A 144,179-nucleotide genomic window follows, 5' to 3' on the forward strand; every position below is an offset into this window, starting at 1 on the left:
ATTACTTCCAAAAAGGCTCCAAGCCAGTGCACTCAGTTCTCCTTGGTTCAATTAACACACAGGTCTCGCTTCCAGCTGCCTTACCTACTCCAAGAGCAAAGCAGCTTGCAGATCCCCCTAATATTTCTAAAACCCAGGAACTCTGAGACAAAGGCAGCCTGCACGTCCCAGGCAGTTCCCTTATAAGTTACTCAGAATGTAAAGGCAGCCTATGTTCCCCGAGTCTCATCTAGATCATACTGGCCCCTTACAACTCTGCTTCTAAATTTCCAAGCATCTAGGCACACATGACTTTCTTTAGGCACATGGGGATTCTAAAACCCTGAGGCTGGCAATCACACACCACTTCAGTGGTCAAATTATGAAACTTTATTAAAAATAAAAGGTAGAGGAAAAGCAGGCAGAAGGTCAAAACAGATTACAAAATCAGCAATGGCTCTAACACTGGAATTATTCTAGCCTACCCACTAAAATATAACAATTCTAACTTAAAGAACATATCAGCATTTAAACTTGTGCCTTTCTGCAGAGATGATTTGATATAGATGCAAATCCCATTTGCCTTGTGAACTGTCTGGTATGTTAAATTGCTCTGTTGCCTATGCCTTCTCAAGTCACGCAGCAATCATCTACCTACAAATTTATCTAACCCTCTCTAAAAGTGTTTTCTTATTTTCAAAAGCACTTGCTTACTTGTTGGATTAGTTTTTCCTTCAAACAAACCCCTTCAGCTGGAGGGGCATTTTGAACTGACAATGTAAGGATACAGTAATGGAGCGAGCCTTCCAGTTAGTGAGTAAATACTTTAGCTAATATCTGTAATCCAAAACTACCTTCACTCTAAAAGTTGGGGGTACACTCATACTCTACCAGGCAATAACATTGGATATATTGTTATAATAACAATGTGCAATGTTTTGCACATTCAAACTCTATTGAACTGGCCTGATGTGTTTTGAGGAAGATGGTGGAATGTGTCTTGGGTCTCCAGTACAGGGCTGGGGCAGAAATAAATAAGAGGTTTGCATTATGCTCAGTCAGACCAATGGCTTATCTAGCTCAGCACGGCCTACACTGACTGAGAGCAGCTCCCAGGGGTTTCAGGTAGGTTTCAGTAAGGCTTTTGACCAAGTCCCCCATGATATTCTTGTGGAGAAGCTGGACAAGGTTACTGTGAGGTGGATTTGTAGCTCGTTGACTGACAGAACCCAAAGAGTGCTCACTAATGGTTCCTCATATTCCTGGAAAAAAGTGACAAGTGATGTATCACAGGGTTGTGTCCTCGGCCTGTTGTTGTTCAACGTCTTGGATGAAGGAGTTGAGTGGATGCTCATCAGATTTGAAGATGACAGGGATCGGGAAAACAGAAATGGCATTCAAGATTATCTTAACAAATTGGAGAACTGGGACCAAACCAATAAAATTAATTTCAATAGGGACAAATGTAAGGCAGGAAGAACCAGCTGCACAAATATAAGATGGGGGACACCAGCTTGCCAGTAGTGCATGTGAGAAGGATCAAAGGGTCTTAGCAGACCACAAGCTTAACATGAGTCAATAGTGTCCTGAACAAGTGAAAGGAAGAAATAGTTCTGCTCTATTCTGCCTTGGTCAAGCCACACCTGGAGTAAGGTAAAAGTAAAGGGACCCCTGACCATTAGGTCCATTCATGACCGACTCTGGGGTTGTGGCGCTCATCTTGCTTTATTGGCCGAGGGAGCCGGCGTACAGCATGACTAAGCCGCTTCTGGCCAACCAGAGCAGCGCACGGAAATGCCGTTTACCTTCCCGCTGGAGTGGTACCTATTTATCTACTTGCACTTTGATGTGCTTTCAAACTGCTAGGTTGGCAGGAGCTGGGACAGAGCAATGGGAGCTCACCCCGTTGCAGGGATTCGAACCGCTGACCATCTGATCGGCAAGTCCTAAGCTCTGTGGTTTAACCCACAGCACCACCTGGAGTACTGTGTCCAATTCTGGGCACCACAATTTAATGTCTAATTCTGTATTATTTTTAATATTCAGTTGGAAGCCGCCCAGAGTGGCTGGGCGGGGTATAAATAATAAACTATTATTATTATTATTATTATTATTATTATTATTATTATTATTTTGACAAGCTGGCACATGTGAACAGGAGGGTGACCAAGATAATCAAGGGCCTGGAAACCAAGCCTTATGAAGAATGGTTGAAGGCGCTGGGTATGTTTAGTCTGGAAAAGAGGAGACTGATAGTCATCTTCAAATATCTGGAGGAGGGCTACCACTTGGAAGATGGAGCAAGCTTGTTTTCTAGCCTGGAGTTAAAAGAAAAGAGATTCTGACTAAACACCAGGAATAACTTTCTGACAGTAAGTGCTGTTAGACAGTAGAACAGACTCCCACAAGAGTTGGTGGGCTCTCGTTCCTTGGAGGTTTTTAAGCAGAGGCTGGATGGCCACCTGTCATGGATGCTTTAGCTGAGATTCCTGCGTTGCAGAGGGTTGGACTAGATGACCCTCAGGGTTCCGTCTAAAACTACAAATCTATTATTCTATTTCCTCTCCCAAACTGCTATTTGGAGACCAGGCCAATGTTCTCAGCCCCAGCTGTGTTCCAGGTAGATTTCTTGCCGTGCTAATTGCTCATTAGTCTGCTTCTTCAGTCCACCCTGGCACTCCCCCTCCCCTCCCCCCCCCCAGCCCCAGCCAGCAGCCAGGAAGTCTGCCACACTCAAGGGAGAAGGCAAGCTATCTGCCTCACTTGACAGAAGCCTAACAATCACAACACCCATTAACACACCAGCTGCTGCACCAAAGCAGAGAAGCTCTGGATTTCAGGCAAAAGAGCTGAGGTTACTGATCTCAGCTATTAGCAGATCACAGCAAAGGGGAATAAGCAGCACAGAACCCATCTATCTGAGTATCCGCCATGATTCTCAGTAAACAATGGCAATGCTCGGAGCCTATGGCTGCTGAGCATAAGTAGAGCTGGGGACAAGGCCATGCCTAGGGGCACGTGTTTGCTCCATGTGATGTGATACACACACACCCAGAGGTCTCAGGGTGGTTCCCAAAACAGATCAACATAAAAACAACTATCTATCTCTATCTATCTGTCCATCTATCTATCATCTATCTATCTATCTATCTATCTATCTATCTATCTATCTATCTATCTATCTATCGCTATCTATCATCTATCTATCTATCATCTATCTATCTATCTATCTATCTATCTATCTATCTATCATCTATCTATCTATCTATCATCTATCTATCTATCTATCTATCTATCTATCTATCTATCTATCATCTATCTATCTCTCTCTCTCTCTCTCTCTCTCTATCTATCTATCTATCATCTATCTCTCTCTCTCTCTCTCTATCTATCTATCTATCTATCTATCTATCATCTATCTCTCTCTCTCTCTCTCTCTCTCTCTCTCTCTCTCTATCTATCATCTATCTATCTATCTATCTATCTATCTATCTATCTATCTATCTATCTATCTATCTATCTATCATCTATCATCTATCTATCTATTATCTATCTATCTATCTATCTATCTATCTATCTATCTATCTATCTATCATCTATCTATCTATCTATCTATCTATCTATCTATCATCTATCTATCATCTCTCTCTCTCTCTCTATCTATCTATCTATCTATCATCTATCTATCTATCTATCTATCTATCTATCTATCTATCTATCTATCTATCATCTATCTATCTATCTATCATCTATCTATCTATCATCTATCTATCTATCTATCTATCTATCTATCTATCTATCTATCATCCATCTATCTATCTCTCTCTCTCTCTCTCTCTCTCTCTATCTATCTATCTATCTATCATCTATCTATCTATCTATCTATCTATCTATCTATCTATCTATCTATCATCTATCTATCTATCATCTATCTATCTATCTATCTATCTATCTATCTATCTATCTATCATCTATCTATCTATCTATCTATCTATCTATCATCTATCTATCATCTATCTATCTATCTATCTATCTATCTATCTATCTATCTATCTATCTATCTATCTATCTATCTATCATCTATCTATCTATCATCTATCTATCTATCTATCTATCTATCTATCATCTATCTATCATCTATCTATCTATCTATCTATCTATCTATCTATCTATCTATCTATCTATCTTCAAAATAAAAATGGCAACCCAATACCCCCCCCCCAAAAGAGCCACATTTTAAAAAGAGCATAGGATGTCAATCAGATCAACCAAAGGCCTGGTTAAAAAGGAACATTTTTGCCAGGTGCCTAAAGGTGTATAATGAAGGTGCCAGGTGAACTTCCCTGGGGAGAGCATTCCACAGACGGGGAGCCACTGCAGAGAAGGCCCTGTTCTCATGTTGCCACCCTCTGGATCTCTCTTGGAGGAGGCACACAAAGAAGGGCCTCAGAAGAAGATCTCAGGGTCTGGGTAGGTTCATGTGGAAAGAGGCAGTCCTTGAGGCATTGTGGTCCTGAGCCGTTTAAGGTTTTATAGGTCAAAACCAGCACTTTGAATATGGCAGCTTCCTGTGCATGGGCTGCTGCAAGTTGGGTGACAGATGCTGTGAGGTAAGTGGATGAGGAACCCCAAGACCAGCTGCAGTGTATGGCTGCTCTTTGGGTGTGGCACAAACTGGAAATGGGGTCTTGTATCACTTGAGACCCCAGGAGCTTCCGTTTGGTTGAGCTACGCTTTGCTTCTGGCTGTTTTGATGGGGCAGAATCCTTATCAAAAGCTGAACCAGGTTCATCTGGCCAAACCATCTGAGTGAAGGGGTTTACCACAAAAACAACCCCCCCACCCCGCCTCACGAAAAAAATGTGCCTTGAGCTGTCTTTAAGGAATCTCAAGGAAGACAATGCCAGCAAACTACCAGAGAAAGTGAGCAAAACAAGATGCCCGTTGCATGTGGCTCTCTTCTTGTTTCTCCTTTTCTGCCTTCCCATCATGCAACACAGCCAGTCAGTTTGGAGGTCTGGAGAGCCAACATAGTGGTGTGGATCAGAATGCCGAATCTGCAGTTTGAATGGGCCAGCTAAATCTTTGGCAGCTGGCAGAGGAGCAAAGGAGTTGCGTCACAGAGATGCCACCAACATCAGAGCAAGGCAAGAAGAAAGGAACAGCGCCCTTCCAGCCGCTCTCTTCTCCTGAGCAAGCAAAGGACATCAGAATAGTCTGAGGACTGCTGGGTCAGGTGAAAGAGGACTTCTCTAGTCCAGCACCCAGGTTGCCACTGTGGGCAACCGGAGGCTTCTGATGCACACTTGACCACCATCATACTGTATTTGGTCCATACCTTTACTGTCTTCCAACAATCCTCAGATGGAAAGACGGACATACCTCACTCCCCCACAACTGAATTTCCTCGATGCCACATGCCACATCCACGTGGACTACTGGCACCCAAAATGGCTTCCACAGTCTGGCTCTGACTGACGGAACAGGTGGAGCGGCAGAAGGTGGGGGGGAATCAACAGATTTCCGACAGCAGGAAACTGGCTCCTCAGAAATACCCACTTCCTACAGTGCAGGAAGCTTGGGATTTGATAACAAAGAGCAGCAGCCATTAAGCAACACCACATTAACCTGCACACCAAGAGCAAACGCGTGCTCTCCTCCTAAGTTCACGGCCCTACCCAACGCCAGATGCCTGCAGACTTTCAGTGATTTCTCTACGATTACCCAGCAAGGCATTTAGGGGGAATTCACGTCTGCTTTATGCTTTGTCATCTCGCAATCTCTCTCTCTGCTCCTCCCCTGGGAAGAAGATGTTTACTCCCGTCTGCATGGGGACCGATTGGAGAGCCACGTAAAGCAGCCGTGCTACGGAAGCAAAGAGGCTGGCGGAGGCAGCAGTTCTGCAAGGCTGGAAGTGGGGACCAGCAACATGAATGAAGAAGCAATCTCTGTGTTGTTGTTTTTTAAAAAGATACCCACTATTGCCAAATTGTGAGGTAGGGGTGGGGAACCAGAAATCATTTGTGGGGGGAGGTGCAGTCTTGTGTTAACCATCTCTGCATTGAAATACTCAAGGTGTACAGAAATGATGCAATCCCCAAGACCATTCTGCAGAGCTTGGAAAGGGATGAGGTTTTTTTGGTACTTTTTAAAAATTAGTTTTCCAATATACCGCCCCCCCCATAATAGCCGAATGATAACAACAACAATTAATTCCCAAATTATACCATTATCAAAATGCCAATCAACTTCCACTTAATACATTTTCGTTAAAGTAACTCCCCGCCTGGTGGATTGGGTACATTTCCGATGTTATATCACTGTGCTCCATAATCTTAATTAATATCATTCACATTTCAGTTATAATAATAATCCCTTAGTCAACAGCTACATAATTCATGATTTCCATTCATGATGTTATAATATATAAATTTATAAAGCTTCAAGTGAGGAACTCAAACTATTATCTTTCTTCTGCCCTGCATGCGAAAACTGTTATGTCCATGGAGATTCCTTCTGTCCATGTATGTTGTTGCCTCTTTCACTTCCCAGCTGTTGTTTTCTCCCATTGTGACATGGGGCAGAACTGAATCTTGAAGTTTCTCAGAGGTCTTATCTCTCCATCCCTTGCTTTGAAGTCTCGGAGCAGGTGACTGTCTGCTGGAAACCATTCTATCTCACTAGTAAAACATGTCACAGATCTTCATCATTTTTCTCTCAGCTTAGGAAAAGGTGGGCAATTTTCAAATGCGCTAAAGATTTAATACTCCTTTCCAACTCCCAGAACCTTTGCAGCGTTCTTATTGCAGCCCCCTAATTCTTTTCCTTCCAGCTAGAGATTTATGGCCCAATTAAACTTTATCTTAGATTACAATACATCAGTAGCACAAACAAATATCAGTCTCTTTTTCCTTCTGTTTTTAAACGGAGGTGAGGGAAATTACTCTGTCTTTCCAACACAGTCATACTTGAGCTTCCCCACCCCCTCCTTTTTTCATATCAAATTACACATAGTTTCCATTTTTGCTTGTTAATATCAATATTATTCCAATGTCCCTTCCTCACTTGTAAATATTTTTTTATCTTCTGTTCTGGAGAGGGTTGCCGAATCATAAATACATAAAAGAAACATAGAATAAACAAACCGTGGGCTTCCCTCTCCCCAGCGGACTCTCACACTGAAGAAAATCTTATCTCAATCCAAACCTTTGATCCATGTACCTGATGTGTTCCACAGTATGTTGTTGCAACCCTTTCCCATCACACGCTGGTACCTTAAAGTCAATTAAAAATCAAATCAAACAGAGAACCGCTGCTTCTTAATGGCGGCATAGGAGGGTTTTCACCAGGTGAAGTGCTTTTGCACTCAGCGCCTTCCTGCCTCCCACATTCCATGCCAGAGTGAGAGCCAGGTACCAAGACAAACTGTGAGTGAATCCCACTCCCCCTATCCCTGGGGGGAATTTGCAAGGATGATTTACCCTCTGCCATCCTTGTTTTTTGTTCCCCGACAATCTCCCACTATGATGGGGGCTGCCTCTATTAAGGTAGGCGGGACTGGAAGCCCGGGAAAGGATGGGTTTTGACCAGGGGTTGTATCCCATACCTTCCAACATTCCTCAGATGAAAGTAGGGACATTTCTCACTCCCTGCCCAAATGGACCCTCCTCAACCCCCCCCCATTCTCGCCCCCGATTATTTGCTGTCAGAAGAAGGGTGAGGACCACCAGCACTACACAAACAGGGCCCAGCACCCACCCACACCACTCCATCCAGAGTTAACCCCTTAATCCCGATTTTATTTTATTCTTTGATAGATTTACAAAAAGAAAAACACACACCAATAAATAAACTTTAGAAAGTGGCAGGATTAGACACGGATAAACAAAGCTTTTTTAAAAAAACCAAAACCAAACCAAGACTCCTTCCGTTCTGCTCCACTCCCTCTTTCTCCCCACCCAGCCTAAAGTGGCTCTGCCCTCTGCCTGCACCTCAGAGACAGCACATCACGTGGGGCGGTGGCAGCCTCTCCTCCTCCTTGCCCGCTCTCCAGTAGCCACTACGCACTGCCCAAGGGAGGAGCCCAGCAGTGGTGGCCATGGAGAGGCCATGGAGAGGAAACCAGATGCTGCCTTTCAGCTGCTGCCACCCGGGACAAACACCAGCTTGCTGGTGGCAGCACTGGCGGGGGACATAGGGGCATTCTGGGATCAAATCAGAAGCCAGGATGGCTTTTGTAATTCTGGGACTGTCCCTGGAAAATAGGGACGCTTAGAGGGTATGGGTCCTTAGATAGGGTTGTGTGTCAGACCCCCCCCTAAAGATGTTCCATTTTTCTAATATTTGTAATAAGGTTCCCACGAGTGTCTATCATTCCTCCTTTCTGCTTGATCAAACTGGGCCAGAGGTTGGGTGTCCACTTCCTTGTTCAAAAGTTTCATCTTGGCAGGTTACCAAATTACCTGGTTCTCTGCCAGAGATGGCAATTGAATTCTTATCTCTCTTCTGTGGACATGGATCACAACTGCAAGACCGAGATAAGATAACGATGGCAGGCGCCAGCCATTACCTTTGTGGTTTAACTTTGGAATCTTCGTACTCTTGCGGCAAAGTCTTTTAAAATATTGCCCTGAAGGTATTTGGAGGAGTCTAACACGGCAGATTAACATAAAGTTGCCACCTGGCTTTGGATTTTTGTCCGAAGGATCTTAGAGAAGCCTTCAAGGCCTGCAGGGACTTCATTTGCTTACTTCACAAGAATTATATACTACCTGATTGAAATAGTAAAACCTCAAAGCAGTTTACAAGACTTGATTGCCCCTCTCTATCTGGTTAAGGTGACTAGAGTGAAGTTGTGATGAGAAATTGAGGTAGCAAGGAAATTGAACTGAGGAGTTGATTATATGCTCCAAAAGAAATATATTTTATCAGCACAGGAGCAGGAGCCCCAGACAGAATCTGCCAGGCCCTTTCTAAGATTTTCTTGGCAGAACGAAAGCCAGCCACCACACTCAATGCTGAATTTGTGACCCAAGAGGCAAAATCCTCCTCCCTCTTTGGCTCCCACAAGTCCACCTCTCCACTTCCCAGTTTCTTTTCTCCACCCAGCTCCGAAATTAGTCCTAAGGTTCCAAACTTTTGCTTTCTGCTGCCTGGGCTGAATCTCCTTGAATTAATCGCCTCCTGTAGAGCTGGGAACGAAATCCCCACTGACAGTGAAATGAACCACTTGTCAGAGGCATGAGACAAAACCCAGCCTGTGATTGGCATTTCTGGAAATCCCTGAGCCACCCGAGGCCTGACAATGTGCCCTCTTAACTTAGCAGCTAGAAATGACATTTCAGCCAAAAAAGCATGGGGGGAGCATCCACCCCACTTTCAAAATCTTCCGGGCATCAGATTCAGGGCACAGATATTTCTAGAAATGTGTTTCTTTTGGACTGAGAGACCTGGGTTGTTGTTGTTGTTGTTGTCTTGCTCTTTTTGCAATTTTTTTGCAAAATCTCAAAAAAAAGAAGTTTCTGAGCTATTTTTAAGGGAAATTGCAGAAATCTACACTTCTGACACAGGCGAATCTCAGCTATGTCCGGGAATTTTGGACATACAGCAACCCTTACAAAGGGACTTTTGCCCAAGGGGTCTCTATAACCAGCCATCTCCCTCTTTCTGTGGGTCTCATAGGAGCAGACAGCAGAGCCCTCTCCCCTCCCCAGTGCTATTTTCCTAGAAAAAAGAGGTGCCTGAATTCACCATGAACACCTCTCTTGTTCTGTTAGAATGGCAATGTTGCCGACCTGAGAGGTGCCGGAACTGAGTTCCTCTGAGTTCCAGCTGGAGAAATAAAGCCCTACCCTTACCTGACGCACCATGAGGTCTTGTGTAATGGAATTTTAAGGTTATATATGTGTGTGTGTGTGTGTGTGTGTGTGTGTATATATATATATATATATATATATATATATGTTTTGGTGTCTTCGGGTGTCTTCCCGTGTAAGAATCGGGGTGTCTGGGCGACGTTTCGACGAGGTCTCACTCGTCATCTTCAGGCTGGTGCTTTCGGCTTCTTGTTACTGGAACAGAGCAGAATCTGGTGTTTGAGTTCCTATAAATACTGTTGAGGGGTGTGGTGTATAGCCTCCAACGTTCTGGGCAGAGAGGAAGTTCCTAGATTAGTGTGCCTTTTCTTCCAAGATATCCCTCAAGTAATTAAGGAACAAAAGAAGAAAAGGCACACTAATCTAGGAACTTCCTCTCTGCCCAGAACGTTGGAGGCTATACACCACACCCCTCAACAGTATTTATAGGAACTCAAACACCAGATTCTGCTCTGTTCCAGTAACAAGAAGCCGAAAGCACCAGCCTGAAGATGACGAGTGAGACCTCGTCGAAACGTCGCCCAGACACCCCGATTCTTACACGGGAAGACACCCGAAGACACCAAAACCTGCATTCCTGTACCCGTGAAAATCTACGAAAGCAAATATATATATATATATATATATATATATATATATATATATATATATATATATGTTCATAAATGTACCAATGTCTGGAGCAGCACAGGAAGACCTTCCTGAAACCATTTTGACTTCCTGAAACCATTTTGACTCCCAAACTGACCAAATGTTTTCTCTGCAAGGAGGGAGGGGGTGAGGGAACTTTCCCATTGTCTCAGGAAGTGGGTAATCACCAGGCAATCAGTATCAGAAAACCAGCCAGACAGGAAAAACAACAACACTCAAATTTCTGCTGTAGACTGCCTTTTCCGTCATGTAGGTATGATGTTTGTGGGGGGGTGGCCTTGGGTTACACCCCTTCTGTGATGTATGTATGATGTATGAAGGGGTGGTCTTGAGCTCCAGGGCAGGGAATTTAAAATGTCTGTATAAGGGCAGACACACCTGAGTTCGGGGTCCTCCTCCTTTCCTGCGTGTGAGGGGAGCACCCTGTTGCAACAGATCAATAAAGATCAGACTTACTAGCTGCTTTACTTCTCAATATTCTCTGGTTGGCCTCTGTTATTTTCTCCTACCAATAGGGAAACCACGTAAGGACTCTATATGGGCTCTTGGGTACCCCATAAGGGAAAAGGGGCAGATTTTGTTTACAACACTTGCAACCTGGCTGGGAATCCTGGGGGCAGTGCTTGTGGCACTCCACTGCCCCTGGCTGACCCTCCTGCCCGGGTCTGTCCCTCCACCCACTCTGGGAACCTCCATACCTCTTTTCCCACCAACTGGCCATTAATGCAATGCTGGCAACCGAGGTGAACTTGGGCTGTGCCACCAAAGATGCCCCTTGGGAAGATGAAAAAATGAAAAGCATCAAGTGGAGGGGTTGAAATGCCCCCCCAAAGGGTAAGGGGAGCGTGTGAGAGGTTCTGGGATGGCAGCTGATCGGCTTCCTCCCTGACCCCTAGGAGGCAGTTGACGGACCATGTGAAGCGATGCTTGCTGGCTTGTCCGTGGCATCAGTTGGCCAGAGGACCCATCATTGCTTCTTTATACACAAGAACCAAAGAAAGCTCCTCGCAACTGAACACTGTGTGGAAAGCACCCTGCGCATCCTTCATCAGCCAGCGGTTTGGCAGTCCACTGTGCCCTGAGTCAAAATAAGCGGTTGCTTCATGGCTGCCATCGTAAAACAGGATGCAAATTGCCTCATCAACTTCTTCAGAAGTTTCTTTCTTTCTCTTCCTCTGCCCGCTTCTCCCAACCCCCTCACTCCTGTTGTTTGGCATCCAGGGAGCCTTTTAATCAGCCCCTCATCTTTCCGGGATGGACTCAGCCTCAAGGAGCTTACCTGGCAGGTCTCTGCTTTGAATGCTGTGCTCAGCACCCTCGAGTCACAAAGAACAGGGAGACAAAGGCAGCTGAACACGTCCAGGTTTTTTGTTGTTGTTGATCCAAGTGGCAGCCTGATAAATGGATAATGTAGTAAATCTGGGGGGGGGGCAGGACACCCAATATAAAATCACATGGTACCCAACTGTGGATGTCCTTAAATGCATTGTGTAAACAAGTTTTTTAAAATTATTATTGAAATGTGTGTGTGTGTGGTGATTTTGCTGGGCGCCATCACCACACCCCCTACTTTTGTTGGGGAGATGCTCCTTGGCGGAGCCCTGGTGGGGTGGAGTGTGATACACACTTCTTTTTTAAACAACAACCCCACAATGATAACCCATTGTTGTGTGCAAGTCTGGCATATTGAAAAACTTGGATCTCAAAAATTAAAAGCCTGGCCACAGACACAGGTAAGCACATACCTGCCGACATGTCTCAGGTTCCCAGAACATTGGGGGGGGGGAGGTTCTAATTGAGGGGAGGGGTCCCCAACCCACGGTGTAAAGACACCCCATCCCAGCCATGCCTGCTACGGGGGACCTGGAACACTGAGACCGCTCAATGACAAAAGCTCATTTGATAAGAGCTCAGTTGAAAGTTCTCGTGTGTGGATGCACATGCACAAAAGCGCATATGGGGGGGGGGGGGCTCAGATCTTTGTGACCCACAGACATAATGAACCCCAGTGCTGAATTCCTCTGGCAAACAGTATCACGTCTCCCCAATGAAGCCCCCGAAAGGTGATGTCAGAGTGACCTCTGGCGGATCTGCAGAGAATTGTGCTTTCCAGAAGAAAACAGGAAGAAAACAAAGAGCTGCAATACAAATAATGCACAAACTCTCCCCTCCCCCCGCAAAAGAAATCTGTTTGCCAGAATGCTAAAAGCAAATACATAGCTGGACACAATCCTAAATCGTATTCAGAGTAGGCCCATTGCAACGAATGGGCTAAGTTATGCGACCCCCGAGCCAAGGAGATAAGTAACTATACAACCTTTAGAAGACGTCTGAAGGCTGTCCTGTATAGGGAAGTTTTTTTAACGTTTAATGTTTTATTATGTTTTTATATATGTCAGAAGCTGCCCAGAGTGGCTAGGGCAACCCAGTCAGATGGCTGGAGTATTATTATTATTAATAATAATAATCATCAACATCCTTGTCATGGAATACTAAAGGTAAAGGGACCCCTGAGCATTAAGTCCAGTCACAGATGACTTTGGGGTTGCGGCGCTCATCTTGCTTTACTGGCTGAGGGAGCCGGTGTACAGCTTCTGGGTCATGTGGCCAGCATGACTAAGCCGCTTCTGGCAAACCAGAGCAGTGCACGAAAACGCCGTTTTCCTTCCCACTGGGAAGTAGTATTTATCTACTTGCACTTTGACGTGCTTTCGAACTGTTAGGTTGTCGGGAGCAGGGACTGAGCAACGGGAGCTCACCCTGTCGTGGGGTTTCGAACCTTTTGATCAGCAAGCCCTAGGCTCAGTGGTTTAGACCACAGCTGCCCCTATTTGCATCGGAAAAATGTTGGAGGGCATGTTGAAGAGGACACTGATGCCATTGGTCCACTTTGAATATGACACAGGGTCCCTCCAGGCATCTCTTCTTATGGTGCATTCATGGCAATTTGTGTTCAGGAGGGTATTGGGCAGACTCACTGCCAATACTGTTTGATCCTGAAAAAGGTTCTGGAAGGACAGACTGATCCCTTTCCAGCTGGTCCATGCCTGGTAGCTTCCTGGCAGGAAAGGAGGGAGGCAGAGGGAGACTCTGGCAGGGTCAAGGCTGGGCTCCTGTTCTGAGGCTCTTCGCTGCAAAATGGCACATGCAGTTTCTCAATAGCTGTCAACCTTCCCTTTTTTTTGCGGGAAATTCCCTTATTCCAGTGCTGTTTCCTGCTGCTTTCCACAGCAATCCCGGATTGTTAGATATCCCATAGACTGTCCCCGAAACAGGTGAGGCTGCTGATCCCTTATTTTTGAGGCTGCTGATCCCTTATTTTCAAATCTGAAAGTTGACAGCTATGCGTTTCTCCATGCTTCCCATTGCAAGGCACAGGCTGGTGGTGATGATGAGGAGAGATGCACCCACCCCCACCATTTGCCTTGTCACCATTTGTGAAATTCTATCTATTATCACAAACAACAATGAGGGTTTATGCCCTGGAGGGTTTCCAGGGCGATAGGTTGGGGAGCAGGCCTCCCATTTATGTTTCCAAAACAAGGTAAAATGTTGATACAAAAGGGGGGATTTTTCATCAATACTCCATCACATTCTGCAAAAGATGACACAATAAATCCTTTGCCCTTGACACGTCTTCCCTGAAGGAATCTGAGCTGTTTTGTTTTTCAGTGGTGTTGACATCTGTCAACAAGGTTGTTAACCACTAATTAGCCGTCTGCAGGCCAATAAGCTACCCCCCCCCCCGCCCAACTTGTGGGTGAGGTAAAAGTGAGCCAGCAAGGGAACCTTTAGTAGAGACTCTCAAGGTTTGACAAAGAGCGCTGGGCAAAGTCATACCCCCTCAGCCCTCCACAAATTGCCCAGTGTTCAAATATGGAGCTCATCACCAGTGGCGTAGCGTGGGTTGTCAGCACCCGGGGCAAGGCAAGTAATTTGCGCCCCCTAACCCGTGGATTTGCGCCCCCTAACCCGTGGATTTGCGCCCCCTAACCTGTGGATTTGCGCCCCTAACCCGTGGATTTGCGCCCCCTAACCCTAACCCCCAGATGTTGTGCCCAGTGTGGCCCGCACCCCCTGCACCCCCCACGCTACGCCACTGCTCATCACAAAACTGACCTCCTTTTCAGACACTTGGAAAGTAGAGAAGGTTGCTTCATTTGAAAAGGTTCCAGGATACACAAATGTAGCAGGAACAGCCAAAGCAGATGCAGGGGAACATATCCCTTTGCACAAGAGGCCCAACAGCTGATCTTAAGAGGCTTATGAAAGGTTTAAACAGGCAATAAAGCAAAGGCACATGAAATAAATAAATAGCTCAGTTCTATCTGTCCTGACACAGCTACTTCACAAAGAGACTTCCGATCTCCTCGTGAATTGTATGTTCAGAAAGACATTGAGGGGAGACAGGGAGCTGGCAACAAGTCAGCTTTGAAGGGCCCCTGACCCTGTCAAGCTCTGACTGACAGGTGGATTGCTCTAGCCAGTAGAATGAAGGCCAAGGAAGGTGCTGCCAGTGGTCCATTAAGGCAAACGTGTGCTGCCCCACCAACCTTAGCCTGCCCTCAGCCAGCCCCCAACTGTGTGCCTTCTTGCTTGTTCCTAGTCCAGGGGATGGTCCTGGTTGCCAGCTTCCTCCTCCTCCTCCTCCCTGTAAAACTCAGAGGATGAGGGCAAAATGAGAGCCAGTTGGCTCTGTCCGCCATTGGCTCTGCCTCCATCGACTGTTGGTCTCCTTACCTTCTGCCCACCAGTCACTGCTGGGTGCTGTCGGCCCCTGGGGAAGTGGAAACTGAGGCTGTTGAAGTATTCCTGCCTGCTGGATTTCCTCCCCTCCTGAAGGGCAAAGTTCCCACAGACTGACTACTGGAAACGTGGTGGGACTCCATGGCCTGTCTCCTCTGGGAAGCTGAGGGACTTGGAGGTGTTTAACTGCAGGTGTCTCAGGCTGGAAGGTAGCTGAGAACGAGAGGTGGCCCAGGATACAATATACTGTGAGACATTTGAGCAGCCCTTCAAATATTGCTGGTGGCCAGCATGGCCAATGGTCAGGGACGATGGTGGTGGTGGGCCCCATGGTATCTAGAGGGAACCCAGTTGGGAGGGGAGCATGCGGCAGGGGCAGAAGGGCACCAGCTGGGTGAGAAGAATCTGACTTCCCCCTGTGATCTAATAGATGATAGGTCTGGTCATTGGCCGGGGATTTGCCACCATTCCAACTAAATTTCACCTTTTCCAGAATCTGTTTCTCTTCACCCTAGTTTGGAACTGAACTGGCTGAAAAAAGGAAGGCACCTCCATGCTGCTTCATTTGTCAGAATTAAATGCATTAGTCCTGAAGGCCTGTCTTTCATCTTAGGAAAGAGAGAGTGGGCACAGTCATCTTGTGGTAGTGGGGGTCAAGATGCACCCGCCCTCCTGGCAGTGCCAAGTCTCCCCCAAAGCAGGCTCAGCTATTCCACTGCAGCTGCAGGGAGAAGATCAGGGCTGGGAGAGGCAAGGTGGGGAGGAGAAGGCTGGGTGAGCCAAGCCCAGTTCGAGCCAGCTGGGACTGCTGGCCCAGAAGGTGCCCAACCCTCACCCAAGGTCAGTCTCTGTCAGAGCAGGCAAGGGGGGGGAGGGAGTGTCTTCTGGGCTCAGCCAGCAGCAGCAGGTGGAGTCCCAGGGAGAGCTCCTCCTCCTGTGAACTGAGAAGAGCTCTAAGAACAGCAGGCTCCCCACAGGCAGGCTGGACCCATTTCCCAGTACCTGACTGAGGAGAGGGAAGAGACTGGGTAGGAGCACACGTCCCCAGCCCCGTGAAGAGCCTCAATGCCGGTGAGTTGGGGTTGCAGAACCCAGTCCTGGGAAAGAGCCAGGATCCCCCCCTCTCCCTCTGTGTCCCCCTGCCCCACAAAGCCTCCCTGACTCTGGGTCAGCATCAGCCCAGGGGAGTCAACAGAAAGGGGGTCCCATCTGGGTCCTGAGGGACTCACAGCCCACCTGATGCCAACTGCCATGAGCTCTCCTCTCTTTCGCTCCCAGTGGCTGGCCAGGAGGCTGTGCTAGTGTTGGGGCAGGGGGACCCCAGTGTGGCTTCAGTGGAGGGATTTGTACAGGCCCCTAACCGACCCCTGACCCCTGGGCCCTCCCCTCCCTGGATCTTTGGGGTGGGCAGGCTCTGGATTGAGGGCCAAATTCAGGTTTGCCTTTCTTTGGAAATTTAGTGCCAGAAACCTGACACACACACCCATCTCAGTTTCTGGCACTATTCTAATATTCATCTAATGTTTATTGGATGGATTTTCCCCCTAAATAGATTTTTGAATTCTGAATTTATTGTTATTCACATTTTATACTGTATTTTATGCTGTTTTTTGTTGTATCAATTAAGTGTTTTAAATTTGTTATTAGCCGCCCTGAGCCCAGTCTTCTGAACCGGGGAGGGCGGGGTATAAATAAAATTCTTGGTTGAAAAAAGGAAGGCACCTTCTTCTTCTTCTTCTTCTTCTTCTTCTTCTTCTTCTTCTTCTTCACCTGATTGCAGAGGAGGTTGTGTAGCTGCATCCTTTGTTTCAGGAGGGGTCTGCAGATGCTCTATCTGTCAGTACCCACCTGGGCATAAATAAAAAGGTCTGGATCTCTGGGTCCTCCTTCTAATTCCATGCTGGTATCATGGAGGGGCTGTGTTGGCAAGAGGTGGCAGGCATGCACTTTCATTTTGGGATTCCCTTCTAAAAAAAGGAGAGGTTCTGAGGCTTGGACCTGCCTGCAAGCCCCATCCATCCCTCAGTCCCAGACAGAAAAAAGCACTCTGTGTGTGTAAAGAGGCACTCTGTTCTCTGGGATTACTGTTAAATCTCTGGCTTTCAAGCTGTTCTTTGGGGGTGGGGAGGCAGGGAGGTTGTGGGCTTGTAGGGTGTGGTTCAAATGACATTCCAGCCCTTTCCCCCTCTTTTCTCCCTGTAGGCAGCAGCCCTGCATCAAGATGCCTTGCAAAGCCCATTAGTCATCCTTGCTGAGTGTTTACCCTAAACAGTGGCTGCCTAACAGGATTAAGGAAGAGAGGGGGGTAAGAGAGAATGCAGCTCAGTCCCAAATGGAGAAGAATAAGGAGCAGGCAGAAAACCTGGGCCATGAGAATTGCCAGGTCAAAATAGTTGAGTTCTGATGATCTGGGGATTCAATTTCCCCTCCCTGCTGTTGGACAGAGCCACAAGGTTCTCTCTGTGTGTGTGTGTGTGTGTGCGTGCACACACACATTTCAGAAGTGTGGCCCAGTCTTTGCTTCCTGCTCTCCCTTCCTGATGGACCATAAATGCTGCTCTTGTGTACTGTTTCAACATGACCGGATGCTTCTGAGGAGCAGGAACCAAAACATGGCCTGTAAGATCTGCTTGGCAGGGTTGAGTGGAAAGACAGTTCAAGGTCACAGGAAAGCTCCTGCTGGCACCGCTGCTTGACAACTGGGAGCATTTGGGGTCTTCTCACTTGGTTGACTTGCTTCAGACCCCTTTGCTTTGATTAAAGCCCATTTGTCCATTTGGGGTGCAGATATTGCTGAACTCCAGCTCTCCTCAGCAACCAGCATGGCCAGTGGTCAGGGAAGGATTCCAACAACCTCTGATCAGTCCCAGGATCCCTAAACTCCTGTACTGTTGAAGCCTGTGGAAATTCGAGGTGCCATCTGATAGCATTTGAGAGACCATTATTTTTCCTTTATGGCCTTTGTAATGGTTCTAGGGGTTCCTCGTGCGTAAGCCGGTGCAAACACCCGGCTGGGTTGCCTGAGTGAACCTTTCCTGTCCGGACAGCCACTCACCCGTGGCTGTCTCAATCGCTGGCAGAATCCGTCAGTGGACGTTTCTTAAACTTCTTCCAGCAAAGAAGCTCTTTGACACCCAGTCTCCTCCTACTCTCCCTGCGCGGAAGCCTTCTGTGCAAGGAGGGCGTAGGCAGCGGAGGACCCTTCCTCTCCCCGCTGGTCCCCGGCAAGGAGTCATGGGACCACCTCGCCGCTTCCCCCATCTGCCCCCCTTCTCCACCGGTGCTACGCTGATTCTCTTCCCCAGAAGATGGGCTGCCTCTCCCACTCCCGGGACGCTCTCCGGAATCCCTCTGGATTTTGCTCCCTCCCTCCGACACTGATGGCAGTTCCCTGACAGCCTTTTTCTTTAAAAGTTCAACATTTATGAATCACCATGGGGGAAGCACTGTTAAACAGCTGAACCCCTTTGAATCATTTGCAGGAATTCATCATGTTCAACCTGAGGCATAGCTCAGTTGGTAGAGGATGAGACTCTTAATCTCAGGGTCTGGGGTTTGATCCCCATGTTGGGTGAAAGATTCTTGCATTGCAGGGGGTTGGACTAGATGATCAAACTCTATGATTCTATGATCTTCCACCTTTTTCTAAAGCATTTTGTGTGCAAAGAGGTCTTGTAACAATTGCAAAACTTTGCATGTAGCCACGTGTGGGCTGTATGTATCAGCCACAGTTGAATTATATGGCGAGAGAGAGCCTGGTGTGTGTGTGTGTGTGTGTGTGTGTGAGAGAGAGAGAGAGAGAGAGAGAGAGGGGGGGGGATTTTGGTAGTGCCTTTCTGCAGGCTTGTAGAAGATGTGTTCAGAGATTCTTCTTCTCTTTCCACTGCCCTGTTCCCCAGTTTAGAAGCAACATAAACTATTTTAATTAATATTGTGTCACCAAAAGGGCTTGAGATGGCCAATTGAATTCTACCAAGATATAGTATTTTGATGAAAACATATCTTTATTGATTGTCGAAGATGAAAATCATTCTTAAAATGCAATCCAGAGAAAAATCATATCCCCCCGAGAAAATTCCTGAGTGGCAGGCCAAGATTAACATCATAAAATTGAATTTGTGCTTCAAACCTTTGATGTAATCAGCAGCTGCAGGATGGTCTTGCCCTCGCGGTGCTCCTTCTGATGGTGGGGAATTATGGAGGGGAATGAAATAAGTGTTTCTGCTGCCACTCATCCTAGAAATACAAACAAGATATTACTGGCGGACCCTGGCTGGTTGAAATAGCCTATATTGATCCCTGGATCCAGCTCATTGTGGGAGAGTGAGGGGGGGGGAGACGGCACCCATGGATGGCTTGGAGGTGGGGGAGGGAGATGGCTGTCACTCACCAGGGACTCCTCTGGCCAATCAAAAGGCAGCCATTGCAGCGCCCCAGGATCCCAGCAGGTTGGAGCTTCAGGCAGAATCCGGGGAGGTGAAGAGCTCTTGCACATGAAACAGAGACGGATTTAAGGTAACACAACTGCAGTGATCGCACCGAGTGCCGTGCTGCGGGGGTGCCAAAACAATGCTATAGAACAGAGTGCACAGGGCGCTTTGTCACACAGGGCACCACTGAAATTCGAGAGCCCCAAGTCCACCACTGCACAAAAAGAAACGGAAAAGCCAAGCGGATGTGGCAAGGGCTCTTTATGCTCAGCCACTAAGCAAGAGGTGGGGCAAGATCTGGGTCAACTGACTCATCACTGCCCCATTGCACCACATGGTTATGCCCCCTTCCATAACCTGAAAAGAGCCCACAAGAACTCTGCCCCATTTCTAGCCCTCTGGTCATCCTGTGGGTTTAGCTTCCTCCTCCCAGGCCATTCTTTTGGCCCACCTCCCCAGAAATCACAGCATTTCCATCACGGCAACAACTAGATGGTGGCGCGTGGAGACGCTGTGTCCCCAAACACCCCAATAATAAGATCATTAAATCTGCAGATGATACAATAGTGGTTGGTGTAATCATGGCTGGAGGGGGGAGTCGGCCTATAGGAAGGAAGTCAAGCAGCTGGGGGAGTGGTGCAGGAAAAACAACTTACTCCTTAACTTAAAGAAAACAAAAGAGATTACTGTGGACTTTAGGAAATGTGAATTGAATATTCAGCCACTTATTATTGAGGGGAAGTGTGTGGAACAGGTATCAGTGTTTTGATTTCTGGGAATGGAGTTGAGAGATGACCTAACCTGGGGAGAAAACAGCAAAGACCTGATGAAGAGAGCACAGCAGAGGTTATATTTCCTGAGAATCCTCTGGAAAAATAATCTCTCAAAGGACCTGTTGATGGCATTTTACCATTGTACTGTTGAGAGTGTATTAACTTATGGTCTGTGTTGTGGTTTGGGAGCTGCACAGTCAGGGGAAAACAATGCTGTCCAAGGTTGTAAAGACTGCAGAGAGAATAATTGGGTGCACTCTTCCCACCTTGGATCAAATCTATGCTTCTAGGTGCCATAAGAAAGCTGCAGAGATAGTTCAGGATAGTGCGCACCCCGGAAATGATCTCTTTCAGCTTCTGCCTTCTGGAAGAAGGTACAGGGTTATAAAGACTAGGACTAGCCGCCTGAGAATAAAGATTATTGTGTTGTGTTGTGTTGTGTTGTGTTGTGTTGTGTTGTGTTGTGTTGTATTGTATTGTATTGTATTGTATTGTGTTGTGTTGTGTTGTGTCGTGTCGTATTGTGTGACTTCTGACTTCTTCTGCCTCTGTAAATGAAAGCTGGTGTGTTCCATCTTAAAGTCCCCCAACTGCTCACTTCTGAAGACACACACTTCTTTGATATGCCCCTCCCATCTGCCAGGAGTTGACTGAACAACTTCCCTTTAAGTTAACACCAACCCAGCCTCATCTCCTGGCTCCACAGGTCTTAAGAGCATCTTCCTGGCTAAAAGCAAACCATCCCACTCTGGAGTATGTGAGCATTGTGGGACTCTCCACCATAGTCTGCAGCTAGATAGCTTTTTATATCCCTTTTGTCTCTTAGATCCTATTCTTAATTCTAAAAAAAATGTTTCTTTCATCTGGTATTGAAGTGAGTTTCTGATGGGCTCCTTCACCAACTAAGGTAGGGCAAGTCCATGAAAAGTGAGCTGTGCGGTGACCTGCAGAGCAGGAAGGGAGCTGTCCTCCTCCAGAAAGTTAGTTGTACCTTCCAAGTCAAGAGTGAGAGGACTAAGGGAGGCAGCAGCAGCACAAACATTGCCTTGTTTTTGTTGTGCAATTGGTAAGCACCTTGGCAAGAAGATGGACTCTAAATACATTCAGCAAATAAGAGAGGTCTCTGGAATAACCACCTTTTCTTCCTCAGGTGCCAAACCACCCAAAACAATGGGGTCAGGTGGAGGGCAGAGTTCCACAGAGGTGGTGCAATGAGGGAGAAAGCTAAATAATCATAATCTCTCTCTATTCAACTGACTGCTGAATGCCCTTTCCTTTTGTTTTTAGGTTAGCTCACCATGAAGACCTCAGTTCAGCTTGTGACGTTGTGGGGAAACCAAGCCCCAGCTCACAGCATCACAGCCATCTTGATCACAGAAGACCAGAGAACCATTGTTACGGGGAGTCAAGAAGGACAAATCTGCCTCTGGGACCTGTCATCATCAGACCTGAAGGTTTGTGGTATTGCAGGGGAGTCAGTCATCTTGCTGCCCCATCCTATCATGTCTTCCTTTCCTCTTTCCTTCCCATGAGGCCTCTTATAGCTACCATGCCCAAGACATGGCACATCCGTGGTCAGATATCCCTGTGGAAGAAACCCTTCTCAAATCATATTTCCCATGGTATATAAAACTATTAGCAGTACTATTTTTGAACAGCCGCTTTAGAACACGGGCTTGTTGTGAGATACCAGAGGTTACCATATTTTTCGCTCTATAACACGCACCCGACCATAACACGCACGTAGTTTTTAGAGGAGGAAAATCCGCAGGCATGCCACCCGTAGGCATTTCCTCCATAACACGCACAGACATTTCCCCTTACTTTCTAGGAGGAAAAAAGTGAGTGTTATGGTGCAAAAAATACGGTATATGAATCTCCTTCCCCAGAAGGGCTCATAGTAACCCCAGAAGCACCAGTCCCCCTCTTCTCCTCTCAGCAGCAGGAAATCTGCTCTGTGTGGCCAAAGAAAAGCCACTTCCACCCTTCGGAGGAGGTGGAGTTGTGGGTTTCACGGCCCCACCACGCACGCGGCAGCTGGAACCCAGCCCCCATGCGATTGGAGGGATTCCCGGCCGCGTCACCTCCTGGCCAGCCAATCGGCTGGCTCTGGGGGTGTGGCCTGCCCGATTTAAACCAGGACACGGCTGGGGATCTCCCTCTTTGCCGCCTGCCACTTGTTCCTGCTTTTCCCACCCTCCTTCCCTATAAGGTTTTCGCTCCTTGACCTTGCTATGGACCTTGGTTGGTCACTGTTGAGGGGCCTGGTAGGAATTTTTCCACTTAGCAAATTGGCACCAGCCACTTGGTTTTCACCTACCTTGTAGCAAATCGTCACAACTTTCTTGGTATTGGCGGTTAGGCATTGGTATTGCTCTGTAGATGGAAGAGGGGAGGTAGCGCCACCACCTGCCCTGCATATTGAAGGGTAGTCCAATAAAGGATTCCTGTCCGAAGCCTGGGGAGGTGAGGGCCTAAGGCATGCCCCCTATCAGTGACCCTGGGGGAGTTCCTAGTTGATGTGCATCAGCAGAACTCCCCCTACTGGTGGTTAACCCTTCCTGGACTTCAAGTGGATGGGCTGAAGTCGGATATAGTCGGTTAGGACCAATGCCTAAGCCAATACTGCTTATCACCTGTAACCAATAAAGGGTTATTTAGCCTATTAACCTTAACAATTGTGACATGTGTCATTATTTCCATGGGGGGGGCGGGGCGGGAACTCGCCACGCAAGAATTTTTACTCGTGTATCCTTAGAAAACAGCCACTCTGACATTGCTGCATGGTTTTGCTGTTCTAGATTTCATCAAAGCAAATGCTCTTTGGTCACACGGCATCGGTGACCTGCTTGGCCAAGGCGAGGGACTTTGAGAAGCATCCATACGTGGTCAGTGCTACTGAGAACGGGTCAGTCGCTTTGCATTTCCCATGACGTGCAACCATCTCTTCATTTCAACGGTGGGAATTCCCAGAGTGGCAAGGAAGGATGCAATCTCTTCTTAAACAGTAGGCTGGTGATTCGTGGCTTTGGGGAAGAGCAATCCTTGCTAGACAGGATCCATCAGGAACATCTCCTGGAGGAGCCCCATGGAAGATGGTTCTGCTACTCCTTCCCCCAGGGGAGCCTTAGCGCATGAAGGTCTGGCAGATGTAGCAAAACAAAATGAGCTCTCCAATATGCCACAGCCAGTAAACATAAGTGTGGCATATATAAAAAGCATGTTTTTGAGCTCTTCGGTCTCTGAATATGTGCACCTGAGAATGATGAATGCCTGTGTGAGATAAAATATTTTAAAACCACCCTTCACCCAAGGATTTCTAGGCAGTATACAATAAGCATGAATAAAAGTATTCTTACACAACATAAACACAATAAAATCAGTGGCCTTCGTAGCAAACAGAAAGGCAAAAACCCTAAAAACTACTGAGCAGGACTAAAGCAACACAATAATTTAAAATTCCTAAGCATATAAGAATGTCTTCTTAACCTAACATCCAAAAGATGTAGAGACAGCCCCATTCTTATCCCTTTGGGGAGGGCATTCTGAAGCCACCACAGAAAAGACCTTGTCCTCCTGTCTTCATGCATCAAGAATGTTTGCTAGAGCATGGTATTGGCTGAAGATTGTGAGACATTTTAAGTCAAGCTCCTGGCACACCCAGAGGTGCCCCTTCGGGCATTTGGGTTACTGCCAGCTTCTTGACCTGAGCTCAAAAGCCAGCCGGCCAGCCAATGTTGTTTGCTTTTAAAATATGAAAATACCTGGCTGAAGCAGTTTAAGTACTGTAATGTGCTTCCGTGAAGTAGCTTGTGTGGTTATAATTGTATGTGTCCCAGCAAATGTGATGAAAGTTGATGTTTACCAATAATTTGATGAGACAGGAAAGAAATGTTTGGGCTTTGGACATTTTGATAAACCACTGGATTTCATCATAATAGCCATCATGTCTTCCTAACCTCACTTTTCAGAATGAATTTCATAGTGGCATTAATATTAATAATAATAATAATTAATACTCCACCCATCTGGCTGAGTTTCCCCAGCCACTCTGGGTGGATCCCAATTATTAAAAACAATACAGCATTAAATTATTAACTGAAGGATGATAAAGGGTGGAGATATTTAAACATGATCTTGGGGCCCTTCACAGAGGCTGGTGCGTCTGTGGACATTTCTAACAGAAGGTCATTCTGGTGGTCGGTCTGCAAAGTCCAAGATGTATCTTTCTGGATGTTTGTGATGGTGCTGACAATCCGCATAACATCACAATGGGCTGAGAAAGAATTTGCATGTAAGAATGCACTAGAGTTTTCTTGCTCTTTAAAAGAATAGTGCCAAATTAAATAGATTTAGGCTGCATTCCCATACAGCATTTATTTGCAAGTAAACGTGCATATTGGGACACGGGTGGCGCTGTGGGTTAAACCACAGAGCCTAGGACTTGCAGATCAGAAGGTCGGCGGTTCGAATCCCCGTGACGGGGTGAGCTCCTATTGCTCGGTCCCTGCTCCTGCCAACCTAGTAGTTCGAAAGCACATCGAAGTGCAAGTAGATAAATAGGTACTGCTCCGGTGGGAAGATCAATGGTGTTTCCATGTGCTGCTCTGGTTCGCCAGAAGTGACTTAGTCATGCTGGCCACATGACCTGGAAGCTGTACACCGGCTCCCTCGGCCAATAAAGCGAGATGAGCGCCACAACCCCAGAGTCGGTCATGACTGGACCTAATGGTCAGGGGTCCCTTTACCTTAAACGTGCATAAGATTGGGCTGTGAAAACATTTCGATAGACCTAACAGAAGGGATGTTTACTAAATTTGAAACAATTAGCACAATACAATAAAACAATAAAGCTTCAGCAGTATGAGCTCACGACCCTTGAATTCACACTGATGGTTCTGCAATGAGGTGCACATCTCACAGCTGTCCTCAGGGTGTCACTGTTTGTTCTCTGTCCAGATTGACACGTTTTTTCTGAGCAGCCCTGATCCTGGGCAGAGAGAAAGGGGAGGGAGGATGCTTTGCAAAGCAGGCAGTTCAAGTTTAGTGAAATGAAAATCACTTTCTGCTCTTCCAGTAAATGATAGCTGCAGTGACAAGTTGACGAGCTGTAATGGGAGCCATAATGGCCGCTTTTGTCACAGGCCTGTCGTGCCCTTGCAGGTAGCTATGGCAGCAGCCAGCTGCAATTTCCAAAGCAAAGTGAGGTTGTGCTGCTGTTGCTCCTGCTGTCTGGCCTCCTCCCTCCACCCCAATAAACAGCAGCAGTTTCCCTCAGGTTTCCCTCTGCAAGTCAGCCACACAAATAGTTGGTCCTCTGTTGGCCGAGGAAAATCACCCAAGCCACAAGAAATTATTATTCTGACTAGGTAAAGGTACCCCTGACCGTTAAGTCCAGTTGCGGACGACTCTGGGTTTGCGGAGCTCGTCTTGCTTTACTGGCCGAGGGAGCCAGCTTCCGGGTCATGTGGCCAGCATGACTAAGCTGCTTCTGGTGAACCAGAGCAGCACATGGAAACGCTGTTTACCTTCCCGCCAGAGCGGTACCTATTCATCTACTTGCACTTTGACGTGGTTTCGAACTGCTAGGTTGGCAGGAGCAGGGACCACGCAACGGGAGCTCACCCCGTTGCGGGGATTCGAACCACCGACCTTCTGATCAGCAAGCCCTAGGCTCTGTGGTTTAACCCACTGCGCCACCCGCGTCCCATTATTTTGACTACTTGGCTACAAATCATATCGGATGGAGAGTAACAACAAACTTTTTTTTTTTCTTGACAGGGAAATGTGCGTCTGGAATGTTATCTGTGGGCGGTGTGTGGAGAGCACAAGGCTTCCCTTTCGGCACACAGCGATTTGTGTAAGTACAGCCAAATTCACGGTGAAGAACTTCTGTCCATCTGCCCATTGGGACTCTGCAACCAGCCTGGATGATGCTTCTTCCATATGTTTTTTTAAAATAAAAAAATCAGATCCACTGAAATGCCGTCCTTCCTGGAGCAGATTGGGTCACTAGAATCTCAGCAAAACAACCACCATTGGTACTAGCACCCAGAGCTGTCTGAATACAGGCTACCTCTTTATTTGCTGTGCAATGTCTCATTGGTGCAGCTGTTCCTGTGGGCCCTTTCAGCCTGCTGGTCTTTGTCCTCAGTGCCAGGAGTTAGCTGTTCCCAGCACTGCAGGGGCAAATCATTGGGCTGGGTAGAGGTGGAAGCTCCACTGGTGGCCCCCTCCCCCCCAACAGGCCAATGAAGGCCAGAGAGGAGGGAGGGAAACAGGTCAAGCTGGGCAACTGCTAGAGAGGTGGCTGATGTGGATGCCACTGCTGAGGAAACATATCAAAGTGCCACACCTGCTGCCCCTGGATATCCTCTCCTTCTCACCCATGGGGCAGAGCAGATGCACACCTACTGGCAAACTCAGCTGAGGATCTCAGGATATGGCAAGGATGAGCACCTGGACAACAGGAACCCGGCAGTCTCTTTCCAAAGAGATCAAAGCAAGCCACAAGGGAGGGTCCAAAACCTCTTGGGTCCATTCGGCAGGCAGGCGAGAAATCTTACCTGCTGGCCCCAATCCAGCTGCTTGCAGGAAAGCTGCAGGTGCCTTTTCTGTGCAGCAGAGCACATTTTAGCATTTTTTTCATAGGCTTTGAAGTGTGTCCAGTGTGGCTTCTGCCCGTGGATTTGGACGGGTTGCAACCATTTCTCGACAATTGTCAAGCGTACACAATGCTCATGCTGTTTGTATGAGTTGTATTCCATTTGCTGCTTTGGGGTTATTTGGGTCCTGATTCTATTATAAGCTGTACAAGTGTATTGTACGGCATTGGAGAGGGCTGGGGGTGGGAAGGGAGATGCATGGGCACCAATGGGGTGTAAATCCATGGCATGGGCTTCCCTATGGAGGTCTATTCATTTGCCAGGGAGGTGCCAGGAGTCTCTTTTTTGTCCACCTTTGTCACAGCGCAAGAGGTTTGGGCTTTGGAATAGGAATGGTCACCCTAGGGTAATGGTGGCAGTCTTCTTGGGGAGTTCTCAGTGCAAAGCAACACTTCGGAAGCCGCAGCCCTCGTTGGAGTCAGTAAATTCTCCACCTAAGAGTAGCCAAAAGGCATTTTAATGTGGGTGACAACATTTTGCTTTCTAGCATGCACACCAGAATCCCATGACCGAAAGCAATCCCTCAGCGGTCTTCTCGTGGCTAACCTGTTGTGGCTTTCCCCCCCTTTGCTCAGTATTACCACAGCTCGTTCCGCATGACGGGAGAGGGCTGGCTCCTCTGCTGTGGGCACTATAACGATATCCTCATCATCGATGCTAAAGCGCTGTCTGTGCTTCACACCTTGACGTCCTCCCAGTCTTCAGATTGGATCAGCTGCATGTGCTTAGTGCATTCCCCTCGCATCCAAGGTAGGTCAAAGCTGTGAGAATGTTCAGAGATGCAGGAGAGGATAGATTGTCTGATTAAATCCTTTTCCAACTTGTGTTAACAAGTTCACAATTTAGCAGAGTAACGTTCCCCTTTTTAAACTTGCAGTGGATGTGTTTGCTCAGGCTTGCTAAAGCCTCTATAATAACTGTTCTGGTATTTCCCCCTTAAAGTAAAGGTAAAGGTACCCCTGCCCAAACGGGCCAGTCTTGACAGACTCTGGGGTTTGTGCGCCCATCTCACATCTAGAGGCCGGGGGCCAGCGCTGTCCGGAGACACTTCCGGGTCACGTGGCCAGCGTGACAATGCTGCTCTGGCGAGCCAGAGCCGCACACGGAACGCCGTTTACCTTCCCGCTGGTAAGCGGTACCTATTTATCTACTTGCCCCCGGGGGTGCTTTCGAACTGCTAGGTTGGCAGGCGCTGGGACCGAGCAGCGGGAGCGCACCCCGCCGCGGGGATTCGAACCGCCGACCTTTCGATCGGCAAGCCCTAGGCGCTGAGGCTTTAGCCCACAGCGCCACCCGCGTCCCTTATTCCCTCATAAAAGATAAGACACGACACAGTCTTCTATATAAGTATAAAAAGAGTTTACTCACATATCATTCTGTTCACAATCGGATCCCAGAAGGCAGACTTAGCTTAGAAAAGTAACATACACCTGGAAACTATTCCATAGGAAGACAGTCCCTTTGTCCTCTCTTGGCTAGAGACAAGAGAGCATCTTTGGCTAAGCAGATGTTGCTTCTTCGATGCATGTAGTGAAAGAGAGAGAGATGGCTGCCCTGCCCTGTGCTTTTGTTGTTACCTGCACAGGTGAGGCCACACCCACCTCTAGTCACATGCAGAGGAAGTCTGTCCCAGCCCAGAAGGAAACAGGAAGTGTACCTGCTAGCTGGACAAACATTCCTCCCCATGTGTAAACATGTTCACTCTAGGAATGTTGTACTTGACTGCTCCTGTGTTTCACATCCCACAAAAGCTGGATGTTTCTGTGGGACTGAGGCCAAAGGCTCTTCACCAGGCAGGGCCAGGACCAAAAGGACAGGCTGTGGCATCCCTGCTATAGACCCTGAAGCTGCAAAGCCGTATCTCAGCTGAGTGGGTGTGCAACTGCTTGGCCAACCAGTCTGTTCCTTTGGCCCTCCCAGCTGGTTTCCACCTGAGCCCTGCTTTCTCCAGGCCTTCAGCTTCCTCCTTGACACCTTTTGCTACTCTCTGCTGCCCCCTCTGACCTTTCTCCCTAGTCCCTGCCCTTCTTTCCCCACTTATTCCTGTTCCTTTCTGTAGGGATGGATTTCGGCACTAGGAGAGGATATACGGCTTAGTTCTTACCCTTCCTTGCTCGTGTGAGTGAGATTAGCAGAGTACCATACTTGAAAGCTAAGCTTTTGGAGGGCCTGAAAGGACCTTGGCCCCTAGGAGTTGGCTTGTATGCCTGGGAGACGGCTGTTGTCAGGGAAATCATTATGAACGGGCAGCTGCAAGAACCAATATTTCATGCATCCATAAGGAAAGAGCTGGGGGGAACAGCTTCCAGTCAGGAGGAAAGGTGGCTCATTGGCATTAGCTAGAGATCCTGTTCTATGGCTTCATCCTAACAAGCATCTTTGCTCCTTCATTTCACACAACCAGCCTCTCCCCCTCGTCCGTGCCCTTTGCCCTTTTGTTTCGGTTCTATCCCCTTGCTGTGTGGATTGCTCTTCCCATTGAAAATTTGTCTCTTTTGCTTTTTCTCACAGAGGATTCCTTAATAGCCGTCTCTGCAACAGGAACCCTTAAAGTCTGGGATCTGTCCTCATCAGTTAGCAGGATACGGGTAAGGAGCTACAATCTGGGCTGGCAGGCCCCATATGTCAAAATGCTAAATTCTATCCCTTGTGAAATGTTGTACTAGTTTTCTGCAGCTGCTTGATTTTTATTCAGGATCAGAATTTTTGAATCATCTGCAATGAGCAGTGGCTAGAAGAGGAGGATAATGCAGATTATGGCTAGAGGAACGAGGAAGGGCCTGTCTGGCTCTGGGGCTCTTAAATCCAGAGGCTTCTGCCGTCAGCACAGTATCACAATTCTGAATGCTAGATTTATATTTACCTATTTAAGTTATTTTCAGCCAGACATTTAGGGTCAAACCTAAGGAACTCTGATTAAAACATTAATATGATTCATAGCAAAACAATCCATAAAATAGTAGTCAAACTGTTGGAGTGTTACAGTGTCTGCTGTGGGTGTAGATATCGATAGCGGAGAGACATGTTTTATTGCAGATGAAGGTGTCTGGTTTCGCTGTTACAGATGCACTATGGCATTTCTCCTCTCTGCGCTCCTTCCAGCAGACATAATAATAATAATAATAATAATAATAATAATAATAATAATAATAATAAAAAATGCCACACAAAATTAACTGCTATAATAAGAAATCAGTCAAATCAAAAATTTAAAAAGGAGTGGAAATGTTTTGATGAATATATGGCAAAATATTGCTCAAAAAAAGATACGCTAATATGCCTAGATTAAAATGTGAAGTACTGGATGGAAGAAAAATTAGTAGGGAAAGATAATAAGAATATATAGATGATTTGAGAAGGTTGTAGAATGCAAAGATTATTGTAAATTGTATATTGTGGAGGAAATCGAGTGGGGGCGGAGGGAAGTGGGAGGAAGGAGAAAAGAATAATATGATGGATTCAGGAAATATAAATGTAAATGTATGTGGGGGATGGGGAAGAAATGGTGTTGGCTTTGGCACATCTGTATTGTAATGTAATATGAGAAAACCAATAAATAAATAAACTCTGAGGAAAATAATAATAATAATAATAATAATAATAATAATAATAATAATAAAATGTCCTAGCATTAGAAGAAGAATTGCAGGGGTGGTGCTGGGAGCCTTAAAGGTGGGGGGGACCCCCCCAGCCTGTGCGGATGCAATGTGTTGCAAAGGCAACCTTTACACCTTCCTGCAAGGAACCACCTGGGTGGTTGGACATCCCTCCTGCTGCCTCTGGGAGTTCTTTGGCTGCCCTGCTGAGAGACGGTGAGAGTGTCATTTGGCTCATGCAATTCTGTTTGCAGACTCTGGAATGCCTTCAGTTGTTCCCTCATTCTTTTCATAGCAAGGCCAAGGTCTTTATACCAAGAGACCCTTTTATTAGGATGACGACTGGCTTTTTCTTGTTCAACACACCCATGCCTTGTTTTATTTTGCTTTCAGGAGAGGCAGAATATTCATGAAAGGGAATCCAAATCTCTGGACTGTGCTCCCTGCCGCACCGTCAGATTTTGCACCTTTACAGAAAGGCTTCTTCTCGTTGTGTTTTCCAGCTGCTGGAAGGTACATGCTACAGTATCGTGGCATGGAATATTCTCTTTCTCGCTCTCCTTTCTGTAAAACTTCAAGAGCTTGTGGAATCCCAGATGATTAGTGAACTCTCCATGGGTGAAATTGAAAAATAAAACCCCAAATCCATATATGTTGACAAACTCATGCAATCTACTGTTGTTATGTTGCTTTAATTTTTAAAAAAGATCAAAATTTGCCCAAGTTGGAAAACGAAATAAAACCAGAATAAGGGCTTACATCTTCAATTGCCATTTCTTTATCCATCACTGAATTGAAGCAGACTTTCTGCTACGTGAACTGTATCAATATTACAAAATCAGGTCTGTGACTTTGCACAGCTTCTGTTAGAGCCAATTAATGAGTTGCACAAGAGGTTTTCGCCTTGACTTGGCAATTTGCTCTGTCCAGTGAGCTCAAATGTTTGCATGATGTTCCCTGGCCTGAAATAAATACCCCCCCTTCTCCCACCTGCCCCTGCTAAGAGGAGGAAAGCAGAGGAGGCAGCCCAGCAGCTCACACAAGCAAGAGCTACAAATTATTATTTATTAGCTTACATACCACTTGTGGAGCTGGGCAAATACATTTTGCCATTGCCGGATTTCACTTCTTTACGGACACTGAATTATCCATGGAATGATTAGAACTGCTCCTCCTGACGTAATGAACGAATGAATGAATGAATGAATGGAGCAGCCATTGATAAAGATCCTCCACGTGGAGCTCTAGGTACCAGACATTCCATTTTACATGGAAATTGCAGTTAAAACCCTTCTTTCCCTTTGGGAGACTATTGAGCCTTTGCTCACCAAAAGCCACTATTAATGTCAGTGTCTCAATGGGGAAACCAGTATTTCTTTCTTTGACTTTAGATATACGATTACTGTGACTTCTCCTTGCTGTGGACTGAATTCAGCCCGAGTGGACAGTCCTTTGCCGGAGGCGAAGTCCTCGCCGCTCACAGACTCATCATCTGGATGGAGGACGGCCGTGGCTTCATCTACCAGCTGCTGAACAGGTGGGCTCAGATGGGAAGCACACAAAGAAGTTTCAGGCACCAGCTGAACTTGGGGAGGATCATGATGAAAAGCCCCCAGTCATAGCGATGGAAGCACAAGAAGCTATGCTCAGCCGCCAGCCTTTGTTGGGCCAGGCAGGGGGTGAGATTAGCCATGTCAGGAACCACGTCAGCTGGCCGTGTGTGTGTGTGTGTGTGTGTGTGTGTGGGCCTCAAAGAAGGAAGTGCCCCATAATTACTTTTAGCTGAACTTGGGAGTCTCAATAAAAAAATTCTTTCCAGTAGCACCTTAAAGACCAACTAAGTTAGTTCTTGGTATGAGCTTTCGTGTGCATGCACACTTCTTCAGATACACACGAAAGCTCATACCAAGAACTAACTTAGTTGGTCTTTAAGGTGCTACTGGAAAGAATTTTTTTATTTTGACTATGGCAGACCAACACGGCTACCTATCTGTAATTGGGAGTCTCAGACACTCCCTGCTTGTCATCTTGATGCATTTCCAAAGTTTTGACCTTCACTCTTCCCACCTTTCTCTTTTACTTATCCAGTGGTCTTTCGCGAAGCATCCAGCCATGCAATGGACGACCGCTCAAAGAAACCCTCCACCCTCAGTTACTTTGTTCTACTGATGTGGGAGATGAGAAGGTAATGCAGTTGGGCTCCAGAGCCACCTTGGCAGCAAGTAGCAGCAATCTGTGGCAAACTAAAGGCAATTCGGCTGAGGCATTGCCCACCAGCTTAGGGTATCTTCTTCATTAAGGACTTTGAGATTGCTTTTTGAATATCTTGCCTCCGCGCATGGAAAAAAAGAGCAACACTGAACACAGCCCACCTCAGCTTGAAAAGTGGCTCTCTTCTTCCTTTGTGGAAAGAAGACCTACCCAAATGATTTCTGCATTAAAGACTGAAAGGTGACAAGAAGGCATAGGTGCCAACTCCCTGGGGCCCTGGGTGCGCGAGCACCCACAAAATTCCCCATCAAGGGGCTGGGCACCCATAAATTTCAGTGCCAGGGCCATGCATGCTGCTTGGCACCCATGGCCCTGGGCATTCAGGGTCATGGGGCCAAGCTGGCACTCCTGCCTGAAGGTGATTTCACAGGTGGCAGACTCAGACAACCCTCCCCAAATAAGCAGCTGATACAGAGCTCTATTTTCCCCCTTGAAGTAACATCTAAACAAAGAAAAACCCCTCATCCTGAATCCTTTTACCCTCCCAGTGAATTCAGAGTGGGAGTGTGATGCTCTTTGACCGCCTGAGCTGTGTAGTTATGGGGCATTCTCTGGTAGGTGGGTCGCTTCAAGAACCCTTGGCCTCCATTGCGTGCGATGTTCTCAGATTCCATGATGACATTAGTGAAGTCAGTGTGGGATCAGGGAGTTGACACTGGGCCTTGCTGCAAGGCCTAATTCATGGGCTTTCAACTCTGTTAGGCGGTCCATTATGGGTGAAAAGATTCTCCAGACTGGAAGACCATTTGCAAACAAGTACTGGCCTTCCTTCTAGGCTTGTGGGAGGGAAGGGTAATCTTCCAAGAGAGGCTGTAGATCCTTTTTGATGCACTGGAGAGAACTTTAGCAGGGGGGCTCTAGCATACCCTCCAACGTTTGACAGAGGGAAATAGGGAAATGCACAGGATGGCTTCTGCATTTCCAGGAATGCCATGGTTAAATCGTGGCAATTGGAAGCTATACTTCCTCTTTTGAGCCGGTCCTGGCAACTTGCTGGTCTTACTGAGGGCTACTGTAATTTTAAGAATGCTGGAGGTAGATTCTCCAGGTAATTGCCCCAAACATACTGCCCTCCACCTTAACTGCTCATGAGCAACAATGGGCCATCCCATAGAGATATAGACCTACAACCCCCCCCTTGCAACAGACCCCAGAGCCGACTCCGTCCCTGCCAAGAGCTTGTTCTTTTGCACATCTTTTAGCATGATATATGCCATCATATGTGCAAGCAGGGACCTCCTGCTATTTACATTGGCCATACCATTTACATTAGTATTTACATTGGTCTATTATTCAGTATGCATTATGCAAGAGAATAAATGGAGGCAAACGAGACATTAAAAATGGTGATACTCGGAAACCATTTAAATCTCCCTGGACATTCACTCAGAGACATCGGAGCTGGCTGGGCTGAAGCAGAAAGTTTCAAGAGGAGGCTCGTGAGATGCATTTCAGATGAAGGTTTGAGCTCACGCAAGACTGGCAATGGCTACCTCACAGTCACTATATCTGGGAGTGGTCCTGCAGCAGGTGTTTCACAAATGGTGTTCATCTTGCTTTGGCAGCTTATTATCCACTGGGATCAGCCAGTCCTCTTGTACGAACCCCAGTTCACAGTGGTAGACCACTGGCTTTGCTTGTGAGAAGTCCCAGATTCAATTCTTGGCAGCCCCAGGGAGTGTTGAAGAAGACTACTGTCCAGAACTCTGGAGGGCGGTGATACATGGTGATGATGATGTTAGGTGGGCCAATCACTGAGTTAGCCGGGCAGCTTTCCTGTGCCCCTGTGACTGGATCTTCCACCTTTTCCACTGGACTTTATTGGCCTTTGACTAGGCATGGTAATGGGACATGCCTCCCGCTTGAGTTGCAAGGTCTCCCAGCTTCACTTTGTAAAGACAAACCTCATGCCATCTTCTGTGCGTGCAGATCAAAGCCCTGTTCATTTGATAGGAATAAGGCCCAAATAGAATGGCAAGACAAACTGTTAGAGTATATTGAACTGGCTAGATTAACAGAGGCAGTTAGAGATCACACTAGACAAGAGTTTCAAAAAGCATGGGGGAAATGCAGCGAATACTTCACAAAACAGTGCCCTAAAATACATACCTGGACTTGTTTCAATTTATGTCTGCAGGAGACTTTGTGGATATTTAAGTTATAATTAGAAAAATCTTGATAATTATTCATAAAGGAAACCGCTTATAAGAAGTAAATAAGGAGACCAGATACAGGATAAAGGAAGTATTTTATTTGGTTGTTTGTATTGTTGTATGTTATGCTTATTGTATTGCTGTTTGGGGTGGGGGTGGGGGGTTTATGTTATGTTGTAAATAAAATTTTCAATAAAAATTAAATTTAAAAAAAGGAATAAGGCCCATATTGATGTGACCCTTTAGCCATGCTCCTGGGACATCTGCACAGAAGCTGTGGGCATGACCCGTGGAGCATGCTGAGAGAAGGGACAGGACTAGTGGGCAAAATCCTGCTCCTCATCTGAATAGGGCCATGGATAGATATACTCTGGATAATTCTTCATGCATCTGATAAAGTGGCCCACAAAAGCTAAAGCAACATTAAATCTGTTAGTCTTTACGGTGCCACAGAACTCTTTGTTGCTTTTGCTGCAACCGACTAATACAGTTTAAACGTGTGGTTTGTTTGTTTGTTTTTAATGAACAGAGTTTTTCTTACATTATGGGATTCATCAATGAAAGAAAGGAACCTTTTTATAAGATCCTTTACTGTGGAGCAGCATCAGGCAGAATCACTCTGTGGCATATTCCAGATGTGCCAGTTTCAACTCTGGACGGCTCTCCAAAAGGTTAGCTCAACTTTTGAATCATTCAGGAGGGCAGGGGGGTTTAAAAGGATTGTGAATTGGTAAAGGTTGGGGTCTCCAGAAGGGGGAGGAGGAGGAGGAGGAGGAGGAGGAATGCCACCTTGCCCTGATTTGATTGAAGGCAGGATGATGACTCAAACAAAGGAAAACCTTTGCGAATTTTCAGACTCTGGGATCCCACTTCACTCAAACAACGAATGGCCTCTTGTCAACAGATATAATATTTTATGCTTCATTTGCCTGCTTTACTAAGGAGTTCCTCAAATTGGGCACATAATACAGAGGGTGGCTATTACAGAAAATGAGTTGTTCATATATCACCAACATGTCATTGAAAATAGTGTTGTTGTTTTTTAAGACCTTACTGGATTTTTCCTAGAAAGGGAAATTTAAATACAGGAAAAATACAGACTGGCATACTGATGCCAGCAATGTCCTGTGGGCTCCATGAAAATAATAGAGCTGGAAGGGAACCCCCCGGTCATCTAGTCCAACCTCCTGCGATGCAGGAATTCTGCCCACATGTGCTCCCACCCCACCCCACCCACAATCTAGAAGCAGCACTTAGAGGCAAAGAGGCATAAGACTTGCTTTGAAAACAGGATCTGAAAGACCCCCATCCTAATTTCTATAGCCGTGGCCTACAGGTTGCAAGGCAAACATCAGCAAGGTCTTTGAATTTTGCCTCCGTCTTCTCAAGCAGTTGGGCTCTGTGGGCGACCCCCTATTTCTCTTTCTCCCTAGAGATCCCTATAGCAACATCCTGGACTCTTCAGAACAGCTTTGACGGCTGCAGTCCTGCGGCCGAAGGCATCATTGACCACCTCTGTGGAGCTGAGGATGGGATGGGGAGTGACGCCATCACTTCCTCCATTTATATCCCCAGCCTTGATAAACTGGTGTGTGGGTTTGCGGATGGCAGGATCTTCATCATGCTGGCTCTGCAGGCTGCCAAGGCCAGGCTGATGGGAAAGGGCTCCTTGCTGAAAGGTGAGTGGGAATCCTGCAGACACTCCGGTTGCCTGAGTTTCTGGCTGGCATGGGTAGCTCATTTTATTAACTAAAATGTTACACATGCTATACATCTGTCTGAGTGCTTTGCATAGGGTTGTGTCCAATGAAGCTCTACTCAGAGTAGACCCATTGAAATCAATGGGCCTGTCAGTTACGCACATCCATTGTTATTATTATTTATTAAATTTACATACTGCCTGTCGTCAAGAGACCACACTACGGTTTACAACGTAGAATTTCAGTATGTCAAACATTGGAAACAACACATTAAAATGACAACAGCATTCCATAAAAATTCCTAACAACTAGATAAAAATGAAAGAAAACCCAAATGCACCTGTATTTAACAAATAAAACTGAGCAGTGTACAAAAGAATTAAAAATAAAGAGTTGGGGTCCAGGAAAGCTTGGGTAAACAGGCACATTTTAAAGAGGCTTTTAAGGGGCATTAAAGGTAAAGGTAAAGGGACCCCTGACTGTTAGGTCCAGTTGCGGACGACTCTGGGGTCCGGTGCTCATCTCGCTTTACTGGCCGAGGGAGCTAGCATACAGCTTCTGGGTCGTGTGGCCAGCATGACTAAGCCGCTTCTGGCGAACCAGCGCAGCGCACGGAAACGCCGTTTACCTTCCTGCCGGAGCTGTACCTATTTATCTACTTGTGCTTTGACGTGCTTTCAAACTGCTAGGTTGGCAGGAGCAGGGACCGAACAATGGGAGCTCACCCTGTTGTGGGGATTTGAACCACTGACTGAATCCCCACGACAGGGTGAGCTCCTGTTGCACAGACCTACACAGAGGCTCAGACGCGGGTTGCGTTTGCTTCTGGATGCAAACGGGGCTCCGGAACGGATCCTGTTCGTATCCAGAAGTACCACTGTAATTCTTCTGCTCATGGTGCATTATTAACACTTCTCCTGTGCAAAGGTGGCCACAGTTTCTGGCCAGATGACCTTCACTCTTTTCTGTCAGGAGAGAGTTAGCCCCTGTTGGGCTCTGCTTTCATTGTTGACTTCCTTCTCTCTCTCTCTCTCTCTCTCTCTCTCTCTCTCTCTCTCTCTCCTCGTTCTTTCAGACACTCTGCCTCACAGAATACTCAGCCATCACAGCACCAGCGTGACCTCCTTACTTTACCTCCATGGCCGATCAGCCCGGTTTGATCCCAGCTGGCTGATGTCTGGGAGCCAGGACTCCAGTGTGGTCTGGTGGGACATTTTCACCGGGGAATTATTGCATTGCTTTTCACTGCAAGCTGGTCCCGTCACAAATCTGCTGTTGTCTTCAGAGAACTACAGGGTAAGTAAAGAGCATAAGGGAGATGGGTATAAGGGAGATGGGTCTTTCTGGAAGGAGAGAAGAGACAGGGCTTAGTCTACCCTCCTGCCTGAGTTCTTGGGCAAGACTTTGAGGACAACAGCAACAGGCAGGGTCAGATTTTATTTTCCCCTGGGGAGAAGGAAATCCAGCACTCAGCAGCATGACAGGTGATGCAAAGGCCTATTCTTTGCACCCACCAGACAGTAAACAAAATAAATTCAATAATGATGATGATGATGATGATAATAATAATAATAATAATATAACAGCATGCATTGTCCACACATGACACAACTGCTTGCTCAGCTCACTGACCTAGGATTTAATTGCATCTGGCTTTTGACATATGCCATGAAGAATGAGCTTGCAATTAGTTTTTGGTTTTTTGTTGTTCTTAATTTCATTACGTATTTTGTACTTTTTCTACTGTAAAATTAAAAACATTTTTATCTGTCTCTTCTTTGCATGTAGATGACCAGGGGTGCAAGCTCTGCCAATTAAAAGTGCCTCTGTTTACTAAAAATCTGTCAATGGCACCCCTCAGTTACCCCAGAGAAGCAGCCCATACTATTTAAAGCAATTTCTCTCTGCTCCTCAGCAAAAAACCCCAAGACATTCCCTACCCACTGCAGATAAACCAAAGCACAGGGTATGGGGGTCCTGCCAGGCCAGCCAGCCAGTGCTAGCCCCAAGGGGTTGGAGGTGGTGAAGACAGTGGGCTTTGGGTACCGTGAAGTGGGAGGGGAAAGAGGATGGCCACCCAGACCTTCACCTCCCCAGAGCAGTCCCAGTTGGTCTCTACAGCTGCTTCTGCCTCTTTGTTCTGAGCCCTTGGCACAAGGAGGTCTGCAATCAAAATAATGGATGAAAGTCAGGGTTTCATGTGGAATTTATGAGATGAAGCCTTTGCGTCTTCCTGTGATTCATTCAGCCTTGCCACAGTGCCCTCATCTGGCCAGATTTAGACTTCACAAGGCTTGAAATTCGATTTCACAGAACCAACCAACAAAGGAGTTCTTAGGGAAGAGAGAGGTGTCTGTCATCTTTTTGCCATTGATGGTTTTTTTTCCACTGAGAGAAGGAGTCAAGCAGTTCAGATGTGGGGTCAGTTGCTGCTTAAGGGTGTTCCGTGGCACTGTCTCTTCCCTCGATATTTCAAGAAGTTGCCCACTGGGGGTGCTTTGTATGGAGCTGAGCCTGTCTTAAGGCAAGGAATGAGCTTCATAACTACATTTCCAGTGCCTCTAGACGACTAAAACCCTGTGCTCAGCATCCATTAGGTAAAGCTGTTAAGGGTGTGAAATTGGACTCATTTTGCACAAGTGTGCTTTATTTACAGGTGTGTAATTGGAATCCCAGTGTAACGGCCTTATTATTTCCCCTCCTGTCCTATTCCAAGGGCAACAGGCTGTATGTACACATTCCCATGTAGCAATTTTGAGGGGGGGGGCAGGATGAGCAGAAATCTGACTGGATCCCGGGAGACAGAAGCAGGCAACTTGGCTGGATGCCAGGAGCTCAGACCCTCCTCAGACGTGCTCAGGCTGCCTCTGCTACTTGTAAATAATAATAATAATAATAATAATAATAATAATAATAATAATAATAATAATAATTTATTTTCTGTACCCCACCCATCTGGCTGGGTTTCCCCAGCCACTCTGGGCAGCTTCCAACAAAGATTAAAAATACATTAAAATGTCACACATTAAAAACTTCCCTGAACAGGGCTGCCTTCAGATGTCTTCTAAATGTCAGGTACAGTGGTAACTTGGGTTAAGTACTTAATTCATTTCGGAGGTCCGTTCTTAACCTGAAACTGTTCTTAACCTGAAGCACCACTTTAGCTAATGGGGCCTCCTGCTGCCGCTGCGCCACTGGAGCACGATTTCTGTTCTCATCCTGAAGCAAAGTTCTTACCCCGAGGTACTATTTCTGGGTTAGCGGAGTCTGTAACCTGAAGCGTATGTAACCTGAAGCGTATGTAACCCGAGGTACCACTGTAGTTGTTTATGTCTTTGACATCTGGTGGGAGGGCGTTCCACAGGGCGGGTGTCACTACCGAGAAGGCCCTCTGCCTGGTTCCCTGTAGTTTTGCTTCTTGCAGGGAGGGAACCACCAGAAGGCCCTCGGCGCTGGACCTCAGTATCCAGGCAGAATGATGGGAGTGGAGACGCTCCTTCAGGTATACTGGGCCAAGGCCGTTTAGGGCTTTAAAGGTCAGCACCACCACTTTGAATGCATTAAATGCATTTCTGTTCCACCTGGAGTGTCATGCAAAGCACAGTCCATTCAGAAACTCAAGCTTTTGCCTTATTCACAGTGGTTTCCTACAAAGAAGTCCGCTCCCTTTATATGTTTCACATATCCACACACACTCCCCTTAGCACACTTTGGTGTTTGTGCAGGCTTCTGAATGGCTCAGCTTGGCATTATCCTTCTTTGCAGTTCAGAGGGCACCGGATCGTGTGCTGCTTGTGTAGCGATGACCATTCTGTGGTGCTTCTGCACATACAAGAGCGAGCCTGCCTCATGCACGCCAGGAAACACCTTTCCCCTGTGAAGAGGCTACGGTGGCACCCTGTGGAAAATCTCTTGGTGGTTGGATGCGAAGATGATTCCGTTTACGTCTGGGATATTGAGACCGGTAAGACCTCTCTCTTTCCCCGCCATCTTTGTAAAACACAAGGGACCCCACCAGCCTGGAGAAGCAGCTAGCAGAGGCAAACTGTCAGGGAACTGCCATCAGAGGCACGGGAGAAGGAGAGGGTCTCTGATTCTGCAGGAGAAGGTCCCAGCGCTAGAGGGAGACTCAGCTGGGAAGAAGGGGAAGAGAATGAGTGTAACACCAGGGATCCAGGAGAGCAACGGGACAGCGAGGTGCAGGGGCTCCAGGACTCTTCATTGGAAGTTAGTGAGGAGAGCCCAAGCACCCCGCTGCCCACGCCCACCCTGCGCAGGAGACTCCCGCGCAGTGAGAGGCGGAGACAATTGGGCGTCAAACATCTCTTATGTTGGCAGCGCTTTAAGAAACGCCCACAGACAGATTCTACAAGTGACTAAGGGCAGCCACGCTAATATGGGCTGCGTAGTCCGGAGGGTTTAACCAGGCAATCTAATGCTCAAACGGGGCAGGATTACGCACGAGTAACTCCCAACCACTACACAAACTCTGTTTGAAATGCCAGAGTTAGAGAAAAGGCCAGTCATAACTGTCAGCAATTTAACTTTGAATAGTGAATGATTAGCCAGACTTCAGAGGCCTTGCTGCGCTGGCCAGTTGCCTGAGGCAGAGCAAGAGGCACAAGCCCTCTCCATTTCTGGTGACACTGAGTCAGCCGACACTGATAAAGGGTGTCTCCAGGCTGCCCCTTTATTGCAGGAGTGATTCAAGCACATACCGGAACTTTCTGCATTTAAATCAGGGGTCAGCAACCTAAGGCCCATGGGCCACAAGTAGACCACGGGGGTCGTTTAACTCGCCCACGAGCTGCCCCCAAACCGAGCTGCCCCCTCGGTGAGTCCCCCCACACTGCGCTAAACCGGCACTGCACAGCACAGGGCCTTGATTCCGCAGCGCCGGAAATCTCATCTGTGGAGACGCAGACGCCAGAAATTGCGGCCAGGTGGGCACGATTTGGCCCACGGAAGGATCTTCACTGGAGCAAACTGGCCCAGGCGAGGTAAACCTTGCTGACCCCTGATTTAAATTAAAGTACTCTTGACACCCTGCCATAACAAATCCACTTTAAAAACACAACAAAACACAGACTTTTGGGTGTTCGGAAAGCAATGGGGAAATGCATTGAAAAGTGTGTCTGAATGAATTAATATTGGGAAGACGTGTAAACACCCCATAAGCAACTCTGCAGGATGAAGACTCATTGCTATATAGGAATCCCTTAGACAAATGCTTGGGAAAGGCTGAGCATTGGGGTCCCTCTAGCGTTTTTCCTCTCCTTTGGGTGCATTCTGCAGCACTGTGACACTGATGCAACAATAGTGCCTCAGTGGTGGATTTATACCGGGTCATCCACACATCATTCTGAGTTGCTCTGCAGTGCTTCCCCAATGCCACCATGCTCTTGCCACCTGACCTGAAAGGGCATAAAAAACCCCTTTAGGATGAATTTGAACCAGTTCGTTTTGTAAAAAGAGGAACTAGTTCCTTTTTGGAAAGGATGAACTTGAACTAGGACCAGTTCCTTTTTAAAACATACTTTTCAAGTATTGTGTGCATACTTTTCAAGTATCTGCTCTGCTGCAAGAATCCATGGATCAGGGCCCCTGGCATGGGAAAGAAGGCTGGTTGAGGAAATCATACCCTACATAAATCAGCATATAAAATTTGAGTCCTTTTATAGTCTGGATGATTGCTATTGAAACAGTTTACTTACTGTTTTGGACATGCTTGTGTATCTACTACATAAAATATAGACTTGTAACAACGTGCTTTTAAAAATAAATAAATAAATAAATAAATAAATAAATAAATAAATCCATGCATGTTCTGAGATGATTGTGACATTTCCTGCCAATTTGCAAACATCCAGCAACAGACTCATTTGAGCTACAGTTCTCCTGGTTCCAAGTAAATTACAGGTCTTTATGACAAGCCTAGCACTGGGTGAAAGAGTCAGACCTCCGCCACTTCACACTCAGGCTGTGTTTCTAAATGAGAAATACTAGGGTGTCCAGGAGGGGAACACATGTTTGGGGGCTTATCATGCCCACCCCATCTGCAAGACACTCTGGGACCTTAAGCAGAGGCATGCAGGAGCTGCTTGTTCGTAGTCAGCAGTTCAAACTGCCCACCTTCTGATCAGCAAGCCCAAGCTCCTGCCAACCTAGCAGTCTGAAAGCATACCAGTGCGAGTAGATAAATAGGCACCACTGCAACAGGAAGGTAAATTGCATTTCTGTGTGCTCTGGCACTCGCCACAGTGTCCCGTTGCACCAGAAGCGGTTTAGTCATGCTGGCCATGTGACCCAGAAAGCTTGTTGTTGTTGTTTAGTCGTTTAGTCGTGTCTGACTCTTCGTGACCCCATGGACCAGAGCATGCCAGGCTATCTGTGGACAAACGCCGACTCCCTTGGCCTGAATGTGGAGATGAGTGACACATCCCCTAGTCAAGTTTGACTGGACTTAACTATCCAGGGGTCCTTTACCTTTACTTTACCTAGTCAGCCGGGAAGGAAATTAACTCTGTACATGCTCAGATTTCTGCTATTCTTTCTCATGCTCTGGACCCAAGAAAGGGTCAGAGTGTGGCCCCAAAGAAAATTGCAACATCCTTTCTAGGAACCAAGTGGATTGCCTTTAGAAACTGGGCACATGGCCTCCATCTCTCCCCCTCCCTCTCCCCCAAGTTAACAAACTTTGCCTTGAGGGAAAGCTGACATTCCTTTAAAGAGGCATATAATCCAATTATGGAACCATTAGGTGTTTTCAGGGAGCTCTGTAAGCTTATGGCACCTTCCTGCACTCTGCTTTGGTTGGAACAAGCATGAAGGAAATATCTGTGCTGCGATGCTTGACTATGAGTCTGTCTGCATTCTGGACATTTGGGTTTGCTGGATTTTTAAATGACTTATTTGTACTTTTTGCCATTATTTGATCATTCGTATTATCAATATGCATGTACACACACACACCCCACTGTATTCTGCTCTGGTCAGACCTCACCTGGTGTACTGTGTCCAGTTCTGGGCACCACAGTTCAAGAAGGACACTGACAAACTGGAACGTGTCCAGAGGAGGGCAACCAAAATGGTCAAAGGCCTGGAAACGATGCCTTATGAGGAACGGCTAAGGGAGCTGGGCATGTTTAGGCTGGAGAAAAGGAGGTTAAGGGGTGATATGATAGCCATGTTCAAATATATAAAAGGATGTCACATAGAGGAGGGAGAAAGGTTGTTTTCTGCTGCTCCAGAGAAGCGGACACGGAGCAATGGATCCAAGCTACAAAAAAGAAGATTCCACCTAAACATTAGGAAGAACTTCCTGACAGTAAGAGCTGTTCGACAGTGGAATTTGCTGCCAAGGAGTGTGGTGGAGTCTCCTACTTTGGAGGTCTTTAAGCAGAGGCTTGACAACCATATGTCAGGAGTGCTCTGATGGTGTTTCCTGCTTGGCAGGGGGTTGGACTTGATGGCCCTTGTGGTCTCTTCCAACTCTATGATTCTATGATTCTATTCTATTATGCTACACACACACAAACACGAGATACATATATCAAAACAGAGGGCTCAATGACAATTCTGCTTGTCCCATGCCTAGAAAGCACAGGTCGTTCTGCTTGTCTTGCCACATTCCCAGGGGAAAACCCACTCTTTAGTGCTAAATCAGAAACAAACATTCCCTGCACACCCACTGCCCTGTTGGGAATGAAAGCCCATGTTTATGAAGACCAGAAGCTGGCATCCGTTTGTCTCAGGAGACAATGGAAGAGTACACCATTTTTTTTGGGGGGGGTTGAAGTCAAACTGTTGGAAGTTTACAGGGCCTGCTGTGGCTGTAGAGACTCATATGAGAGAGACATGTTTTGTTGCAGCTGAGGCAGACAGAGGCGGCTGGTTGTGCTGCTGTACATATACTATGGCGTTTCTTCTCTCTGTGCTCCTTCCTCTGGTCACTGCTATGGATATATGACCAGCAGGGCTGGTCTTAAGCATATCTGGTGCCATGGTGCAAAGCTGCCTCCAGTGGCCCCCCCGGGTTTCTCAGAGGTTTTTTTAGGGAGGACGGCACTGCCGGCGGGGCTGGAGGAGGCGGACAGTGGCTGGAGGGCGGCTCCTCCTGTGGGGAAGAGGCGGAGGCTGGACGCGGCACCTTCTGGCTCAGCTGGCTGCTTTGTGCCATGGTGGCCGTGGCAGACAGAGGCTCCAGCTTGGCTTCAGCGCAGCATGGCGGAGGCAGGTGAGGGTGGCGAGCTGATGCCAGGAGGTGCTGTGTCCAGCCTCTGCCTCTTCCCTGGTGCCCTCCAGAACTTGGTGCCCTGGTGCCCCACACCACTAACCTCTATGGGTACGATGCCCCTGATGACCAGACTGTTAGTCTCCAGATCAGCAGAAAACTGGGCCATTTCCTCTGTGTTTTGGTTGTAACCGAAGGCCTTTGTCTTACTGGTTTATTTTCCTATATCAAAACTTCCTTAAATGAACAGATAAGTGCTTGGTGCCTTCTGAGATAGTTCACTGTTGTGCTATGATTTCCATGCAACAATATTTTTGAAAGAAAAAAAAAATCCCAGCTCAGAATGGCTGTAAGAAAGTCTAGCAGAGGGACCTTCCACATTTTCTTTGGTCCATGATTTCAAGTGATAGGTTTGAGTGTTTTGTTTGTTTTGTCCCCCTGCTTTCCCTGGGAAAACCCACTGTTTGTTGCTGAATCGGAACAACCACCAATCGGGTTTTCTGTGGGTTGACATTTGTTCCGATTCAGCAGTGAATTACAGGTTTTCCCAGGAAAAGCCACAGACAAAAATAAAATAAATAAATAAAACCCTCTCAGATTTGTGACTTGAAATCAGGGACCAATGAAAGTGTGGATGGTCCCAAAGAGGAAGCGAAGAGGAGGAGGAGGAGGAGGAGGAAGAGGAGGAAGAAGAAGACCTCTCTCAATGAAAAGAGCGATAGGATATTACAGAAAGGGAAGGAGGAAAATTGAGGCCTTCAGTGGCTTTGGTCTTCCAGTGAAAACAATTCAAGGAGTCAGCCAGAGAGTCTTGGTTTCCTGAAGTCAGAGGCCTGGTCCCTCCTATCTGTGCAAATGTCAGCAGGATGGAGCATACATGAGCGATGGGAAAGATGCACTTGCGAAGAAAAGATACAGCAAAAAATGGACCATCTACCTCTTGTCATTTGATACCTGGAACACTAGGGGGCAGCATTCAAATGCTGAATGGAGGCTGACTATTGACTGGAGTCTCCAGGCTAACCTGTAAGTTATGAAGTGTTTCTGCTGAGAGACGGAAGGCGATTTGGGCAGGCAGCTTCCAGGGTGAAAAAAATATGGGAGAATGAAACAAGCCTCCCTTACACTCTGGTTGCCCTGAGCACCATTTCAGATGCTGGAAAGTCCCTGGAAGCACATGGAAAACATGGAATGAGGTGCACCAAATGTAAATGGTTCCAACTGCTTTTCATGTTGCATTTCCAAAGAGTTGCAACCCACCCAGGGACCTTATGAAGGGTGGGTAAGAAATCCTGTTGTTGCTCGTTACAATATGATTTGATATAAGGTAGAATCCTATGCTGCTTCTACATTAGAATTAAATTAATCAGCTGCTCACCGGAAAGGGAATAAAATGTGATGATTATATCCATTGATTTCTTATCATTTAAGTGTGCGTCTATAACAATCCCCTATTACAGTTATTAATTATGCCATTCACAGCAGCTGTGTATGGGGACCAACCATGTGGGTGGCTTAAATGGTGTGATTCCTGGCATAAACTGGAGGCAGAAATGGCAATGGTGAGGGGTGGTTCTTCTTAACTTTGTGACTGTAGTTATGCTATAGGCCTTGTATGTTTATATACCTGGCATGGGTTCAGCTTTTGGCAGAGAATCCCTTTGGGAAGTTCTTTAAGCCCCTTACAGAGCTGACAAAATCCTATACCAACTTCCTTCAGAATATTGCGCTCAGTGGGACTTCCCATCTGAGCAGGCAGGTGCAGTATGATTCTGTAGCTGGCTTTTTGCTTGGTACCATTAAACAGCCATCCATGGAGCAGTCTTAATGCTCACCTTGGTGAATGAACTTGTCCAGCTACAACTTACCTTCTTGGCCCTGATTCTGCCCTGGAGCTCCTGCTCTGCTTATGTGAAGTTATGCTCCGCTGCCTGTAAATTTCTCAAACCACTATTTCTCCTCTGCCCAGGAAGTCTCGAGCGCCATGAAACTGGGGAAGTTGCTCAGGCAATCCTTGCTTGCTGTGAGGACTCAGTCATGGCAGCGGCAGATTCTCTGTCGGCCGTCTTTGAAGAAGACACACCTAAGCAGGAAAACCTGGATGGCCAATCTTCCAACTCCTATAAAATCGCTACTCTTTCCTACAGCAGCCTCGCTCATCGAGAAAAGTCTTCCCACCATCAGGTGAGTGCACGGAAAGGGGAGACTTCGGATCAAAGAATTGCAGAATTGTAGAGTTGGAAAGGACCTAAAAGGTTCCCTGGTGCAAACCCCGGCCATGGATCTTTGACAGCACTCAGGAAACCTACCTTGATGCCACATGACCCAAAGTTGCTTTCCCGCCCCCCTCTCTGGAAGGAATGGTGTTACAAAAGCACCATTCAGGAGAACATTAAAACATTAAAGCGGATTTTGCCTGCAAGAGCCGAGGCCTGCGCTGATCTTGTAACTGGCCACTTTAGCCCAGGTTCCACGCTGGCTAGAAGGCTGAATCCTTATGGGTTCAGGATGTTGGCTGGGAGTGAACTTGCTCTGTAAATTGATAACAAGTCCATATACTGTATTTTTCAGTGTATTACACAACCCCATGTATAAGACGACCCCTATTTTTGGGAGCCCTCAACAGTTGTTGAGCTTCTTTTGTAAGTTCGCTGAGCTGTTGAGCAGCTTTTTGACGATCCCCCACTCTGGCTGACGGAACTGGTGCCATAATACACCGCATACTGGCACTCACCAAATACTCTTCCTAAGCCAGGAAGAGCAGGTAAGCAGCCTCCTCTCCGACATTTCCCTGCTACTGCCGCAGCACCAGCCCTTACTTACTTAGCATATTAACCCGTGTATAAGTTTCCAGTTTGCCGTGTACACTGACAAACTGGAACGTGTCCAGAGGAGGGCAACCAAAATGGTCAAAGGCCTGGAAACGATGCCTTATGAGGAACGGCTAAGGGAGCTGGGCATGTTTAGCCTGGAGAAGAGGAGGTTAAGGGGTGATATGATAGCCATGTTCAAATATATAAAAGGATGTCACAGAGGAGGGAGAAAGGTTGTTTCCTGCTGCTCCAGAGAAGCGGACACGGAGCAATGGATCCAAACTACAAGAAAGAAGATTCCACCTAAACATTAGGAAGAACTTCCTGACAGTAAGAGCTGTTTGACAGTGGAATTTGCTGCCAAGGAGTGTGGTGGAGTCTCCGACTTTGGAGGTCTTTAAGCAGAGGCTTGACAACCATATGTCAGGAGTGCTCTGATGGTGTTTCCTGCTTGGCAGGGGGTTGGACTCGATGGCCCTTGTGGTCTCTTCCAACTCTATGATTCTATGATTCTATAAGACGACCCTCAATTTATCACAAAAAAATTCAGAAGAAAGGTTGTCTTATACATGGGAAAATATGGTAAATACTACTTAAACTATAGAAGCCCCTCCAATTTGTTATTGATCATGCCTCAGAACCACCAACTACAGATGAAACTAGCACATCTAACAAGACATCTTGACCAGTAAATATACGAAATATAACTATATTGTGCTTGATGAAAAGTAAGTCTATGAGTTTTACATATACAACAGTGGCTCGAAAAGCTTTGGCTTTTTGGTGGGGAAAGAGCCTCGATTGTTCCCTATCTTTGCACATGTAGAAGGATCATTTAGTATTTAGGTATTTAATGGTGACTGCCCATCATCTCTTGTTGATTAGGAGCAGCTATTAGACATGATAATCACCCTCTTTGATATAACACTATATAGACTAAACGATGACTGATGAAGAACAGTAGTAGTAGTAGTAAGATGATAACGCTATTTAAATGTATGTGGCTAATGAGATTTCGAACCAGGTTCGGTGCTTAATTCTGCAAATCATAAAATGGATCTGCTGGGAGACTGAAAAGGTCTCCACTGAAAACAGAGCTCTAAAATAGCAAGGAATGACCTAGCCACACTCCAGCACTTTGAAGTCTCATTGAATTCCAGAAAAGGGAGAGTTAACCACGGGCTTAAATGCCTCCCATGGAAAAAAATGTTTAAGTGCTTGAGGCAGGCTGTGTGGCCCCTTTCTTGTACCTCATGGCTGGCCAGCCTCTGAAGCAGATTCTCTGTATCAACATATTTGTCCTCATGGAAATTGCAGCCACCAGGACTGAGGGCTGTTTGGGTGATTTTTGGTGTGGAACTGGGACGTGTGCCCAGAAGATAAAGTTGGCCCTGTTCCTCTGAGTGGGACAAGTGCCGTCAGTGCCAGTGGCGTAGCGTGGGTTGTCAGCACCCGGGGCAAGGCAAGTAATTTGCGCCCCCTAACCCGTGGATTTGCGCCCCCTAACCCTAACCCCCAGATGTTGCGCCCGGTGCGGCCGCCCCCCCTGCACCCCCCACGCTACGCCACTGGTCAGTGCAAAACGAAGCATGCGTGTCATCAAATTCCCTTGATATACAGTACTTAAACAGGTTTTAATTATTTCCAGCATCAAAAGGCCCCCTCACGTGTGGCATCGTTGTTTGCCAGAGAAAGCGCCACTCTGAATGGGGGGGGGGGTGAAGGGGTCTCTCCCCAAAACCAGACCCTCAGCATTTGCCTCAGTCACTGACAGGGGGAGAGGCGACAATTTGTGTGGTGAAGCCTATTTGAATAGGGTATTGTTAGAATACTTACGGTCCACTTGACAAGGGCTCTTGCTGTAAATAGCACAATTTGACTCCAGCTGTTAAAGGGAGGTTTTGACAGTCGCTGAATGGGATTGGGGGGGGGGAGGTGCTTTGCTGCAGAGGAGAGAAAATCAATACTGGCCTCTCGTTCAAAGCAACCTGCTCTTTTTCTTTTTCAGTTCTCCTTCCGGGTTTATATAAGGTGATCTGCCATTTAGAAAGGAAGACCTAGCTACTGTTTAAAAGCAGGGTTGGTTTGTTTGTGTGTGTATGTGTGCATGTGCAGACTAAACCAGGCAACAAATGCTGGCAAAGTAGATATTTTTCTATCGGTAGATCTGTGATCCTAAACGAAATTGCACATAAATCCACATGAAAGCAAAGAGATACACTTGGTTTCAGGCATTACAATTGCATTTCTGCATACAATCGGTTGCCTCTGTTTTAGAGCTGGAACAACTGTCTAACTCTGCTTGTTTTTCCCCTGGCTGTTATTAAAAGTCCTACAAAATCCACAGCTGGGCAGTAAGACATTTATTAGTACCAAGCAACTTTCCAAAAGCCTGCCACTATTCTGTGACGCTGTCATTGGCCCTAATAAAGACATCACCCAACTGTGGATTTTTGAATTTTTTACTGGGCGATTTTTGCTTCTTAGAACAGATTCCTCTTCTGTGGACCTCTTGGCCTCCCTGACAGTGTGGCTTCCTCTATGGCCTGGTGCTGATCATTGCCATCTAGCCAAGCTGTGACCTGGCACTCCTTAGTGACAGAATACCTGGCTAGGGGTAGCAAGAAGGCTTGGGCATGGGCAGTGGCATAGCGTGGGTTGTCAGCACCCGGGGCAAGGCAAGTAATTTGCACCCCCTAACCCGTGGATTTGTGCCCCCTGACCCTAACCCCCAGATGTTGCGCCCGGTGCGGCCGGCCCCCCCTGCACCCCCCACGCTATGCCACTGGGCATGGGGCTTCCATGGCACCACATGAGGGGTGGTCTTTGGTAAATTTTCATAATATGGCACCCTGTGCGAGGCCAAAAATTGATGCACCCAAACTGATCTCTCAATTATGGATGTGCTCAATTGTATGGCTCTATGCTCTGTGCGGGGCAACCATCTAAATCATTTTGCAGCACAAGGGTTTGATTGTGCAGGTACCAGCCAACCTTTAAAAATGATCGCTGCTCCCCACCACCCAAAAAACAGAAGAGAGGAGGAGTTCCAGTGCTGCGCATGCAGCAGAGGAAAATATTTACTTTGCTCAATTCTTTGCTCAATCCAGTTTCCATTTTCTGCTTCTATGAAATGAAAAATGAAAAACACAGAAGCATAACAATAGGGAGAGGACTCTTAGTTTAAGAGATTTTTCTCCTAAACAAAGAGTCCTGATTTTTCTCCTAAACCAAGAGTCCTCCCCCTATTGTTATGGTTCTGTGTTTTTCGTTTTTCATTACATAGAGGCAGGAAATGGAAACTGAATTGAGTATTATTATTATTATTATTATTATTATTATTATTATTATTATTGCTTAATTGTGAGTGAATTTAACACGTAATAAACTACAGCTTGTATGTCAGTGCACTGATATAGTTCTCTAACATCCCAGAGTTAAAATGGCTTCAGAAATAAATGTGTTCAGCATCTAGGCCCACAAATGTAGTGGCACCTCCAGATTCAAAGCTCCCAGTTATGAGCATCTCTTTCTGTTGTCAGGAGCTGCTAGCTTTAAGTGCCTGGCTGGGGAGGAGGTGTGTGAGCCTCACTGAGAGAAGGAAGCAAAGACTATCCCTGACAGCTTCAGACAATGCAAAGGGGGGAGGCAGCGGATCGATGCTCCCTCCCCCAATCTTGGAAGTCTCTGCTGCTCCTCGCCCCTCCACTGTCCCGCCCCCACCCCCGGTCAATGTAATGACAAGAAAATTGGTGTAGAGGCCAGTCTTGCAGCTAGATCATTTTAGCCCCGGACTTAATGGTCCTCCAGCACACGCACACACACTAAACAGTCATGTGTGTTACTCTGGTTAGGAAGCAGACTGCTCTTCTCTCCGGCCATGCCAGGGTCTGCAAATGCTCCTACATTCCTGGCACATGAGAGCAAAAAATAAACAGCCCCCCACCAAAACACACACACTAAAGGTTGGACAACCTGATAAAAAAAAAGAGAAATACTTTGAGCATGTGCCGTTTCATGTTTTATACCCTCTTCAATCTCCAAGACTACAGGAATAAAACAAGGTTTGCTTCTGCAGCCCTGAAGCTGAGCACATTTACTTGTAAAAAAAAAAAAGGATAATAAATATTTTTAAAGTGGAGGGAAAAATATAGAAATGGGCATCTGTAATCACCTGCTTGCCTGCCTGGCTCTCCCTTCTCTGCTAGCCTATAAAATAGTTTTAAAGGTATGAAAAGCTGCTGTGTCAACCTTGGTGGGTCTGAGACCAGGCTTGCTTGCTGCCCCCCCCCCCGCACAATCTGTCACTCTCCAGGTGGTCATTTGGTAGTGGGGGGCAGGGTGGAGGCTGGACTTTGGTCCCCAAGTCCAGCCTGAGCTCCACTACCGGTAGAGCCTTCAACATTTGCATGAATTCTGCTCCTATTCCTAAATGTGTGCTAAATGAAGCAGAGCTGTTTTGCATTGCAATGTGTGTGGAGAGCAGCAGCAGTCAATGAGAACATAGAAGCCCCTCTCAGATACCCTCCTGTCTTAGCTCTGCGCTGATAGGCCTGCCGCTCCCACCTTGGGTGCCCACAGCCAGCAGCTCTGAGGCTTTGGGTGCTGGACAGCTCCCATAGTCATATGCCGCACTGGGGAGCTGTCCAGCGTCCTGGAGCCTGACAGCAGGACTGGGTAGATGCCTTCAGAGTTGTCTCCAGGATCAGGTTGCTTGAAGGTTGGCAGGGCGGGCAAGGGGGTACATGGTGTGCATGCCCTATACTCCTGCCCCTGGTCCCCCACAGCTTCTTGGCCCAAGGTCCCATGTCTGCCCCCCTGCTGTGTGAGCCCACTGGGAGACTTTGGCTGTAAGGAGGTTACACAAGGGTCCTCCCCACCCTTCGCAAATGACTGGGAACTTGAAAAACAAACCAGAACTCTTCTCTTCAAGGGCACGGGCATCTTTGAAAAGGAGAAAGCTGTACTGACATTCAAAAAACCTGGTTTTATATGGAATTTTACTGTCACTGAAATTAACTCACATTTCATTTGAAGATAACGCAGCACAGCTATTTAAAGCCTTCTGAATGCCAAACAAAGGCGCATTTCCATGCTCAGTTATTCCTGGGCCTCTGAACACTCTATGCTGGGTCTGGGATCATTTTTTTCCACTTGAAAATGTTTATATATTAATATAGACAATTTGTAGATTGCCATTTATATTTCTTTTTTTAAGCATTACTGAGCTGCCATAACTTAAAACATCAGGGTGAAGTCCAACAATAAAATATAAAACATATTTAAAAACTACAGAAACCATAAAAGGGAGCACGCTGAGGACAGAGCAGACAAAGCAGCCTTGAAATATGCTTCTAACAAGTAGAACTTTCTGTGGCATATGAATCCGGACCCATTTTTGTGATATCAGCTTAAATCAAACAAACAAAACACACCAAGCCACCAAATGCAATTTCTGCCGGCCTCTGTAATCAAGTACAAGCAGATCACTAAGCGGTAGCCTTTCCAGTCCAAAATGTTTGCTGATTTCGTGAAGCAATATTTTATGCTCATAAACTGGCTGCAAGGTGGGAGTGCAATTCCATTTATCTTGATATTCTTTAGCTTTATAGAGCCTGCCAAAGTGTCCATCTGTTCGGCGGAGATTGCTTCCCCTCGCGAGTGGTCAGGGGGAGTGAGCCGGGAGAGGTCAAAGGAGCTTCTTGACCTCGGGTGTTTCTTGCCGGAGCAATTGGAGTAGAGGGAGCCGGGTGCCATTACGAGGTGCTGCTCAGCAAAGCAGCCCCCACTTTAATTGGTAATGATAGCAGGGAAGACACAGCGAAGCCACAGCCAGGAGAAAACAAAAGGCATCCAATACAGTAATTTATTACCGGTCGCTGGGTTTCAGCCGCTTGGTTGTTTTACCCCTGCCGTGGCCGCGGAGAGCAAAAAGAGGCTCCAGCACTTAATGCAAAATGGAGGCCTTGCTGCCGGCAGGGCAGCGTGGGGCTCGGAAGAAGATTGCCTCAGCTATTAGTTGGATCGTGGATTTGTGCTCGTTGGCTCGGCTCTCCAGGCCCTTCTCTCCAGTGCATCAGCTGCAATTTCCGGCTTGCTTCTTCGCCTACAATTTGCCCTGCCAATCTTCAGGCTGCTGAGCTGGTGTCAGCACTCAAACATGGTGAGATGTTGGGGCCCATGGAGCCAAAAGAGGTGCATCTGTCCACAGTGTTGTCCCAGGGTGCCTCTGGCCCCACATTTACAGGTGCCAGGGGCCGCTGCAGCCTCTTTGGGCAGTGGCCTGCACTGTGCTAAGCGCTAAAGCTGCCTCTCCTCTTTAGCGTATGGTTGGGGTGGAGGAGGGCTGCAGGTGGCTGGCACCAGTGGGGGGTAAGTGAGGGTGCTCAGCAGAGAAGGGCCAAGGGAAGCACTGGGAGTAGCTCTTCAGGCTGCTGTCCACCAGCCACATCTTAAGGATCCTGCTTTGCATTTTTGCTCATTGCTTCCCAGAGCCAGCAACACAGCCAGTGGTTGGAGGGACTTGTTCCCTTGCCAACCATTTTGTATGGTTCGTTTAGTCCTACTTTGAATCCTGTCCATGATTCAGCTGCCTAGTTATTCCAGCTCTCTGCTTTTTGTTCCTTAAAGGTAAAGGGGCCCCTGACCATTAGGTCCAGTCGTGTCCGACTCTGGGGTTGCGGCACTCATCTCGCTTTATTGGCCAAGGGAGCCAGCGTACAGCTTCCAGGTCATGTGGCCAGCATGACTAAGCTGCTTCTGGCGAACCAGAGCAGTGCACGGAAACGCCGTTTACCTTCCCGCCAGAGCAGTACCTATTTATCTACTTGCACTTTGATGTGCTTTCGAACTGCTAGGTTGGCAGGAGCCGGGACTGAGCAACGGGAGCTCACCCCGTCTCGGGGATTCAAACTGCCAACCTTCTGATCGGCAAGTCCTAGGCTCTGTGGTTTAACCCATAGTGCCACCCACATTTTGTTCCTTTTGCTAAACCAAAAGAGGACCTTCCCTCTTATTTCATGTATTTGAAGGTGTCTTTGGTGAGGAAGTTTTATAAAAAGCTTTTTGAAAGTCAACTGTATCACCCCTCTCTATATGCCTGTTGACACTCTGAAAGAACTTGAAGAGTTTAGTAAGATAGAACTTATCCTTGCAGAAGCCCCGCTGCTTGCATTTCAGGACTTATTCTTCTATATGCTTTGTAGGTCTTTCTTTAACAACACTATCCACCAGTTTTCCTGGAATAAACTTTAAGCTAACCAGTCTGTAATTTCCCCGATCCTCTCAGTATTCCTTTAAAAAAAGTGGCTGCTTTCAAGGAAGACTGAAACAGCCCCAAGAATCATTCAGTTTTTCAAATAATGCATCCGATGGCAAAAGCATCCCAATATTACTTGAGATGTAGAAGAGGCATCTCTAACCCTGCTGTCCTCCAGATGTTCTGGACTACAACTCCCATCATCATCATCCCTGATCATTGGCTGTGCCAGCTTCTAGGACCAATAGGAGAAATGTTGGTGTGGAATGTGTGATTATTCACAGTGTGTATGAACATCCAATGAATGTTCTGATTTGTTGGGAGAAAATCTCTCAGGCAGATATGAATATTCAAATAGCATCTGGAAGATCTCTCCAAGGCAGGATCTGTGAAATGTGTGCTGGAGAGATGTGTGCTCGATCATAGCTTTGTAGAATGTGCAAGGACTTGGCCTCAGATTTACTCCTGAGTAAGAATGAGTTGGCGGGCCTGTATGTTGCTCACCTTCAGCATTCTGATTCCCCCAAGTTTCTTGGGCGTGACAATCTCTGGAGCCTTTCTGCCCTGTCCTGACTCCAGACAGAGCAGCCTCCTTGCAGCTTCTGACTTTTATTTCCTATCCAAAGTTTCTTATCAAAAGGCAACAGTTTCTCATTTGCAGACTTAGCAGACCTAGGTGTAAAAGCATCCAGATTTCCTTGTTCTCCACGGGTATGAATAACCATTCCAGTGTCCGTGCCACTGGGAACCAGGCCTTTATTTAGAGAGCACTAGGGGTGTGGTGACCTCTCCCTTTAATGGAGGAGGGAGGATGGTTTTCTTTGCAAAACTACCACATGATTCCATTTCTTGGTTCCCTTGTGGAAGGAGAAAGCTTTGGTTGCTCCTGTTGTCTCTCGATTTAGCACTAATCCTGCCGTAGGATGCCTTGGCATCAGGAAGCTGGAGTGCCTGAAGAATTCAAGTGCTCTGCTTCCTAATGGACATGTGCATTCTAAGTGGGCAAGACATAGTTCCTAGAAGCAGGTGAATCCCAGCGGCAAAGAGCCTGCAGAGATGAAAAGGTCACCTGGTAAAATAGCATTTCCATTGTACTTTCCATAAAATGTTTGTGTGGTGGGTCTGGCTTAGACCAGTTAAGGTTAATAGCCTGTATTGATGTATTTGAGGATGAGGGGGAAGAGAAGAATGACCTTTCCCTGGAAGCAGGGGATTAGCCTCCTCTCTCTGCCGGGTTTTGCCAGAGACTCTTTCCCCCTTTTTAGTCACTGAGTGTGCAGTGAGCACTAGCAGAAGCAGCGGAGTCTTGGCTCTTGCTGAATTGCACATGGTAGTTCTACATGGAGGAACTGAAGCAGAAGGAGCAAAAATGGTGAAAGAGACTCCCCCCCCATTGCAGTCCACACAGGCACCATTTGCACGCTCCTCCCATATTGACTTCACCTCTCACAATTAAAATGTGAGGATTGCATTTTTATTTCACTCTGCCTGTTTTTAAAAGGAGCTTCCAAAACATTTTCCAAAACTGTCTTACAAGGCATTGGAAGCTGTAGTAGTCATCAAAGAAAGCAGTTTGCTTCAGGTGAGTGTGAAAGCATTCCACATCTGAGCATTTCCTAACATACTTTTAAAATTTATACTTTCGCCTTCAACAGGTTTCCAGGGCAGCTTACAAAAAGTTAACATTACAATAGAACACCACCATACAAATCCATTTTGCCACCTGCCCACCTCTGAAATGCCATGCCCTGTTTGGGGTTACTTTGCTCTCAGTGCCACCTTGGAATAAGTAGTAGTAGTAGCAGCAGCAGCAGTAATAATAGTAATATTTATACCCCACCCATCTGGCTGGGTTTTCCCCAGCCACTCTGGGCAGCTCAGCACAGAATATTAAAAACACAATACAGCATTAAACATTAAAAACTTCCCTAAACAGGGTTGCATTCAGATGTCTTTTAAAAGTAAGATAGTTGCTTATTGCCTTGACATCTGATGGGAGGGCATTCCACAGGGCGGGCGCCACTACTGAGAAGGCCCTCTGCCTGGTTCCCTGTAACCTCACTTCTCGCAGGGAGGGAACCGCCAGAAGGCCCTCAGAGCTGGACCTCAGTGTCCGGGCTGAACGATGGGAGTGAGACAGGGCCTTGCCTGGAGTGCTCTCCCAAGAGAAACCCATCAGACTCCTTCTGTGGGTCACCAGAGATTGAAGATGCTTTTATTTAACAGTCTTGACTTTTGGTTTGCATTCGCTTTTTGTTGTTGGTTGCATTTTGCTTTTAGAAATGGTTTGTTATATTTACCCTTCTGTTGACCATACTATGTGCTGTGGGTAATTTTTAGTGGCTGACCAAAATGTACATTATTCTTGTTCTTATTATTTTCAGCTACCCACTGCCTGCCATACCCAGTGGCCTTTTACCATCCTGCCTGTGAAGACAGAGCGACAAAACATCCATTTTTACGTCCTTCTCTTTGATTTGGAAAAATTGGCCGAACTGCTGCATTCAGCCCAGCTCAAGGGACTGAAGTCATCCAGCTCATTCCACAGCTATGACGCTCTAAAGAGAGCCAAAAGCACAGCTGACAAAAGGATGCTAATGATGAAACGAAACAGAACTTCTGGGTCACTCTTTCCATTGGATGGGCAAGTCAAAGCTCCAGCTGAAGAACAAACATTTGGGGAGAGTAATGCAGTTGGCTCTTTGGAACAAAGTGGCGGCATCAAAAGACACAAAAAGCCGAAGAGTTCAAAGAAGGTTCGGAGGCAGCCATCAGGAAAAGTCAATGTGAATGTTGTCATGGATGCAGCAAAGCTCCTCTTGTCATGCCTCTTGCCTTGGGGTGTGGATGGGGAGTTGGATGATCTCTGTGTTCAGTATTTAGATATCTTGAGACTTCTCTATCCAGTCTCACTTGGACTTATGTCAAGGAACAATCATCTCTCTCTGACATTGCCAGGATGGTGCAATGCCAGTTCCCCAGGGGCGGAACAGCAGCAGGAGGCAAATCACTTGTTCTCCAGAAAAGTGCTGGATTTGTGTCACAGGTACATTAGTGTGGCCCAAGAGCAAACAGGAAGGGTCAATGGACACACAAAAAGCATCCGTACCACAGAGAGATCCCTGACTCTGAGTTACTTACTGAGAAGGATATATTTAGTTCAAAGGATATTTGGCAGGCCCTTAGAAAAGACCAGGTAAGAACTTCCATTTTCCAGTGTTTCTCTAATCCCAAGCAGGCAAAATGTTAGATGGCACAGATGGATGGGCAGACATTCCTTTGTCTGCCTATCATTTGTCATTCATTGTGTAGCCTAGTGCCATGCCCTGGAAACCCATTAAGAGTGTTTCCAAATTACTCTTAATTAACCCACATTTATATCCTTTGGTGTACCAGTTAGGATTTAGCTCCTTCTCATTTCATCTCCATGAAATGGGAATAATAATTTGCATCATTTATTTGTTTTGATTGCTCTGTTTATTCCTTGCTTTCTAGAGGGTCTTACAGATGGTTCTCAGTTGGTTGACTCCCAGCTAGGGACTGCTCAGGGGCAGAAATCCTTTGCTTTAGTCACTGAACTTTAGTCACTTTTGCTTTCAGACCATTTTTCTGGGCCATGATTGTGATGGAACTGTGTTTTACAGTGCTTATTCCACATATTGTCACGTCCCATAGGCTGCCATAAAAAGGGGAGCAAATGTCTCAGAAATTACCAAGGGCAGCCCCATATAGCTTAGGCTTCATTTTATGACATCTAGGCTTGAAGACATGAACAAAGATATATTTTGTGAAACAGATTCCAAGCCACTGTTGAAAACTGGGGTCTCCACATAACCTTAATTTATGTGGGAGGCTGTACCTTGTAAATAACGATTGGGCTTATATCCAAGGAACTAATGACATCTCCCATGCCTAGATTCAGTTTCAGGCACTGTCCCAATTCTCAACTTCACCGAAGCCACCAACCAGATTCTTTTTTTTTTTTTTTAATGAGGAAAGAAGAGTTGGGTACTATTGGTATCACGGCAGCATCTCACAGTAAATACTTCTGCAAAGTCCTTGCAGGTAGGGGAGAAGAAAATATGGGAAAGGCTATGAGGAGGAGAAAAGTAGATCATCATCAATCATTCCTTGCTACCAGGAATGGAACCTGAGAGTAGTTTCCATTTGCCATGCTATCAACACTTCCTGCTCAAGAGTGTCACAGACCTTAGAGTTGGGACCTAGTGAGCCTAGAGCTTGCTGATCAGAAGGTTGGCGGTTCGAACCCCCGTGATGGGGGTGAGCTCCCGTTGCTCGGTCCCGGCTCCTGCCAACCTAGCAGTTCGAAAACACAGCAAAGTTCAAGTAGATAAATAGGTACTACTCTGGTAGGAAGGTAAACAGTGTTTCCATGCGCTGCTCTGGTTCGCCAGAAGTGGCTTAGTCATGCTGGCCATATGACCCGGAAGCTGTATGCTGGCTCCCTTGGCTAGGTAAGCGAGATGAGCGCCACAACCCCAGAGTCGTCCGCAACTGGACCTAACTGTCAGGGGTCCCTTTACCTTTAGAGTCAGTCAATAGGACAGAGCTCATCTGTTACCCATCCCCACCCACCTCAGACATCATTCAGCACCTCTCCCTTATAAGGCATTATAAGCCTGGAAACTAGTAAAGGTCTTGAAATTGAATAGCATACAATTTTTGTAGTGCACATTTTGAGAAATTTCAGTCTCCCTACCTTGATAGATATAAATATAGACCAGGAAATGCCTGGTTGGGGCACTCCTGGTTTTCTATTTGCATATAAAAAACGACCATGGAAACTGGCATTTCCCAGAATTAATTAAACTGAGGAGTTGAAATTGGCAAGTTGCAGGAATCATCGTCCCAAGACGCAGTAAGAAGGCCCCTTGTTTGGTCTACCCTTTTGACACTTCCTCACACACCATGTTTGGTCTACCCTTTTGAAAGTCCACGATTAGTTGCATTTTTATTACTCCTGCCCATTAAACAGGAATATCAAAATGAAGTTGTTTGGTTGGTTTGCTTGTTCATACCCACTCAAGCGTACATTTATTTTGCTGGCTGCTCCTTCAATATCTGGGCAGGAGAGAAACAATATGTGCCGTGTTTTTGGCCGAGCCAAATGGAGCATGCTAATTAGACAACTGGTGTGGGTGATCATTGTCCTTCAAGAAACCTACATGGCTCTTGGGTCTGGGCTTCTAAGGACAACTAACTTGAAAGCTGGGGGGAGGGGAGAGATTGTACTGCTAATTCTGCCAACAGTCAAGGTAAGACGAAAGGTGGCTGTGAGGGAGGAGCCTGTGGCAGGCAGGCAGGAAGTCTAGATGGCAACTGTGCAGCTGCCAGTCATTTCAAAGGGGCCTCCCATGACTGGCAGCTTATATTGATGAGGAGCACAGTCCTTTCCCAGTCCTGCTTCCTTGGATGCTGGGAACTGAGCCTGACAAGTCAACACATGCAAGAGGCTGGGGGTTTGCTTTGCTGTGGACTGTGGGCAAGAGAAGGGCCAGGCAGATGATTTTTCCTTGTTGCTTTAAGCAAATGAGCCTGCTTTCTTTGGCAGCCACTGAGGACAAATGGCTCTTGGGAAGTCTTAGCAGGCTGCCCAGCTTCACACTCTGTACACTAAGGGAGGGTCCTCCTCCAGTTATATATGTATATTGGGTTAGAGCCAATGTTAGTCCTACTCAGAGTAGACCCATTGAAGATAATGGGCATGACTAACTTAGGTCCATAAAGTTTACTATAGCCCAGGATTGCCTGCACTGATCTCTTTGACTGTTATAACATTTCCCCTCAGTCGCCAGAAACTGGAGTCTGCACGCAACAAATGGAGACCCACACCATCTCTTGGGACCACAAGTTCTTATGAAGAGTCCACTAAACGTGAGTATCAGGAGACAGTGCAGAATTACGGCACAAGACACAACTCATGTTTGTTTTCTAGGCATGACAGCATTGAAAACACATTTCGAGGTGCTGAAACATTAATGTCATCCTGTGAGTTGTGAGAAGGGAGCCTGAGTTTCCATATGTTCCTCTAGTGCCTTCTGAACTTTGCAAGTAGATAAATAGGTACCGCTCCAGTGGGAAGGTAAACGGCATTTCCATGCACTGCTCTGGTTCGCCAGAAGCAGCTTAGTCATGATGGCCACATGACCCGGAAGCTGTACGCCGGCTCCCTTGGCCAGTAAAGCGAGATGAGCACCTCAACCCCAGAGTCGTCCGTGACTGGATCTATTGGTCAGGGGTCCCTTTACTCTTTACTAGGCAAACTAAAGCCCAGGGGCCAGATCCAGCCCAATCGCCTTCTAAATCCAGCCCGCGAACAGTCCAGGAATCAGCATGTTTTTACATGAGTAAAATGTGTGCTTTTATTTAAAATGCATCTCTGGGTTATTTGTGGGGCATAGGAATTCGTTCATTTCTTTTTCCAAAATAGTTTGCTGACCCCTGCTTTAATATCATGATCATATAAACCTATGAATAACCTGTTGCAGGCAGAAAAACATACAGCTGATGTAAGAAGAAGCTGGCCAGTTTCACTTCTCCCAGTTCCTGGCAGCTGCATGGGCCACAAGATTTTATTTTATTTTATTTATTTATTTCATAAGTGTCAGGGGTCCAGGAGCAGAGACGCAGAGAAGGGAGGAGACAGAGAGCGAGGGGGAGGAATACGAAGGAAGGATGAGTGGGGATGACGACCCGAGATCACCGAGCCTGTCCAGTGAGTCCGAGGATTCCCAGAAGGGAGCGCCAGCGGTCAGAGCAAGGGGGGAAAGCAGGGGGACACCCCAGGAAGAAGGGGCCAGAGAGGAATCAGAGAACAGCAGCTGGAAATCGGGACCAACGTGCCCAGCTGGGAGCAGCGGGGAGAAAGGGGACCAGACATCGGGTTCCGGAGGCTTTCAGCAGGAGGGAGGGCATGAGTCAGGAGTAGTCACGCCCACCTCAGGGAGCGAGGAAACGGTCAAGAGGAAGGTAGAGAGTTGGGCGCGCGCGCCAAGTTCAAATGCAGCGGAAGCTGGCGCAGTAAGCAGCCCGGAGAGGGAGCCAGGTCCCAAAGCCCGCCGCAAGGAGGCGGAAGGGTCCGGGGGGTCAGCGTCAGAAGAGAGTAGGAAGGAGGAGACCCCGGGGGGCAGAAGGACCCAGAGACGGAAGGAAAGGCGCAGGAGGTGGAGCAAGGCTAGGGTATTAAGTTGGTGTGCAAGAGGCGGAGACTCAGACGGGTCTTCGCCGGTCTAGCGTAGAAGACGTAGGGCTGCACATTGCAGTTCGTAAATGGAACCTGTAACTCAATAAAGACTCTTATAACGTGAACGCTGGCTAGCGTGGTCCTATGTGAGCCGGGACTTGGTAGCAGCCCTGACAATAAGCAACAGCTTTTCTCACCCCAGAAGCAGCATGCCATAAACTCATAAAATCTGATCGTGTCTTTGTCTTCATATCTTTTAACAATGAGTTTTGTAGCACCTAATATATTTATTGTAGCATCAACTTGGTCAGATGGGTTTGATTTTTCAGCATACCCATAGACCTTTGGCTCAGAGCTAAATCAAACAACCTCCCCCTTTTTGAGAGTTTGCCCAACGTGACCTGCAAAAAGTCAATATTCATTTGTTGTTATAAACAGCAGAAGAAATTTCAGGAGTGGACAGGCAGGTGCCAGATTCCTCAAGGAAATGCAAAAGGCCTACATCACGCCCTAAATTATACAGTGGTGCCCCGCAAGACGAATGCCTCGCAAGACGGAAAACCCGCTAGATGAAAGGGTTTTCCATTTTTGAGCTGCTTCCAAGACGAATTTCCCTATGGGCTTGCTTCGCAAGACGAAAACGTCTTGCGACTGTTCCGATTTCCCCCCGCTTCCCCCCCTTTTTCTAAGCCGCTAAGCCGCTAATAGCCTTTTAGCCTCTAAGCCTTTAATAGCCGCTAAACCGCTAATAGCGCTAATCCGCTAAGCCGCTAATAGGGTTGCTTCGCAAGACGAAAAAACCACTAGACGAAGAGACTCGCGGAACGGATTAATTTCATCTTGCGAGGCACCACTGTAGTCAGATGGGGAATCCTTTAAATAACCAGTCCCCTTCCTCCAAAAGGATGCTGAATATGAAACAGTTAGGTGGGAGCTGGTTGTCTGAAAGGGACCAGGGAACAAAGCTGCTCAGTTTTTACCCAGATTAAGCTCCATTGAAAACAGTGGGACTTCCTTATGAGCAGACAGTGTAAGGCTTCATTTACAATAAAGGAATCAACATTCCAAGTGTTTCCTAGTAAATGGCTGCCTACAGAAGCATTGCAGTTAAAGAATTTAAAGTGGATTGGTGACCATTTTCTTCAAAACTAAAGGAAGGGCTTTACCATTTCCTTCACTTGGTGCAGGGATTTTATTTTTCCTATAAACAGGACTCCAATTTTGCACCTACACCCCCCCAACTTTTAATTGTTCTCCGAGAATGCAGATGGAAAATAAGATCTGGACATGCAAGAATGAATAATAAATATAATGGAACCATGGATTGGGTAGAGGGAAGTCAAGGGATTGCAGAAATCTCACACTGTGATATTATATTGATGTTTATTTTATATTGTTTGTTATGAATAAAACCCAATAAAAAATAAATAAAAATAAAAATTGTTCTCCGAGACATAGAGGGAAGGTAAAAAAGAAAACCAGGACATTCCAGGATCAAATCAGAAACTAGGATGGCTTCTGTAATTCCAGGACTCTCCCTGGGAAATTGGGACACTGGGAGGGTATGTGAGAATTGAACATGGAGCCTTCTGCCTGTGTGGGGCCTCTGCCCCGCCATTAAGTCATAGCCCCACTTTGCTTCTCCCCACACCAACTTCTCCCATTTTCTATACCAGCTCCATTAGCAGTTCCAGCATCCTCAAGATATTCCTTACTGCTCTTTTTCCGTTTAGCTTTATATAGCTCATATGTGGGTGATTTATGGGTAATTTAGCTATATCCTTAATTCTTTACTGATAAGAAAAATAGCCATTGGTAACCAAGACTAAAAATAAGGTATTGGTTTTTTTAAAGCTGGGAGAAATAGATACTCTCCTACACTGATGTTATGTAAGTAAACTGGAGACCGTAGGGCATATTGCATTACACCCCAGGATGGATTTTCTTCAGGGGAGGGACCTTGGAAATCAAAACTGAGGAATCCGGAACTTCAGTTACATGTGATTTGATATGTGTGTTGTCAAGTGGATTAAATTTAAGTGGGCTGTATATTGCAAACAGAAAGTTCAGAGGTAGTCAACAATACCAGGATTGTTAACTTGTGTAGAAGCTTCCTGTTTAGTTGCAAATGCTTTATGAAACTTCTTTTCTTTTCTTTCTTTCTTTTAATTACTTTTTTATTCAAAACATATTATCCAGAAACATATCATCCTTATTTTTCCCCATTTTTCCTCCCTCCCCCTCCCTCCCCCCACAGAACCCACTCGCCCCCACCCACCCCTCGACTTCCCTCAGTTCCAGGCTTTGATTTCTCTAAGAATGCTGTTTTCTGCATGTTGCACAGTTGTATAGACCCTCAAACTATTTAGCTGATAATTATCAATAAAAAGTTTGTGAATGTTTATTCAAAACCAACCAAGGAGTCCAGTTCGCTTTGTTGCGTCTTCAAATACTTTTTAAAGGGTTCCCATTCATCTTTAAAGTCACAGTTATCCTTGTCCCAGGACAAGGATGAAACTTCTTTTCTTACGTTGCCATCATCTTTTACATGGCCTTCAAGACAAGCGGTTCAGTTTTAAAGGCCTGGTGCATTGTTATACTTCAACTGGATGCAGCCTAACAAAGAGTGTCTCCTCTATTTTCAGACATATTGGGGTTTCCTGTCCATGAACCAGAGAACAGTTCACTTGTCAAACTCATTTCGTCTTGGAGAGACCAATCCATAGAGGTAGGAAGTGGGTGCTCTTTTGCCATTGAGAACCATCATGTAGGCTTCCTTGAAGCAACAAAGTGCAAAGAGACCATTCATGGAGTCACAGGTGGTGGCAATCCACTGCAGACTGCTGGCATGGGGAACAATATATGGTAGCTGAGACATTTGGTGTGACAGAGAAGCCCACAGTCTGTTATCTGTTGGTGATGCACTTGGTGCCGAAATCCAGCCAGGATCGCCTTCCTTGTCAGCATAGTGTGTCCTGCAGGCGCACCTTGGCATCTGACCAAGGTCAGCTCATGTGCACCAGGGAATCCAGACCAAAGCAGCTTTTGCAGATCTGGGGGAATCAGGAAGGCCCCACAGCCTCCAGGTCTCTGCCTTGATTCAGGACCAGTTGACCAACACAGACACAGCCTGCTGAAACCATGAGCAGAAACTCCATGTGACATATTTGCTGCTGACCTGTCGGATTTCCACTGATTGCCCTACACATGTGTAAGATGATCGTGTCAGGGAATAGGCTGGCCCGGAACCTTTCGCATATTGTGCTAGTTCTGCATGTATAGAAATTATCTGATATGGACGACCATGCAAACATCTGACATAGCGCTTTGCATATAAAAAGGTGATGCATCTAGGGGAAAGTTTTGGCCTAGCCATCCGTCTGATGTGTCAGTGTGTGGAGAGGTCTTTTTTTCTTTTCTTTTTGACTGTTCAAAGTCAAAGAATATCAGGAACTGGCTGCTGTGTATGTGACAAGTGGTTGAAAAGTTCTCAGCCTCTCCAGTCTGATGGGCAGGAGAGGTTCTGGTCAGCTCCCCACCCCCACCCCCAAGCCCCTCTTCTTCACCCCCTCCTGTCATGAAGCCAGTTGCCACTGATAGAGCAATGCAGCAGGGCAAAGGGTCAGCCTAGCTTTGCCTTTCCTCTGCACTGAGCATCCTTGCACAGGTGCATCCCTGCTCATTGCCCCCTCCCTGAAGCAGTGTTTGGGAGAAGAGGGGCGGGGGGAAGGAGGCCTGGGCTTGGGGCAGGACAGCCTAACATCCTCCTCACTGACAGCCTGCATCTCTGACAGATGACTGAAGCCATTCAGGCTGCTCTGCTGGCTGAAGTTTGGCAGGGCCTGAGAAACCGTCGGAAGACCTTGGCCAACGGTCATGGGCAAGCAAGTGCCAAAGTGGAGGAGCAAAGGACCGAGGAGCCAGAGATAATAAAGAGCCACCCCTTGCTGGGTAAGTGTCTCATCTGTTGGTGTGAGGGCAGGTTAAGGTGGGTGGAGAAGCATTTCATTTCTGAGATAAGACCAGGGTTCTCCATCCCAGAGTTCCTGCAACTGCAGATCTCCCTCAGGTAGTTGCTGCTACTATTCCTGTTCATCATCTCCATATTTAAGGCATGGAGGGGAAAGGGTGTTGCTTTGTGTAAGTGTTCAAAATGCTTCTAGTATTTCATTCTTGTGTATATTGGAAATGTGATTGCAAACAATTGATGCATGCCATTTTATAGATAACATTAGTGAACAACAAATTATATGGAAATGAGCAGATGTTTTCAGATTTATTTTTTATCAATAAGATCAGACTTATACTAAAAATGTTGCTGCTCCAATTTTATAACTTCATACTATGAAATGTGGAGTTTTTATGCTTTGGTGGTAGAATAATCCACATTGTGGAAATTAGTTTTACAGCTGCATCATTTCATTTTACAGTGGGCCTAGTTGCTGTTACTTTTAATGGTGTTCCTGTTGATGGGCAGGAAAGTCTGATTCAGAATTTATGTTATGAGATGATATCCAATTTTCTTTAGGCCATTAGCTGAGCCTTAAAATTAAGTGACCTGAAGTTTACATCCAATCCTATTAGTGAGTCTTCTCTGTCATAGCTAATTCATAATCTCGTGGTGTGCATGTGTCTGTCATGAAGATTTGTGGCTAGCACATTTGTTCCAGGAATCTAAGAAAAGTTAAAAAATTTCAGCCATAAAGAACACGGTTGATAGTTTCAGTTGTGCTAATATGGACATGCATGTGGGATTATCTTTTGTTTTACAATGGATTCCCCTCTCCTGTCCCCATTCTACACAAATATTTTGGTATTAAGATTTTTATTTCTGTAATACCGCAAGATATAGAAAACTAATGTACATTTTAAAAGAGACAAAAACAGCTACCAAAGAGAAAAGAAAAAGAAAATAATATTTGTCATGTCAGGTTCCCCCAGATGCAGGTTACATCAGTGTGGGACCCCTGAGCATTCATGGAGTCACAGTTCACCATGTGTAACATGCGTATACTAGAAGGTTGTTTGGTTTGAATATTTAGGAAGTGGTTGTGCATTGTGAACTCTGGTAGGCACCATTCAGGAAGAGCGCCTTGTGTCAACCCACTTGGAAAGAAAGGTGTTGACAGCTGAATCTCAGCAAGAAGTGGGCAGTTTGTTGTTCACAAAGACAGATATATGCTAATACATTAGAAAAAACTTGTTGAAATATATAAGCAATTTCCTTCTTTCCTGGAATCTCTTCCTTTCCCATCCTTAGCTATTTTTGTACCAAGGCTGGAGAGGGATCCATGTTGTATGTTTTCAGTCATAAGGTGTCCTGCTTGAGGATGAGGATGGTTGGGCTTGGTGATCCTTTCATCTGCCGTTTGGTCTTTGCACAAAACCCAACTGGGCCAATTGGCATGGCTCTGTCTTCAGTTATCAAGTCAGCACTGGTATGTTAAAAGAACCCTGTCTAGGTGCTGTAAGTTCTCATTAGCCAAGCTGATTCAAGCCAGAGCTCAAGGGGACCTTCATGAAATCCACAAGCCTCACCCATAAGTACCCTCCCATTTTAGGCAAAAGGTGCCCCCTCCCCCTGTGGCTAATGTCCTAACAGAAAAGGTGACTAGGAGAGACCTGGGCCACTGTCATTCCTGGACTGAGCCACGGCCTTCCAATCCTCTTCTTCTGCTGAGGTGAATATCTGTGTTTACTCTCAGGCTCTTCCTTGGCTACAGAAAGGGGATGTGGCAGAATAGAGGCAGAGTATTCTGAGCTGCTGAGGTGTGGGATTTCTCCTGCCACCAGAAGTGGTGAAAGCCACTTTACTTCAGTGGCTCTAAAGACGGGATTTGACAAATTCAGAGAAGGAAACAGTTTGACAACGGTCCTTAGCCATGATTGTTCCATGGAAGTACTGTGCTCTTGAACTACCTCGGTAGAGATCCCTGCCAGCACATTTCTCCTCCTTCTCCACCTCCTCCTCTTGTGGAATATGCATCACTGAAAGACATTACACCCTTGTTTCATATTACAGCCCTTTCCTGTAAAGGAACACAACTCAATTTTGTATTTTATCATCCAACCTGTGGTTTAACTTGGCTACTGTATCATCTCATAGACATTCACTTAAAACTGTACCTTGATCCAATATTCTCTAATATTAGTGGTCAAGTATTGAAGGAAGCAAAATGGAAGACTCTGTAGAACTGCAGCTTATTTCATTCTTTGCTTCATATATTTTACCAGACATAACTCCTTAATGCAACAGAAATCAGATTTGTTGTGTATTTTTACACAAAATCCAATTGTGCAGGCGCCATACCAGGCTCATCCAAAACATTAGAAAGGATACGGTTCTGCTAGGATATTGTTGAAACTCCACACGGAAGCAGCAACACTTTGGATGCCAAGGCACAGGAAGTGCCACTGTAAAAGGTGGTGTTGACTGCTCTCCATCTCTGGTGGGTGGTTTTGGGGAAAGATGAATGATCCCGATAGCTATTATTTATTTATTAAAAGTATCCCACCTGATGTAACAAAACAATAAACACACAACATTCAATGGAACTTGGTAAAAACAAAACACAACTCTCTCATACAAATAACACTGTTGTTGTTTAATCGTTTAGTCGTGTCCGACTCTTCATGACCCCATGGACCAGAGCACGCCAGGCACTCCTGTCTTCCACTGCCTCCCGCAGTTTGCTCAAACTCATGCTGGTAGCTTCGAGAACACTGTCCAACCATCTCGTCCTCTGTCGTCCCCTTCTCCTTGTGCCCTCCATCTTTCCCAACATCAGGGTCTTTTCCAGGGAGTCTTCTCTTCTCATGAGGTGGCCAAAGTATTGGAGCCTCAGCTTCAGGATCTGTCCTTCCAGTGAACACTCAGGGCTGATTTCCTTCAGAATGGATAGGTTTGATCTTCTTGCAGTCCATGGGACTCTCAAGAGTCTCCTCCAGCACCATAATTCAAAAGCATCAATTCTTTGGAGATACCAAACACCCTTATTTTTATGCAATGCCTCCCCAATTGCACCCAAGGCTTGATTGTTCCAGTGCCCCCCAGGGGACAGTATCGCCCACTTTGGAAACATGGACCTAGATAAACCTAAGTTTTTAAGAGGCATTGAAAGGTTGTTACTGTGACTGTCTCACAAACTACCCGATGGAGGGCATTCCAGAGGCTCACTTACACATCATCAGCAAGTGGCAGTCCACCAAGGACTATCTTATTGGGAAGATTTTAGAGACTGGCTTGGTCTGTACTAAGTATCCTGGTCCCAAATGGGGCTTTAAATGTTGAGAACTAAACCTTGAACTTGACTCAGTAGCTAATAGAACTTTCAACGCTGATGGGTAAAGCTGGGTGCCCCACTCCCAGAAGCTGCTGCACTTTGCGCTGGTTGTGCTTTCTGAATCAAGCACAAGGGTAGAGAAGAAATAACTAAAAGCCGGAGCTGAGGTCTTACGGGGGTATTTGGGGCCTTCCTGCTTTCCTACACTTATCTTACTATCTTCTCCCAATGGGGGCTGGGCAAGAGAAGAAGAAGCCAAGTTGCCCTGAACTTTTTATGCTTAGGTTTGCTGCAGAACTTGCTGCTTCTAGTTCCTTCATCTTGCAAACATGACTGGAGCTGGTGTTGCCTTGTGGCATCTGAAAGCACTGCACAGATTTTGGCCCACCTGACATTTGGTGGGGTCATCAAGATTTGTGCTTCGTGCACTCCATGCATTTTTGAAAACCTCAACTAAGCATCTGCCCACGTGGGCCTGATATCTGCTGCACATAATGCACCCATCAATCCATTCCGCTAGAAACTCTAAAAATAAATTACAAACAAGCAAACAGAAACTGGAGATGGGAAGCTCCCTCTGCAGTACCTCAGCTCTGCTGCTCTCCTTCCACAGCCAACCTCTGTCTGTCTCCACTGCTGAGCCTCATCCATTTCTCTCTCCCCCTGACATTTTGCCTTTGCTAGATCACAAACTGCCTTTTTAGAATCCACCTGGAAAGGGAATGCCTTTCCTCTGTGCCACAACCAGTGGTGTAGCGTGGGGGGTGCAGGGGGGCCGGCCGCACTGGGCGCAACATCTGGGGGTTAGGGTTAGGGGGCACAAATCCACGGGTTAGGGGGCGCAAATTACTTGCCTTGCCCCGGGTGCTGACAACCCACGCTACGCCACTGGCCACAACCAGCATGAGCTGAGCTGACGGTTTAGGATTGCCAGCTTCAGGTCCTACCTGGGGAAGCCCACTTGTCTCTCAGCCATTACTGTAAGGATGAGTCATTTGCAGGAGCATAACAGCAGCAGTTTGTGGCACCATTTCTCTTAGAAGCTCCCAGTCTCCTTCCCAGGTCAAACTGGGGGTCTTCTTCCTTGGGCCTGATCCAAATGGCTGTGCTCTCCAGCATATGGGTTTTAAGAACGGTTGTGTGCCAGAGGAGCTGAAGCTAGGAACAGAGCTTGAAGCAGGTGACAGCTTGGAAGGTGATTTGATGTGACCTTCGTCCACTGCACCAAGGAATGAGAAGAGGCACCAAGAGACTCACCCCTGCGCTGATGCACACAGTTAACTTTGCCAACAACCCACTGGAGCAGCCAGCCAGCCAGCCAGCTAAGGTGCCTTCTCTGCTGTGTCCACCTGTGCTTCCCAAAATCAAGCTGGTTAGAGCCCATTAAAATTCTTGTTTGTTGAATTCTCTTAGCTAAAATTGCCAGTCATAAATTGCTGCAGTCACCAGAAAGTATCGTTTCTGATCCTTTCACTTAAACATCAACTTGGCTGTGTTAGGAACCCAACCATAAAACTGTAATTCAGTGGCTAATATTTTTAAAATCTGTGAACTGTAGAGTGGCTGCTCCCGTCATTTGAGCTGGACTGAGATGGCTCAGGTGCCAGAATGTTCAGTCTTCTCTTGCATCCATCCCTAAGTGGCTGGAGAGGCTGCTTGCTTAAGTTTGCTCTCTCATACACCAAACAGTCAGTGCAAAAGGGACAACAGTGTGTGCTAAGAGATACGCCAGTCAAGGACTTGACTTGCTCACAGAGCCATTACTCTAAAATAGGGGTCTAGTCTGGAGGCCTGATGCAGCCCCCCTGACCCCCACCAAGTGGAGTGGAGTTAGCAAAAAGAGCCCCCCCCCCAAGAAGACATGCCCCACAACATCCAAAGTGACTTGGGAGGAGTTCCTGAAATCAATGCCACTGGAGCTGCAGCACAGAAACTTGAGATTCACCTCTGCCTTGGAAGATCCCTTTATGGTGTCCCTTAGGTATCACTCTCTACAGTGGTACCTCGGGTTACATACGCTTCATGTTACATACGCTTCAGGTTACAGACTCCGCTAACCCATAAATTGTGCTTCAGGTTAAGAACTTTGCTTCAGGATGAGAACAGAAATCGTGCTCCGGCGGCGCGGCGGCAGCAGGAGGCCCCATTAGCTAAAGTGGTGCTTCAGGTTAAGTACAGTTTCAGGTTAAGTACAGACCTCCGGAACGAATTAAGTACTTAACCTGAGGTACCACTGTATTGTAAAATGGCTTAAAGACAAATAAAAACCCTGCATTTCATAGAGGCTGACAATGTCAAGGTTTCAGAAGGTGTAAGCACAGCTCCCCGATATTCTTGCCTGGTCCCAGAACAGCATAGTACGGATTGACTATATTATTTCCAGTTACCGGTACTTTCATTGTATGGGGGGGGGGGAGAATCCCACCTTTGAACTAACGCAATCTGCTGTCCCTTTAAATCCTACGAAGTCTGCAGACCCCTTAAACGCACAGGGGGTTGTTGGTGAAGTTAACTGTGTGCATCGGCGGGTGTGTGAGTCTGGAGCAAGGTGCAACCTTTCCCTGCGCTGTAATAAAGTAGCTGTTCATCTGTGGTCAGGGATTGTCAAGAAAGACCTTGAGTTCCTCTGCGTTATTTCACAGAGAGGCCATCAGACAGCTTTGCATCATCTCACTCTATCAATCAAGGGCCTCAGCCACTGCCTTCTGCGAGAACTCTTCCTGTTTTTCACAGACAGCTCAATAACTTGTCTAGGGGTTGTGATAAATGCCCTCCATGCCTCACAAGCTGTCTCCTCCATCGCCACCTGCAGCTCGCCTTTGCAGAGCTGGTGCTTCCATTCCCCCCATCCAGTCCATTTCATTTCTTTGCACTTTTGAATGAAAGAGCCACTGCATTTATATATCCGGCCCAGCGGAAAAGCTGCACTGCAGATTCCCCATTTGTCCCCAACAGAGAAGATTAGATTTCCGCTTAGGAACATTAAGTGGAGAATAGACGCAGGCAAAATGATAGGAACTGTTGTTTTTAATCCCTCCTCCCGCCCTGCTTGCACTGAAACACACACTCTTTTCCTTTAATTTCACACACCAGTCATATTTTTAAAGATCAACTTTTGCAGCCCCAGCTGATCCAACTGCAGCCTCCTGCTGGTTCTGGAGCTGGAAGCCCCACAGAATCCCATCTGGGCACAATTGCCAGCCGTTGCTCAGGAGGCTATTACAGTAAATGAATAACTTCTCTCTCAGAAAGAAGGTGGCTCTTTCAGATCAGGTTGAAGGTCAATGGCAGGGGAGGACGAGGAGGCTCTCGTGTTGCAGCTGTCTGCAAATGTGCTTGGCTTCAGATTCAAGAAGGTCAGAAATCTGGAAAAGAACCAGAACTCTTGCGGGGTGGGGGCGCGTGCAAACGACCTAAACCACAAGGGGAAAACAAACTGCTACAAATCGCTTTAATGAGGCTTAGGGGTTCCATAGTAAGGAGACAAGGAACTTTTAAAATATAGTGGTTGTTCTAATTTGAAAATCTGCATTTAGAAAATCCTCCCCTCTATGGGAAGCTGGAGTATCTGCTGTAGCAGGGAAGGCCAAAGTGTTTGGGGATTTTTGGGTTTAGAAAACAGAGCAACTAAGAGAGGACATGGTGGAAGGCTGTAAAATCAGGCATGGTGCATAAACAGTGGGCAGAGAGCAGTGTCACTTTTGTCAATCTTCACACTCATTCATGCGCTGCCACATGGTGCGTCTACGGCCACAAGGTCAGGTGGCTTTGAAAAGGGAATTAGAGAAGTTCATGCAAGAGGCCCGTTATGACCACATGGATGGGACCTCCTGGTTCATGAGTTGTGTGTGCCACTGAATGGCATTTTCTGAAGGGGAAACAACAGGAGGGGGCCTGTTGCCCTCATATCCTTGTGGGGCTTCCATTCGGGCCTATGGCTGGCTGCTGTAGGGAGAAGCAGGATGCTGAACTAGATGGACAACTTTGGGCTATTAATCACAGTGATTATACAGATAGAAATTACAGGTGCTGAGGCCATTCAATGCTTAATATTTGGCTGGAGACTAATATGGTATGTGTGGGTGTGGATGCAGCTATTTCCATTCTGCTGCAGTGCTGGGCTTCCCTGAGGTTTCTAGCTGATCCCCGGATCTGACCCAACTCAAGAAGATTACAAAGAGCCTGTCAGTCTCTTCCTGACACATGTGGGATGAAGAGGCTGAGCATCAAGGTGCTAACCAGCAAAAAATCACACTGAGTAAGTTAACTCAACTCTATTAGAAGAAACAAGACTTGCTCATGAGTGCCAGGCCTAATGAGCTCGGCAACTCTTCTTGGTAGGTCTTGCGCCTACAAGGCAATTGTGGAGACTGAAGTTCCTCATATTCCCACACCTGATTAAATCTCCTCCTCACCAGGGTCCTTCCCAAGCAATCTGAGACTACACAGGCCCCTGTCTTTTCTCTTTCCACTTGATACCTCTCCTGGTCCTGGGATACTGGGGGAAGGGGAGCTTGTTGTAGCAGGAGAGGGAGACACCCTGGCATCTTCACCAGCCTGACTTGTCTCTGCCTCTTGGCCTCTCTTCTGCTTCCACTTCTGCTTCTGCACTTCTTTTTGCCACAGCCTCTCCCTGCTCACTAAACCCTGTTACCTCTTCCAACACCACCACCTCCCAGTCTTCTGCCTCTGACCACTAATCATCATCCAATTACCAGTCCCCAAGCTCAGAGCCTTTCTCTCTCGGAGTTCCCCCACTGGTGCCTTCCACCATTCCTCTGCATCTAGCCAGTCCATGACACTGAGTGGGAGCTAAGGCAGCATTGCAGATTTGTGCTGGTGGTCTTTCTCCAGTGGACCTGGTGATGTGCTACCTCCTCATGAGATCATGCCCACACTGGGATTGGCCTTAGGAGGAACAACAACATTCCGGATTTCCTTGACCCCCTTGGCTTCCACTTTCAGCCAAATAGAACATCACTTTCCTCTTCCTGTGAAGCAGCAGGCCAGTGACCTCCAGATTGGCAATTGCTCTATCCAGGAGCTCATTAGTGGAGCTGTCTGTGTCTCTGCCATCAGCATTTGGTGAAAAGGGCTGCCACTGACCCTGCCAGACTTGGGTCAGGAGGTCAGGAGGTCTCGTTTATTATTCAAAATTGCTTTCTGACCTTTTCTCCACTAGGCCAAATGAGGTGGGGTGTCTTCTGGTTGGTTGGAGGAACTGTAACCAAATGCTGGTTTCTTGTGCGATTGATTCTTTTATCACTGTTCTAAATTTGTGTCTACTTGTATATACCTACTCATAGGCACAGTAACCTGAAGATTCTTGCACAATGATTTATACATCTTGCCAAATATGTATTTTGAAAATAATTGCAGCGCCATGGAGTCTGTGTATTGCTTCACCTGCAAATCTACTGAGTGATTCAGTAGATTGATAGATATGATAGATAGTTTGTAGTTATAGATCAAGTCCAAGTCTTTGCAGATCTCCATGGTCTGAAGTTTTACTGTTTGACACTGATGGTTGTGGCAGTTGACCAACACAGTGTCCCTATGATGATGCACTATGATGACATTTTGCAGATGACAGCTGCTTAAGCCTCCTCTGGCTTTTGATAAAACTCAAAGAGAGCTCTCAGTTTGAATCAGATGGAAGTCTCGTGCTCATTGCTCTGATCCTCAACAGAGATCCCTGCTCTGTCTGCTTGTAAGGCTAATCTTATTGCATACAGCTCGTAAGTCTGATGAACAACCAAGAGTCTTGTGGCACCTTAAAGACTAACACATTGATTGTGGTGTAAGCTTTTTGGACTACAGCTCACTTCATGAGATACGTACGTTTGCATGTTTGTAAGGCTCTTCTTATGAACCACATGCAGTTTGAACAGAGACAGCTATACTATTAGGCAGAATAAGGTGACTGCCTCAGGCAGCTGATTTGGCATATTATGAAAAGACAGCAAATTATTGATTATTCCATTTATTATTGTAATTTTATTGTCAGGGAGAAAGAGAGGAGCCTGTTGGGTTTTCTGCATCAGGTTCCAAAATAAGTTGAGTCGTCTTCAGCATATTCACCTTGACTTGAGGTAGAGGCCCCATTTGCTAGAGGAAGCAAAATGTCTTAGGCTGGCCTCAAGTTTTACATTAATTTAAAGGCTGTGTTGGGCCATCTATTGTTGGACCACACCTCCCATCCTCCTCCCTGACCATGGCCCTTGCTTACTGCTGGGGGTGATGGAGGTCCAACAACATCTAGAAGACCACAAGCTCCCCACCCTAGTTTTTGGATCATGTGTCCCGTCCCCCATCTCCGTAGGCCTTTCTTGGGTTCTGGCAATTACAACAAAATCAATTCCTGATGTCACAGCCTCCTGTCTCATGCTGATTTGGGAGAGATCGCTGCCTGGTCTCAACACATCTGCCTCCACACCAGAATTAACAGGAGGCTAGTTGTCAAGTCAGCTGCATTAACAGCCAAATGAATTGGATCAAATCCCTTTGCAACACGGTGGATGAATGGAGACAAAATCAGGGCATTTGGGAGCAGCTTAAGTTGCCCAAGCTGGAGGGAGGGGGGAATGATCTTCATCTATAAGGCAGTCTTGCAAGTGTTTCTCTTGCTCTCTCCCTCCTTCCCTCCCTCCACCTCCATCCCAGCTCTCTGTGGTTCAGTTCCTCATCAGTCCTGGAGAATACTGGTCCTGGCCTGCCTCCCTGGGTCCTTGTGAGGGTAAACAATAACTAAATGGGTTTGCCCTGAAACTGGTGTCAAAAGTCAGAGAGGAATCAAATGATTTTGAGACACTTAAAATAAACATGGTTTAACAGAAAGTGGAGATGGTGGATGTTATCTTAAATATTTTGTTCTTTTTTAAAAAAATAACTGGCAGATGGAAAAAGTCCTTTTTATCTTTCTTTATTGTTTCTTTTTTTTTATAATATTTTTTATTAGTTTTACAAAAGTTTTTATAACAGACAAACACAAAAAAGAAAACAAACAAACAAACAAGTATAATTTCATAATGTCATTTCATAAACTTCTTTCCTCGGACTTCCCCATACCTCCCCTTTCTGCATCCTCATGTCCAAATTTTATAGCAACTTATAAATGTTTTTTCCAACTCTAATTCATCATAGTCCTTTCTTATTCTAATCTTATATTACTGCAGCCCTTTCTCTCTATAGAATCTCGACATTCTAAGCTTCATCAAGTTTATAGTAGTCCTTAAGATAAATCTTGAATTTCTTCCAATCTTCTTCCGCAGTCTCCTTTCCCTGGTCTCGAATTCTGCTCGTCATTTCCGCCAATGTCATATAGTCAATCACTTTCATCTGCCATTCTTCCACGGTGGGTAGATCTTGTGTCTTCCAATACTTTGCGATCAATATTCTTGCTGCTGTTGTTGCGTACATAAAGAATGTTCTATCCTTTTTTTGCACCAATTGGCCGACAATGCCCAAGAGAAAGGCCTCTGGTTTCTTAAGAAAGGTATATTTAAATACCTTTTTCATTTCATTATATATCATCTCCCAGAAGACCTTAATCTTCGGGCATGTCCACCAAAGATGATAAAAAGTACCTTCAGTTTCCTTACATTTCCAGCATTTATTGTCAGGCAAATGGTAAATTTTTGCTAGCTTAACTGGGGTCATGTACCACCTGTATACCATTTTCATCACATTTTCCTTTAAGGCACTACATGCCGTAAATTTAATTCCGGTGTTCCACAACCTTTCCCAGTCAGCAGACATAATATTATGACCAATGTCCTGTGCCCACTTAATCATAGCTGATTTAACTATTTCATCTTGTGTGTTCCATTTCAACAGCAAGTTATACATTCTTGACAAATTCTTAGTATTGGGTTCTAGCAGTTCTGTCTCAAGTTTTGATTTTTCCACCTGGAAGCCAATTTTCCTGTCTTGTTTAAAAACCTCCATTATTTGATAATAGTGGAGCCAATCTTGTACTTTGGGTTTTAGTTTTTCATGGCTCTTTAATTTCAGTTTCTCTCCATCCTGTTCTAAAATCTCACAATACTTTGGCCATCCGACCTCCATATTAACTTTCTTATGGGCCTTCGCCTCTAAGGGTGACAACCATCTAGGGGTTTTGTTTTCCAACAGGTCTTTATATCTCATCCAAACATTGAACAACGCTTTCCTTACAATGTGATTTTTAAAGGCACTATGCACTTTGATTTTGTCATACCATAAATATGCATGCCAACCGAATGCGTTATTGAAACCTTCTAAGTCCAAGATATCTGTATTCTCGAGAAGCATCCACTCTTTCAGCCAGCAGAATGCTGCTGCCTCATAGTACAATTTTAAGTCCGGCAGGGCAAATCCCCCTCTTTCTCTTGCATCTGTTAGTATTTTATATTTTATTCTGGGCTTTTTGCCCTGCCAGACAAATTTCGCAATATCTTTCTGCCACCTCTTGAAACAGTCCATCTTGTCAATAATCTGCAAAGTTTGAAACAAAAATAACATTCTAGGCAATACATTCATCTTAATTACTGCAATTCGGCCTAACATTGATAATCTCAAATTTGACCATATTTCTAAGTCTTTTTTAATTTCTAACCAACATTTTTCATAATTGTCCTTATATAAATTCAAATTTTTAGATGTTAAATTAACCCCTAGGTATTTCACCTTCTTAACCACCATCAAACCCGTCTCTTCTTGAAACTTATTCTTCTCCATATCTGTCAGGTTTTTCCCTAAGACTTTAGTTTTTTGTTTATTCAATTTAAATCCAGCTACCTGGCCAAATTGTTGAATTATCTCCAACACCTTTTTCGTGCTAGTGTATGGCTCTTGTAAAGTCAGAACTAAGTCATCTGCGAAAGCCCTTAACTTGTAATGTTTTGCTCCGACCTGTACACCTTTAACTTGCTGGTCCTCTCTAATCATGTTCAGCAACACCTCCAGGACCGAAATAAAAAGCAATGGGGAAATTGGGCACCCCTGTCGTGTTCCTTTTTCTATCTTAAGTTCCTCAGTTATTACATTGTTTACAATCAACTTAGCTTTTTGTTCGGAATATATTGCACCTATACCATTCTCAAAACCTTGTCCTACCCCCATCCCATGAAGGTTCTTTTTCATAAAACTCCAAGAAATGTTGTCAAAGGCTTTCTCCGCATCCACAAATATCAAAACTGCTTTAGTATTTATATTCACCTCTAACTTTTCCAGAATGTCTATTATATTCCTAACATTGTCTGAGAGGTGTCTCTTTGGGAGAAAGCCTGCTTGGTCTCTATGAATCCTTTCCATCAATACTCTTTTGAATCTTTTTGCTAAAATGTCTGCAAAAATTTTGTAATCCACATTGAGTAACGAGATTGGGCGGTAGTTCTTCAATTGAGTCTTTTCAGTCTCTGTCTTTGGTATGAGTGAAATATATGCTTCTTTCCACGATTCAGGTGCCTTTTTTCCCTCTAAGATCTCATTACAGACATCCTTTAGCGGTTGTATCAACCATTCCTTTAACGATTTGTAATATCTGGAAGTCAGTCCATCTGGCCCTGGGTTTCTTTATTGTTTCTTTCCCTTTTCTCTTTTTCCTCTTCTTTTTGCCTCTCTCTCTTTCCTTTCTTCTTCCTGTTTCTTTTCTTTTCATTTCCTTTTATCCTTCCTTCCTTCCTTCCTTCCTTCCTTCCTTCCTTCCTTTCTCTCTCTCTCTCTTTCTTCTTCCTTCCTTCCTTCCTTCCTTCCTTCCTTCCTTCCTTCCTTCCTTTCTTGTTGTCATCTCTCTTCTTTGTTTTCTTCTCTTTCTTCTTTGGCGTACTCTGCTTGGGGCCTATATTAAGGGCCAGAAATTGTGTGCTCGTGGGGGTGGTAGATGGTTGGTGGAGGGGCCCTGGCTGGGAAAGCAGGGAAATGTTGGTCTCTGCTTCCAGCACATGGGCACAGCAGGGGGGGGGAGCTGCCCCACCTAAACCAAGTAAATAAATAAAATACTTAACTAACTGACCAAATGCGTCACAGATAACTCAGTTCTGCCTCCCCAAAACACATAAAGCCTGCCCCCCTAAAATAAATCATGGTTACTTCCAGCAGCAGCAGCTCCTGCTTGTGGAAACAGTATTGAAAGCTTTGTTTGGGGTGGGGAAAAAGGAAAGAAGTTTCCAGTCCTGTAATTCTGCTTCTTGTTGATGCCCTTTGAATACACCCCCAGGTTGTTTTGGTGTGTTTATATATATATTCCCTACCCCACCCTGTACAGATGACTGTAGAATTAAAGATCACATTGCCATTTAGGTCCCAGGCCACAGAGAGGTTAGGCTGGCCTCAACTAGAGCCAGGGCTTTTTCAGCTGTGGCTCCGATCTGGTGGAACGCTCTGTCACAAGAGACTAGGGCCCTGTGGGACTTGACATCTTTCCACAGGGCCTGCAAGACAGAGCTGTTCCACCAGGCCTTTGGCCAGGGCACAGCCTGACTCCCTCCTTCGTCAATCTTCGCAGAGCTCTGGCCCAATGGTTGCCAGTGGTTTGCTTTGAATTAATTTTATAATGAATGATTTTAGAGTGTTGTGTTGTGTTGTGTTGTGTTGTGTTGTGTTGTACTGTTTTATGGTTGTTAGCCGCCCTGAGCCAGGCTTCGGCTGGGGAGGGCGGGATATAAATAAAATTTATTATTATTATTATTATTATTATTATTATTATTATTATTATTATTATTACAGAAAGTAGGGACTTCTTTTAAAAGAGCACTGAAACCAAATAAGTATTCTATTCCCTAAATGCCACCAATTCATTATGAGACTTAGTATGTGAAATGAAAATGATTTTAGTCTGCAGTCAAGGGCTGTGCATAATGTAACACCCCTGCTGTTAAACAAGTCACTCCAGACATTTAAATGCCTTCTTCATTTTGAGGCATACCTGGCATTTGAAAGAGTCCCTCCTCCACAATGGGTTTCTCCAAAGCTGGAAGGAGGTTTGGTGAAAATTATTTAAAAAGGGTAAAGGGACCCCTGGCCATTAGGTCCAGTCGCGGACGACTCTGGGGTTGCGGCGCTCATCTCGCTTTATTGGCCAAGGGAGCCGGTGTACAGCTTCCGGGTCATGTGGCCAGCATGACTAAGCCGCTTCTGGGGAACCAGAGCAGTGCACGGAAACGCCGTTTACCTTCCTGCCAGAGTGGTACCTATTTATCTACTTGCACTTTGATGTGCTTTCGAACTGCTAGGTTGGCAGTTAAACCCAGTCATATTCTGACACACACATCCCTCCCAGACTCTGCCATGTCTTGTGGTGGTCAAATAGGATCTCATAAGGTGGAGCCCCTTAGCTGGCAGGGCTGGCTGATCAAGCTTTGCTCTGTGGCTCACTCAGAAGCTTCAGACTTGCCACAGAGGCCTGTTCAATCAGCCCGTCTTCTGAGAAGGGAAATCCCTGGATCTTTGCCAAAAATCTAGACCCAGTCGACTTCCGGTTCGGCGCCAGCGCTAATGGCTGCTCCCTCTCCGAGCTCCGGAGAGAGGACGGCTCTGCGAGTTCGGGTCTGACCCGCTACGGCAAGCGGGGGACCCCTAAAATCACAGGAACGGAGCCTGTGAACAAGGAGATTCGGTGGGCACCTGAAGCGCCCCCCTTTACCGCAGAAAGAGCCTTTTTAAAGGCTCCGGAACGACAACGGGGAGCGCGGTGCTGAGAATCGCTACCCAGCCCGCAGGGTGAAGCCGCGTCGCCATTAGTGGAGAGCGCCGATTCCCTTCCTGAATAATTTGGATGAAAAAGACCCGTGAGTAAGACTGAACCTTTATTCGTGTCAAAACTACCTGAAATTAGGCTGAAAACGGGAAAGGCAAAAATTAAGGAAGTCTGCCTTCCCCCGACTGCATGACAACTAAAGCAATGAAAGTTACTGAGCTGCATCCGTATGGGAAATCCTCTTTAACTGTTTGAATCCGACATTTGGACTTTGATTATCCCCTCTAGCTTGCAGGGCAGAGGGGAGGAATAAGTGACTTTAAAAGCTGCATGCCTAATTTAAAGGAAAGGGAACTCTCTGCAGCCTTCAACCTGGCACAAACTGCTACTAAAACAAAGGAGCACTGAACTGACTTTAAATTCCTGTGAAAGTAACAAAGTGGAAGCCTTATTGCTTATTGGTTACAAAGTTTTGGGACTCTGTGGATACAATTTATCAGGGAAGGCTGGGACTCTATCTATTGGGAAGGTGTCGCAATATACATATAGAAGCCTCCCGATAAATTTGCTTTTTAAATACTCTTTGCCTTTGTTCGCGGACATCTTGATTTGCTCCCTCTAGAGGGTAAATTAAAAGTTGCTACGCTTTGGGACAGTGGAATTTTCCTTTAGGAGAAGGCTCTCGTGGGAAACGACCTTGGGATATGAGTGGCCCAGCAGACGAGATAAGCACGAGAGCCAAGACAAGGCAATATCAACAACAGCTACAGCAACACAAGAAAAGAGGCTCGATCTCAGGCATAACCTCTACAGTGACAACAGGACAAGAAAAAGGTACAGCAGTCTCCATGGATGCAGTGTCGCAAGCCCTTTTTAAGATAAACCAGTCTTTGGAGAATCTAACAAAACAGACGGCAGAAAATACTAAGAAATTGACAGAGAATTCACAGAAATTGACAGACTTAACAACAAGACTTGACCTGAATACAGAATCTATAAACAGGCTTACGCAAGAAAATTCTGCCACACGTCAAATTGCGGAGGAAGCCAGAACTATTGCTGGAGAGACCCAGGAAAAATTAGAACCGATTGCTAGGAAGGTCTATGATCACGACACAACTCTGGCATTGTGGGAACTACAAAGAAAAGAAAGGAATTTGAAATTACGATCAATTCCAGAGGACGAAGGAGACAATCTCACGGACTATTTAACGAAAGAGTTTGCTGAGTCCTGGGAAGATCTAGAGGAAGACGAATTTAAAATTACAACAGCATTTAGACTGGGCAGAAGACAGAACAGAAAGGCGCCGAGAGACTGTCTGATTACCTTGAGATCGAAGGAGGAAAGAGACAGAATTTTAAGACTGCATTTTGAAAAGGCCTTACAAATTGGGAACTCACCGATACAGATCTTCAAAGACATTCCTAAACACATTTTGGACTTGAGAGCTTTTTATAAAGACTTGGTTTACTTGTTGAAGAAGAACACCATTCTCTTCAGGTGGGAATTTCCACAGGGACTGTCTTTTGACTATAGGGGGAAGAAGGTGAAAATAAAGACGGTACAGGATAAAGACAGGTTCCTGCAAAGAAATCAAGAAGATCTACAGAAAGGAACTGTAGACCCAATTGCTGAGCAAAAGAGTGCAATAGACATCCTGAATCTTTCGTTTGGACAGAACCTTCCACCACCAACAGAGGAGGAACAACAACTGGGAGCTGTTGGAGGAATACCAGAAAAATAACAAGATGGCCCTGCAATTCCTTAGCTGGAATTGTAATGGGATGAACAGTCCTTTGAAGAGACGACAAGTATTCCATATTTTGTATAGAGAACAACTGGACTTGATTTGTTTACAGGAAACCCATATAACCAGAGCACATAGGAGACTGCTTATGAATAAAAAATTGGGACAAGAATTTATTTCGTCGGACAAAGTGAAAAAAAGAGGAGTTGTGATTTATGTAAAAGAGAAGTGGGCCCCAAAAATGATGTTCAAAGATGAACAAGGAAGATATTTGGCGGTGGAGATCCAGGTACAAGGAGAAAAATTTTTGATAATTGGGATCTATGCACCAAATGAAGGTAAAGCAGAATTCTTCAAAAAACTTCATGAAACTTTGACGGATTATTTGGAATACAATATGATAATCATGGGAGATATGAATGGTGTAGTTTCTACAAATATGGATAAGACACAAAGATTGACACTTACTAAAGAAGGGAGACTCCCCAAGACTTTTTTCGAAATGACTGACAATATGGACTTAATAGACATTTGGAGAACAAGGAACCCTCTTGAAAGAGAGGGAACCTTTTTCTCCCATGCAAAGATGACCTGGACCAGAATCGACCAAATATGGGTTACTAGTGGAATGGCTCCGAAGATTAAGAAGGTAGAAATCTGCCCAAAAACCTGTTCCGACCATAACGCCGTGAAGATGGAAATGAAATTTACAACAACTGGTCAGTTTAGATGGAGAATGAATGACACCCTGTTTCGAGATAGAGAGATCCACATGAAGGCCCAAAAAACTCTAAAGGACTATTTTGAAATTAATCTAAAGGGCGATGTGGAGAAAAGAGTGATCTGGGACGCAAGTAAAGCTGTGATGCGAGGATTTTTGATTCAACAAAATTCAATAAAGAAGAGAAAACAGATTGAGAAAAAGGAAAATTTTTTGGAAAAGATAAAAGAAGGAGAGAAAAAATTAAGATCAAAACCAAAGTCCCAGGAGATTTTGAGAGAGATTAAATTGTATCAAACGCAATATATGGAATTGATGAACCAAGAGATAGAATGGAAAATAAAGCAAATGAAGCAAAAGACATTTGAGTCGGCAGACAAATGTGGTAAACTTCTGGCATGGCAACTTAAGAAAAGACAGAAATTAAATACAGTCACAAGCCTAGAAGTGGATGGAAAAAATATATCTAAACCCAACGAGATAAGAAATTGTTTTGTGAGTTATTTTAAAAAACTTTATTCCCAAGGATTACAAAATGAAGAGGACATAGATAAATTCCTTAATAAATATGGATTACAAAAGATCTCTCATCATAGCAAGGTGGATCTAAACCAGAGAATAACAGAACAAGAGATAGAGGGGGCCATTCAGGACATGCAATTGGGCAAATCTCCAGGGCCAGACGGACTGACTTCCAGATATTACAAATCTTTAAAGGAATGGTTGATACAACCGTTAAAGGAGGTGTGTAACGAGATCTTAGAGGGAAAAAAGGCACCCGAATCGTGGAAAGAAGCATACATTTCACTCATACCAAAGACAGAGACTGAAAAGACTCAACTGAAGAACTACCGCCCAATTTCGTTATTGAATGTGGATTACAAAATTTTTGCAGACATTTTAGCAAAAAGATTTAAAAGAGTATTGATGGAGAAGATTCACAGAGACCAAGCAGGCTTTCTCCCAAAAAGACACCTCTCAGACAATGTTAGGAACATAATAGATATTTTGGAAAAGTTAGAGGTGAACATAAATACTAAAGCAGTTTTGATATTTGTGGATGCGGAGAAAGCCTTTGACAATATTTCGTGGAGTTTTATGAAAAAGAATCTTCATGGGATGGGGGTAGGACAAGGATTTGAGAATGGTATGGGTGCAATATATTCCGAACAAAAAGCTAAGCTGATTGTAAACAATGTAATAACTGAGGAACTTAAGATAGAAAAAGGAACACGACAGGGGTGCCCAATTTCCCCATTGCTTTTTATTTCGGTCCTGGAGGTGTTGCTGAACATGATTAGAGATGACCAGCAAGTCAAAGGTGTAATGGTCGGAACCAAACACTATAAGTTAAGAGCATTCGCAGATGACCTTGTATTGACCTTGCAGGAGCCAAACACTAGTACAAAAAGAGTGTTGGAAATAATCCAACAATTTGGACAGGTAGCTGGATTTAAATTGAATAAACAAAAAACTAAAGTCTTAGGGAAAAACCTAACAGATATGGAAAAGAATAAGTTTCAAGAAGAGACAGGTCTGACGGTGGTTAAGAAGGTGAAATACCTAGGGGTTAATTTAACATCTAAAAACTTGAATTTGTATAAGGACAATTATGAAAAATGTTGGTCAGAAATTAAAAAAGATCTAGAAATATGGTCAAATTTGAGATTGTCAATGTTAGGCCGAATTGCAGTGATTAAGATGAATGTATTGCCTAGAATGTTATTTTTATTTCAAACTTTGCAGATTATTGACAAGATGGACTGTTTCAAGAGGTGGCAGAAAGACATTGCGAAATTTGTCTGGCAGGGCAAAAAGCCCAGAATAAAATATAAAATATTAACAGATGCAAAAGAAAGAGGGGGATTTGCCCTGCCGGACTTAAAATTGTATTATGAAGCAGCAGCATTCTGCTGGCTGAAAGAGTGGATGCTCCTCGAGAATACAGATATCTTGGACTTAGAAGGTTTCAATAATGCATTTGGCTGGCATGCATATCTATGGTATGACAAAATCAAAGTGCATAGTGCCTTTAAAAATCATATTGTAAGGAAAGCATTGTTTAATGTTTGGATGAGATATAAAGATCTGTTGGAAAACAAAACCCCTAGATGGTTGTCACCCTTAGAGGCTAAGGCCCACAAGAAAGTTAATATGGAGGTCGGATGGCCAAAGTATTGTGAGATCTTAGAACAGGATGGAGAGAAACTGAAATTAAAGAGCCATGAAAAACTAAAACCCAAAGTACAAGATTGGCTCCACTATTATCAAATAATGGAGGTTTTCAAACAAGACAGGAAAATTGGCTTCCAGGTGGAAAAATCAAAACTTGAGACAGAATTGTTAGAACCCAATACTAAGAATTTGTCAAGAATGTATAACTTGCTGTTGAAATGGAATACACAAGATGAAACAGTTAAATCAGCTATGATTAAGTGGGCACAGGACATTGGTCATAATATTATGTCTGCTGACTGGGAAAGGTTGTGGAACACCGGTATTAAATTTACGGCATGTAGTGCCTTAAAGGAAAATGTGATGAAAATGGTCTATAGGTGGTACATGACCCCAGTTAAGCTAGCAAAAATTTACCATTTGCCTGATAACAAATGTTGGAAATGTAAGGAAACTGAAGGTACTTTTTATCACCTTTGGTGGACATGCCCGAAGATTAAGGCTTTCTGGGAGATGATATATAATGAAATGAAAAAGGTATTTAAATATACCTTCCTTAAGAAACCAGAGGCCTTTCTCCTGGGCATTGTCGGCCAATTGGTGCCAAAAAAGGATAGAACTTTTTTCATGTATGCAACAACAGCAGCAAGAATACTGATTGCAAAGTATTGGAAGACACAAGATCTACCCACCTTGGAGGAATGGCAGATGAAAGTGATTGACTATATGACATTGGCGGAAATGACGAGCAGAATTCGTGACCAGGGAAAGGAGGCTGCGGAAGAAGACTGGAAGAAATTTAAGATCTATCTTAAGAACTATTATAAACTTGATGAAGTTTAGATTGTCGAGATTTTACAGAAAGAAAGGGTTGCAGTAATATAAGAATAGATCAAGAAAGGACTATGAGGAACCAGGATGGGAAAAAACATTTATAAGTTGCTATAAAATTTGGACATGAGGATGCAGAAAGGGGAGGTATGGGGAAGTCCGAGGAAAGAAGTTTATGAAAGGATATTTTGAAATTATATTTCTTTGTTTGTCTGTTTTTCTTTTATGTTTGTTTGTTATAAAAACTTTTGTAAAACTAATAAAAATTTTATAAAAAAAAAACAAAAATCTAGACCCAGTCACAGGCTTTTAGGATTACAAGTAACTTAATAAAGGATAATGACGACCCCCAAACTGAGCACACCAGTATCACAAGCCAGCTTAACCAAGTGCACTTATAAAGCAGGAGGTTGATATTAGGTTTTAAGTCAGATTAAGTTGTTGTATAACCTACAATTACATGGTTTTTCAGTCTTAAAAAAAATTGGAGATGATTGGGCTCAATAGACCCTTCTGTATATTTAACTTCTGTTTAATTGGATTGGGAGCTGCTGAAACATCTTGGAGCTAGAGCCTCTAATCTGAGGAGATGATCCCAACAGTTTGCAGAGCTTAGGGCAGCAGACAGATAACGTGAGCATGCGAAGAAGGCTCACACCGAGGCCCCTTCATCATCCCAGTTTTTTAGCAGCTTGTGCTAAACGTATCTATTAATTGTGCTTCACTTTCCCCACATTTGCAGGCCAAAAAAGTGAGTTGCTCTGTTTATTTTCATGCATGAATCACTTCCTATAGAACACCTCAAAGTTAGATATACAGTAGGCAACATATATTTAAAACAAAACAATTCCAGTTTCGAATTCATTACAAAGCCTAAATTAGGAGAGCTGTTTCTTGCCCCCTTTGCCTTTTGTGGGTGCCAGAGTCCAACTAACCACCCTTAATGAGAGGAGCAGGTGCTTCCTCTTAGGAGTACAATGGCTGTCAGAAAATCTGTGCTTCCCTAATGAACAAGTCGTCTTCTCTTGAAATCTAGGAGGAAACTGCCACCCCACCCAGCGTAGGGTCATCAGTTGCAACTGGATCAGCTGTGCGGTGTTGTGGCTGGAGGATCAGAATTGAACTGGGGAGAGCTCCCAGTGTGGTCTTGAGTTGGTTGGCCAGTTATCTTACCTTACCTGCAGGGTTGCTCTGGGAAGAGGGATCACTGGATGGCATACCCTGAGCACGGGTAAATATATAAGACCCCTCCTTAAGAATTGAATAAGACCTAAGGGGTCCCTCAGCCTCTCCCAATCAAATGGGCTCAAAATTTAATGTGTTACATAAATCTGGGTTGAGCTTCAGGCATAATTGGCATGGATCTTCCTCCATTTTGCAGTAAAGTCTCCATTGCCCAGGCAATGCCATTGGCCTGGGATGACACGGTGCCAGCAAAGCATCAGCTGGAACTTCCTTTGCTTATTGATTTCGGGATCCTGTGAGTCATTCCTTTAACCATTTACTGCTATCATTTAAATTTCATTTAGAGATCAAACTTGGACTCCAGTGTCCTGTTTCAGGCAGAAGATCTTGCTAGAGGGGTTGGGGGGGGGAGGGGCACAGCTGGGCCCTGGTTCCAGAGAAGCCAAATCCATCCAGGGTCTAATGAGCAGAGCCAGAGTCAAAAGGCCAGAAAAGCAAGTCAGTGGACAGGTGTCTTGTACTCCAAAATGTGTAGTCAGATCATAGTGGAATGCCAGGTCTCAAACACACAGAGCAGGGAAGTACTTATCAGCACCATGGAGAGCTCTAGCTAAACTGAGCCCAAAGGAGGGTTTTGGCTTATGGCCCCTGTATGGTCTCTATTGCCCTTAAAAGGGACCTGATTGCTTTAGGGCAGCGGTTCTCAACCTGTGAGTCCCCAGATGTTGTTGGACCACAACTCCCATCATCCCTGAGCTCTGGCCTTGCTAGCTAGGGGTGATGGGAGTTGTAGTTCAACAATATCTGGGGATCCACAGGTTGAGAAAGGCTGCTTTGGGGGATTTTGACTGCACCAACATGAGTGAGGATGTGGCATGATATGGCTTTGGAGCTTAGGCCCCTGGCATCTGTGGATGGCAGTGCTGAAGGGCGGTCAGGGGTCTGGCTTCATGGAACTGCCTCCTGGTGACATGAGTTCTCAGGCGGTAGGGGTGCTGATGACTTTGTCATACTTGCTTTATATAGAACATACATGTGATGTTTTGGTGTCACATTAATCCCATGTTATAGACATAGGTAACCAAGGCTTGAATTCAGCCTTTTTGGAGCCATGTGTCACTTCCTAACTGCAGTGGGTGTCTAATAAGGGGTTAACATGCTCCCCTTCTCCTCTTCTATCTCTCTGACTTCGTTCAGGCCATGTGCAGCTGTCAGATATGGTCTTTGTATCCATAAGGAGGAAGAAAGGTCATCTTGCTCTCTGGAAATTATACAGAGTGCCTATTGGTGTTTCCTGCTCTGCCCTTGCTAACTGTTGACACTAGTCTCCTGGCTGACCCCATCTATGTTGGTGTCTCTAAGAGATATTCCCCACTGCCATATGGTGCTCTACTCACTTCAGAGTCCTAATTTCAGGGCCTCTGGAATTAATTCTTTAATCTGCTCTCCAAAAATTGTAATGAAGACGCTGACATTTAATCAGTATAACAGCAAGAGCTTACTACACATCAGACCCCAACTCTACATTTCAGTAACCTCCCTACCTTTTAAAAACTACACCACCAGATTACCAAGTACCCCAGTACCAGGATTGAGCCACTGACCAAAAAAGCCTTACAGGTCACTTCCAGCTGTGATTTCCCAGCCCTCCTTTGATCTGGGCTACTGCATGAGGCTTTCAGCATCTTTCAAATGACACAATGCAGCTATTGAGTTCCTCTGGAGATGTGGAGCAACTTTGAGCAGGTTTCACCTGGGAATATTTGCATTCTGCTCTCTCACAGAGAAGTCAAAACGAACACAATCACTCTAGACTTCATTAATGGTTTTCTTGCAAGCTTTGGTGGGAAAATGGTTTTGACGAATTAGATTTGAAGCTGCTCAGAAGTCTTGCTGAGCTTGTAACACAACTTAAATTAAGTTATAGCTACAAGTGATAAGCCGTGCTTGCTAATTTACAATTATATTTATTCACTTTGTTCCCAGAAGCTTCTGAATGCTTTCACTAGTCCAAGATAGATTTGCCTGTTTACCAAATGCTCCTGACTTTCAAAAGGTGTGCTTAGCTGTGTTGCAGCCTGAATAGAATTATGATCTGCTAAGAGCAGCAAAACAATCAGATTTACCCTCCCCCTCCTCACCTCCTTCTCCTGAAGTGACCTATTTAGGCTCTGAGGTGGATTCCTGGAAGGACAGTCTTCCAAGACTCAGCTTAGTCGATGTGCCTCTTGCTCCTCTTGGCAGCTCAGACTATTATCACAGTGTGACAACAGGCCAGCAAAAAGTTTATACAGTGGTACCTTGGTTCTTCAGGGACACAGGTGGCGCTGTGGGTTAAACCACAGAGCCTAGGACTTGCTGATCCGAAGGTCGGCGGTTCGAATCCCCGCAATGGGGTGAGCTCTCATTGCTTGGTCCCTGCTCCTGCCAACCTAGCAGTTCGAAAGCACGTCAAAGTGCAAGTAGATAAATAGGTACTGCTCCGGCGGGAAGGTAAACGGCGTTTCCGTGCACTGCTCTGGTTTGCCAGAAGCGGCTTAGTCATGCTGGCCACATGACCCGGAAGCTGTATGCCAGCTCCCTTGGCCAATAAAGCGAGATGAGCGCTGCAACCCCAGAGTCGTCCATGACTGGACCTAATGGTCAGGGGTCCCTTTACCTTTTTTACCTTGGTTCTCAAACACCTTGATTCTCAAACAACTTGGAACTCAAACACTGCAAACCCGGAAGTAAGTGTTCCAGTTTGCGAACTTTTTTCAAAAGTCAAACATGCTCCATTTTGAGTGTTACGCTGAGGTCTGTCTGTTTTTGCTATTTATTGTGCATTTTTGTGGCTCTTTGTGTGTGTGTGGAACTGTGTGGAACCCAATTCACCTATTGATTGATTGTGTGACTGCAGTACATTGTTTATTGCTTTCATTTTAGATCTTGTTAGATAGTAAAATTCATGTTAAATTGCTGTTTTTGGGGTTGTTTTTAAAAGTCTGGAACAGATTAATCAATTTTGCAATACTTTCTACGGGAAAGCGTGCCTTGGTTTTGGAAAGCTTTGGTTTGGAACGGACTTCTAGAATGGATTAAGTTTGAGAACCAAGGTATCACTGTATAGAGATGTAGATGTTAGGATTTCTTTCTCATCTTGTTTGTTTCCTGTACAGTATGTGTTGGTATATATGCACTAGAGGCTATAAATGTTGCATTCTCCCAGGTTCCCCCATGAATTTCCCTGCAAATTGTTGGGCACCTCCTCCACTGTGGCAGTGGCGTAGCGTGGGTTGTCAGCACCCGGGGCAAGGCAAGTAATTTGTGCCACCTAACCCGTGGATTTGCGCCCCTAACCCATGGATTTGTGCCCCCTAACCCTAACCCCCAGATGTTGTGCCCGGTGCGGCCGGGCCCCCCTGCACCCCCCACGCTACGCCACTGCACTGTGGTGCTTCTTTCTCCATTGTCCCAGAAGTTCTTATTCCTAAAAGCTGGCTCAGTTCTTAGAGCGTATCAGTGACTGGGGAAAACAGTTGTGCTGGGTGCAGATACAGGGAAAGAGAAGGAAGAGGAAGGGTTTCTCACTTGTTTCATTTCTGGTTTGACATATATTCCCATTTATTTTGTTAAATCTTAAGACATTTGGGATTGGGAGAGCTTAGTATCCAAACTAAGAAAGTGTGACCTTGGCATAGAAAGAGCAGCTGGAAGAAAGTTAGATATTTGCTAGAGTGTTGCTGTTCTTCTCTTTTTTCTTTCAGCTGCCACCAGTTGTGACAACTGCACAACACCTGCAGACCTCCAAGAAGGAAAAGACACGGCTGAGAGGCAGGTCTTGGAAGAGTCAGAAAATCCAGGTGAGAGAATCCCAGGTGCTTGCCTGGTGCAGCTGTGTGAGAAAGCAGGCAAGACAGAGAGGTCAAGGCAATGTGCTTTCCTTTGGGGCAGTGCCTGCATCTAGCCAATTGTCTCTGGAGAATCTGGAGCCCCTTTCATCCAGGTCCAGGCAGGGCAAAGCTGATAGAAGAAGTTTGCCATAAGAATTAGTGAGAGACTTAAGATGAGAAGCTGGATGGACCAGATAGTGATCTCTTTTTCCCCAGAAAAAAAGGACCAGGGAGCTGTTCAACTATCAATCATGCTGCTCTTGAGAAAATTTAATGGGAAGCACTATTGTTGCATTTCCCTTTTTCTCCAGATCAGCAACTACTGTATTTCTCCTCCTCTCTCTTCTCACATCCATCTTTGGATAGATGCCAAGTTCTCCCCATTGTTTCATCTCTTGTCACATGTCCTGCATATGTCCATTTTAACTTCCCACTCCATCTGCAACTTTTGATCTTTGTCATATCCATTTATGATCTTTTCTATCTTTTAATGATCTTTCTTCGCTGGCCTGTTCTACGGCATGCTGTGCCGTTCTTAACCTGTTCACGTTTCTCTGTGTCATGGTCCAGTTCTCCGCTCCATCACAGATAAAATGCGCATATCAAACACTTTAGCTTTCAAATCTAAGGTTATATATTTGTTTTTTTAATATATAAAGCTAAATTTTCCAACAGCTGCTCGTAATTATTTTAGCTTCCTATTTATTTCTGCTGTTTGCGCTTCTCTTCCCAATGCGATCTTTTTCCTAATAGTATTTCCCTAATATTTTAATAGAGGGGGAAATCTCCTGTAGCATCCCGTGGACCGATATATATTTGTGCACAAAGTACTGAAATTATGACATGTCCCTCCTTTGACCTAGTTAGCCAGGGCTGTATTCCTGAGAATTTGCAGAGTGCTGTCTCTCATTCACGAAAGGGCTAAGCAGCCTTGTCCATCCATTCCCCCCCCCCCGCCGCCCTGCTGCCACCAATATATTTTCTTCTCCTACATCTTTGTGTGCCAATCCGTGAACCATAAGCTGAGTTCTGTCAGCTTAGTTAAAAGCTCCCCAAATCTAGCCACGCATGTGTGCTGCTGAGAGGGCAGCTGCTGAGCGGCCTGATCCTTCCCCAAGGAGCACTGCTGAGATTTAATTTTCAGTGAAAGGGTGCAGCAGCCTGAAATCCATGTCAGGTCCCTGAAGTCATCTCAGACCCCACCTCAGGCTGTGGGCTACACGATTGGATTTCAGAGCACAGGATTCTCCAGGAGAGAGGTGAAAAAGAGCCTGCCACCATTTACCTGCTCTGAGCTGGGCTTTGTTTCTAGCGCTGCCCAGGAATGCAGGAGGAACAACTCTTCTCGTGCCACCATAATAATAATAATAATAATAAATAATAATAATAATTTATTATTTATACCCCGCCCATCTGGCTGGGTTTCCCCAGCCACTCTGGGTGGCTTCCAACCAAATATTAAAAACAATAAAGTGGTACCTCGGGTTAAGAACTTAATTCGTTCTGGAGGTCTGTTCTTAACCTGAAACTGTTCTTAACCTGAAGCACCACTTTAGCTAATGGGGCCTCCTGCTGCCGCTGCACGATTTCTATTCTCATCCTGAAGCAAAGTTCTTAACCCGAGGTAATATTTCTGGGTTAGCAGAGTCTGTAACCTGAAGCGTATGTAACCTGAAGCATCTGTAATCCGAGGTGCCTCTGTACAGTGTCAGACATTAAAAACTTCCCTAAACAGCTGTCTTTTAAAAGTAAAATAGTTGTTTATTGCCTTGACATCTGCTGGGAGGGCGTTCCACAGGGCGGGCACCACTACCGAGAAGGCCCTCTGCCTGGTTCCCTGTAACCTCATTTCTCGCAGGGAGGGAACTGCCAGAAGGCCCTCAGTGCTGGACCTCAGTGTCTGGGCTGGATGATGGGGGTGGAGACGCTCCATCAGGTATACAGAACCGAAGCGGTTTAGGACTTTAAAGGTTAGCACCAGCACCTAAGTTAAAGAAGGGCAGGAGCTTCTTCTGAGACTGGCTCAAAAACAATAAAAGTCAGCAATTTGAGTAACAAAAAGAGCATATCCCGTGGCCTCGTTTGGTTGTAACAATGAACAGCCTGCAGTTGCAAATACTCTCCATGATCTGTTTCCCTTTGAAGGAAATGTATATTCTGGCTTTTGATTCTTTCTGCCATTAGCTCCCATGAAATGGAGCCCATTCCCTCCTCTCTCAGAGATGTGCAGCTTGAAATCCAAGAGGAGTCAGGCCAGCAGCAGAGGAGTTAAGGGAGATTTAGCCCACAGGCAGAGGTGCGCCAGAGAATATGTTTACTGGTGCAGCCTCTCTGCTGCATCTGAGAGCTCTGCCTGGCTTGCTCTCTTTGCAATCATTGACTTTGCAAGGAGTCATGAATTTCCCCAGCCTTGGCCTCTGTCCATTCCTGCATTTTAAAGAACTTTCCTCCTCCTCCTCCCCGGTCAGGAAACCTCCAGAGACTTTTCTACGGGGCTCGTTGCTTCCCACTGAGAATTTGTAGCTTGGTTGCCATGGCGACGTCGTATTTCTCCAAGAATTGCTCATATTGATCCGTGGACAGGCGTAAATGGACAGGCGAGAGTGAAGAATAGAGAGGGCGGCTGGGAGTCCTCTAATGTGACCAGAGGTTATGGGGCTGGAAATCAGCTCATAGCCAGCATCTAGAGGGAGAGAGAAAGGGACAGCTTCATTTCATTTCAGGGTTTTGTTTTCACACTTTGTGCGATTGTCGACTTTCCCCCGTTGACTGGGCGGGGGGGGGAGGGATGACGACTTGTTAGTCGCCTTGTCACGCCAGATCTTCAGCGCTTGCCCTGACACAGCTGTCAACCTCCCCTTGCCGGGCAGTTTGGGGACCCGCAACAAAGACCCGGGGACATGAATTATTTATTGCCGCTTGTAGGGATGGAATTATGTGATAAGAAATTGAGACACTTCTGACAGGAGCCCTCGTTTGAAAAGAGAGGTCTGGAGAGAGGAGCCCAGGTCCTTCTTGACGCCTGTCTCTTAATCTTTGGGCAAGCGAAAGCCCAGCAGTCCCGGGAAGATGGGAAGTGTGCCCAACAGGGGCTGCCCATCTTGCTTCACCGCCGGAGGTGAAACGGGAAGTTGCCAAGCCCCCTCTGACCCCTGTGCCAAAGCCATGCTTTCCAGCGTGGCGGAGTGCCACTCATGCAACACAGTGGCAATTAATACACACAGAACAATAATTATACATACTTTATCAACCTTCTGAGAAAAATATGAAACATTAAACAAAGCCACAAAGACTTGCGAACTACCCAGCCTAAAATGATGTCTGGTTTCAATAGATTTTTCAAATGCTTCACTCAGCCTTTTAGATAAGTTCATGAAGATACCAACGAAAGGTAAGTTCGGTGATATTCACAACACCGAGAGATGCTAGTAGAATTGTAGAAAGATGTTGATAAAGTTGTAGACAATGAAGTTGTAGATGACAGGGTGCCGGTGTTTTGCACCTGTTTTGCCCTGGCAGTCCAAGTAATCAAAAGGCTGCTGTTCGCCCCCCATGGGGCCCTTTAACTGGGGCCTGCAGGTAGCACCCTCCCAAGATAGTTTTCCAGGATTCTTCAGTGGTCAAAGTCTTGACACGTATATTTATATTCAATCTTATAGAGAATACTCTTTCTTAGCTTAAGCTTAAGAGACTGATTTGCTTCCAGGGTGGTGTGGCTGCAGCTTCTGGGTGTGCTGCTGTGCCATGGGAGAAGTGAGGAGAAGGGGCAGCCAGGATTAGATCTCGGCTGAAGCCACCACCGCCACTTCTCTTTGCTTCTCTGGATGTGGCAGGGGCGGGCAGGGCAGTGTCCCCGCAGGATTCCACCACTGGAGGTGGCTGCTTCAGTCCATTTAAGGCCAGCCCTGATGCCAAAATCTCTTTGCCCTCAAAAGCAAAGCTTTGGGGCCACCCCAAAGCAGCCACTCCTTCCCCAAGCATCCTTTCAGGCTGAGCACCTAAACAGCTGGCGTCTTCACCTGACAGGGCAATGACAGGGAGGGGCGCCATAAACTGGGCCACCTCACTTGCTTTGAGTTGCTGTCCCCTGACTTGCTGCCAGTAGAGTAAGCATCAAGGTGGCATGTTGCTGGGGCTTCCAGGGCCCTGATTCACACCCTGCTAGGCAGTGCCTGAAGGCGTTGCCACCCAGGGGCATTTGAGATACTGCCCACCTGTTTGCATTGGGCAGGAAAGGGCATGTCCACCCTTAGCCTCCAACAGGTGGCTGTGATGCCAGTGCCTTCCCTCCACTGCCAATAATAATACAGTGGTACCTCCGGTTAAGAACTTAATTTGTTCTGGAGGTCCGTTCTTAACCTGAAACCTGAAATCTGTTCTGAGAGCCGGTGTGGTGTGGTGGTTAAGAGTCTCGTAATCTGGGGAACCGGGTTTGTGTCTCTGCTCCTCCACCTGCAGCTGCTGGGTGACCTTGGGCCAGTCACACTTCTCTGAAGTCTCTCAGCCTCACTCACCTCACAGAGTGTTTGTTGTGGGGGAGGAAGGGAAAGGAGAATGTTAGCCGCTTTGAGACTCCTTAAAGGGAGTGAAAGCTGAGATATCAAATCCAAACTCTTCTTCTTCTTAACCTAAAGCAGCACTTTAGCTAATGGGGCCTCCCGCTGCTGCCCAATTTCTGTTCTCATCCTGAAGCAAAGTTCTTAACCTGAGGTAAAATTTCTGGGTTAGCGGAGTCTGTAACCTGAAGCGTCTGTAACCCGAGGTACCATTGTAATAGTAATAGTAATAGTAAAGGTAAAGGTAAAGGTACCCCTGCCCGAACGGGCCAGTCTTGACAGACTCTGGGGTTTGTGCGCCCATCTCACATCTATTGGCCGGGGGCCAGCGCTGTCCGAAGACACTTCCGGGTCACGTGGCCAGCGTGACAACGCTGCTCTGGCGAGCCAGAGCCGCACACGGAACGCCGTTTACCTTCCCGCTGGTAAGCGGTACCTATTTATCTAGGCAGTGAGAGATTTTACTTTCTTGGGCTCCATGATCAGTGCAGATGGTGACAGCAGTCACGAAATTAAAAGACGCCTGCTCCTTGGGAGAAAGGCGATGGCAAACCTAGACAACATCTTAAAAAGCAGAGACATCACCTTGCCAACAAAGGTCCGTATAGTAAAAGCCATGGTTTTCCCAGTAGTGATGTATGGAAGTGAGAGCTGGACCATAAAGAAGGCTGATCGCCGAAGAATTGATGCTTTTGAATTATGGTGCTGGAGGAGACTCTTGAGAGTCCCATGGACTGCAAGAAGATCAAACCTCTCCATTCTGAAGGAAATCAGCCCTGAGTGCTCACTGGAAGGACAGATCGTGAAGCTGAGGCTCCAATACTTTGGCCACCTCATGAGAAGAGAGGACTCCCTGGAAAAGACCCTGATGTTGGGAAAGATGGAGGGCACAAGGAGAAGGGGACGACAGAGAATGAGATGGTTGGATGGTGTTCTTGAAGCTACTAGCATGAGTTTGATCAAACTGCGGGAGGCAGTGGAGGACAGAAGTGCCTGGCGTGCTCTGGTCCATGGGGTCACGAAGAGTCGGACACGACTAAACGACTAAACAACAACAACAATTTATCTACTTGCCCCCGGGGGTGCTTTCGAACTGCTAGGTGGGCAGGCGCTGGGACCGAGCAGCGGGAGCGCACCCCGCTGCGGGGATTCGAACCGCCGACCTTTCGATCGGCAAGCCCTAGGCGCTGAGGCTTTAGCCCACAGCGCCACCCGCGTCCCCGCATAGTAATAGTAGTAATTATTATTATTATATTTATTTATTTATTTATTTATTTATTTATTTATTTATTTATTTATTTCTACCTTGCCCATATGGCTGGGTTTCCCCAGCTACTGTGGGCAGCTTTCAACAGAACATTAAAAACAGAATAAAACCTCAAACATTAAAAACTTCCCTAAACAGGGCTGTCTTCAGATGTCTTCTAAAAGTTGGATAGTTGTTTATTTCCTTGACATCTGATGGGAGGACATTCCACAGCTCAGGTGCCACTACTGAGAAGGCCCTCTGCCTGGTTCCCTGTAACCTCACTTCTCACAGTGAGGGAACCACCAGAAGGCCCTTGGAGCTGGACCTCAGTGTCTGGGCTGAACGCTGGGTTCCAGTGGCAAGGAATTGTAAGTGAGGAGCAGGCTGTGTTCCATTCAGGCCCTGCTTGTGGGCTTCATCCCTTAGGGGCATCAGTTTGGGACAGACTGAAGCAGCCATCCTGCGTGGTGGAATCCCCGGGGGGGGGGGGAGGCGCCCATCCCTTTCCAGCTGCCGCTGCCAGAATTGCAAGGCATCAACAGCTTCCACCAAAATCTTGTGGCGCTATCTCAAGTCTTCCGCAAGATCTCACAAGAGTTCCATGAGATCTCATTGGAAGCCTCCTCCACCACCGTGTGATGCTGGTGAGGTTTTGGTGGTGCACGTGGCACCTTCCCATTTCACCTCAGGTGGTGGAACGGGATGGCCCCCCTCTAGAACTGGGTGTGACGCTCAGATCAGCTGCTTGCAAAGCAGAACAACCCCCCCCCCAAAGAATAGGTCCTATGCAGGCAGCAGCAAGGTCCCAAGGGTTCATAGAATCATAGAATCATAGAGTTGGAAGAGACCACAAGGGCCATCGAGTCCAACCCCCTGCCAAGCAGGAAACACCGTCAGAGCACTCCTGACATATGGTTGTCAAGCCTCAAGGGTTGTTTGGTCCTTATGCAAAACTGGAAGAAAACATGCCTCATTTATTTATATAATGCTTTATACGCTACCCTTCTAATGTATATGTGTGATTTATGATGACTTGCAATAACTGAAATCATAATATCAAAGGCAAGACAGCAGTATCAGCAAAACACAGCAAAGGCAGAAAAGAACATGATCTTCAGATAAAGCATCATCTGCCTAGGAAGGCAACAGCCTTCTGGAACAAAAAGGTCTCCACTAGCCAGTGGAAGACAACCGTGGTCCAAGGTGTCCAGAACTCCTCTATGGGACACAGAGGAGCCCTCCCTCCATGTTATCTTTAATGAGTTGGCAGGCTGGTCAGGGAAGATGGAGACCCACAAAGGACCTTGCTTTGGAAATGTTGGTCAACAAACAAAAGGGTGTTAATGGGAAGAAAGGGGCATGTCTTGCAAACAAAAAGCAGGCATGACACATTTTAGGAATGGCAGGAGAAGGAGTTCCTGCCAAGGAGAATTGGCATGACAGCTTGGACCTTGCAAGGCCAGCTGTAGCCTTTGAACCAAATGAACTGGCGCAAGAGCAGAGATGGAGGGGTATTCAGTATAAACTCATGGAAGTTAATTCCATGCAAATAGAATTTCCATGGTCAGAGGCAGTATAAACCCAAGTGCCAGGGGCAGGTCGAAAATCAGGGGTTAGTCATCATCACCTTCAGGCCTTGCATGTAAGCTTCAGTGGGAAGCATCTGAGTGGCCACTGTGAACAACAGAATTTTAGACACAGTGGGTATGGATCACCTCCATTTGCAGGAGACACTATGACCAGGCAGTGGAAAAGAGAGCTCTTGCCTTCTTCATCTGTTGCTTAAAATCCTAGAATTGCAGCGTTGGAAGGGACCATGAGGATCATCTAGTCCAGTTCCCTGAAATGTAGGAATATTTTTCCCAATGTGGGGCTCAAACCCAGAGCCATGAGATTAAGAGTCTCTTGCTCCACCAGTTGAGCTATCCAAGGTCCCTCTAGTAGTATCTGACTGCTCTCTGGACGATGATGGACCTTTGGTCTGATTCAACAGGAGGCACTTCTCTGTTATTATATATCAATGCTTTTTTTAATGTTTATGGCCAGCCTTACCCATAGCTTGCTTTGAAAATAATAATGAAAATGTCTTCACTACCTTTCCCTTGTTGTAAGCCTATCAGCCAAGCAGACAATTCATATGACATTTGAATAATTTGAGGAATGCATAAGGAATGTATCGAGCCGGCATTTCAGTTTGTCACACCCAGGGATTTTGCACAGCATCCAACCAAGCTTGAACAATGCATTTGAAACAATAGCCAGATTTTGGTAAATAATGTATGCCGTCCACATAAAGTCAAATGATAATTTGATCTATTGGTATTATCTAGCTTTTCTGTGGAATTTCTGATAATCCAGATAATGTGTCTGCCACCCATCTGTTGGGCTTTGAAATCAATTTGGTCAAGCAATAAATTAATCCAGGATTTATCTGTGATCCTGACCCATCAGATCCCATAGGCTACAGTAAAGCAATTAAAAAGTTGAGGAGTCTATTAACCATTGTCCCACCCTTTTGCCACGTACCACTCCATTCACTGTTGCATGGCTTTTTGCCTCAGCAGGTGACCTAATTTCAGGTCTTGATCTCTAGAGTGAGGGGGAAATATTCACACACAAACACTTCTTAAGCTGGACTTTCCTTGCCCCTCCATTTTCTAGGTATATGAGAGGTGAGAAGTTGCACAGATACCAGTCTGTGGAATGGAGGGTGTGTGTGTGTGTGTGTGTGTGTGTGTGTGTGTGTGTGTGTGTGTTATTTTGGGCCACAACACTGTAAAATTTATTCAAGGCTTAATTTCTGCAGATGTTTGTTAAAGGTTATGAAAATGTGTTGTTCTGAAGTCAAGTGGCTCTGTGTGCCTGTGTGTGCGTAGGAACCTTTTAAAAACATGCAAAATGGATCAGTAGATTTTTTAAAAATGTGGCATTTTTGTTTTGCAGATGAGAAGAAGTCGCATCCTTGGCTGTTCAAGGTGTGTTCTTGCAAACTGTGTTAGAGGTCGGTCACACCCTCCTAAGGAAGGCAGAAGATGGAGAATTGTAGCAAAAGTGGAAATCCACGCTGTGTTTCGGTGTGGCTGCCTATTTCTTGGGCTTTGCATTAACCATATTTCACGGCACCTTCTGATCCTTCCATGCCTCCATTCCCTCTCCCTCTCCCCATTACTACATTTACCCTAAATAACCAGGGCAGACTTCCTGTTTCTGCTGAGGAAAACATGTGCTTTTTCTCTCCACATTTACTTTCAACTTTCATTATTTAGGCACCCCCCTCCCCCCCCTTTAAAAAGGCAATGGTGAGACAGCGCTAAGATGTTTGAACCATATGACAATGCAAAAGTGTTTATCTGAGTTTACCACACACAAAAAGGTTTTCAGTGTGAGCTGTTTTGGATCATTATGTTTGCCCCCCAAAAGGCACAAAAATAAAAACAGAATTTCAAGGAGAACATCAGTGTCATTGGAAGCCTTGGAGATCTCTTGTGAGAAATGCAGTTTCAGAACCAACACCTGATTTTGCATGTTTTTTTTATCAAGGTATCTGTATTAGTCTAATATGCAGAAATAAATTTGTTAGGTTTTTAAGGTGCCATAAGACTTTGTTATTTATAAAGGTCAGCGATGGTGCATTCACATTTCCTCTATCTTCATAGCAACCACCCTGTTTCAGAATCTGCTGTTTTTAAAACTTTGAGTAACTGTGCAACCTGTTCTTCTGAATATCAGTTGTAATTGTGGGGCTGTGTGCAACCCCTACTCTCTGCAAGATTCCTGGGGGTACCAGATGCTCACCCAAGGTCTGTGTTCCTTTGGAGAATTGAGACACTGCAGAGACTGTTGCTGCTTTAAGAATTATGGTTTATTCACCTATTTACACCTTTAGTCCTCATGGAGGAAGTCCAATTCTTACAGCATTGTCATTTTGAGAGAGGCTTGTGCCCCGCAACAGTGCAGCCCTGGAGTCTAGGGCATCTCTCCCAGCCAGCCTGCAGCCAGCCTGCCCAAGATGGATCCCAGTCCTCCTCCTTCCTTCCTCTTCCCAGAACATCTTGCTAAAAAACTCTCTTTTCCTGTCACCCCAGACCCAGTTAACCTGGCAGCCTTCCAACCCTCTGTCTCTGTTCATACCTCAGGGAAAGGGGAAAAGGACAGTTCTCTTGCATTGCCAATGGCTTTCAGTGGCCCTGTATTGTTTCTTAATGGTCCTAGTTTGGCCAGGTCGCTTTGCATAGGCAAGCTCAAGAATTCCTCTGCAGCTTGTATTTCTCCCTTCACATCCCAAATAATCAAAATCCTACCATTTATTAATTTCTAGGTTTAGGGAGGTTTCCCCTCACCTATAACAGTATATTTTGAGGGCATTCAGTGGAGTGCTAAGGAGATTGCTCCAGCACAAACATTTATCCTCCCCTCTCCTCCCCTAACATACTGTTCTGGGGTTTCTTCTAAGCCCCCTCAGACCCAATTTAGATGGGGCAGAAGTGGGAGAGGGTGGGAAACCTCATTGTGCTATCAGAGGTCCTTCTATGGGCTTCCACTGGTGAGGTCATTTAGTTGAATTCGGGCCCTGATCTCTGACCAATGCAATGCATAATATATGAAAAGCACAGTGATCCGTTCCAAAGGCAGTCCTTCCCTGGTGCTCAGAATCCATCAGGCCTGGCAGTGGCCAAGTCACAACTGGCAGTTGTCCACAGTGTTCTTGGGCGTTGTGGAAATAATTACATTGATGCAACATCATGTTTCACAGCTTGCTTTTAATTTTACATCCCAGCCATTTGGCAACAATGCTTTGGAATGCTTCCTGCAGCGGTGGCCCAGCTCCAGCCACTGCAGGGGGCTGCCATAATTCAGGCCGTGTGTGAGCTTTCTGTGCACCCGAGAAAAGTAGGCAGGTTGGCTGGCTGCTGCAACAGCAACCTCAAGAACCAAGAGAGAGGTGCAGGTCATGGCTGCTGCTCATAAGATGAGGGCAAAAGTGGCAGAGACCAGACCCCATTGGCTAATGAGTGTCTGAATGCTACCTATCAGGAATTCATTGCTACCTTATTACCAGCTCAGTGTGTTTGTTCTTTGTCCTAACTAATAGATGCTGTAAATGTTTGATTCATGTTACCTTTTAATATGAGAATGTTAGGAAATGTTCCTGAACATAATCTCAACCAGATTGATTTCCTATGAAAAATTAATAGCTGACTAGAGGACAGTAATATGGGGTGGGGAGAAGATCAGCCCTCATTATATCCAGACTTCATCTGATTTTCATCAAGGCCAGAGATCATGTTGCATGTTGTTGCCTTGTTTAGGAAAGGCAAGGAGGTCTTTTATCCACTGGCCAAAGCCCAAAGTGTATACAAAACACCACTGTGGATCAATGCAGGATGGAACACCAGATTAAAAGATTGAAGGGAGGGGAAAGTGGAGCTGAACATTCATGAGGTTGGCATAGGTAAAGGTAAAAGGACCCCTGACCATTAGGTCCAGTCATGGCCGACTCTGGGGTTGCGGCGCTCATCTCACTTTACTGGCCAAGGGAGCCGGCATACAGCTTCCGGGTCATGTGGCCAGTGTGACTAAGCCGCTTCTGGCGAACCAGAGCAGCACATGGAAACGCCGTTTACCTTCCTGCTGGAGTGGTACCTATTTATCTACTTGCACTTTGACATGCTTTCGAACTGCTAGGTGGGCAGGAGCAGGGACCGAGCAACGGGAGCTCACCCCGTCACGGGGATTCGAACTGCCGACCTTCTGATCGGCAAGTCCTAGGCTCTGTGGTTTAACCCACAGCGCCGCCTGCATCCCGAGGTTGGCATAGCCAGGAGCAAATACCTTGACTTCAGAACCCGGGGCATTTCATTGCAATCCAGACAGCAGCTGGTTTTTTGGGTGTGCCTGAAAATGCTTTGGTTCAAAGAATATCTCATTAATATGAACCAATCACTAGAGGAGGGAGGTCAAAATAGGACAAAATGGGAGCCAAGCAGCAGAGCACCTGTTCTGCATGCAGATGGACAAAGTTCCTTCCCAAGAAGCATTTCTGGTTGAAAGGCACTCAGGGAAGAGCAGCATATCGGTGGTGTAATGGTTCTAGGGGTTCCTCGTGCGTAAGCCGGTGCTTATCTCCCCGGCTGGGTTGCCTAAGTGAACCTTTTCTGTCCGGACAGCCACTTACCCGTGGCTGACTCAATCACTAGCAGAATCCGTCAGTGGGCGTTTCTTAAACTTCTTCCAGCAAAGAAGCTCTTTGACGCCTAGTCTCCTCCTACTCTCTCTGCGCGGAAGCCTTATGCGCAAGGAGGGCGTGGGCAACGGAGGACCCCTACTCTCCCCGCTGGTCCCCGGCAAGAACCGCCTCGCTGCTTCCCCCATCTGCCCCCCTTCTCCACTTGTGCTACGCTGATTCTCTTCCCCAGAAGATGGGCTGCTTCTCCCGATCCCTGGATGCTCTCTGGAATCCCTCTGGCTTTTGCTCTCTCCCTCCAGCACTGATGGCAGTTCTCTAACAGGTGGGTAAGGGATCTCTTCTCTGCCTGAGATCCCAGAAAGGTCACTACAAGACAGAAGACAAAAATACTGAGCTGGGTGGGCAAAGATTTGAGTAGTGGTGTTTGCCAACACCCGAGGCTCACATGCTGGACAGGGGAGAGGCGCGGAGGGTGAACAGAGCCCTCTGTACCAGCCCATCTTCCACTACTGGACAGTGGTGGAGCTAGCTACTCGGGCACCCAGAGCGGTGCACATGCCATTCACCTAGGGGGCAGGTTGAGCCGCCTAGGGGGGCAATCGGCATGGCAATCGGCGCCCACTGGTGGCAATCAGTGCCCAAGGGGGCAGCCTGGCGATCCACCCAGGGAGGTGTCACCCCCCCTGCGATAACACCTGGGTCAGACTGCCCCCACCGCCCCCTTCCTACACCCCTGCTACTGGAGCCAAGTGGGGCTGTCCTACACTGCCTGCATTCACAGGGGAGAGCCTGGCTGACCCCTGTGGCCTTTGATCGGCAAATCCTCCCTGACCCCTGTGGCATGGAGAGGTGTGCCAGGCCAAGTCACACTGCAGGTCAGCCATTGCCCACCCACCTCCATCCATTCACACCCACTCACCCTCCAAGCAAGGAGAGAGAGAGAGTTGGTTGGACAGCCGTTCAGCAATGGTGCCGGGGACACAGTGGTGAGGCCAGGTGAGGTTCTGGGGCCCAGAGACCACTGGCAGCAGGCAGGGTGGGACAGGCATCCCTGCATGGGGGAACCTGGTTCACGTCCCCTCAAAATTGTGTGTCTGGGGCCACGGCCCCACTGCCCCCACTATGCTCCTGGATTTGCACCTGGCATAAGGCCACTTCCTATGCTCTGTGAAGGCCTGGAGAAATCAGGAGGTCATCTCTCTTGGGTCTTGAGAGGTGATCAGATGGCGTGCCTTCTAGGTGAGCCTCCCAGGGCCGCAACCAGGAAGAAGAAGAGAAGAGTTTGGATTTGATATCCCGCTTTATCACTACCCGAAGCAGCTAACATTCTCCTTTCCCTTCCTCCCCCACAACAAACACTCTGTGAGGTGAGTGGGGCTGAGAGACTTCAGAGAAGTGTGACTGGCCCAAGGTCACCCAGCAGCTGCAGGTGGAGGAGCGGAGATGTGAACCCGGTTCCCCAGATTACGAGTCTACCGCTCTTAACCACTACACCACACTGGCTGCATGTGGAGGAGCGGGGTAGCGAACCCGGTTCACCAGATTATGAGTCTACCGCTCTTAACCACTACACCACACTTCATTCTGCCCAGCCTCACCTCTAGCAGCAGGTGGATCAGAGGCAGGGACGCGGACTTATAAAAAATATTGGGGGGGCCCGGGAAAGCTCATGAATAATAAATAAGCTCATGAATATGCAAATAAAGTGGCGCCGCCTCCTTGTGAGCGAATAGGGGAGAGCGTGCTGCGCCTATTAATCAGCTCCAAAGGAAATTGGGTGGAGCTTTTGCTCGGGAGGGAGGGCAGGAGGCATGCAGGCAGCCCGACCCTGTGCATTTTGGGCTGGGGGAGGGGCGGCGATGGCGCTCTGCTGGAGGGGCGCCGGAGATTATTGGGGGGGCGGAGCCCCCCCAAACGAATTTTTGGCCCCCTCAAGCCCCATGGAGTCGGTGCCTATGATCAGAGGAAAGGGGCTACAACTTCTTCTCTTATATATAAATATGTGTATTGATTTGTTACAAAGAAAAGTACAGTATAAGCTAACAAACCAAAAGAAAACAAGGAATAAAAAATGTAAACCATAAAGCACCACAGCCTAAAAGGACAAAAGTTCAAAGATACAGCACAGCTCCAGAGGGATAAAAACGTATTAGCTCATGCAAAGGTGCCCTATACAAAGAATGAAAGTACCAAGTACCTTCCAGGGTGGACTGGCAGATGAAACTACTGGACTATGCAGAGATGGCAAGATTAACTAGGAAAATCAGAAACCAGGAGGATCAAAACTTCAATAAAGATTAGGACAAATTTATATTATTTGAAAGACCACTGTAAACACTCGAACGCTTTAGCAGGTTTTAAACAGTTCTTGCAATGATACATAGATTTCTGATACAATGGAGGACAGTAAATTGGATGGGCTTATAATATGCAGTTTAAAAGTTATTCAAAGAACCCACGGAGGGGAAGGGAAGTCTTGAGATTTGGAAGAATCTTGTGAATTTTTTATTTTATTTTTTTACTATGCATGAATATGAACAAATTTGTAAAACCAAATAAAAATTATTTTAAAAAGAAGAAGAAGAAGAAGAAAGGTATATTAAAATAAGCTTATACTCCATCTGAAAGAGCAGGCTCCAACATGGGAGGAGTAGATTTTGAAAGTAACAGAAATGACTATGCAGAAATGACAGCAGAATTAAGAGATCAAAATGATGAACTCTCTATAGAAGAATGGAGGCCTGTCGTGAACTATTTTTAAAAAAATTAGAGTCAAATGACATCGCAGGCAAGATTTGAGATAGAAGCAGTGGAAGAAAAATGATAAAATAACTAATAGGGAAACATTTTACAGATAGGTAGCCGTGTTGGTCTGCCATAGTCAAAATAAAAAAATTCCTTCCTGTAGCACCTTAAAGACCAACTAAGTTAGTTCTTGGTATGAGCTTTCGTGTGCATGCACACTTCTTCAGATACACGGGAAACATTTTGTAATGGATAAAGATATAATACAGTGGAAAAGGTTTGAGCAGAAACACTGTGGAGGTGGCGGTGGGAGGTTAATTTATGAACAATGTAATTATTATTGTGAAAATGTTTTTTTGGGGGGAATAAGATTATACGACAAAACCTTTCTGCAGTCCCAGAGGAGACTTGAAAATCATATTTCGTACTCAGAACTAAGGGAGGGAAGGAGGGGGAGAGAGAGAGAAAGAAGGAAAGTAGGGCTTCGACAGTCAATTTCTCAGCAGTGTTACCAACATCTCAAACTGATGGTGGCTGGAAATACTTAATCAAAAGGAAAGTTGGGTGGAGGATCTACATTTATTTTTATTTTATTTTTGAAGAGCAAGTATACCTGGGGGGAGAGGGGGCGTTGCCTCACTCTGTGCTGAGGCTTTTTCTACCCATCATTTTCGCCATACTTTCCCATTATTATCTGGGTGATGGCAGTGACATATTGAGCATACGTGGCAGTGAGAAAATTGATTTCCCGCAACAGAAATGCTTCCAATTTTCCCAGGGCCATAATTTTATGTCCACAACAAAATAAAAGGGTTATTTTCCTTAAGATGAAGGGAACTGAAATCTTTGATAAAAGCCATGGTAAATGTTTTACTTTCAATTGTGAAAACTACAGTTTTCAGGGACGTTGGAGCCTATCTGGTTCGTGAAGGAAAAGCAAACCATACAATTGTGAAAAGATTTGAATCTGTCCTCAGGTATCCCGGCCAATTCACAACTTTTTATATCTGCTAGGTCAACAAATTGAGCAGTGGAAGGAAGGAAGGCCAGTCGTTTAGCCAAGGGACACTCAGTTGCCATCACTCTTGTGTGTTGTAAGCTGTACCAGGATTCGCTTTTCATCAAAAAGCTGTCATGTGGGGTTTTGTGTAATCTTTTAATTTCTAATGGGGAGGTTATCTAGGAGGTCTGCATCCAGGCTCCCCATTTCCTCAGAGGCCTCAGTAGCATGGATGAGAGAGCTGGGTACTCACCAAAGGTACCAACCTGAGCTCACTGGCTTTTTCTTTTTCTTTTTAACGTACTGTCTGCAGTGAGCTGGGTTAGCTAATGGCTGCTCTGAGCTGAGGGAGGAGTCCCATTGCACTAGTAGTAACCCTTGTGCTGACAGGATGAGTTAGTAGAACACTGCCCTTGAAGTTTACTTGAAATTGCTGTGTTCGTTAGTACAGTTTCCTTGCGCATACTTCAGTGGTGTGTTCAAGTTTTCAGCCCACAGGTCATGTTTCATGCTCCAAAGATTGCATGAACCTGCTGCCCTGGATAGCAAGTTGCTTCTTCCCAGAACCCTGCACCAAAGGAAGCCAGAGAAGGGCAGATGGAGGCACAAACATTTGGATGCCTTGCTGGAAGTTGTGGAGCAGCTCTGGAGTATCGGAAAGGACATATGGAAGAAAACCGTGTAGCAGCACTGCATCTACCTGAGTCGTCGTCGTCATCATCATCATAAATCATTATTTTTTATTCTTTCTACCTAGCTCCCAACAGATTAAAAACATGATAAAACACCAAACATTAAAAACATCCCTAAACAGGGCTGCCTTCAGATGTCTTCTAAAAGTCAAATAGTTGTTTATTTGCTTGACATCTGATGGGAGGGCGTTCCACAGGGCGGGCGCCACCACGGAGAACACCCTCTGCCTGGTTCCCTGTGACCTCACTTCTCGCAGTGAGGGAACCACCAGAAGGCCCTTGGCACTGGACCTCAGTGTCCAGGCTGAACGATGGGGGTGGAGATGCTCTTTTTCCTGTGATTTCAAGGCATGGGTCCCCAAGGTTTTCCTTGTTCCGTTGCTTTCCCCAGGAAAACCCTCCGCATATTGCTGCATCGGAACAGGTGTCCATCTGCAGAAAACCCAACTGACATCTGTCCCAATTCAGCAGTAGACCATGGGGTACCCCGGGGAAAGTGGCAGGGCAAAAGGGAAACCTTTCGGACCTGTGCCTAAAAATTATGGACAAATGGAAGTGTGGATAAGCCATGTAATGTCATCATGAGCCCACAAACCATTTATTTAAGCACAGAGGTTTACATTTAACTTTCCTTGACTAGCACTGATTTCTTAAGTTCTCCTTCTGGGTGTGGCAAATGATGGCCTCCTTCAGGCTCTGCCCATCATCTCTCGAACCCCGTCCCCCTTGCCCAAAGCCCTCTTGGCCATCCTGCCTGGGTGACATCCAGGATCATGATGAATCGTCCCCAACTCTGGCCTCAGATTGTTTTTTAACATTTAATTTAGTTTCTTCCTGTGCTTGGATGAACAGGGCTGCATTATGGATTTCTGCTCTAATGTACACCAGCAGGTTGGAAGAACAAACCTCAGCAAGCTGTGGAAATTAGAGAGGGTGGATCAATAGAAGGGAAGGTCGTGACCCCGCCTCTGATGCTGTGCACTGGCCAGGGATTTTCTGCCCCTTACAAACCTCTGGCTGCACACTCTCCATATCCAAGTGAACACCTAGCAGGAAAATCACACCCAATGCCACAGCCCCAGACGTAAAAGGGCAATTGCACCCATATCGCACCCTTGGCTCTCTTGGTCAATGTGGAGGTGCATTCCTTCTCCTACAAAACTCCAGCGGGTGCAGAATGCTGCAGCGAGGCTCCTCACGGGGTCTCTGCCATGGGAGCATATACACCCAGTGCTTTTCCAGCTGCACTGGCTCCCGGTGGAGTACAGGGTCAGATTTAAGGTGCTGGTTTTGACCTTTAAAGCCCTTCACGGCCTAGGACCCTCGTACCTATGGGACCGCCTCTCCCGATATGCCCCACGGAGAGCCTCAAGGTCCATAAATAGCAACACCCTGGTGGTCCCGGGCCACTAGATTAGCTTCAACCAGAGCCAGGGCCTTTTCAACACTGGCCCCGGCCTGGTGGAACGCTCTGCCTCCTAAGACCAGGGCCCTGCAGGATCTGATTTATTTCCGCAGGGAAGACAGAGTTGTTCCGCCTGGCCTTTGGCTTGGAGCCAATTTGATTCCCTCCCCCTCTTTCTTTCTTCTTTTTCTTTTCTCCTCCTGCGATGAGGCTACATTTTAATATTTTAATGTTTCAATATTTTAATTGTTGTATTTTAAAAACATGTATTTTAATCTTGTTCTTAAGTTGTATTCATTCAACTTGTTTTTATTATTGCTTGTTAGCCGCCCTGAGCCCGGCCTTGGCTGGGGAGGGCGGGGTATAAATAAATTATTATTATTATTATTATTATTATTATTATTATTATTATTATTATTACAAACTGAAAGCAGCTTCGCTAGCTGTCAGGGAACTGACATCGGAGGGAGAGGCGAAGAGGAGGCTCCCAGATGATGCTGGCGAAGGACCCAGCAGCAGGGGGAGAAACAGCTCAGTAGAGCGGGAAGCCAATCAGTGCAACACCGGGGATAAAGGGAGGCAGACGGGGGAATTGGAGAGAGGGCTCCAGGACTCTTCACTGGACATCAGTGAGGAGAGGCCAGGTCCTCCGCTACCCACGCCTTCCCTGCGCAGAAGACTCCCACGCAGTGAGAGGAGGAGGAGACTGGGTGTCAAACAACTTTTATGTTGGAAGAGGTTCAAGAAACGCCCACTGACGGGTTCTGCCAGTGACTGAGGCAGCCACCATGAGAAGGGGCTGTGCAGTCAGAAAGGTTTAACAAGGCAAATTAACCGAGAAAGGCACCAGCTTACGCACGAGTAACTCATACCTATTACACTAGCCAAGGCAGAGAGAGCCATGGTGACTATGGTCTGCCTCCACAGTTGGAGGCAACAGTATCAGTTGCTGGAAACCACAGGAAGGGAGAATGCTCTTGTGGCCAAATCCTGCTTGCAGGTTTCCCACAGGCATCTGGTTGGCCACCCCAAGATGGTGGACTACATGGGCCGTTGGCCTCACCCAGCAGGCTGTCCCTACGTTCTTATGTTAGAGCCTTGCAGCCTCTGGCTGCTGCCACTTGCTATCCTTTTTGAAACCATTCCCTGTGCTGGAACAACAACAGAATCTCGTTCACAGATATGCTCCATAAATATATGCATCAGAGGAAAGGCAGGCATGAAAAACCAGTGCAGGAGCTGCTATTGACTTATCTGGTTCCCTCCTTTTATCTCATTAGCAAGACATTACTTGCTGCAAGAGTCATGTCAATGCAATTTACCTCAGGGGTATTCTGTTCTAAGTTCCTTTACTAAGGCCAGGGAAGGAAGACAGACAAATCAGAATGCAGATGGGAAGGTGAGGATTTCACGCCACTTGGAGGGCCTAAAGACAGTAGAAAAATAAATACTCAAAGACCGAGGCAAATCATCACATCCTCCAGGCAATTCAGCTTCTGCTGGGAAGCAAGGAGGTTGCTTGTGTGGGGTGTAATCCATTGGAGCAGTCAAATACAACATTCCTTGTTTCCCTAGAGTGGACACAGACGGGGGTGTTACTCCAGCCAAGGTAGAATTTCCTGTTCCACCTGGTCTGGAGCATCCTCCCCCTGCATGTGACCAGGTAGGTGGGCGTGACCACTGCAGACCTAACATAAGGTCCAGTTATGCAGCCATCTTACTCTCTTGATGCTCTCTCTTCCATTTTGGCCACTGCTCCCGATGCTGTCTGCTGGCTCTCTGCCAGCAGCACATGGGCCCATCTTTACAAGGATGTAAGCCACACTGTATCACAAGCTAAAGCCTGCCTTCAGGGATCATACTGTGAACTGAATGTGAGTAAACTTTTCATTACTTACAAGGAAGACTCTTGGGTCTATCCTTTTAGGAGGGAATCAAAGGGGTCTTACCAGGAATATACTCCAATCTGAGCATGCCAGATTGGTTTGCTTAACTAAAGAGATTCAAACGAATCTGCAACTAGTTTCTTGCTGTGTAAAGGGGAATGAGCTCTGCTTTATATATGTATGACTCACTAGCATGAGTTAGGAAGGATAATATATATCAATACAGTGGTACCTCTGGTTGCAAATGGGATCCGTTCTAGAGCCCCATTCACAACATGAGCAGAACACAACCCGCATCTGCACATGCGCGAGTCGTGATTCATCAATTCTGCACATGCGCGTGACGTCATTTTGAGTGTCTGCGCATGCGTGAGCAGCGAAACCTGGAAGCAACCCTTTCTGGTACTTCCGGGCCACTGCGGGACACAACCTGAAAAGATGTAACCTGAACCAAACGTAACAAGAGGTATGACTGTATATCCTCTCCTACTGTCCCCAACATTCCCACAGGTTGCCACAAGTGGTGGAGTGTCTGCCTTGTAAGTGGCAGGTCCCAGGTTCAATCCCTGGTATCTCCAGTAGGGATGGGAGAGACTCCTGCCTGAAGCTCTGGATAGCTGTTGCCCTTCAGTGGACACGATACTGAGACAGATGGACCAAAGTTCCCAGCCATGGGCTCCTGTTGATGAAGCAGCTTTGGGAGAAGCTCCACCCTCATGGCAGCTAACCTGTGAATGAAGCTGAAAGCTGCGCATCACAAAACTTGGCATTTTTTAAAGTGTTCAAAGGACTCCACTCAACACATTCCAGCTCAAAAGTCTGCTTGTGAACGCAGGTATTTCCCTCACCTAAGTGATTCAGAGATTCAAGAAGTATTTGACTGAGGGAAATTAAGAAGTACCATCTGGTTCAATCAGGTGGTGGGGTGGGGAAACTAAGGCTGGTGCCTATCAGTTTGTTGGCTTCAAGGAGCAGAAACTGAGCTGCGGGTCTCAAGGCAGAAGGAGCCTTGGAACTTCCTTGACAGGCTTATTGTATCCAATCTGCATTATGAAATTGATATGGCAAGAGGACTCAACTTTTTGGACTGACTTATCTATTGCTAGTTCTTTTTTGGCTGCTCCCAGTTGGAAGGTCCACAATTGCTCCTTTGAGTGAGTCTCGAAGAGAAAAGCAATGGCTGCTGGCAGGAAAACAGCAGCCCAGTCAAGGAGCTCCTGGTAGGCCAAGCAAGCCCTGCCATGTCATCATAGACATGGGTAGTTTCCAAGTTCTGACTGCAGTCTGCTGCTGCCTTCCGGCAAGTCCACGTTTAGTTTCTTATAATACCAACCTGATTTCCCACTGGTCTCTCAGGCTTATTCTTTATGATACCTTTCCTCATTCTGGCTTTGGGGTGGAAAGTTTCTCTATGCCTACTGATTCCTACTAAACCCTTTGGCCCATACATCACCTAGGTCCTGTCCTGCCTAGCCAGAGGCAAAACGCCAGAGGGTGGTGTGGCGATCACACAGGGTCCCCGGACGTTTCACCATCTATTGATCCCTGTGCCACCACTTTATTTCTCGCTGCCACCACCCAGGCCCTACCTGGTACAATACTGAGTCCAGTCAGGGTTAATTTGGAACATAAACTTCTGTTTATTTATTGCAGTTTAACAAGTGTGTCGTTTCATAAACAGTATTGGTCAATTACAATCATAGGTTGCCTATCCAGACCTATAACTTCCGCTACCTGCTCTCAATCACTAAACCACCTCTCAGATGTTTACTTGTCTTCCTAGCTCCTAACTGTTCCTGACTCAGCTTATTTCTCTGCACTAACTCAACCTACCCACAGACTCTATCCCAATTCACTCCCACTCCAACCAACCATCCAACTCCCAACGAACTCCTCCTTCGCCCCTCCCAGAGCTGGTTTTATAGTCCCTCTGCCTCCACCCCCCCGGGTTCTGATTGGGTAACTTGTTTAACTATTTCACCTCCAGCACTCTCATATGTTAACGTCACAGGTGGTGGCAGCCACAACTGGCCTGCACTTCAGAAATGGATACAGATCTCCTTAATTCCCTAGTACCATTTGAGGGCTCCCCTGTCAACTTTCTACCTGCTTTCCTGTTCCCCCTTAGAGTCAAAATAGAGGAGGCTAAGGCATATTTTGTGCTAAAAGCGTGTTATGTATTTCGGCATTTTTATATTCCTGCATTTCAAGGGGTTGGGCTAGATGACCCTCATGGTCCCTTCCAGCTCTGCAATTCTATGATTCTATGAACTGGAGATGCCAGGGATGGTTTCATGGGACTTTCTGTGTGGTCTTTGGATGAAGGGTGGTATAGAAATTTAATAAATAATAAGAAATAATTATAATAATATGTAGGGATTAGGCTGCCAGCTTCTTACACAGGCCTTTTCATGCCATCATTACGGAGAACCCCATTCTTGGTGACAATTATACATTTGTGCATTTCACAGGGAAGTCCCTTCTGCTGTTCCTGTGTGGCTTCTCTGCTCCTCTCCAGAGCTCTTTCTCCTTCTTCCAACACTGGCAAAGCCTTGGCACCTCAGTGGTGATTTTTGTCAGCAGGGAAAGTGCCCCTTTAACAGCTATGGCAAGGTTAGAATCCTAATTTATAGGATTTTACCATTTGATGATCTTCTTTAAGACATTACAAGTGATTAAAAGGACCATAACAGATAAATGCAGCCTTTAAAGCTACTCATGCATTCTTAATGGGCAGCCTGTTAATCTGAGGTCTGGGTCATGAATTTGAATGCTCTTCACTAAACACCTCTTTGGCAAGGAAAGCCAATTTCCCCTCAGGGTAAACTGTAATTCATTAATTGTAATTAAATTAAACATCTGTGACTAACTGGGAATCCCAATTTGTCTCCTGCACAGGGCAGAGCCTTGGCATCCTCAGGCTCTTTTGGTCTCTCTCTGCAGAAACAGGTAGAGGGGGGAGGGCGTTGTGTGCCTGACCAGGGCACAGGCAGGAGGAGCCCTATTGTTTAGAATTTCTATCATTTCCTTGCTGAATCCACAACTTGCCATCCGCTTATTTCCTTCCATAAAACAGTGGCATCTATGCGCATGCCAAGACTGGCGTTTCCAATTTACTTCCTTAAGAAAAAATAAACTAATATAAAAAATAGAAATAAAATGCAACATGGTTTACCTCTGTCTTGCCCCCATCAGAGGAAAAGTACTGGGCTAGATCAGCCACAGGTCTGGTCCAGCCATGTGCTTTGGAATTTTCCTCAGACATCCCTGGGGTCTTTTGGAGCTACTGAGGCACTTCCATGTTCTGCTGCCCCACCAGAGTAAAACTTGTTGGCCGTGGCTTCTGCTCACTTCTTTCTTTGCAATTTCCTCTATAGCAGTGGTGAAGTGAAGGGCTTTGAGGGCCAACCAAACTTGTTAACCTTTGTTGAGCTTTTTTTAGGGTTGAAATTGTTGAGGGTTTTTTTAGGATTTTACTACTGCCACAAGGGCCGGATTAAACCGACCGGTGGGCTGGATTAGACCCCCGAAACGGACTTTGGACATGGCTGCTCTACAGGCTTCCTCACAGTGAAGAATTGAGTTCTGCCTGAACTCTTCACACATTGTTAGACAAGGGGTGTGGGTGGGTGTAGAGATGGAATTGCTTTTTCCCCCCTATTCTATTCTACATCTGACTTGTTGAGACCAAACCCATACTTTATTTCAGAATCTGGTATATATTGTAGCCCCAGAAGGCCCCTGCCCATAACCACCCACCCTCCATGGCAGAACAATGGAAAAACTAGAAAGAAGAAACCTTTCACATTGAGACCCATTTCTAAGCCCATCGTGACCTTGCCTTTGTCTCAAGGCACAGCGCAGGTGCTCAAGGCTCACAAGACAAATGCAAACCATTGACCAAGAAAGCAGGTGCAGCACTGTGCTCAAGTGGAAGAGAAGGTCAAAGGGGGTGGGCAGAGGTGGCTGAGAGAAGAGGAGGGGAAGCCATCCCTCTTGGAGCCATGGCCAGTATGTTTATGATCATTTCAGAACACAGAAAATGTGTATTAACAATGAACTAGAGCAGTGGTCCCCAATTAACTAAGTACTGAGGACCCCCTGTTTTTCAAAAGCCAAGCCGTGCACCCTCTACTTTTGATATCTCTATGGTAGTTTTTGTTATGTGAACGGAGCTTATAGTTAATGGCTAATGCTGGGTATGTTCCTCCTAGTGGTGCAGCAATAAAACTGCTGGCACATTTGCAAAGCCAATTGGGGTCCAGTATGGTTTCTAATTGGATAGGGGACTATGTGCTGAGATTCCTGCGTTGCAGAGCGTTGGACCGGATGAGCCTCAGGGTCCCTTCCAACTCTACAATTCAATAATTCTATTATCCTCTTTGATAAAAGAGCAGGTAAGGCTCCAGAATAAGCATCACAGGTAATGGATTTTCAACAACAACAAAAAAAAAGTGAAAGAAAATGCTAGAAAGACAATAAGGACTCTGCAGACACGACTGGGTGTGTTTTGGCCTGATCTCTGCATTTGCAAGACATGAACGAGATTAAATAAAAAATGCACATAATTCAGCAAAGATGAGTTCTTTGTTTGTGTGGATGTGCAAGGTGGGAACTGCAGTCAACAATGGAACACTAGAACTCAAGAGGTGGTGGGCTCTCCCTCCCCAGAGGATGCTCTGGGACAAGGTTTCCAGCAGGGGGTTGGACCAGGCTGGTGGCATGCTGTGAATCCCTAAAAGCTCAGTCACTTCTACTTGAAACCCAAAGGGCACAGGCACATCCATGTGTGGATGTGATCCTGGTCTTTGTGTGGTAGTGACTAGAGCATCATTTGAAACAAACATGCAATGGGGCCAGATTCCTCCATGTCTCTGGTTCAATCTTTTGAGTTATGGGATCAAAACAGAAGCAACTGTTTTTCTGCTTGTAAATTTGTGACAAAAGGCAGCATAGGAGCTCTTGATTCCCATTACAGTGATGAGGAAACGGCTTCATAGTCAAGACTAACTTTGCTCTAAAAAGGTAAAGGTCAAGGACCCCTGACAGTTAAGTCCAGTCGTGAACGACTCTGGGGTTGCGGCACTCCTCTTGCTTTACAGGCCAAGAGAGCAGGCATTTGTCCGCTCCCCAGGCAGTTTTTTCAGGTCATGTGGCCAGCATGACTGAGCCACTTCTGGTGAAACCAGAGCAGTGCATGGAAACGCCGTTTACCTTCCCGCCGAAGCGGTACCTATTTATCTACTTGCATTTTACCGTGCTTTTGAACTGCTAGGTTGGCAGGAGCAGGGACCAAGCAACGGGAGCTCACCCCGTTGCGGGGATTCAAACCGCCGACCTTCTGATCTGCAAGTCCAAGAGGCTCAGTTCAAACACCTTAAAATTCAGCAGCAAAGAGGTGTGCTTTGAACTGCCTTGTCAGCTTGCCAAGGCGCTTCTCCTGGCACTGCCGTTTGGATCTGAACACAGAGCTCAAAATGGGAACCAAACAACATGTAGCTGATGAGTGAGCTTCAGCATCATGGACTGGAAGCAAGCACTAGCTGGGCTTCTGTGTCTCATTCTGTCCCCCACCCCACCACAAAAAACCTACTAATGTGGGGTGGGAGACAGGAGTTCAATCTATGTCCCCCAAGCCTACTCTACTGCAATGGATTTCTAAGGAATTCATTAAGTAGAACTTGCTTTTAAGGAAATGTACGTTGAGGTCTAAAACATCTTAAAGCAGGGGAAAGTGCTCAATATAATTTTCAGGTAGGTCTGTCGTGTTTTAAATTTGAAATTTGAAATACTTTATTGTCACTTGTACAACTTGTACACAGTGAGATTACACGAGCACCCCCCCTCAGCTCTCTTAGTCTTAATTCCCCTCGTTTACTGACGCACACCCACCAAACCTGAAAGTCAGTTGCCCTGTTGTTATCTTTTCATTCAGCACCCTAACAACCCACGGATAGAAGCTGTTCTTTACCCTGTTGGTGCGACTAATCATGCTTTTATATCTTCTGCCCGAGGGCAGGAGATCAAGAAAGTGCCGGCCAGGGTGTGAATCATCCCTGAGAATTTTCCTCACTCTCCTGAGGGAATGTTCTTCCGCGATGTCATCCAGTGGATTCACGGGACAGCACATAATATCTTGTGCTGTATTCACTACCCTCTGTAGGCACTTCCTATCAGTTGATTCGGAGGAAGGTGACAGAAAACAGAGTGCTGCCCCTTCCATGAAGCAGAGTGACCTGGGCACTTGAAAGGGAAGCAAGATGATGCCCATTTAATTTATTATTCCTGTATTTTTGCTTTCAGGCATGGTGGGGAGAAGCCCTCGGGGAAAATTCTGCCTCCGGTGCAGAAATACCTTGACCAGCCCTGAGTATGATGAAGCAAACCTTGACTTGGAATGGAGGGGGGCATTTTCTGCTCAGCCTCTCATGCCTTGCAACGTCTTTCCCCTCCAGCCCTGAGACCACATCCCTTTTGGTCAGCAGGAAATCAAAGAGGACTGCTGAGAGTCCATCCAGCGGGAAGTTAATAGCCGGTTTAACCTTCATTTGGCTGCGGGCGATTAGCTAGCAGCATGGATAAATAGCAGGGACAGGTTTCTTCCAGTTGGCCAATGTTGTCCCCTGCTCAGAGCAAAGAGGAGGTTACGGCTTCCCTCCAGGTTTAAGCATTTCTGCCTCTCTTTACCTGCTCCACGGTTACCTCACCACCCTATGGAACACTGTGGAGCAGGCCCCATTTACAGGCCAAGGGATTCCTCCCAGCTCAGCCCCATCTGCAGCTTCCCCAGTGATGGTTTTTCCTCAGGCTCAAATCCATTTCTTGCTGCTTCACTTGGCTGATCAATGGGCGCCGTTCAGTGGTAATATTGACTTAGAAAACTAGCTTGGAATGTCAGATGAAGTTCAAACTGCTGCAGTCAACAGGAGGGCAGCAATCATCAGGGCCACTTTAGAGCATCACAAAATTGCTAGGGTGTTGTTGTTTTTAATAGAGGCCTCTTGGAGCTGTATGTGAAGCGACTTCACCTCCTTTCTTGTGTACCAAATAACATTCTGTTTGTCTCATTTAAGGCAGTACAACCTCATGCAAGCACGTATTCCTGTAAAAATACTCAGATTTCCACACGTTGAAGTGCTGCTGAGCCAGAAGCACAGAGGGGGGTTCCAGCCATTGATTAGTCTGCCCATTTCTTGAGACCGGAAGTAGTCTTGAGTTCTGCATCAATCTGTTTTTTTAAAGGTCTCATGAAAATTCATGTGTGTGTGCATTCCTTTTAATACATGTGATTTTGTATGCAATTTCCCTTAATGTGAGGAATTTATGTAGTCGGCACCGCTTTTGCACACAATTTCCACTAATAGATGTCCTTTTGCACACAGCTTTTGGTTGGAGAACTGTGTCACAAAGTTTGGAGGAGTTTGCATTTCAAAGGATTGCTCCCCATTGTTTGTGTCTGCAAATCAGCCAGGGCTTCCCACCCCCAGACTCATCTGTTTTATTCTAGACCACCATATCGCAACATGTAAACCAGCGTTTCTCAAACTTGGGTCTCTAGCTGTTGTTGGAATGAACTCCCATTATCCTAGCTAGCAGGACCAGTGAACAGATCCCAGACGCGCCAACTCTAGGGGGCGGAGGTGTCTTCTGCCCTCTCAAGATTTGTTTGAAGGAGGCCTAGGGCCACCCCCCATATTGAGGGGGCCAGGCATAACATTGTAGAAGGCTGCACCTGCCTGCATGGTGTCAGGATATGCCACAGGAACTGGCGTGCATGGCGTGAGGTCATCCAAGCCTTGGGAGATGCTGTGGGGACCAACACGGAAGGCATATGCGGCATTGGGAGACATGTGTGACATCACACAATGCACACATGACATCACACATACACACACGTGTGATGTGGGCGGGCCAGCCCCCCAAAATATTGGGGGGCAACCCGGTGTCACTGGTACATCTTGAAAGGCACTCAGTATCTCCTTTCCCAAATAAGGGAATGCTTTAAAAGGTAATGTGAACTTGTAACATAGACTCTGTGGATGGGGTTGAGAGGGCAGGATGTGGAAGGTCTCTGTGCACCAAAGGGATTCCCAACCTCTGCATAACTGCTGGTGCTGGTGGCACTCTCTTTCTGCCACCAGATGTTTGCCTCTTTCACCTGCTGTAGTCAGGATATAGGGTTCAGCAGTGGGTTGTCCACTGTCCTCTGCAAAGGTTGCAGAGGGTGGGCAGATGGCTGTGTGGCTGCTGAACGGACTGTGAGCTGAGGGGGAATAGGGGGGTTTCAATTGCAGAAGTACAGTGCTGGTAACTGGATATGTGAATCTGCCTACAGTCAGCCAACTCTTGCAGAGGGGTTGGCTGATGGTCCCTGGTAAAGGTAAAGGACCCCTGACAGTTAAGTCCAGTCGCGAATGACTCTGGGGTTGCAGCGCTCATCTCACTTTACAGGCTGAGGGAGCCGACGTTTGTCCACAGACAGTTTTTCTGGGTCATATGGCCAGCATGACTAAGCTGCTTCTGGAGAAACCAGAGCAGCGCACGGAAACGCCGTTTACCTTCCCACCACAGCAGTACCTATTTATCTACTTGCACTTGACATGCTTTCAAACTGCTAGGTTGGCAGGAGCTGGGACCGAGCAATGGGAGCTCACCCCATCTCAGAGATTCAAACCACCGACCTTCCAATCGGCAAGCCCAAGGCTCAGTGGTTCACACCACAGCGCCACCCGCGTCCCTATGGTCTCTGTTACTGGACTCCAAACAATGGAAGTGACTCCTATGCCATCCACAGTTTCAGAAAGTTCTGCTTGCAGTTTGTGTCCAGGTCTTTACATGATTGGAGTTAACTGACTTCCATGAGTGGAGAATGTGGTCGTTGGGCTCTTTCTATCATCACAAATTGCAGGAGGCCAGGATGCAGAAAACAGACAAAATTCTTAAAACACATCACACATCTGTCAGTGGTAAAATGTGAGATAATTGTCACTGTCTGCAAACTTTCAGAGAAAGGACCAGTAAATGAAAGTGTTCTCATGACAGAAGCTGTTTCTGAGATCAGAGTGGAATCAGCAGCTCTAAGGAGTAAACAAACGCCCTCATATCGTTGTCAAGAGGCAGCTCTCTCTCTTTGCTTCCAGGTCTAAAGTTTTGGATGCACATTGTGCTCTCATGTGGAAACCTGGAATGTGACATTGTGTGGCAGGCCAAGCGAAGGAAGGTGAACACACAGGCAGAGGGCACCACTCAGGCACTCTGCAGGGTCGGCTGGAGTGGAGGAGAAGACTGCCTCAGGGCAAATGGCAGCCAGGCAGCCTTCTGGAGCCAGGCCAAGCAAGCTGGAGGAGAACTCTGCCATGGGAGGACCTTCCCTTCAAAGCACAGGGGGCTCCGGGGGAGAGAGGAGGGGAAGGAAGGAAGGGGGGTACTGCTAAGGCTGTAGCCCAGAAAGCCAGGTCTGTGAAAGTCAATAAGGGGTATGGACCAGGGCATGCCGGGGAAAAGGGATGCACAGGCTAAAGGTAAAGGTACTAAAGGTAAAGGTACCCCTGACCGTTAGGTCCAGTCGCGGATGACTCTGGGGTTGCAGCGCTCATCTTGCTCTATAGGCCAAGGAGCCAGCGTTTGTCCGCAGACAGCTTCCAGGTCATGTGGCCAGCATGACTAAGCCACTTCTGGTGAACCAGAGCAGTGCACAGAAACGCCATTTACCTTCCCACCAGAGTGGTACCTATTTATGTACTTGCACTTGATGTGCTTTTGAACTGCTAGGTCATGGGTAGGCAAACTAAAGCTGGGGGCCAGATTCGGCCCAATCGCCTTCTAAATCCAACCCACGGATGGTCCAGGAATCAGCATGTTTTTGTTTAGTCATTTAGTCGTGTCCGACTCTTTGTGACCCCATGGACCAGAGCACGCCAGGCACTCCTGTCTTCCACTGCCTCCCGCAGTTTGGTCAAACTCATGCTGGTAGCTTCGAGAACACTGTCCAACCATCTCGTCCTCTGTCGTCCCCTTCTTCTTGTGCCTTCAATCTTTCCCAACATGAGGGTCTTTTTCAGAGAGTCTTCTCTTTTCATGAGGTGGCCAAAGTATTGGAGCCTCAGCTTCAGGATCTGTCCTTCCAGTGAGCACTCAGGGCTGATTTCCTTAAGAATGGATACGTTTGATCTTTTTGCAGTCCATGGGACTCTCAAGACTCTCCTCCAGCACCATAATTCAAAAGCATCAATTATTTGGCGATCAGCCTTCTTTATGGTCCAGCTCTCACTTCCATACATCACTACTGGGAAAACCATGGCTTTAACTATACGGACCTTTGTTGGTAAGGTGATGTCTCTGCTTTTTAAGATGCTGTCTAGATTTGTCATTGCTTTTCTCCCAAGAAGCAGGCGTCTTTTAATTTCATGGCTGCTGTCACCATCTGCAGTGATCATGGAGCCCAGGAAAGTAAAATCTCTCACTGTCTCCATTTCTTCCCCTTCTATTTGCCAGGAGGTGATGGGACCAGTGGCCATGATCTCCGTTTTTTTGATGTTGAGCTTCAGACCATATTTTGCGCTCTCCTCTTTCACCCTCATTAAAAGGTTCTTTAATTCCTCCTCACTTTCTGCCATCAAGGTTGTGTCATCTGCATATCTGAGGTTGTTGATATTTCTTCCGGCTATCTTAATTCCAGCTTGGGATTCATCCAGCCCAGCCTTTCGCATGATGAATTCTGCATATAAATTAAATAAGCAGGGAGACAATATACAGCCTTGCCGTACTCCTTTCCCAATTTTGAACCAATCAGTTGTTCCATATCCAGTTCTAACTGTAGCTTCTTGTCCCACATAGAGATTTCTCAGGAGACAGACGAGGTGATCAGGCACTCCCATTTCTTTAAGAACTTGCCATGGTTTGCTGTGGTCAACACAGTCAAAGGCTTTTGCATAGTCAATTTAGCAGAAGTAGATGTCTTTCTGGAACTCTCTAGCTTTCTCCATAATCCAGTGCATGTTTGCAATTTGGTCTCTGGTTCCTCTGCCCCTTCGAAATCCAGCTTGCACTTCTGGGAGTTCTCGGTCCACATACTGCTTAAGCCTGCTTTGTAGAATTTTAAGCATAACCTTGCTAGCGTGTGAAATGAGTGCAATTGTGCGGTAGTTGGAGCATTCTTTGGCACTTCCCTTCTTTGGGATTGGAATGTAGACTGATCTTCTCCAATGCTCTGGCCACAAACTCAGCAGTGGAAAACTCAGCATGTTTTTACATGAATAGAATGTGTCATTTTATTTAAAATGCATCTCTGGGTTATTTGTGGGGCCTGCCTGGTGTTTTTACATGAGTAGAATGTGTACTTTTATTTAAAATGCATTTCTGGGTTATTTGTGGGGCATAGGAATTCATTCATTATTATTTTTTCAAAATATAGTCCTGCCCCCCATAAGGTCTGAGGGACAGTGGACCAGCCCCCTGCTGAAAAAGTTTGTTGACCCCTGTGCTAGGTGGGCAGGAGCTGGGACCGAACAATGGGAACTCACCCTGTCGCAGGGATTCGAAATGTGAAATGCCAACCTTCCAATTGGCAAACCCTAGGCTCAGTGGTTTAGACCAGTGTTTTTCAACCACTGTTCCGCGGCACACTAGTGTGCCGCGAGATGTTGCCTGGTGTGCCGTGGGAAAAATTGAAAAATTTGAAAGATTTTTTAAAAGAAAAAGGTCAAATTTTCGCCCACTACGCGGGCACCGGACTGTGTCCACCCTATTTTCCATCCATCCTGGGTGGGGATCAGATCGGATGGGATCGGATGAGAGCGGACAGGCGGTCCGCTCTCATCCGATTCCCCATAGAGAGCAGCGGGGCTGTGACATCTCCCTCTCCGCACACAGTGGTGGTGTGCCTCGTTATTTTTTTCATGAAACAAGTGTGCCTTTGCCAAAAAAAGGTTGAAAAACACTGGTTTAGACCACAGTGCCACCCGCATCCTGACTCTAAACTAGGTGAGAGTAAAACAAAGGACATGAACAAACACCTTTGCACTTCTTGAGTTCTGCCACGGTGGTGCTTGCTCTCAGGTAAATGCACCTGACTGGCTTGTAGCAACTTTACAACCTGATGCTTCCTAATGTTTTCTGGGATTAAGTCTTCCTGGTGAGTGTAGGTAAATGTGCATGCAGGATCATGTGGGTTTAACCATTCAAGTACCCTCATCCAAACAGAGGAGGCATATATGCATATAATTCCTTCAGGTAACACCAAGCAGACATTATGGATTCCATTCTGTGTTGCTGCAAATGCATCTGACGAGACCCTTTTGAAGCTCATTGCAAAAGATGCAACCCAGCACAGACACAAACTCCTCATTTCTCTTCTAAGCAGGACTCCTCCAGAATGCATGGCAATCTGCATGGTTCCTCTCTTCATAACTGTTACACCCAATCCTGGCCATAAATGCATCACAATGCCCTTGTGGTCTTAGTCCATCCCCTTCTGCTTGCTCCTGCTCCAAGAGCAGTGATGAAGAGGTACCAGCACACTGGCAACCTCTCCCTTGGACCTCGTCTTGCCCACCCCGCCAATGTGATTGCAACGGCTCCTGTGTTGGGCCACAGAAGAAGATGTTCTGGGAGATGGGCTGGAAGTGGTTAGATGGGAGGTGAAGGTACCTGTGATCAAGCAGTTAATTTGTTTCCCTGTCTTATCTGCTCATGACGAGGCAATAAGGAAGGTTTCCTTAATATATCTTAACTCCATTGTTGGCAAGTTAAGCTCGAGAGGCTGTGTGTGAGAGCTGGGAATTCCACTGATGTAGTCAGGATGTAATGTGTCCTGTACTCCCATCTTCTGCTCTATCTTTACAGCAGATATTTAAGCCTTAAAAGGCTGACACATTTCTAAATAATCCCCCAGGAAACAGTTTAGTGTGGGGCCATTATCTTGATAGTTCATAATTAGGTTCAATAAGAAAGCTTGTTTTGCCAACCCAGGTCAGATCCCTGCTGTGTCCGCCTGTGCCTGTGCTCAGTGACCTTGTTCCAAGAGTGTATTGTTAGAAAATCCATTATTATCATCACACACACTTTGGAGAAGTGGCTGTTTTGCGAATTGATGGTGTGATGTTGCCACTTTAGATAAAAGAATCCATGAATTATTGACTTAATGAGTTAATGTTGCTTCAGTCTCCAATGAGACCTTTATAGGCTGGGTGCTATTTAACGGGAGACATCTGAGGCAAATACAGAGAGAGAGGGAGAGAATGTGTCCTCTGCAGGGCATGGAGGACTTCCTTAGAGCAGGTTTCTATCTTCTTGGACAATTCTGGGATTAAAACGCTTGCAAGGCAACCAGATGCCCAACTACATTCATTTTGTTTAATGCACAATCACAGCTTGCGTCTTACTCATTTATCATGGAATGCTGGGGCAGGAGGGTTTCTGCCCCGTAGAAATGTCACTGATAACAGATATAATATGAAAATCATTGAGACAATGTAGGGCTATCAACTCCTATGGTTTGCGTAGTGAAAATCTGAGCATGTAAAATACAATTTGGGTGAACTACAAACTCCCATCCATCTAGACCAATCTACCAAACATAAAGCTCCCACGTAGAGATCCTCTTGCAAAGGAGCAAAATGAAGGTTCCAGCCAGCAATTCCATAGTTCCAGAAAAATGTGAAATTCTGGCTCCGAATAGGCCATCACACAGAAGGCTCACAAGCCTTCCATGTAAGAACAACTTGCCAGCTGAAGTCTGTCTTATCCAGCATCATATTCTCAAAGCCTCTGAGAAGGCCACAAGCATCTTTTCCAAATGTGCCTCTGAGCACCTGTATGCCCTTTAGCAAACCTTTGCCTCCCCTGTCATCTAAAAGTCCAATCACTTCCCTAGCCAGTCTCTTGTTACTAAGGCCTCTGAAGAGCTTCTTGTTGTTGGTCTTCATGTTTCTAGCAAGGTGCTTTTCCAGTTACCTATTTGCCAAAGTCAAAATAAAAAAATTCCTTCCAGTAGCACCTTAAAGACCAACTAAGTTAGTTCTTGGTATGAGCTTTCGTGTGCATGCACACTTCTTCAGATACACTGAAACAGAAGAAATTTTTTTATTTTGACTACGGCAGACTAACACGGCTACCTTTCTGTAACTGGAACTATTTGCCAAAGTTTGTGTTCCTTTTTGTTTTCTTCATCCACACATTGTTTTAAAGGAAGGCATCCTCTTGGCCCTGATGGTACTTGGCCCTGGTGGTACTTTTTCAGTGGAGCTTCTAATCATGTGGTTTTGAACAGCTCCCAAGCATTATGGAGTGCTTTGACTCTCTTGACTTTTCCTTTCAACTTTCTTCTCTCTCTCTCTCTCTCTCTCTCTCTCTCTCTCTCTCTCTCTCCCCCCCCCAACCTTCCTTTCAACTTTCTGGTGCAGTCCGTGTTCCCAGTGAGAACAAGGAAGGAGCAGCTTCAACAACTTCAGTTCCTGTGGGGCTCTTCTTGTTGCATTTGCTTCAATGACTTTGCTGAGCTCTCCTTAGGAAAACTGTACTGGAAGTGTGACAAATGAAAGGAACCCTTTCTTGCATCTTTGCTTCATTCTTCTCTCTTTTTCCTTCCTAGAAAAACATGAATACTGCTGGTGATACACTCTCTGTTGAGGCATCCAGTGCCCTGTTCTCTGCAATCAGTTGCAGTTAATGATGCCTGAGAACACGAACAAGACGCCCCTGTTTTTATTAAGCTTTTAATAGGTTTTATTTGATTGTTGTATTTTTATATGACTGTGTATTGATGGTGAGGATTTTATGTCAACCGCTTAGATATTTCTTTTCATATTAAGCCATTTATAATTTTTATACATCAGTAATAAAGCCCATCTTTGAGTCTACTCCTGCCAGTCCCACAATCTTTCACTGTCTTTAGAATTCCTTTAGACACACATTTTAGCGTCCTGCTAATGTCACATTAGCAGATTGCAATCCCAGTTGTTAAAATGAATACAAATGAATTAATAATGATTATCTAATTATTTGAAAGTGTCATCCTACTTTAGGAGCCATTTCACAACGTTCCCGGGGGTTAATGACGCCACTCACTTCCTGTTGTAAATCATGCAGCAAAAGTGAGGGGGATGAAGGGGTGTGAGAAAGGAAGGCACTAATCTAACGGGCTTCACACCCTCGTTGGAAACCATGCCAGAGCGATGGGCCCTCTGCTCTGTGTCTGCTTGCCGAAAGTCTTCACCACAAGGTCCCTTTGTCCTCCCTTTCCCTCTCTCAGTTTATTGTTTTCACCTTGGCATTTTATTAGAGCAATTTTAAAGTTCAAAGAAAAAACAAAATGTCAATCAAAACTATTTTTAAAAAAGCTCTTTTTGTTTGTTGCCATTGTGGTGAGCGGTTGGTGGAGCTCAAGTATGTCTTCCCACAAGACGTTCAAGATCAAGCAGTTTCTTGCTAAGAAGCAGAAGCAGAACAGGCGCACCCCGCAATGGATCCACATGAAAACTGGCAATAAAATCAGCTACAACTCCAAAAGGAGACACTGGAAGAGGACTAAGCTCAGACTGTAAAGAGAAGCAGCTCCAATCTTCCTGGCACAACCCTGTATCTTGCATCAAACTCTCGAGCCCCAGAATGGTCTCTTCCTACCAATCTGCCAGATTATCAGGGCTGGAATTCTGTCTTGTGCTGTGCAGTCTCCCCTCTTTGTGGAAATATTTCTTATTACAAATATTAATGAATAAAAAACTGAATGATGGGAGGGGGGAAACTATAAAAAACAGCAAAAGGCAGCTAGTCTTCAAGGGGGAGGGAGGCAAAAAAACCAGCTAATTAATTAGCTAATTAACTATTAGCTTGGCTAAAACGTCTTTTGCCAGCTGTTGAAAAGGGTAGCCTAGGAAGTTGTCACTACCAGGGGGTCATTGTATCCTTTCACTGTCTCCCAAACAGTGGGGTCTGACCAAGGCAGAATACAGCAGGACTATTACTTCTATACTTCTGTTGATGCAGCATAACTCAAGAGATAGTGTCCATCCTTAGAAATAGCTAATTGGTTGATTAATTGCTGTTTTCAGCCCTTTCCACCTGGTAGGGTTGAGGTAGGAAACCAAAACACAAGCAGCATGGGAGAGGTTATGGAACTGGGATTTAAAGTTTACAGCATGCTGTACTTTGAAAGAAAATTATATGAAAATGATGTATCGCTGGAATTTAACCCCTAGTAAATTAGCTAAAATGTATAAAGCAAGGTCAAATACAAGCTGGAAATATTAGGAAAAGGAAGGCACCTTCTGTCACATGTGGTGGAGCTGTAAATAGTAAAAGAATTTTGGGGGTGATATATAATGAACTGAAAAAAATGTTTAAAATAACCTTTTTTAAAAAAAAAAACTCCAGAAGCTTTTCTTCTAGGCTACTGGTGGATACTGGCATGGTGGTGGAGCCCCTCCCACACATCTCCAGCAGGTGGGCCTGCCACATTCTGCACCAAACTCAGTCCAAGGGCACCTGTCACTAAAAACCATAGGGATATTTAAGGTGATTAGCAGGGATTCGTAGAAACTGAATATCCATATAGCTTGAATTTAAAATGGCTGTTTCCTGTGCCCCACTAAACTATGAACTGAAAAATGGCCTTCTCAGCACCACTTGAAAAAGCATCCTGGGTCTCTTACTGCTGCAGGCAAGACCACCTGTGGGAGGATGGAGCTGTCCATGGAAGCAGCTCGGTTTGCTGATGGAGATGATGGAGATGTCAAAAGGCAACCTGCAGCCAGAATGACAGTGTGATTAACTGAAATGAGGCTGAAGTCACAAGCATCTCAGGCCACTGGGAAATTAAGGCACCAATTCGAACCATCAAGATCAGCAATGATATTGTGGCATATTGTAGCAACAGCAGCAACATTAACCTTGACATCCTAGGCAGCGAACTAATTTCACAGCAGCAGCAGCAGCATTTCAGCATCTTTTAATCCCAGAACTTTTTGAATGAATGCTGATATTCTACAAATGGGCCAGCTTCTGTCTTTTTCTTTAGGAGTGAATGGAGCGAATAATAGTGGTTTCCCCACAAACTGTTCCTGCAGGAAAAGAGCGGTTGTACTGGTCAAGGAATCCACATCCAGGAGAGAAGGTTCGTGGTGCAGGAGCCACACAATTGCAGGGGTGAGACTTTGGGCATCCTTCCCTCCCTGAATGAGGTATTAATAAATGACAGGAAGCAACTATGTGGATGGCCATAGTTTGCATCCCAGATAATCCATCAGTGCTAATGAGGTGTATCCCCCAGCAAGGGAGTCGCTTCCTGTTGTGCAGCTGGAAGTATTTCTGTGCTCTCCAGTAAGTGATCTGAGGATTTCTCCCTTTTCCAGTGTGATCCAACCACCACACAAAACAATTCAGCTCCGTTAAAGCAAAATCAGCTTGGTGGAGAGGAGTGGCTACTTGGGGGCAGGGGTGAGTGGTACTATGCCTCTACTCCAATGGGTCGCTAAAATGAAGCCCCCACCCCCATGTCAACCTACTCCTTCACAATTAAGCTTGTACCCTACACTGAACACACCAAATGTTGCAGCTGAACTACTAAAGGCTGTGATCAGCGTGTTGTGGGGGGCGGAGTGGCTGCATCTGATGCTGAACTATATTGCTGCTACAAATTTCTGCTGCTGCCTGCCTGGTTCTGCCTGAAAGGCTCTTTCCAGTCCTGTGGGCATTAGATGGGCACCTGGTTGTCCCCAGAGACTTGGGGGCTGACCCATCACAGCCTATGAAACAAGGTGGGCATTGCAGTTGCAGCACCACGGACAGCTCCAGGTGAGCCACAAAGGAGCTTGTCTGAGGTCTTTGTGTTGTTTTGTTTCATAAATCAGAATCATAGAATTGTCGAGTTGGAAGGGACCACGAGAAGCATATAGTCCAACCCCCTGCAGTGCAGGAATCTTTTGCCCAACATGGGGCTTGAACCCCTGAGATTAAGAGTCTCATGCTCCACCAACTGAGTTTGAAGCTGAATCACTAGAAGTTAGGATTATGCACATAGCTTTCAACTTTCAGATTTGAAAATACAGTGCTGCCCCGCAAGACGAATGCCTCGCAAGACGGAAAACCCGCTAGACGAAAGGGTTTTCCGTTTTGGAGGTGCTTCGCAAGACGAATTTCCTATGGGCTTGCTTCGCAAGACGAAAATGTCTTGCGAGTTCCTGCGGGGTTTTTTTCCTCCCCCCCTTTTCCCCAAACCGCTAAGCCACTTATCAGCTGATCTGCTAAGCTGCTAAGCCGCTTATCAGCTGATCCACTAAGCCCGCTAAGCCGCTAATAGCCGTGCTTCGCAAGACGAAAAAAACGCAAGACAAAGAGACTCGCGGAACGGATTCTTTTCATCTTGTGAGGCACCACTGTAAGGGATCAGCAGCCTTGAAAATAAGGGATCAGCAGCGTCACCTGTCCCGGAGACAGTCTATGGGATATCTAACAATCTGGGATAGCAGCGGGAAACAGAGGGAAACAGTGCTGGAATAAGGGAATTTCCCAACAAAAAAGGGAAGGTTGACAGCTATGATTATGCATCCTGGTCCCTGTTTTGACCTGAGAAGCTTCATGGTGCCTTCCTCTGATTTTGGTCAAATCTCTCCTCTCCCCTTAGGCTAGTGGAGCTTATAAAAAGAAGAAGTTGTGAAATTAGTGTCAGCTTTTAACAGCAGAATGTGTGCTCATGAAATTATTTATAAACCATATTTTGGGACATAGCCCACTCAGTTGTTATCCAAGTGATGCAATCGGACGAGGTTTATTAATACCAAAACACAAGAAATGTTTCTAAGTACTTTGGTAATAATGGGGTTGGGGGGAGGCCTGAATGTGCCTGCTGTGCAGAAGAGCAAAAGCTGTGATTGATCTCAATGTAAACAGGGTGATTTTTCTTTCTCCAACATGACATGGAGCCCAACCGTGTGTGATGGATTCTGTCGCTGCCCCTTCCTGACCATCATTCTCGCTTTTAATCCACTCAGTGCTCTTTGTTGGGCTTTTGCCTGCTCCCGTTTCATTTCACCCCCTCTCCAAACAGGATGCATGTTCAACAGCAGTAGATAGTTTCCTTTAAGAATTCAGGAAAATATGTGGTGCTCCGGGGGGCAGGGGAATAAAAGCTACTGGCAAGAAAGTTTGATTTGACTTCAAATGAAAGTGATGATCTGTTGTAAGCACTTTCAAGCCCTAGAATCTCATATGGTTTCACTCCTCCTCCTAATATGCTAGTCCTTTTTGCAGGAAGCAATCCAGATTTCCTGAACCTTGTCAGAGTAGAGATAAAGTGGCCTTTACTGGCCATCTCTTGCACGGGGTTTCCTGAGCACCTCTCCTTGGGAAATGGGTGCCCAAAGCTTTCTTAGATAGAGTGCTGTGAAGGTCAATATCTGATAGATTCCTGACTGCTCTGGGGGAGTTTTCAGTGGATAGAACATGTAATCTCTTGTTGAGGCTCTTGTCTCGCTGCAGAATGGCAAAATTCTTAGGGCCATCAGCATGATCATTCCTGAGGCTCCGCTCCAGTCCTACAGAGGCCTCGTTGCTCCTTAGTATTCTGAGAAGCTGCAGTTGATGAAACAGACTTGGGGGGGGGGGAGAGAGACTGGTGGAAAGCACCATTAAAGATAAAATTATCAAACCTAGGAAAGGATCAGAGTTGCTGAAGAAGAATCAATATGGCTTCTGCAAAGGTATGCTTTGTCTGCCTAACCTTTGAGAGTTCTTTGAGAGTTCAAATAAGCATATGGGTAGGGGCGATCCAGTTGATACTGTGTACTTAGTCTCTCAAAAAGCTTTTGACAAAGTAGCTCACCTACTTAGTAAGCTAAGCAGTCATGGAATAAGAGGGAAGGTCCTCCTATGGAACAGTTACTGGTTTAAGAGCAGAAATTACAAATAAATAAACAATCAAGGGATGTAGAAAGTGAAGTCTGCCAAGGATCAGTATTGGGACCCGTGCTTTTTAAGTTCTGCAAAAATAATCTAGAATTAGAAGGGAGCAATGAGGCTGCCAGGGTTGCTGATGATTCCACATGGTTCACGGGTGTCAAACACAAGGCCCGCGGGCCAAATCCGGCCCGCCAGACCTCGCCATGTGGCCCGTGTAGCCGCCGTTCTCGCTGCTGTTCTCGCCTGTCCAGTGCACCATCGCCTGGTTGTGCGCCGCGTCACCTTTCAGCACGAAGGAGGTGGTGAGCAGAGAGGCCGCCTCCGGAGCTCCCCCGCCGGCATGACCCCACAGGCCGCCCGCCTCGTCCCGTGGGCTGCCGTGTCTCTGGCGCCCGCTCCGGTCCAGCGGGCGCGCCGCCCAGGAGGCGCCCAGCGCGAGCAGCAGCAGCAAGCAGAGCGGAGCTGCCTGGCCGGACGCTCCTCCGCGCGCCCTGGCAGCCGCTGCTGGCACCGTGCTCAGCCTCTGCTGCGCCGCCGCCGGCGCCGCCGGGCAGGGATGCGAGTCTGGCAGGCGAGACGCGGAGGTGGAGGACGGGAAGGAGCGAGCCGAGATGGAGGCGGGAGCACGGCGCGGACGGCGGTGTGGAAAACAACGTGCCAGCAGGGCTTCCACGCCCAGGCAAGGCGCAGCCCCACCGAGCCCCGGAGCCCGGCCGGCCGCCTTCCCCGATGGCTGCTGGCAGCAGGGCTGCAGCAGCAGGCGCACCGGAGCAAGTGGACGGGAGCCCCGCGCCCGCGCCCGGCGCCTCCTCCGCCTCGGCTTGCCACGGAGGACAAGGGGAGGCGGCTGCCTCAGGCAGCAGGATCCACAGGGGCAGCTCAGTCCGTAGTGGAAATTTGCTTCCTCCACCAGTGCCAGATCTGGTGCCGTGCGGGCGCCTCACCCGCCCCGAGCCAAGGGAGCACAAAATAATGATAACAATGCCTATTTATTCTATTGGGGGGGCACCAAATTTTGTCCTCACTCAGGGTGGGTGCCATATTACCAAAGTCCGCCCCTGCCCCCCCCTCAATGGGATTTGAAATCCAGGGATTTGAAATCCAATAATTCCTAGGAGTGCCCCTGTCCGTACTGAGTAAGCCCCTCAGCCCCTAAAAGCAGACGATACCAACTTTTCAACATTGTGATAGTGATGTTGTGATATGGTAGCAATATATTGCAGTGTTGAAAAGCAGAGGGAGGAACAAGCAGCATTGGCCCCCCTCAGAAACTGGGGTGCAACCGGCACATCTCCTCCCCCCCCCCACCAGCGCCTGGCACAGGGAGGAGGCAGCAACAGGCGGAGAAGGAAGAGAAGGCGCAGACAAGCCCCAGCCACAAGACGCAGTCTGGTAAAGGTGCCCTCAGACTGGGCCTGCACAATGTTATGATACATCACCACAGGGACAGACTTTAGTAATCTTTCATAACAGGGGTGTCAGCCTGAATAAAATATTGAGGGGGGCAGGTAGGCCCCACCTCACATCACCATCATCATCATCATCATCATCATCATCATCATTTATTACTGGTCAAAGACCAGCTTGAACCTCACATAATTTATCACATGCCACACACACCCCATTTAAATGTCAAAGCCCATCAACTTCGGGGGTCTCAGCCTGCTCAAATATTTTAGGCTGATATAACCGGCCCTTTGATGGTGACCAAACTGCTGATGCGGCCCCCGATGAATTTGAGTTTGACACCCCTGACATGGTTTAAGGTGGTTAAATTACAAAAGGAACAATCCAAACTGGATAAGTGGCGGTATAATCACAAATACAGTTCAGGACTTATCTACCTTAACTTTCCTCTGTTCTTTCCAGGCACGATCCACAATTTGAAGCTCTGTGTCCAAGCACCCGAATTGATGTTTGCTCCGACTGAACACCAAAGATCAGGTTTTTGTGGGGAAAGCTCCAGGGCAAAAAACCCAGAAGAACTGCTCAGACAAGGAGCTTCAAAGTGCAGACCTGTGCCTGGAAAGAGTGGGGCAAAAGCTAAATGTGGATAAGCGCTCAGTGTAAGCAAGTTTAATGTTATGCATGTTGGGAAAAAATTCTTAATTCCACATATAGTCTCATGAGGGCTGGTTAGGCACTGACTGCCCAGGAATGAAACTGGGATTGCAATAGAAATGTCAACCCAGTGTGCAGCAGCTACAAAAAAAATAGATTCCATGTGAAGGGAGGTTGTGTGTGTGTGTGTGTGTGTAATGACAAAAGAACTGAAGTTCTAGTGAAGCTGACTTTTGAAAGATTCAGGAAAGACAAATGAAAGTACATATTTACACAGTGCCTAGCTTGACTATTGAATTTGCTACAGCAATATGTGGCTTTCGCCACCAACCTACAATGAAATCTTAACATGTCTACTTACTTCTAGGTATGTAGGTACAGTGGTACCTTGGTTTAAGAACAGCCCTGTTTATGAACTATTCAGTTTACGAACTCTGCAAAACCGGAAATAGTGTCCTGATTTGTGAACTTTACCTCAGTCTAAGAATGGAAGCCAAATGGTGGAAGAGAACCAGCGGTGGGAGACCTCATTAGGGAAAGCACACCTCGGTTTAAGAACGGTTTCAGTTTAAGAACGGATTTCTGGAATGGATTAAGTTTGTAAACCGAGGTACCATTGTATAGGGTTGCAGCCTTAGATGACTTTAAAGGGGGATTAGATAGTTATGGCAAATAAGGCCACCATTGGCTAGGAGTCACTATGATGTTGCTCTACCTCCAGGACCAGGACCAGCAGCAACCCTCTGAAGACCAGATGCTGGGGAGCAACAGCAGGAAAGGGCTGTCACCTGCATGACCTACCTCTGGGCTTCCTATGAGGGGCTTCTGGTAGGCCATGGTGAGGAATGGGGCTGCTGAATTAGATGGGCCCCCTTTGGTGAGATCCATCCACTGGGAGAAGAGTTTGGATTTGGATAAGGAGTCTCAAAGTGGCTAACAATCTCCTTTTCCATTCCTCCACCACAACAAACACTCTGTGAGGTAAGTGGGGCTTAGAGACTTCAGAGAAGTGTGACTAGCCCAAGGTCACCCAGCAGCTGCATGTGGAGGAGCGGGGAAGCGAACCCGGTTAACCAGATTATGAGTCCGCTGCTCTTAACCACTACACCACACTGGACTCTTCTTCTAGCCCAATCCAGGAGTAGAGCAGAGAACAACATCCAAATTTGGAGCTGGGGGGCTGCTGTTGCAAACACAAGGACAGCCAGGCCACATTTCAGGCTACAAGACCCCTTTGCCCTCCCACATTTCATCACAGAAGGCAAAAAAACAACAACAACCAAGGCAAAGCCTTCTCCATTGTGATTATCTGCTTCTCTGTCCCACTGATTTATTTGGTGTCAACCAGCAGAGAGCTTTTTATATAATGAAACACTGCCTGCATGCCATCTGTCATCCATCACCCAAAGTGGCACGCCATTTAAAAGGTTTTTGTTGGGGGGGTGGATGGACAGACAGACAGAGGAGTGGGTGCACCTCCTACTAATCGCCTGATTTCAGGAACTGGGCTGGGCAGAGACCCTGAAATGCACACATGGAATGTGGTAGCTGCAACCGTGGGCCAGTGTGGTCGTGGTGCTCAGTCTTACTATCCCATGGCAGGATTATTCTGCTCACAGCAGTTGCAGCCTGATAATTATTATTGATTCACTCTCAGGCTGTCAATCTGGGAACAGCTCTAAAGTAGTCCATGATGGACAGAGAGAGAATTGGACAGCCACCATCCAACGAAGAAACTTCATCTTGAAAATGAACTTAGATGAGATGGTGCAGGTGGATAAGGGTAATTGATTATTGTTTTAGAGTGGAAGAAGGAGATATTTTTAAAGAAATATCTCTTTGGTATCCACCCTAAGAAATCTGCACTACTCATAAGACTGTTTGCAAATGTCATGCACTTTTAAAATTCTGTGTAAATGGTTTACTAAGGCTTATTTTATCACAGAAATGCAGTTAAGATTCCCTGGTTTGCAGAACGCACAAGGCAGTTTCCTCCTCAGAATGATACAAGCTGTTCCAAGCTACATGACTTAGTGCCACAAAGAGACTAGCTAGTACCCTGCACTGTTACGGACAGTGAGGGGTCAATGTTGCTAATGCAAGAGAACTTCCTTGTTATGCCCATGTTATAAGACAGTCGTACCCAACCCACCCATGGCACCATTCACATAATGAAAACTACCATAGAGATATCAAAAATTTCAAAAGTAGGGGTCCATGGGTTGACTTCTTTTGGAGGGGAAGAGGGGGTCTGCAGTACTTAGCTAACTGGGAACCACTATTATAAGGAATTCTTTGCAAAGTGTTTTAAGCCTGATGTTTTGCTGTGTTGCCTAACATTCTCTGCTCCAGCTGCACGAGCCAGATCTCCACTGCAAGGTGTTTGTCATGGGAATATGCCTTCCAAAAGAGACACAAAGGTAGACACAGGCAAATGCACATTATTTCTAAAAGGCAGGGCACAAATATGTCCATGAATGAATGAATGAATGAATGACTGAATATGAGTGAGTGAACAGGCTAACCTCCTTTGCAGGGTTGTTATTGTGGGATGTAAACACAGGAGCAGTCAACAATTCCTAGAGTGTACATGTTAGAACATGGGGAGGGATGTCTGTCCAGCAAGCAGGTAAACTTCCTGGGGACGGACTTCCTCCGCATGTGACCAGAAGTGGGTGTGGCCTCACCTGTGCAGGTAATGACAAAAGCACAGGGCAGGCAGCCACTCTCTCTCTCAGCCATCTTCCTTAGATGAGGAAGCATCTAAAGATGCCCTCTTGGCTCTCAGCCAAGACAGGAGATAAGGACTATCTTGCTACAAGATAGATTCTGAATGTATGTAACCTTTTTAAGCCTGTCTGCCTTCTGGGATCATATTGTGAACAGAACGTGAGTAAACTCTTTTATACTTTTATAAAGACTGTGTTGTGTCTTGTATTTTAAGAGGGAACAAAGGGGAAATTACCAGAGTAATTATTATAGAGGTTCTAGCGAACCTGTGCACACGTTACCGTTGCAAACTTAAAGGGGAATGTCTATAAACTCTGCTGATATTTTGGGAACTTGTTAGCACAAGTTGGATAAGGATATAATTAGTCAATATATCCTCTCCTGCACCCCAGAGCATTCCCACAGTTATTATGAGGATAAAATGGGGCAGCTTCCAGCTCTGCTGTCCTCTGAGTGCCTTTTGCCTTGGTGAACCTCTCCATTTGCTAACATCTACAAGGGGAGTTTGGTGAGCTGTAAAGGGGGACTTGGCCACGCAGTGCCATCTGTGTGGCTCTGCATACAGCATTTAAAAACAAGATGTGATGCCGCTTGTCGTTCATTTCTCTCTAAGTGGAATGCCACATTCAGGTTTCTTTCTCAAGACTGCAAAAAAGCCTTCCCAAGGTTCCATCATCAAGAATGAAAACCCCTTTTCCTTGGGCTCTTGACTCCTTGTAATCATAAAATGCCTCTTGGAATCTTCAATGGGGTGACAATTCACTGAAGATTAATTCTTGTGCAGGAGTCACTGGGGCTCAAGCCAACTCTTTGATTAGTTGTAAATGACGTGTGTTGGTCGAAATGAGTCTCCTCCTATTATCTCAGAGCCCATTCCCAGGGCCAGCGCTCCTGCCCCTCCAGATGCAGCTGTTGCTCTATTTGCTTCCCAATTACATTGTGGGTGAACTCAAGAGAACACAAACCAGTGGAGGAGAAATCTGCTCAGTCTCACCACAATTAGGGCTTATGCTCAGGAAAAGGCAGGCAGACAGGTCACTCGTATTTGATTTTTGAGCATGTTATTTAGGATTTGGCCACAGACACAAACCATTGCACACAAATCTGTTCATTTGTTTTTTTAGAGAAAGATCTTCCAGCAGTGGTGGTATTGATTTCCCCACTGTCAGGGGCTGCCTCAGGTCTCAGCTCACAAAAGACCAACGCCAAGCTCTTCTTATATACAAGGATGTTTATTGCAGTTCACTATTGGTTCCACAACCGAGGCGCGCAGCCCCGCGTCTCTTAGCCTAGACGTTTGAAGTCCCCTCTGAATCGGTCCCGCCTCTACACCAGTTTAAGAGGCTTGTGCTAGACCACCTCTTCCTGTCCTTTCTTTTCCGCAGGGTCTTTCTGCCCCCCTGTGTTCCTTCCCTCCTGCTTTCCCCTGACGCGGATCCCTCAGATGCCTGCTCCCCCCTCCTTCGTGCTTTGGGGCCAGGCTCCTCCTCCGGGCTCTCTGCATTTCCGCGCGCCTCCACATTTGAACTTGGCGCGCGTTCGCTACCCCTGACCTTCCTTTTGACAGTTACACTACTCCCTGTACTACTCTCCGCCCCTTCCGGCAGGACGTCCTGCCCCGATCTCCTTCCCCTGTCTCCTTCCTGCTCTGCTCCGTGTGTCACACTGGGAACTCCACCCTTCTCACTCCGTTCCTCCTGGGAAGCCGACCCCGATCTCCCACTCCCACTCGGGGTTTCCCTGCTGCTTCCCTGCTCCTGGCAAGTCCCCCCTGTGACCCCCCTTGGCTTGACCAGGGGCGCCCCCTTCTGGGAATCCTCCGATTCACTTGAGAGACTCATGGAAGACCTCAAGTCATTGTCATCCTCTTCCTCACTGTCCTGGGTTTCTTCCCCATCGCTCTCTGTCTCCCCCCTCACCTGTGCCTCTGTCCCTGAACCCCTGACACCCACTATTATGATTTCCCCACTTAAAAACTGATACACACACACACACACACACACACACACACACACACACACACTGTACACAGCCTGCAGCACAGAGATCATTTTCTGCTTGGTCTTTTGCCAGCCACGGGCATTCCTGCTCCTTGCAATTATATTGGAGCGCAGAGGCTGACGGCTCCCTCAATCCACCACATGCTACTTTCTCCTCCTGAACCTCATCATGAGGACCTCTTCACTTCCTTGCATTCTGGAGGGGGAAAGATGAAGAAGACAGAGCCAGCACAAGCTCCTGTTCCCATTTCTTTATTAAACAAAAAAATTAGAAGGAAGGAAAGGGTCCTTCTTGCAATGCTTGATTCGCTTTTGGGATCCTTAACCACAATGTGTGATGATGTGTCCCACAGCTTGCATGGACTTTCCAAAGCACAAGACAAATTCTTCTAGAACAAACAGAGACATCCTTAGGAGCTTGGAAGCTGGGCCTTCCAGCTTATCACTCGCAGTGCTCAGGCAACCAAAAAGCTTTGGAACTCAAGGCGCTTTTCAGAAGTTGCTAACAGATGAAGAATAAGGATTTATTTTAGCATCTAGAGATGTCATGAGAGAGTACTGCGGATATTAATAATGTGCAGCTTGAAGCAACTGGATGCATAAAAACTGACTCCTTTTGGAATAAAACATTGTCCAAACCCATAAGCATTGTTCAAAACTTTACTTGCAGAACTTCCTTGGAAACAGAACAAAAACCATAGTGATACATAAAAAATAGTTGCATACAATATTTTGCGCATGTCCAACACAGGCTCAGCATCTTATAAGAAAAAACTTTACTTCTTCCAGAAATAAATCTGTGTCTCTTTCCCATTCCAGGCTGTGTCTCTTTCCCATTCCAGCCTCCATCCACAGAAATAAATCTGTGTCTCTTTCCCATTCCATCCTGCCTAAGGCTATGCAGCTCCCGGAGAGCCATTATCACATCCTTTGTTGTCTCTGTGGCATCAGAGAAAGACTGACAACTGCCTTAAGGTTGGTGATTTGCAACTGAATGCCTTACTCATGTGATCTAAGGTTAAACACTCATGTGTCAGAGCAGAAAACATTCTCAGTTAATCATGAACTTGGTTAAAGCTCAGAGAGCTGCCATGGAAAATCCTGAATGTTAGCAATACACATTCAGGCATTCTCCATTTCAGTGTCAGTTAAATAATTATACTTCACAGAGAGGAGGCAGCATAATCATTTGAAAAGGAAGCTAAAGGGAGGGGGGAGGCCGAGTGGTGGGGAAAGGGGCCACTGTGGGTAAGGCAAGCGAAGTGGGAAGCAGGGAGCCTTTATATTTTATATTTAGAGATGGATTCAGAAATGACAGGAAGAGAGGCAGGACTAGCTGCTCCACCCCAGGCTCACCCCGAGGGCCAAAGCATTCCACACAGACCCAACCAGAGGGGCTGTTGTGACATTCCGCTGCACCACAAAGTGATTGGGCATGCCTGGGCTTGAGGCCTCTGATGCCAAGTACTAAAGAAAGAAAACTGCTCCTTGGCTGTTGCTTTAGGAAGGAGCTTCTGCAGCTGGCACAGCCCATCTCTGTTGGCACAGAGCCCCCTCCCCCATCAAGGGGAAGGGAACACGCAGCCCTTGGCCACTGCACAGGCCAGTGTCAGGCATGATTTCCCTTTCGCCTCGGGTGTGAGAATTGCAAGAGCGCTTTGGATGCCAAGACGATACTCTGGCACCATGCATTAGAGTATAATGATGCTGTAGTCATGGCAGTTTTTGTTAACCTTAATGAGCATGTGTAACATCTTTGGGCGAAGGGCATCGCATTACAATGTGTGATGAATTATGCAATAACAGAGTTCAATACACACCCACTACTTCACCCAGATGTTAAACAATGCAGGAAATCAATCCTGAAGTTTAACTGTATTAAAAGGAAGCCAAATATCATTCTCCCCACAGAATGCCTGCAATAGGCTTGCTTGCTAGGGCAATCCCAAAGTGGCTGCTCTTTGGCTGCAAAGAGGGCGATGGTTGGGGGAGATAACCACAAGCTGTGCCAGTTCACACAGTGAGCCCTGGGCTCTGCAGGGACCCAGAAAAACTGGGCTCAAAAGGCACCTTCCTCCTCCTCAGCCTGCTTTCAGGCAGGACACATGGGAGGAGCACTTTCTGCCGCCACCCCCTATCATATTGCAGCGAAAGGGGACAGGTAAGAGGAGGTACGGGACGCGGGTGGCACTGTGGGTTAAACCACAGAGCCTAGGACTTGCCGATCAGAAGGTTGGTGGTTCGAATCCCCGCAACGGGGTGAGCTCCTGTTGCTCGGTCCCTGCTCCTGCAAACCTAGCAGTTCGAAAGCACATCAAAGTACAAGTAGATAAATAGGTACCACTCCTGTGGGAAGGTAAACAGTATTTCCATGCGCTGCTCTGGTTCACCAGAAGCGGCTTAGTCATGCTGGCCACATGACCCAGAAGCTGTATGCTGGCTCCCTCGGCCAATAAAGCGAGATGAGCACCACACCCCCAGAATCGGTCAGAACTGGACCTAAAGGGTCCCTTTACCCTTTACCTTTAAGAGGAGCTTCATAGGAACCTAATGAGCGCCTGGCTTCTGCAGCTGGATCAGGCCAAAAGGGAGCCCATCTAGTCCAGCATCCTCTTCTCACAACCCTGTCAAGGTAGGAGGAAAGAGAAACAGGCAACCCCAGTGCCTCCCCTTGCAGGGAATGTAATGTGCCCATCACATGAAGCAGCAAGCCTTGGCAGGACTGAAACTGGTAAGTGGAGCAGTCTGTTCTGTTTTCCACATGCAGCTTCTGCAGAGTTACGAAGAGCCTGGTGCATTATCTCAATGAGCTCCGAGGCAGATCCCTTTGCAAGCTGCACAAAGATGTACAAGGAACTGAGCAACAGGCCAGACTGCAGGCTAGGAGAAGGAGGTGGGGACACCACTTGCTAATATACAGCTGCCACGGAGGAGGGACTGCGAGCCATGGGTGGAGTGCAAGAGTCTATTATAAGCCAATTCCTACATATCCTGTTAACAGAGGCGGATTTAGGGGAGCACAATTGATTCAGTCGCACAGGGTGGGGAGCCTCGGAGGTGCTACAGTGGGTGCCACAACTATTATTTAGAATGGAAGGCAAGGGCCAGGGGCACCAAATTTTGGCAACGCACAGGGTGCCACTGAAATTTGAGACCCCAAGGTCCGTCACTGCTGCAAGCCCCTTTCTGCATTTCACTGCTTATTGTTCAACTATTTCTAAGCCCCAGCCCATGGTCATAAGAATCTAGAATCTTACTTTTAAAATCATCACCATCATCTTACTTTTGGAAAACACACACACACACACACACACACACACACACACACACACAGGCTCTCACACTGTCAAATCGTACTGTGGTTGCGAGAAGTACACACATTTCTCAGTTAAATTCTTCAGCTGTTGCAAGAGCAACATTTCCTTTATTGTATTCATCAGCCTGTTCTCCAATCACTCTGGATCAGTGAGCCTCAGGTGGCTAATTTGTGGATTAAAAGGAATGGCCCTGGTAGGAAAAGGAAATGCAGTGGAGGATGAAAAGCATCTTCTGTGCTGCACTCTGCCATTACACCCGTTGCCAGCACAAAAGGAGGCAGTGGAAAAAACATCAGATAGGATGTTTTCTTTGTATTGTGGGAAGGATGGTGGAAGGGCATATTGCCTACTTAGAGCACACTGGGTACAGTCCAGGAGAAGTTGTCACTCTCTAAAGGAAGCCTTCTTGCTTCTCATAGCTTCTTTGACTCTGCTCATTAACCACGCTGGCATCCTTTTGGCTCTCATGGTAGCTTTCCTGGTCTCTGGGATATACTCCAGTTGAATGTCTAATAATGTGTTTTTCAAAGCATTTTGTAGAGATTTGCCTCTCTTAATTTTGCCTTTCAACTTCCTTTTACCCAACCCCACTCATTTTGGAGAAGTTCCCCCTTTTGAAGTCAAATGTGAGCATGTTGGATTTTCTTAGCAATTGGCTATTAGCAGGGGCATTTAATTTAATAGCAGTAAGGTCACTGTTCCCATTTGGTTCAGCAGCACTTACATCTTGCTCCAGGTCCTGGGTACCAGTCAAGATTAAGTCCAGGGTCACCTGTCAGTTCGGGCACCAACAGATCTAAGGCACAGCCATTTAGGGTATCCAGATATTTTTCCTCTTTCTTGTAACTGGAACACATATGTAGCCAGTCTACATGAAGGGGATTGATGTCACTCACTACCAAAACATTTCCCCTTTCATTTTCTTCCTTGATTTCATTCTCCATCTGAAGATCTTCCTGAGCATTTTGAGCAGGGTGTGTGTTTATGATAGCATTGCCCCAGTGCTGAATTTTTCTTGGGGCCTGGTATCACCACCTACAACAACTCTGTGGGAGAGGATTTCTTGCTTGTTGGGCCTGTTTGATGTAGCTCCAGTTTGCCCTCCCCTGTTCTATTTTACACTGAATTTAGTGGTCTATGCAGGCAGAGAGATGAGAGGCAATTCTGCAAGGTTTTTGTTTTTGTTTTTTGTTTTTTGTAGATGCAAAACAGTTTAGGATATCAAGTTGTGATTTACTCCACAATCCGCCCTGTGCATGAATGGAAAGCCTTAATATAACAAGTGTGGGATGTGAAACACAAGAGCAGTCAAGTACAACATTCCTAGAGTGATCATGTTTACACATTGGGAAGAATGTTTGTCCAGCCAGCAGGTAAACTTCCTGTTTCCTTCTGGGCTGGGGCAGACTTCCTCTGCATGTGACTAGAGGTGGCCATGGCCTCACTTGTGCAGGTAACAAAAGCATAGGACTGGCCGCTATCTCTCTCTCTATGACTACTTTCATCAAAGAAGCAACATCTGCTTAGCCAAAGATTGTGATGGCCTGGGAATCCGATTCAGAGGCTGAACCGGAGGAATCCCAGCCTGCACAGGAGTCCCTGCCTCCAGGGCCGGCTGAGCTGGGGCAGGGCCTTGGATCTGAAGTGCCTGCACCTGTGCCGGATCCTCAGGAGCAGGCACCAGGTGATTCCACTCTGGCTCCGGAGGCGATTGAGGACACAGTGCCTACAGGTGCGCCTCTCCCAGCCCTGTCAGGGGAAGGTGAGTCTCCCCCTGGGTCCAGTAACCCTCCAGCCTCTCCTGAGCTGCAGAGGCTCAGGGCAGAGAGGTGGAGGGAACTGGTTTCTCCCAGGAGAAGTGCTCACCTTAAGGCCAGGAGAGGCAGGTTTCCTGGGGGCCGGGACCGCCCCTGACCTCAGAGAAGATAAAGGCCACTCAGCCCAGTCCCAGGTTGTGGGAGCAACGTCGTTGAATACCTGCTTCTGCCCGGACCCAGACCTGTCCTTCCAGAGTTCCCATCCCTGCCCGGCTCCCTGCTTCGGACCCCGCCTCGCTCTTTGTGAACTGTTTCCAGACTCGTGACCCAGGACTGGACTTTGACCACGCCAACGGTAACCTTCCCCCCGGGACCAGCACAAAGATGCTCTCTTATCTTCCAGCCAAGAGAGGACAAAGGGACTGTCTCCTTATGGGATAGTTTCCAGGTGTATGTTACTTTTCTAAGCTAAGTCTGCCTTCTGGGATCCGATCGTGAACAGAATGTGAGTGAGTAAACTCTTTTTATACTTATATAGAAGACTGTGTCGTGTCTTATCTTTTATGAGGGAATAAGGAGAATACCAGAACAGTTATTATAGACGCTTTAGCAAGCTTGAGCAAACACATCTGTTGTGCAAGTTTAAAAAGGGAAATGTTACTCTGCTAAATTGTGGAACTTGTTAACACAAGTTGGAAAGGATATAATCAAACAATATCTCCTCTCCTGCATCCCTGAACATTCCCACAACAAGGATGAAAAACAAAGACCAGGAGAAACAAACAATACACAGCATGTATCATAGCATTCCCAGGACATAAACTCCGAGTTGGCACTGATGGGCCAGACAGGCTGTTCTGAC

The 144,179-nt window shown here is 46.3% G+C and overlaps 1 protein-coding gene and 1 pseudogene across 2 annotated transcripts; both read left to right on the plus strand.

Annotated features, from left to right (window-relative positions):
* The first annotated feature begins 16,222 nt into the window (after nucleotides 1–16,222).
* Nucleotides 16,223–101,082, plus strand: WDR72 (WD repeat domain 72). The gene is made up of 20 exons (XM_082198934.1): nucleotides 16,223–16,322; nucleotides 21,742–21,908; nucleotides 23,256–23,362; nucleotides 26,236–26,314; nucleotides 27,695–27,869; nucleotides 29,631–29,707; nucleotides 31,109–31,228; nucleotides 32,107–32,252; nucleotides 32,804–32,900; nucleotides 35,669–35,810; nucleotides 36,573–36,818; nucleotides 37,915–38,135; nucleotides 40,605–40,803; nucleotides 47,042–47,256; nucleotides 57,528–58,339; nucleotides 60,953–61,038; nucleotides 64,993–65,075; nucleotides 66,142–66,298; nucleotides 91,714–91,809; nucleotides 100,588–101,082. The coding sequence occupies exons 2-20, from the start codon at nucleotides 21,753–21,755 to the stop codon at nucleotides 100,641–100,643; spliced, it is 3,270 nt and encodes a 1,089-aa protein (XP_082055060.1). The 5' UTR covers nucleotides 16,223–16,322; nucleotides 21,742–21,752; the 3' UTR covers nucleotides 100,644–101,082.
* A 25,821-nt stretch (nucleotides 101,083–126,903) lies between these two features.
* Nucleotides 126,904–127,289, plus strand: LOC309519207 (putative ribosomal protein eL39-like 5 pseudogene; annotated as a pseudogene). Its single transcript has one exon. The product of its transcript is annotated as a putative ribosomal protein eL39-like 5 pseudogene (transcript).
* The last annotated feature ends 16,890 nt before the right edge of the window (nucleotides 127,290–144,179 follow it).

This window comes from Podarcis vaucheri (genome assembly GCF_965113315.1).
Source record: "Podarcis vaucheri genome assembly, chromosome: 14".
Lineage (NCBI taxonomy): Eukaryota > Metazoa > Chordata > Lepidosauria > Squamata > Lacertidae > Podarcis > Podarcis vaucheri.

What these genes read in the sequence shown, in the direction of transcription:
- WDR72 (XM_082198934.1), top strand. Translation starts at nt 21,753, where the DNA reads ATGAAGACCTCAGTTCAGCTTGTGACGTTGTGGGGAAACCAAGCCCCA. An exon ending in GTCAGTGCTACTGAGAACGG is followed by an intron (nt 23,363 to 26,235) that starts GTCAGTCGCTTT and finishes TTTTCTTGACAG; the next exon opens with GGAAATGTGCGTCTGGAATG. An exon ending in CATCAGTTAGCAGGATACGG is followed by an intron (nt 29,708 to 31,108) that starts GTAAGGAGCTAC and finishes TTTTGCTTTCAG; the next exon opens with GAGAGGCAGAATATTCATGA.